Raw genomic sequence first — 132,456 nt, 5'->3', positions numbered from 1 at the left:
AGAACTGTGATAGTTTGAAATTAGTACACTCTCAGATTAAACTTGAAACTTAGTACCAAACAAAATCATAATTTAGAGCTGATTTCACGGTTCACCGAACATTGACACAGGATAGAGTCATGGGGCATTGTGTCCTATGAAGATATATTCTTGTAAACTTATAGAAATGTCAATAGACCGTATTGCTGTTTAGTCCAGTACATAGACAACTTCCTGTTGGGGTCAAGTGTTATAAAAACAAAGGTCGCCATTAATGAGCTGATTGCGGAAAATGTTTAGAAAGAGAACATTTTGAAATTTTGATACTAGTAGTTTATGAACCATTTTTTTTAAACAGATTCAAGTCCTAAAAACAAGCACGTTCTGTCTATGTCTTTGTTTGATGTTTTTCTGCTTTGCATCGATCTGATTGAGTTAAGCCTGATTATTATAGTTTGTTCACAAAGAAAAATGTGTGTATTTTTTTCTTTCTTACAATCAGTCATGTTTGCTTTGGTTTTACATTAGTCATGTCACGGCCTTTAAAAAGTTGGCTTTCGGTATGGATTTTTCTCATTGTTGAAGGATGTGTTGTCTTATATAATTGCCATTTATCCACTTCATTTGAACACTTGTGGATAGCTCTCATTGGCAATCAAACCACATATCCTTATTTTTATATGGTTACATACTAGTATCAGATTGTTTTCCCCCTACGTCAATTGGTCTCTGGTGGTGGAAAGTTGTCGCATTAGCAATCATACCACCTATCCTTATTTTTATATGGTTACATTCTAGTATCAGATAGTTTTCTCCCTACGTCAATTAGTCTATGGTGATGGAAAGTTGTCGCATTAGCAATCATACCACATCTCCTTATTTGTATATGGTTACATTCTAGTATTAGATTGTTTTACCCCTACATCAATTGGTCTCTAGTGGTGGAAAGTTGTCGCATAAGCAATCATACCACATCTCCTTATTTTTATATGGTTACATTTAAGTATCAGATTGTTTTCCACCAACATCAATTGGTCTCAGGTGGAAAGTTGTCGCATAAGCAATCATACCGCATCTCCTTATTTTTATATGGTTACATTCTAGTATCAGATTGTTTTTCCCCTACGTCAATCAGTCTATGGTGGTGGAAAGTTGTCTCATTAGCAATCATACCACATCTCCTTATTTTAATATGGTTCCATACTAGTATCAAAATGTTTTCACCTACGTCAATTAGTCTCTGGTGGTGGAAAGTTGTCGCATAAGCAATCATACCAGATCTCCTTATTTTTATATGGTTACATTTTAGTATCAGATTGTTTTCCACCAACATCAATTGGTCTCAGGTGGAAAGTTGTCGCATAAGCAATCCTACCACATCTCCTTATTTTTATATGGTTACATACTAGTATCAGATTGTTTTCCCCTTACGTCAATTGGTCGCTGATGGTGGAAAGTTGTCGCATTAGCAATCATACCACATCTCCTTAATTTTTATATGGATATATTCTAGTATCAGATTGTTTTCCCCTATGTCAATTGGTCGCTGATGGTGGAAAGTTGTCGCATTAGCAATCATACCACATCTCCTTAATTTTTATATGGATATATTCTAGTATCAGATTGTTTTCCCCTTACGTCAATTGGTCTCTGGTGGAAAGTTGTCGCATTAGCAATCATACCACATCTCCTTATCTTTTTATGGTTACAAACTAGTATCAGATTGTTTTCCCCTTACGTCAATTGGTCTCTGGTGGAAAGTTGTCGCATTGGCAATCATACCACATCTCCTTAATTTTTATATGGATATATTCTAGTATCAGATTGTTTCCCCTATGTCAATTGGTCGCTGATGGTGGAAAATTGTTGCATTAGCAATCATACCACATCTCCTTATTTTTATATGGTTACTTTCTAGTATCAGATTATTTTACCCCTACGTCAATTGGTCTCTGGTGGAAAGTTGTCGCATTAGCACTCATACCACGTCTCCTTATTTTTATATGGTTACTTTCTAGTATCAGATTATTTTACCCCTACGTCAATTGGTCTCTGGTGGAAAATTGTTGCATAAGCAATCATACCAGATCTCCATATGTTTATATGGTTATATTTTAGTATAAGATTGTTTTTCCACTAAGTCAATTGGTCTCTAAAGGAAAATTGTCGCATAAGCAATCGTACCTCATCTCCATATTTTTATATGGTTATATTTTAGTATAAGATTGTTTTCGCCCTACGTCAATTTGTCTCTTGTTGAAAGTTGTCGCATTAGCAATCATACCACATCTCCTTATTTTTGAATGGTTACATACTAGAATCACATTGTTTTCCCTCTACGTCAATTTGTCTCTGGTGGAAAGTTATTTCATTCGAAATCATACCACATCTCCTTATTTAAATATCGATATATACTTATATCAGATTGTTTTTCCCCTATGTCAATTAGTCTCTTGTGAAAAGTTGTCGAATAAACAATCATACCACATCTCCTTATTTTTATATGGATATAAACTAGTATCAGATTGTTTTTCCCCTACGTCAATTGGTCTCTGGTGGTGGAAAATTGTCGCATAAGCAATCATACCAAATCTCCTTATTTTTGTATGGTTATAAACTAGTATCAGATTGTTTTTCCCCTACGTCAATACGTCTCCGGTGGAAAGTTGTCGCATTAGCAATCATACCACATCTCCTTATTTTTGTATGGTTATAAACTAGTATCAGATTGTTTTTCCCCTACGTCAATACGTCTCAGGTGGAAAGTTGTCGCATTAGCAATCATACCACATCTTCCTATTTTTATATGGTTACATACTAGTATAAGATTATTTCCCCCTGCGTCAATTGGTCTCACGTGGAGAGTTGTCACATTAGCAATCATACCTCATCATCTTATTTCCATATGGTTACATTCTAGTATCAGATTGTTTTTCCACTAAGTCAATTGTTCTCTGATGGAAAAATTGTCGCATTAGCAATCATACCTCATCTCCATATTTTTATATGGTTATATTTTAGTATAAGATTGTTTTGTCCTTATGTCAATTGGTCTCTGGTTGAAAGTTGTCGCATTAGCAATCATAGTTACCTCATCTCCTTACTTTTATATGGTTACATACTAGTATCAGATTGTTTCCCCCCTACGTCAATTGGTCTCTGGTGGAAAATTGTTTTATTCGAAATCATACCACATCTTCTTAATTTCTATTATAAAACTCGTGTCTCCCGTAACAATTTATGATCTGACGGGATAAGGCATGACCTAAATTAAAAAAAACATATGGTGAAGAAAAAGGTCTTTATATCAAGGCATCTAATATTATATATGGTTTAAAGTGGGTCCCTGAACTATTTTGGGGATATTCAACTATGTGTTATATGAGGGTGCAGGGTTTGATCTCCAATGCCAAACCCTTATAGTAAAATTTAAAAGGTCTTGTCATAGCAATCAAGCATAATATATGATTTTGGTGTTATATAAAATAATTAATTTGTCAATGGTCATGGTCAGAGATAATCTTATATGGTAAACGACACATCGTCTTGAGATGGCGCCCCCAGTGGCAAATATGAATAAAAGCCTAGAAAAGTGTAAAAGTTATATTATGGAAATTAAAAATAAAATAATCCCGTATTTTGATATCGAGGTCAAAGATCAAACAAAGTCACATGAAGGTCACGATGATATGCAACATTTCGTCTTAAAGTACTACAAGTTCAGGCCAAATATCTTAGTTAAAGATAAACAAAATAATCCTGGCCGGACATGGTTGTACAAATGAACAAGTAGAAAAGAAAAAAAAAACTTTTGAATAATATGAAAGCGCGGAAATAATATTTTCTCTAAAATATCTAATCCCAAACCACTCCATCGTTTTGAATATGAATGTTATATTTGTCACTGGACCTTCAACCAATCAACAAACACACTTCAATCTGAAGGATAATGGGACAAAATTAATTTCATAAGTAGTCAACATCAAGAATGTTTCGTTGTGTTTGCCAATAGTGTGTCGTTGATTCGAGTTTTTGTGGCGAATTTTCGTTGAAAAGTTTTAGTATTCGCTTAAATCAGCTTTGAATATTTGTCACGTAGTGGTAAAATACATGGTCCTATCATATAAATCAGCTTTGAATACTTGTCACGCAGTGGTAAAATTCATGCTACTACCATATAAATCAGCTTTGAATACTTGTCACGCAGTGGTAACATTCATGGTCCTATCATATAAATCAGCTTTGAATACTTGTCACGCAGAGTGGCAGTGGTAACATTCATGCTCCTACCATATAAATCAGCTTTGAATACTTGTCACGCAGTGGTAACATTCATGGTCCTATCATATAAATCAGCTTTGAATACTTGTCACGCAGAGTGGCAGTGGTAACATTCATGCTCCTATCATATAAATCAGCTTTGAATACTTGTCACGCAGTGGTAAAATTCATGCTACTATCATATAAATCAGCTTAGAATATTTGTCACGCAGTGGTAACATTCATGGTCCTATCATATAAATCAGCTTTGAATACTTGTCACGCAGAGTGGCAGTGGTAACATTCATGCTCCTACCATATAAATCAGCTTTAAATACTTGTCACGCAGTGGTAACATTTATGCTTCTACCATACAAATCGGTTTTGAATATTTGTCACGCAGTGGTAACATTCATGGTCCTATCAAATAAATCAGCTTTGAATACTTGTCAAGCAGTGGTAACATTCATGCTCCTATCATATACATCAGCTTTGAATACTTGTCACGCAGTGATAACATTCATGCTCCTACCATATAAATCAGCTTTGAATATGTCACGCAGTGGTAACATTCACGCTCCCACCATATAAATAAGCTTTGAATATGTGTCACGCAGTGGTAATATTCATGCTCCTACCATATAAATCAGCTTTGAATATCTGTCACGCAGTGATAATATTCATGATCCTATCATATAAATCAGCTTTGAATACTTGTCACGCAGTTTTACATGTAACATTCATGCTCCTACCATACAAATCGGTTTTGAATATTTGTCACGCAGTGGTAACATTCATGGTCCTATCAAATAAATCAGTTTTGAATACTTGTCACGCAGTGGTAATATTCATGATCCTATCATATAAATCAGCTTTGAATATTTGTCACGCAGTGGTAATATTCATGCTCCTACCATATAAATCAGCTTTGAATATCTGTCACGCAGTGGTAATATTCATGATCCTATCATATAAATCAGCTTTGAATACTTGTCACGCAGTGATACATGTAACATTCATGCTCCTACCATACAAATCGGTTTTGAATATTTGTCACGCAGTGGTAACATTCATGGTCCTATCAAATAAATCAGTTTTAAATACTTGTCACGCAGTGGTAATATTCATGATCCTATCATATAAATCAGCTTTGAATATTTGTCACGCAGTGGTAATATTCATGCTCCTACCATATAAATCAGCTTTGAATATCTGTCACGCAGTGGTAATATTCATGCTCCTACCATATAAATCAGCTTTGAATATTTGTCACGCAGTGGTAATATTCATGATCCTATCATATAAATCAGCTTTGAATACTTGTCACGCAGTGATACATGTAACATTCATGCTCCTACCATACAAATCGGTTTTGAATATTTGTCACGCAGTGGTAACATTCATGGTCCTATCAAATAAATCAGTTTTGAATACTTGTCACGCAGTGGTAATATTCATGATCCTATCATATAAATCAGCTTTGAATATTTGTCACGCAGTGGTAATATTCATGCTCCTACCATATAAATCAGCTTTGAATATCTGTCACGCAGTGGTAATATTCATGCTCCTACCATATAAATCAGCTTTGAATATTTGTCACGCAGTGGTAATATTCATGATCCTATCATATAAATCAGCTTTGAATACTTGTCACGCAGTGATACATGTAACATTCATGCTCCTACCATACAAATCGGTTTTGAATATTTGTCACGCAGTGGTAACATTCATGGTCCTATCAAATAAATCAGTTTTGAATACTTGTCACGCAGTGGTAATATTCATGATCCTATCATATAAATCAGCTTTGAATATTTGTCACGCAGTGGTAATATTCATGCTCCTACCATATAAATCAGCTTTGAATATCTGTCACGCAGTGGTAATATTCATGCTCCTACCATATAAATCAGCTTTGAATATTTGTCACGCAGTGGTAATATTCATGATCCTATCATATAAATCAGCTTTGAATACTTGTCACGCAGTGGTAATATTCATGCTCCTACCATATAAATCAGCTTTGAATATTTGTCACGCAGTGGTAACATATCAGTTACCAGGTTGGTTCATTTATTGACACCTGCCTAACATCTGTTATATATAAAGAACGTATTGTTTGCTTGTTACTGTGTTGGTTCATTCATTTACAGTGACCAACCTTACATGTAAATCTATGATATGTAAAGAACGTATTTTTTATCAGTTACAAGGTTGGTTCATTCATTGACGCCTACCTTACATGTACTTCCATTATATATAAATAAAAACGTATTGTTCATCAGTTACCAGGTTGGTTAATTCATTGACTCCAACCTTACATGTACATCTATTATATGTAAAAAAAAGAACATATTGTTTGCCAGTTACCGTGTTGGTTCGTTCATTGACGCCTACCTTACATGTACATCTATTATATATAAAGAACGTATTTTTTTATCAGTTACAAGGTTGGTTCATTCATTGACGCCTACCGTACCTGTATATCTATTATATATAAAGAACGTATTGTTTATCAGTTACAAGGTTAATTAATTCATTGACGCCTACCTTACATTTATCTATTATATATAAAGGACGTATTGTTTATCAGTTACAAGGTTGGTTCATTCATTGACGCCTACCGTACCTGTATATCTATTATATATAAAGGACGTATTGTTTATCAGTTACAAGGTTGGTTCATTCATTGACGCCTACCGTACCTGTATATCTATTATATATAAAGGACGTATTGTTTATCAGTTACAAGGTTGGTTCATTCATTGACGCCTACCGTACCTGTATATCTATTATATATAAAGAACGTATTGTTTATCAGTTACCAGGTTGGTTAATTCATTGACGCCTACCTTACATGTATATTTATTATATACAAAGGACGTATTGTTTATCAGTTTCCAGGTTGATTCATACATTGACGCCTACCTTACCTGTATATCTATTATATACAAAGGACGTATTGTTTATCAGTTACCAGGTTGGTTCATTATTGACGCCTACCTTACATGTACATCTATTAATATATATAAAGAACGTATTGTTTATCAGTTACCAGGTTGGTTAATTCATTGACGCCTACTTTACCTGTATATCTATTATATATAAAGGACGTATTGTTTATCAGTTACCAGGTTGGTGTATTCATTGACGCCTACCTTATCTGTATATCTATTATATACATAGAACGTATTGTTTATCAGTTACAAGGTTGGTTTATTCATTGACGCCTACCGTACCTGTATATCTGTTATATATAAAGAACGTATCGTTTTTCAGTTACCACCATACTGGTTCATTCATTTACAGTGTCAGAATAGCTTGTTGTAAGCACTGCCTGATTATGTCAAATAAAAAGAATAAAAAAAATTCGGACAAATGTCAAAGATTGATAGTAATTTGATGACTATGCATATCTTACGTACTTAAAAGTACGATGGTATCTGGAAGTGCTATTATTGATATATTTAATCATGTTTTGCCAATAATTGCCTTTTTACAATTTAAAAACAAAAAACTAGATTCCAAAATATATAAATATTTAATTCCGCTCTTCAAACATTGATATTGAGAGATACAAATCGAGCATAAACCGCTGTCTGCTATAATTCTGGTCTGAAACTTACAGTAAAGTGTGAATTGTTGCTCATTGTTTAGGGCATTCCTGTGACCTTAAGTTGAAGGAACAGTAAAGTGTGGATTGTTGCTCATTGTTAAGGGCGTTTCTGTGACTTTGTGATGAAGAAACAGTCAAGAGTGAATTGTTGCTCATTTTTAAGGGCGTTCCTGTGACTTTGTGATGAAGGAACAGTAAAGTGTGAATTGTTACTCATTGTTAAGGGCGTTCCTGTGACTTTGTGATGAAGGAACAGTAAAGTGTGAATTGTTACTCATTTTTGAGGGCGTTCCTGTGACTTTGTGATGAAGGAACAGTAAAGTGTGAATTGTTGCTCATTGTTGAGGGCGTTCCTGTGACTTTGTGATGAAGGAACAGTAAAGTGTGAATTGTTACTCATTGTTAAGGGCGTTCCTGTGACTTTGTGATGAAGGAACAATAAAGTGTGAATTGTTACTCATTGTTGAGGGCGTTCCTGTGACTTTGTGATGAAGGAACAGTAAAGTGTGAGTTGTTGCTCATTGTTAATGGCGTTCCTGTGACTTTGTGATGAAGGAACAATAAAGTGTGAATTGTTGCTCATTGTTGAGGGCGTTCCTGTGACTTTGTGATGAAGGAACAGTAAAGTGTGAATTGTTACTCATTGTTAAGGGCGTTCCTGTGACTTTGTGATGAAGGAACAATAAAGTGTGAATTGTTGCTCATTGTTAAGGGCGTTCCTGTGACTTTGTGATGAAGGAACAAAATAGTGTGAATTGTTGCTCATTGTTAAGGGCGTTCCTGTGACTTTGTGATGAAGGAACAATAAAGTGTGAATTGTTGCTCATTGTTAAGGGCGTTCCTGTGACTTTGTGATGAAGGAACAATAAAGTGTGAATTGTTGCTCATTGTTAAGGGCGTTCCTGTGACTTTGTGATGAAGGAACAGTAAAGTGTGAATTGTTGCTCATTGTTAAGGGCGTTCCTGTGACTTTGTGATGAAAGAACAATAAAGTGTGAATTGTTGCTCATTGTTAAGGGCGTTCCTGTGACTTTGTGATGAAGGAACAATAAAGTGTGAGTTGTTGCTCATGACGATCATTTTATTCGTTACATTTATGTTTATATACTTGTAGTGATTTTGTGTCCCATTCTTCCAATTTTCTTGATAAATGCTGTAAAATAAAACTAAAATTCACGAGGATAAATGTCAGATGTTCATTTGACGATATAAGGAGGTAAGCATACGTTATTTTAGGGTAACGCTTGGAAGATTTTTATATTTTTTTTCCAAAGAAAAGAAATTGATGCAGAAGGTGGAGAAACTACTGGAAATTGTTTAACTTAAATGCAAAATTATGAATTATTTAAATATTTTATTTCGTGACATCCCGGAACTGCCCTTTCATGTATTAATTGCCAATCACACATTTAATAAACCACCTACTGATAGATACATGTAGGTCTGTGTAAAATGTTATTAAGGAGAATTCTACTTGCTAGAATATTTTTTCACAATTATCGTTTGTGTAGTAAATACATTTTTGCATTCTTTGAGGTTTTCCCCCGCTTATTATAAGAAATAAAGTTTGCTATATATATACATATATATCTGTCCTAAGTCAGGAATCTGATGTCCAGTAGTTGTCGTTTGTTTGTGTAATTTATACGTGTTTCTCGTTTCTCGTTTTTTATATAGACTAGCTAGACTGTTAGTTTTCCCGTTTGAATGGTTGTACACTCCGTGTTGAAGGCCTTTCATTGACCTATAGTGGTTTACTTTTATTAATTGTTATTTGGAGGGAGAGTTGTCTCATTGGCACTCACACCACATCTTCCTATATCTATTATATTATATCTATATATATATGCACACTCCCGGTACAGACTAATAACTCAAACGTTCAACAATTCATTCACTTGTTTGACATTGTCAAAAGCCAGAGCGCTCTTGTGGTATCCAGATGCGTCCCATCATTTCAGCACTCAGATGCTGGTTATACTGGTTTCCTTTTATAAATTGTTACTTGGATGGAGAGGTGTCTCATTGGCACTCATACCACATCTTCCTATATCTAATTATAGACTAATAACGATAATCTATTAATACAAATGTAACAGGTGCAAAAGATATTTCAATTGTATGTTTATACAAATAAATGACGTGGTACAAATCCCAAAAATAAAAACAATAAAATGTGATATCTTTGAAATATTTTTTTTTACAAAGTACAAGTGTGGACACAGATGAGTGTGGATAGTATGTTTGGATGTTTGACAGTGTCTTATGACAAAAGGAGTTCTACTATGTTTTTCCTTTATGGTGTTATTTTTTTGTCTATCTGATGAGTTAAGCCTTTTTTAACTGATTTTTATAGTTTGTTCTTATGTTGTACTGTTATACCACTGCCCCAGGTTAGGGGGAGGATTGGGATCCCACTAACATGTTTAACCCTGCCACATTATTTTTGTATGTGCCTGTCCCAAGTCAGGAGCCTGTAATTCAGTGGTTGTCGTTTGTTTATGTGTTACATATTTGTTTTTCGTTCATTTTTTTACATAAATGAGGCCATTAGTTTTCTCGCTTGAATTGTTTTACATTGTCTTATCGGGGCCTTTTATAGTTGACTATATATGCGGTATGGGCTTTGCTCATTGTTGAAGGCCGTACGGTGACCTATAATTGTTAATGTTTGTGTCATTTTGGTCTTTTTTGGATAGTTGTCTCATTTGCAATCATACCACACCATCTTTTTTATATTATTAACTGTGTTGCACGGTGACAACCAACCTGAGCATTAGTCTAAGAACTGTTATTTATTTAATATCTTTTTTTATGTTCAAGACAGGCATAGAGGAGACAGTAATAACACTAGTTACCGAATGATTATGATAGAATATGTTCTACATCTTTGATTTTGGATACATTTTGTATCTAGGAGAGCAACACATAATAGATTATTTTTCTCACACGTTTTTTTTCTATATGGGAGATGATATCTAGATTTGAGAACATGATATAAGGAGTCTGTAACTCGGTGATTGTCGTTTATTTATGTGTTACAAATAAGTTTTTTGTTTATTTTTTTTTTAACATAAATAAGGCCATTAGTTTTCTCGTTTGAATTGTTTTATATTGTCATTTCGGTGCCTTTTATAGCTGATTATGCGGTATTGGCTTTGCTTATTGTTTATGTCCTATAGTTGTTAACTTCTGTGTCATTTGGTCTCTTGTGGAGAACTGTCTCATTGGAAAGCATACCACATCTTTTTCATATGTATTTGCTTACTATTGGTATGGTTCACTAGATTTAGTTAAAACAAACTTAAGTTAAGACTAAATAATTCTTCAATGTTTCCATTTGTAAAAGGGCATAACCCTAGAATGATAATCAAAGTGCTTGTAATCACTGAATGGTTATTAAAGACTGCTTTAATTTATCAGTTGGTAGTAAAGTGAATTTTGCATTGTATATTGTATAAAGCATTAATTTAAGTTGATTAAACTACTATTCTGGACAGAGAAAGACAACTCTAATTTTCAAAATAGATTTCATAAAGCATTGGTTTTAGGTAATTCAACAACCATTCTGGACAATTTGTGGTCTCGACTCTACAAACATGGTTGTTTTTGGCCCTCAATTCCGCGACTGTTTGCCCCAATAACCCTTAAAATATATCCCAACCTTCTACTTATGGTATTAAACATTATGGTACAATTTCAGAGCAATTGAAATACTTGTACATGTTGTACACAACTTTTTGTACTGACACTAAATTAATGCTTGTTTTGGGCACCTTTGGAACCTAAACCTTATGGACTATAACCCCCAAAATCAATCCCAAGCTTCCTTTTGTGGTTAAAAACATTGTGTTATAATTTTATTTATTTCTTTTTGCTTATAGTTAAGTTATTATATGGAAACCATCTGTCTTCGGACGACGACGACAGGATACCTATTTAGGACCGCAAAAATTTCTGTGGTTGTATAAAAATTTCAAGCATGAACAATGAGATATAGTTTAAGAAATCGATAAGCCTAGATAGAGCTTATCATTTTTTTAACATAATTTAACAAACATAATATGTTTGGTTCAAATTAAAATAGAATGCTTTTATCTCCCCTTACATTGTACATAAGAGGTGATACTACTTTGACAAATCCTTGTACATGAGAGTTGTCTGTCAAATCTTTATTTTACAAAGAAAGAATTGCATAACAATGAACTGAGCTCAAAGCAAAGTAATTTAATAATACACTTAGACAAAGAGCTAAATCCAGTGATATACTTTGTACTACAGGTCCTTTGTGATCATCCATCGACCAAAACCATATCTCAAGAACATTCCATACTACATGGTTGGATTCAGAAGTCCTGAAAAAGACATGATTTTTTTATCGTATTTTAAGTATATATATGCACAGGTTAAAACTTTCTTGTGGTATAATCATTCAGTATCTAGCAACTATCAATTTGCTTCATGCACATATTGATATAGGTTTAGTGTCCTTCTGTTGGAAATAAGAACACACACCTCCATCTAGTTTTAGTCAACTGACAAAATATTCATAACTATAAAATGTTATCTACTGTAAGACCATAGGTGGATCCAGGGCCCCCCCCCCCTTTTTTATGGGAAAAATTTGGTTGATTATATAGGGAATCACTCACTGAAGCATGACTGCCCCCCCCCCTCCCCCCTGAAAAGTTCTGGATCCACCATTGAAGACTTGTCAGTGTCTATTTATCATTGCCACTATATCAGTGATATATGTACACATACATATATGTTATTATATACATGTAAGACTAAAGAACATATATAAGACTAAAACTGGCATTCAGCCTTTACTACATCTTCATTCCCAAATATAAAAAAGAAGATGTGGTATGATTGCCAATGAGACAACTATCCACAAAAGACCAAAATGACACAAACATTAACAATTATAGGTCACCCTACGGCCTTCAACAATGAGCAAAACCCAAACCACATATATAGTCAGCTATAAAAGGCCCCGATAAGACAATGTAAAACAATTCAAGCTAGAAAACTAACGGCCTTATATATGTAAAAAAAAATATGTAACACATAAACAAACGACAACCACTGAATTACAGGCTTCTTACTTGGGACAGGCACATACATAAATAATGTGGCGGGGTTAAACATGTTAGCGGGATCCCAACCGTCCCCAAAAGTCATTTTCAAATTGGACTTCATGATAAAATAAGATTCTATATCTACTTCCAATGAAAATGAAATATCCCTCTAATAGACTAGCATTTAAATCACTGTTTTCTAAACTGGTAGCTAGGTCACCATGGATCTTAAATATTTCAAATGCATGTACATTTAATAATATAAATTCTCCAAAATTCACTATATTTTCCCTTTTTTGTCTTCTGTTTGATATACCATTTTTTGAGTCTATATATTGTCTATATATATATTGTCCTTTATATTGAGGTCATTTTTCGCAAAATGAACCCACTTAATCTGAACTTTAAATGCAAAAGACCCCTAAATGGCTAACAGATATTGCTATAAAGAATTATAGTCCATGATTTATATACATGTGATTTAAGAATTCATGAAATTTACACTGATGCACAATACTTTTTTATGAGACCTGTTTTAACTTAAGGACGACACCAAAAGTTCAATGAAGGATAAAAAACTTAATTCACATAGTTTTTTCACTGACCCCCTACCCCCTTCTTAACTTAATTTGGGAAAAACTGATTGACCCATATGGATATGTATAAAAATCAATGTCAGATAACCAAATTTTGCAGCAGTTCAACCCCCAAACTATTTGAATTAAGTTTTTTATCTTACACTGATCTTTTGATTTTTAATTTTCATATATGTTCTAAAAGAAATGCACTACAAATTAATTGTGTTCTCAAACCAAATAGCAATAAGGTGTTTAGGAAAACATGACCTAAAAAGTTAACATCCTTCATATAAGACAAAAAACGTGGGAACTCATACTGAATGGTCAAATGTGTTCAATATGAATATTGCAGTTAAGATGGTAAAATCACAAATAGGCCATTAATGTAAATGGACTAAAAGTATGACTTTTGCGCAAATTTAAAGGGAAATGACGGGGAAGGGGCAAATTAGTGTTCAAGGGGAGCAAATGCTGTTTAAATTAGTATGTGGTTTTAAATACAGAGGGAAAGTGGAGTTATCTTTTTAGACTTAAGTTAAATATAACTTATGTAGACTTACCTTCTAATTCTATGAAGAAAAAAAAAAAACTCAGAACTATTACTAATTCACTTGGACTATACTGATATGCAGACCTAAAAACAAAAAGAAATATATCATAAAATAGTGATTGAAAGATTCATAACACTTTGAAAGGATAATTCAGACACGTGTTACACGGGGAGCATGTTTGTTTACAAATAATAATGTCACGTGATCGAGCACTCACCTCGCATGTTGCATCGCCCTTACAATTCACTAATACATAACCATTTTCATGCAAACATGCAACGTGAATGTGATTGGTTATCAAATAATACAAAAATAATGCATGAATCGTTGAAGAAGAAATTATTTCATCAAATAGATGCGATTTTCACTTTCGACACGAATAGGTCGAGTTGACATTTCTGTCATCGGAGATAGTATTGAGATAAATGGGATATACAGATCTTTGATATATGCAAAAGTCTGGTAATATGTTAATGAAAAAGTGTGTATAAATTTTCGTAAACGAAGTTACCTGTATACTTCACCAAGAATTACATTTGAGCGCTAAGATCTCTATGTGTGATTTGGCTTATGTAACATCGTCAGTCGGAACTACTCGGCTATTCACTTCGTGCAACCAGAAAGGCCGAGTAGTTCCGATTGGTAACAAAGTACAACATGATTAATGGATTTTTTTGCGTTGCTATTAAACCATTGAGGCCACGTGATTGAGGCCATCTATTTTTATTGCGGGTTCCACATATTTAAATCGGAATTGTAGAAAAAATGGAATGTTGTGAGCAGAATCAAAACAGAAATGATGAACACTGCAACATTTCCAGCAAAATATAAATAGGATGGAGGATCTGTGTATTCACATTATTTGTAAAACTCTCCTTATTCCTGTGAAGCGTGTGCTTTACATCGAGGCTTATTATGCTAAGCAACGACGCCACAGTACTTCAACCAATCAAACAATGTTTATTTGGGGCATTCGATCTATTTTTACTCAGATTTTGTAATATTTTAATCGAAATTATAGAAAAATTGAATATTGTTAGTACATATAAAATAGAAAAAGATAAATACTTTTGGCTAGAGATAATTTGGATGGGGGTTCTGTGTATTCACATTATTTGCACAACTCTCCTTACTGATGCCATATTTTGGAATTTCCGTGACCTAAATGGTTCGCGAAAATTAATATTTTTATATATAGTATAGTAATAAACGAGGAGCTGGTGTCGTAGTAGTAATGTGACGGACAGAATTAAAGAGATGGAATTGTTTCAGTGGACTATTATAAGTCTTAGTTTCGTTGTGTGTTACGGTCAATTAAATGAGTCATGCCTTTTTTTCAACTGATTGTTTATAGTTTCATATTTTAGTTAGTGTTGTTAAACCAAAGTCTCAGGTTAGGATTCCAATTATTTAACTCCGTCATATTCTGTATGTACCTGTCCCAAGTCTGGAGCCTGATATTCAGTGGCTGTCGTTTAGTTTTGCATGTACAGCTTGCTGTTTTGTTTATCGTTTTCTCCATAAATCAGGCCGTCAGATTTCATGTTTGGATTGTTTTGTATTTGTCACGTCGGGGTCTTTTACAGCTTGCTTTGCGGTATGGGTTTTGCTCATTGTTGAAGACCGTGCGGTGTCCTATACATTTTTGTAATTGAATGTATCCACTCCATTCGAACTCTTGTGATTAGCTGTCTCATTGGTACATTATTGTAATCATATCATAGTCTTAGAGCATTACTTAAAACAGTTTCATAATTTGTTTTAATTCTATTACACAATTGAAACATAATGTAACCAAAATTTTTTTATCAGAAGGTTTGCTAAAGGTCCCGTTCAACTTTAAAATTAAACGTATGATATGCCCCCCTTTTTTTTGGTATATTGAAATTGTGTAACATTCACCTGTCTGAAAAAACAGTATAAAGATCCAGAGGTCCCAAAATATGCCTGTCCTCCTGATATGTCAGGTTAATTTTTATTTGGTCAGACAAGTATTTCCAACAACAGTATAAAGTTAAAGATGTCATGCCTGTCCTCCTGATATGTCAGGTTAATTTTGATTTGGTCAGACAAGTATTGCCAACAACAGTATAAAGTTAAAGATGTCATGCCTGTCCTCCTGATATTTCAGGTTAATTTTGATCTGGTCAGACAAGTATTGCCAACAACAGTATAAAGTTAAAGATGTCATGCCTGTCCTCCTGACATGTCAGGTTAATTTTTATTTGGTCAGACAAGTATTGCCAACAACAGTATAAAGTTAAATATGTCATGCCTGTCCTCCTGATATGTCAGGTTAATTTTGATTTGGTCACAAGTATTGCCAACAACAGTATAAAGGTAAAGATGTCATGCCTGTCCTCCTGATATGTCAGGTTAATTTTGATTTGGTCACAAGTATTGCCAACAACAGTATAAAGGTAAAGATGTCATGCCTGTCCTCCTGATATGTCAGGCACATTTTGATTTGGTCAGTACTGTTAACAACAGGGTTGTCCTTACAAATCACGGCCGACTCGGCTAACCGATAGATTGGTCGGTTAATCTATATTGAGTATGCGGCTATATGGGCGGTTGGTCTGTTAAACGGGTTGGTTATATGTCTGTTAAGAGTAAAACGCACACTTGAATGTTAAACTCTGTTAAATATACAGATTTTTGGCATATTATAAGAACCAAATCAAAAAAAGAAGTGTCTGACAAAATTATATCCATCATAGTGTAGAACATTTTCCACAAGTAAAAAAATTCCATAGTCGGCGCATTTTTTAGTAAAACTAAAAGGCGACGCGCAAGTATGTAGTATTTATGCTTATGCGTATAGCAATTTTTTTTAATAAAAGGCGAAACAAACAATTTTATATATCATTTAAAGGACACAAAATAGAACCTTGGCTCTAAAAAAATAAATTGACATAAGTAGCCTAAATATTTCATAATTGTAATATAATGTGAATAATACCACGTGTTAGTGAAAATTGTAGGACTAGTGAAAATTGTAGGACTAGTGAAAATTGTAAGGACTAGTGAAAATTGTAGGACTGGTGAAAATTGTAGGAATAAAGTCTGTTAATGGGTTGGACAATTAAAATTATGTCAGTTAAAGGGGCACTAGCTGTCAAATTCATGGTCACCAATTTGACTCAAATTCTCATATTTGATTAATAATAATGTAAAACATTTATCCAATCTATCAAACGTTTAAAATAAACAGTTTACAGAGCATGGGGTAGATGAAATGTAGGTTCGTTTCGTGTGTATTTAAATCCAGACGCCATCTAATTAACTATCGATTTGACCTCAGATGACCATATAAGCGATGTAAACACAAATAAAGATATGAATAGGTTAAACCAGCACGTGCAATTGGATTTTTATAGGTCTGTTTGATTTGAATTTATAGATTAAAAATATAAGTTACTCATTGTTTTTAACCGTATAAGAAATAATTTATGTGGATCGAATTAGTAATCAAATGATTTACCGTAGTTTCACTTTCATTGTTGACATTTTTTTCTTTAAATAACCAGTTCACGTACAATGCATGCGTTGTCAGTCTCTAGCTAGGGGGTTAAGTTAAGTTCACATGAATACCGGTTAGAATGATGATGACGTTTTCACTTGCAAGTAAATCAGTCAAAAATTATGTATAAACGCTTATTTCAACAAAATTAAAGAAAATTGATTGCTAAAAGCAAATTATTATTTCATTATTCCAATTTAATTAATGATTAATCTAAAAAAATATATACTTAATTTGTTTATATATATCGTAGCTAGTGCTCCTTTAAGAGTTATTTAGCCACGACAATAGTTTTGCTACCTTTATATTTTCCCATTGAAAAAGTTAAGAATGAGATGTTTTTCAGTTAAAAAAAATAACAATATGGTGCAACAGTATCCTTCTAGTCAGAGCATATTTATTTTGACCTTTTTTTGCATTTTATTGAAGAGTGTTTCACTTCAATTATAGCGTGATATGGATTGGCCGCTGGAATATGCATTAATTTATTATCAACGATTCAATCAGCCTTTATTTTTGTGTCTGTTCAAAGTAGCACGTTCTAAACTCCGACTGAAAATGTCTTTCTGATACAACACAGGATAGATCGTTCTCATATGCACATGATATGTGTCTCTGGACGTTTAATTCTAATTCGACTGGTTCTTTTCTTCTATTGTTTACAAATCATTCTAAAGAAGTAAATGGAAAGGAGCGAATGCAGCTACATTTGGCTATCTTAAGTTTTAATTCATTTTATTCCGTTTAGTTCCTTTCTACATAAGTGTAGAGGAGAACTGCAGTTGTCCGCGTGTAAACTTCTCGTTTGAATTGTTTTACATTATTATTTCGGGGCCTTTTATAGCTGACAATGCGGTATGGGCTTTTCTCATTGTTGAAGGCCGTACGGTTACCTATAATTGTTATTTTCTGTGTCATTTTGGTCTCTTGTGGAGAGTTGTCTCATTGGCAATCATATCACATCTTCTTTTTTATATTCTAGCATTTGTCACCAATTTGAGTACATCGCAATCCGTTACTGTTTCGACACCCAGGGTTTTCTATATTTTTAGCAACGCATCACTCTCTACTGTTCTTGTCTATTATTCTATAGTTTGCGTCTTCATTCATATTCTCCGCGTGTATACCATGAGGGTTCGAATTGGGGGTGTTTTTTTAATTATATATTCTTTAAATTGATATGTCACTTTTCGGTACATTTAATTTGTTACTCATTATTCTTTCTCTTTACTTTATATTATGATCCCAATATATTTTACTTACTGATGTTTAGTTACGACGTTTATCTCTGATTTATATACTGGTTACCAATGTAGATGACAAAGTGGTGGCATTCATGACGATTTAACAGAATCTACATGATATATGGGACCATTCTTGAATGAAATTAATATTACTTTAATATTACATTTCTTGAAACCATTTTTATCAAATTTAAATTTTCATTGTCTAAATTGTTCATTGTGTTGTTTGCGTATATTTTATGTTTCATTGTTCATATGTTATTTCCATATATTTTAGCCGCTCTTCTTGAGCCTACCCATTTGATTCGATAACATCCCATATAACAATAAAATTATACTTTATTGCCATTCATTACTCTTAACAGACTCATTAACAGACCATGTTTTAAATAAAAATTTATTAATGTCACCAAAAGTCAGATTTTCGTGTAATTTTTTCACGCCATGATATTAACGTAGTTAACATTCATAATGCCTGTCTTTTTTCGATGTTCAAAATTTTGTATGCAATTAAATTCAACCAACGTGTCTTTTTGTGTACATTTTGTGTGTGTAACCCGCCTTTTCATTTAATAGATCGTTTATCGAAGCTAGACAAAATATAGTTACACCACTGGATTCAGTATATTGAATTGTTTTGTCAGACATGAATAATTTTTATGATAAATATACTTAAAAAGTTATACACTGAAATAACTCGATAACACCTGATTAACAGACATTAGCCAACCCGATTAACAGACCAACCGCCGATATAGCCGCATACTCAATATAAATTAACCGACCAATCTCTCGGTTAGCCGAGTGTCGGCCGTGCAAATATTTCGTATAAATTTAAAAAAAATTCTTGTGCATACATATATACATGTGTGTACTTCAAATCTAGAAAGAAACACATTTTAGCATTTTAGCCTTTTAACAACAGTCAATGACTGATTGAAAGGTAATCTCGCAAAATGACAGAATCAAGGATTTGAGAATTAGATTTATGATGTTGACCATTACATATTATACATACAAGTAAAAGTTTTGCGAAAGTTAGTAAGACAGCAACCACGCAACCAAAAAAACTCAGACATCTAGAGGTCAACGTACGATCTTCATCACTGCTCCTGAAACTAACGAACATCTGCCGAATATCAGATATATGTTTATCACTTCTATTATAATGTTCGTATAGTTTGCCATGATTTATTATATGGTTTCTGCACTTTGAAACATAAATATTTTAACTAGTTCAATTTTGCATAGAATTTTCACAAAATCCAAGATGGTTAACCATCTGCAACCCATATGATGAAGACTTAATCTGTCGATCTGACGTCTGAAGATGGCATGTCAGTTACTGCCATTAGTCTTTTGTTAATTCATGTTTATCATTATAATTTTGCTTAGTTTCTTCAGTTACTTTTGTTAACATCGGACTCGGACTTCTTTAAAACTGAGTTTTACTGTGCGTATTGCTGTGCATTGGTTTATTCCACATTGAATAGACGTATAGAGAGAGAATGGGTAAGATCTCACAAAACATGTTTAAAACCGACGAATATGTGCGCCTGTCCCAAGTCAGGAACCTTTAGACTTTGTTAGTCTTGGGTGTTCTTTCTTATTTTGGTTCATTTGTATGTTGAGGAGTTTAGTGTAGCGTCCATTTTTGCTGAACTAGTATACATTATTATTTAGGGACCAGCTGAAGCCCGCTTCGGGTGCAATATTTTCTCGCTGTGTTGACGAACCATTGTTTGCCTTGGGCTATTTTTCGCTCTTTTGGTCTGGTTGTTGTCTTTTAGAAATATTCCCCGTTTCAATTCTCAATTCTACACCTAGCTCACTCATGATAATCTAGAGATCAAAATATGGACTTAAAACATCAGACACAACTATTTGGAAATTAAACCAATCTTGAGATGAAAATACAGACTTAAAACCTTAGACACAACTACACAGAAATTAAACCAATCTGGAGATCAAAATATGGACTTAAAACATAAAACACAACTATATAGAAATTAAACCAATCTAGAAATCAAAATACGGACTTAAAACATTAGACACAACTACAAAAAATTTAGACATATCTAGAGATCAAAATATGGACTTAACACATTTGACACAGCTACAAAGAAATTAGACCATTCTAGAAATCAAAATATGGACCTGAAACATTAGACACATTTACAAAGAAATAAGACCAATCTTGAGATCAAAATACGGACTTAAAACATTAGACACAACTACACAGAAATAAGTTGAATCTAAAGAGATCAAAATACCGAATTAAAACATTAGACACAACTACACAGAAATTAGACCAATCTTGAGATCAAAATATGGACTTTAAACATCAGACACAACTACACAGAAACCAAACCAATCTAGAAATCAAAATACGGACTGAAAAATTAAACACTACTACACAGAAATTAGACCAATCTATAGAGATCAAAATATGAAATTAAATCATTAGACACAATTACACAGAAATTAGACCAATTTTGATATCAAAATAAGGACTTGAAACATTAGACAAAACTACACAGAAAAAAAAAACAATCTAGAAATCAGGTACGTACTAAAACATTAGACACTATTACACAGAAATTAGATCAATCTATAGAGATCAAAATAAGGACTAAAACGCTAGACACTAGACATAAACCAAACTAATCTAAAAATTAAAAAAAAACGGACGTAAAACTTTTGGCAGAGTTCCCTTCAACATGTGGAGTGTTTCATTGCTTCGAGTCTTGAACTAGTTATAAATCATTTGATCATGCGTCAAAAAGAGGACTTTCAATAGTAATAACAGTTTATAGTGTTACATCATCATGTGTGTACTATCAGTTTCACACCATAGTGTCCCACGTGACATATACGTTTCTAGTTGACATACTGATGATACGAGGTATTAAGGATTGATGAAGTTGACCTTCATTTAGTAAGCTGATATCATCAAACGTTCCATGAAATAATTCCGTTGATATATTGTAAGAAATACAACAAAATGTATAAAACATTTGCCTAAAGAGAGATCTAAGGTAAACGTCACTGATCGTTTGACTAAAAGTAGATCTAGGGTATACGTCACTGATCGTTTGACTAAAAGTTGATCTAGGGTATACGTCACTGATTGTTTGACTAAAGAGAGATCTAGGGTATACGTCACTGATCGTTTGACTAAAAGTAGATCTAGGGTATACGTCACTGATCGTTTGACTAAAAGTAGATCTAGGGTATACATCACTGATCGTTTGACTAAAAGTAGATCTAGGGTATACGTCACTGATCGTTTGACTAAAAGTTGATCTAAGGTATCCGTCACTGATTGTTTGACTAAAGAGAGATCTAGGGTATACGTCACTGATTGTTTGACTAAAGAGAGATCTAGGGTATACGTCACTGATCGGTTGACTAAAAATGGATCTAGGGTAAACGTCTCTGATCGTTTTACTAAAAGTAGATCTAGGGTATACGTCACTGATCGTTTGACCAAAGAGAGATCTAGGGTATACGTCAACTGATTGTTTGACTAAAGAGAGATCTAGTGTATTCGTCACTGATCGTTTGACTAAAAGTTGATCTAGGGTAAACGTCACTGATTGTTTGACTAAAGAGAGATCTAGGGTATATGTCACTGATTGTTTGACTAAAGAGAGATCTAGGGTATACGTCACTGATTGTTTGACTAAAGAGAGATCTAGGGTATACGTCACTGATCGTTTGACTAAAGAGAGATCTAGGGTATACGTCACTGATCGTTTGACTAAAAGTAGATCTAGGGTATACGTCACTGATCGTTTGACTAAAAGTAGATCTAGGGTATACGTCACTGATCGTTTGACTAAAAGTAGATCTAGGGTATACGTCACTGATCGTTTGACTAAAAGTTGATCTAGGGTATACGTCACTGATTGTTTGACTAAAGAGAGATCTAGGGTATACGTCACTGATTGGTTGACTAAAGAGAGATCTAGGGTATACGTCACTGATCGGTTGACTAAAAATGGATCTAGGGTAAACGTCACTGATCGTTTGACTAAAAGTAGATCTAGGGTATACGTCACTGATCGTTTGACCAAAGAGAGATCTAGGGTATACGTCAACTGATTGTTCGACTAAAAGTAGATCTAGGGTATACGTCACTGATCGTTTGACCAAAGAGAGATCTAGGGTATACGTCAACTGATTGTTTGACTAAAGAGAGATCTAGGGTAAACGTCACTGATCGTTTGACTAAAAGTTGATCTAGGGTAAACGTCACTGATTGTTTGACTAAAGAGAGATCTAGGATATATGTCACTGATTGTTTGACGAAAGAGAGATCTAGGGTATACGTCACTGATTGTTTGACTAAAGAGAGATCTAGGGTATACGTCACTGATTGTTTGACTAAAGAGAGATCTAGGGTATATGTCACTGATCGTTTGACTAAAAGTAGATCTAGGGTATACGTCACTGATCATTTGACTAAAAGCAGATCTAGGGTATACGTCACTGATCGTTTGACTAAAGAGAGATCTAGGGTATACGTCACTGATCGTTTGACTAAAGAGAGATCTAGGGTATACGTCACTGATCGTTTGACTAAAAGTAGATCGAGGGTATACGTCACTGATCGTTTGACTAAAAGTAGATCTAGGGTATACGTCACTGATCGTTTGACTAAAAGTTGATCTAGGGTATACGTCACTGATCGTTTGACTAAAGAGAGATCTAGGGTATACGTCACTGATCGTTTGACAAAGGAGAGATCTAGGGTATACGTCAACTGATTGTTTGACTAAAGAGAGATCTAGGATATACGTCACTGATCGTTTGACTAAAAGTTGATCTAGGGTAAACGTCACTGATTGTTTGACTAAAGAGAGATCTAGGATATATGTCACTGATCGTTTGACTAAAGAGAGATCTAGGGTATACGTCACTGATCGTTTGACTAAAGAGAGATCTAGGGTATACGTCACTGATCGTTTGACTAAAGAGAGATCTAGGGTATACGTCACTGATCGTTTGACTAAAAGTAGATCTAGGGTATATGTCACTAATCGTTTGACTAAAAGTAGATCTAGCGTATACGTCACTGATCGTTTGACTAAAGAGAGATCTAGGGTATACGTCACTGATCGTTTGACCAAAGAGAGATCTAGGGTATACGTCAACTGATTGTTTGACTAAAGAGAGATCTAGGGTATACGTCACTGATCGTTTGACTAAAAGTTAATCTAGGGTAAACGTCACTGATCGTTTGACTAAAGAGAGATCTAGGGTATACGTCACTGATTGTTTGACTAAAGAGAGATCTAGGGTATACGTCACTGATTGTTTGACTAAAGAGAGATCTAGGGTATACGTCACTGATTGTTTGACTAAAGAGAGATCTAGGGTATACGTCACTGATCGTTTGACTAAAGAGAGATCTAGGGTATACGTCACTGATCGTTTGACTAAAGAGAGATCTAGGGTATACGTCACTGATCGTTTGACTAAAGAGAGATCTAGGGTATACGTCACTGATCGTTTGACTAAAGAGAGATCTAGGGTATACGTCACTGATCGTTTGACTAAAAGTTGATCTAGGGTATACGTCACTGATCGTTTGACTAAAAGTTGATCTAGGGTATACGTCACTGATTGTTTGACTAAAAGTTGATCTAGGGTATACGTCACTGATTGTTTGACTAAAGAGAGATCTAGGGTATACGTCACTGATCGTTTGACCAAATCGAGATCTAGGGTATGCGTCAACTGATTGTTTGACTAAAGAGAGATCTAGGGTATACGTCACTGATTGTTTGACTAAAGAGAGATCTAGGGTATACGTCACTGATTGTTTGACTAAAGAGAGATCTAGGGTATACGTCACTGATCGTTTGACTAAAAGTAGATCTAGGGTATACGTCACTGATTGTTTGACTAAAAGTAGATCTAGGGTATACGTCACTGATCGTTTGACTAAAGAGAGATCTAGGGTATACGTCACTGATCGTTTGACCAAAGAGAGATCTAGGGTATACGTCAACTGATTGTTTGACTAAAGAGAGATCTAGGGTATACGTCACTGATTGTTTGACTAAAGAGAGATCTAGGGTATACGTCACTGATTGTTTGACTAAAGAGAGATCTAGGGTATAAGTCACTGATTGTTTGACTAATGAGAGATCTAGGGTATACGTCACTGATCGTTTGACTAAAAGTAGATCTAGGATATACGTCACTGATCGTTTGACTACAAGTAGATCTAGGGTATACGTCACTGATCGTTTGACAAAAAGTTGATCTAGGGTATACGTCACTGATTGTTCGATTAAAGAGAGATATAGGGTATACGTCACTGAGTGTTTGACTTAAGAGAGATCTAGGGTATACGTCACTGAGCGTTTGACTAAAGAGAGATCTAGGGTATACGTCACTGATCGTTTCATTGATTTGTGTTTGCTTAATGGTCCAGTGGCAAATAGTTTACCCGGAATGATGGACAGGAAATAATAATAATACTTAGGTAGGTGCTGCAAGGTACATGTAGGTCGACCAAGATAAAGGGAAATTTAGACTGCCACTGAAAAATGACGCGAATGTTTGAAACAGACAAACATTTTGCATTGTAACAGGTAATTATAGACCTGTCAGACAGTTTATTATATCTGAACGAGACAGCAACTCAACAACACAAAAAATGAACAGACATATAGTCTGTCTTAGAAAAACGGTTTTGATCTTTAGCGTATATCTGTATTAAGGTAAGTTACTATTTTAAAAACTAAACTGAATGTTAAAATTATGAAGTCAATTATCATGTAAGGAGTCAACTGATGATTTGTTCCATGTTACTTTTTATAGATTATTACTGCTTATTTTTGTTTTTTACACTTTTCTCTACATCTACAATAGTTTCCCTAAAAATTGGTAAATAATCATCATTTATGTGCAATTATTGACTTCCATGAGGAGATGCCAAACGATTTCAACCTTGTTGACACATACATAGGTCTTGTTTAGCTGATAATGTTTTTGATAAGTTTCTTTTTATATTCATCTAAAACCAAAATCCCCAAACTACTGGAAAAAATATCATTCAAGGGCAAAAGTCCAAACCTATGAGCTGAATGAATTTTAAAGCTACGTTGACTTATTTGTACATCTAGTCTTGCCGATTATTTTTACTTTTTTCAGTTTCTAGCCTAAATTAAATCATCATTTAAAATCAATCTCTCTTATAATGATGACTGAAGTTTCGTGTTAACCAACGAATAGATCTTCTCCTGCTGATAATATTTTTAGTTTTGCTCTATCTGATAGTTATCACAAAAATACGAAAAATGGGTAAAAATTGTCATTCAGGGGGAAAATGGAGTCGACAACCGATTTTAGTCTTTTTGACATTTTGGTAGATCTTTTCCTGTTGCTCATTCTTGTTTCTTACACTTCCTCATTTTCTATTTCAGTTTTCAAAAGTACACGTGTACATCCAAATCTGTCATAAATGGTAAAAAGGCATTAAAGGAAAATAAGTGGTCTGACAGCTTTTGTCTCCTAGACTGCAGTGCATCCAGGTAGATCTGAGATTTTCTTACCATCTCTGCAGCAGTTAGATTTTTTATCTATAACTGTTTGCTAGGTAATATACAACACTCCTGTTAATCCATATCTTCTATTGTAAACCTTGTCATTGAATATGGGACAACTCGGACAAAGTATCTACTAATAAGACCATTTAGACAGTCAACTCGGACCTTCTATAAAGAGACGGGTTAAGGGGGGAGCAGGCTCCCTTATAGAGATACATATATGGCTAACGCATAGACGTTTTGCATGTCCCATCAAAACGTTGGCCCCTTTCAAAATCGTGCATCAACATCTGAATATAATCCTGATCCCCTGGTGCCATGAACTCCTTTAAACAAGTGGTGGAACTAGCTGCTCCACAAGTGACATGAACTATTTTTAACCTGTGGAGGAAATACTGATCCACAAGTGACACGAACTCGATAAATCCAGTATAGGAACGAGCTGCTCTACAAGGAACATAGACGCCATTAAACTAAACCTGTGGAGAAACTAACTGCTTCGCTTGAAACACGAACTCCCTTAAACCCGTAGAAGGACATGCTGCTTCAATTGGGATATGCACTCTATTAAACCTGTGTAGGAACTAGCTGTTCCAAAAGTGACATGAACTCCCTGAAATCAGAGGATGAACTTGCCATTCCACTAATGACATGAACTCCTAAAAGAGGAACTAGCTGTCCCACAAGTGACACGAACTCCCTAAAACCAATGGACGAACTAACTGTTCCACTAGTGACATGTTTTCTCTAAAATAAAATCATAATTAATAAAATGCTTCGCTGAGCGCAGCCTGATACGACAGGAGAGGTCGAACCCTGAACAGTTAGGGCAAATTTGGACACAATATGCAAGCTTTAGGGGCCAGCTGCAGGACGCCTCCGGGTGCGGGAGTTTCTCGCTACATTGAAGACCCATTGGTGGCCTTCGGCTCTTGTCTGCTCTATGGTCGGATTGTTGTCGCTTTGACACATTCCCCATTTCCTTTCTCAATTTTATTGATACTGTCTGAATTTGAATTGTGATCAAATTTTTTACATAATACAGGTTTCTGAAACAAAATAAATGTGGTCAAAGATCTTACAAATCTATACTGTGCAATTGAAGGTTTCTTTTTTCTTTTTGAAACTTTTTAAACATAGGAAATTTGAAAAATAAAAAAGATATGAACCCCTTAAAAAATTGGAACCCTCCAAACTTTTTGTATCCCTCCTTGGCGCAATTACCCCCAAACTCAATCCCAGTCTTTCCTTTATAGTATGGAACCTTGTAGTACAATTTCAGAGAGATCCATTCACTTAAACACAAGTTATCTACTGGAAACTAGAACCAGATGCTCCGCAGGGCGTAGCTTTATACGACCGCAGAGGCAAGTATGGACACAACATTCAAGCTGGATTCCGCTTTAAATTTCGATTGTGATTAAATAGTTGACACAGCATAGGTTTCTGACACAGAATGAATGTATTCAAATGAACTTAAAATTTTTGTTTTCTCTTAGAGCAATTCACTTTGCTGTTGATTATTAATCCTCAAAAAAAAATGTTTGAAGAAATTTTCTTTTTATTTATGAAATTTCAAATGAGAAAAATTGAACCAAATTTTTAATCACATCCCCCTTTCCCTTATCCCAAAAATCTTTTCACTTAAAATATTCTAATGGAGTTTGCAACAATTACTACTCATTTAAATACATCATAAAATATTAAGATGTAACTAGAGGCTCCAAAGAGCCTGCGTCGCTCACCTTGGTCTATGTGAATTATAAACAAAGGAAGCAGATGGATTCATGACAAAATTGTGTTTTGGTGATGGTGATGTGTTTGTAAATCTTACTTTACTAGTCTTGCTGCTTACATTTATCTCTATCTATAATGAACTTGGCCCAGTAGTTTCAGTGGAAAATGTTAATAAAAAATTTACAAATTTTATGAAAATTGTTAAAAATTGACTATAAAGGACAATAACTCCTTAGGGGGTCAATTGACCATTTCGGTCATGTTGACTTATTTGTAAATCTTACTTTGCTGAACATAATTGCTGTTTACAGTTTATCTCTATCTATAATAAAATTTAAGATAATAACCAAAAACAGCAAAATTTTCTTAAAATTACCGATTCAGGGGCAGCAACTCAACAATGGGTTGTCAGATTCATCTGAAAATTATAGGGCAGATAGATCTTGATCTGTTAATAATTTTACCCCGTGTTGGATTTGCTCTAAATGCTTTGGTTTTTGAGTTATAAGCCAAAAACTGCATTTTACCCCTATGTTCTATTTTTAGCTGTGGCGGCCATCTTGATTTGATAGTCGGGTCACCGGACACATTTTTAAAACTAGATACCCCAAAGATGATTATTGCCAAGTCTGGATTAATTTGGCCCAGTAGTTTCAGAGGAGAAGATTTTTGTAAAAGATAACTAAGATTTACGAAAAATGGTTAAAAATTGACTATAAAGGGCAATAACTCTTAAACGGGTCAACTGACCATTTCGGTAATGTTGACTTATTTGTAAATCCTACTTTGCTAAACATTATTGCTGTTTACAGTTTATCTCTATCTATAATAATATTCAAGATAATAACCAAAAACTGCAAAATTTCCACAAAATTACCAATTCAGGGGCAGCAACCCAACAACGGGTTGACCGATTCATCTGAAAATTTCAGGGCAGATAGATCTTGACCTGATAAACATTTTTACCCATGTCAGATTTCCTCTAAATGCTTTGGTTTTTGAGTTATAAGCCAAAAACTGCATTTTACCCCTATGTTCTATTTTTAGCCGTGGCGGCCATCTTGGTTGGTTGACCGGGTCACGCCACACATTTTTTAAACTAGATACCCCAATGATGATTGTGGCCAAGTTTGGTTCAATTTGGCCCAGTAGTTTCAGAGGAGAAGATTTTTGTAAAAGTTAACAACGATGACGGACGACGGACGACGGACGCAAAGTGATGGGAAAAGCTCACTTGGCCCTTCGGGCCAGGTGAGCTAAAAAAACTGCTTGTTATCACTGAATGGTAAAGATTATTTAAATTTATCAGTTGGTAGTAAAAAGTGAATATACATTGTATATTGTATATAACAAAGATTTAAGTTGATTCTGGACAAAGAAAGATAACTCCAATTAAAAAAAATTCTTGCAGATATTTCTTGCTTACTAAACTGGACAAAGAAAGATAACTCTTAATTAAAAAAAAAATTGCTATTTCACAATATTGTGAAATTAGATATTTCTTGCCATTGCACAATACTGTGCAATTGAAAAGACTTGCTATTGCACAATACTTAATATAATAATTTTAGATCCTGATTTGGACCAACTTGAAAACTGGGCCCATAATCAAAAATCTAAGTTCATGTTTAGATTCAGCATATCAAAGAGGCCCAATAATTTAATTTTTGTTAAAATCAAACTTAGTTTAATTTTGGACCCTTTGCACTTTAAATTTTAAAACTGGACCAAAAATTAAGAATCTACATACACAGTTAGATTTGGCATATCAAAGAACCCCAATTATTAAATTTTTGATGAAATCAAACAATGTTTAATTTTGGACCTCGATTTGGGCCAACTTGAAAACTGGGCCAATAATCAAAAATCTAAATACATTTTTAGATTCAACATATCAAAGAACCCCTAGGTTTCAATTTTTGTTAAAATCAAACATAGTTAAATTTTGGACCCTTTGGACCTTAATGTAGACCAATTTGAAAACGGGACCAAAAATTAAGAATCTACATACACAGTTAGATTTGGCATATCAAAGAACCCCAATTATTCAATTTTTGATGAAATCAAACAATGTTTAATTTTGGACCTCGATTTGGACCAACTTGAAAACTGGGCCAATAATCAAAAATCTAAATACATTTTTAGATTCAACATATCAAAGAACCCCTAGGTTTCAATTTTTGTTAAAATCAAACTAAGTTAAATTTTGGACCCTTTGGACCTTAATGTAGACCAATTTGAAAACGGGACCAAAAATTAAGAATCTACATACACAGTTAGATTCGGCATATTAAAGAACCCCAATTATTCAATTTTGAATTTTGAACTCCCAAAATCAATACCAGCCTTTCTTTTGTGGTCATAAACCTTGTGTCAAAATTTCATAGATTTCTATTAACTTAAACTAAAGTTATAGTGCGAAAACCAAGAAAATGCTTATTTGGGCCCTTTTTGGCCCCTAATTCCTAAAATGTTGGGACCAAAACTCCCAAAATCAATACCAGCCTTCCTTTTATGGTCATAAACCTTGTGTTAAAATTTCATAGATTTCTATTAACTTAAACTAAAGTTATAGTGCGAAAACCAAGAATAATGCTTATTTGGGCCCTTTTTTGGCCCCTAATTTCTAAACTGTTGAAACCAAAACTCCCAAAATCAAACCCAACCTTTCTTTTGTGGTCATAAACCTTGTGTCAAAATTTCATAGATTTCTATTAACTTACACTAAAGTTATAGTGCGAAAACCAAGAAAATGCTTATTTGGGCCCTTTTTGGCCCCTAATTCCTAAAATGTTGGGACCAAAACTCCCAAAATCAATACCAGCCTTTCTTTTGTGGTCATAAACCGTGTGTCAAAATTTAATAGATTTCTATTAACTTAAACTAAAGTTATAGTGCGAAAACCAAGAAAATGCTTATTTGGGCCCTTTTTGGCCCCTTATTCCTAAAATGTTGGGACCAAAACTCCCAAAATCAATACCAGCCTTCCTTTTATGGTCATAAACCTTGTGTTAAAATTTCATAGATTTCTATTCACTTTTACTAAAGTTAGAGTGCGAAAACTAAAAGTATTCGGACGACGACGACGACGACGACGACGACGCCAACGTGATAGCAATATACGACGAAAATTTTTTCAAAATTTGCGGTTGTATAAAAATGCTTGTTTTTGGCCCTTTTTGGCTCCTTATTCCTGCATGTTTTGGGCAATTACCTCAAACTCAATCCCAGCCTTCCCTTTGTGATATGGAACCTTATGGTACAATGTCAAAGAGATCCATACACTCAAACACAAGTGTCCGGAAACTACAAAAATTACTTGTATTTGGCCCCTTTTTTGGCCCTTAATTCCTAAACTGTTGGCACATAACCCCAACAATATATCCCAACCTTCTACTTGTGGTATTAAACTTTGTGGAACAATTTCAGAGCGATCAAAATACTTATACACAAGTTATTATCCTGAAACTAGAAAAATGATTGTTTTGGACCTCTTTTAGGCCCTTTTAATTCCTAACGGTTGGGACCATCATCCCCAAAATCAATCCCAACCTTCCTTGTGTGGTATTGAACCTTCTTAAAAAGTTTCGTTGAGATCCATTCACGTAAACTAAAGAATTTGTCCGGAAACCAAATGTGTCTTCGGACGACGACGCAGACGACGACATCATACCATTATACGATCACAAATTTTTTTTTTGGGTCGTATAAAAAGCAATCTCTTTGTTAATGATAGTTGAAGTTTCATGTTTACTTAGCTAGTAGATTTCTCCTGCTGATAATGTTTTTAACAATTTTATTCCATTCTCTTACGCTTCATCTATGGTTAAACATAGATGTTTTATACTTCCCACTACAAATATTGCCTAGTTTTGGGACTCAGACCCTTTGAAAATCCTCGATCCGCATCTTGAAGTAAACTTTTCTGTAATATCAAGTCAGACAAAGTATAACAAGTGGGTTTCAACTATTTAAATGATAGTTACTTTTTTTTTCATTTCATATAAAAAGTATCCTTTATAGTTACTTAATACTTTTAAAATTCATAAAACGAAAAGTTAAAGCTGAATTTGTTTTAAAATACTAATTTTTGATGCGTAATTTATTAACTTTTATGCATTTAAAAAAAAACTCATTGCAAACTCATTTGGTAATTTATAAAAAATCATAACCATTCTTTTCTTTGGGTTCGTGGTGCTAAATCTTCAGTTTTCTGTGATGTATTTGTAAACTGTGGTTTTCGTTTTGTTTGTTTTACTTTTGTATTGTATCTCTGTTTTTGTTGACTCGATTTTTTTAGCTGGACTAAGTACTAAGTAAACCAACAACAGAAGAACATATTTTTATTTTAATGACACAATTAGTCAGACATGTGATAATAATAAATATGTGAGCAATGTACAACAATGATGGAATTAACAAGTAAAATAAAATCAGAGGAGAAACAAGAGATTGGAAACATGCTGCTCCATCATGACTTGAACACCCTAAAATATGAGGGAGAATTAGCTGTTCCAACAGGACACGAACTCCCTAAAATCAGAGGAGTAACTAGCTGCTCCACAAGTAATATGATCTCCCTAAATCAGAGATGTAACTTTCTACCCCACAAGTGACATGGATTGTCAGAAACTCAGAGGAGTAACTAGCTGCTCCACCAAGACATGAACTCTCTAAAATTAAAGGAGTAACTAGATGTTGCAACAGGACGTGAACATCCTAAAATCAGAGGAGTAACTAGCTGTTCCACCAGCACATGAACTCCCTAAACTCAGAGGAGTAACTAGCTGCTCAACAAGTGATAATATTTCTCTAAATTCAGAGGAGAAACTAGCTGCTCTACCAGAATATGATCTCCAAAAAATCAGACATGTATTTATATTCTTCGCAATTAATATCAACTCCCTTAAATTAGAGGAGTAACTAGCTGCTCCACAAGTGATATGATCTTCCTAAAATTAGAGCAGGAACTAGCTGCTCCACAAGTGACATGATCTCCCTAAAACCAGAGGTGGAACTAGCTGCTCCACAAGTAAAATGAACTCCCTATAAAATCAGAAAGTAACTTGCTGCTCCACAAGTGCTATGAACTCCCTAAAATCAAAAGTAACTAGTTGCTCGACAAGAGACATGGATTCCCAAATAATCAGAGGAGTAAATAGCTGCTCAAGGACATGAACTCACTAACATCAGAGGAGTAACTAGCTGCTCCACAAGTGATATGATCTTTCGTAAATCAGAGGAGTAACTTACTGCTACACAAGTGATATTATCTCTCTTAATTCAGAGAAGAAACTAGCTGCTTTACTTGGATATGATTTCCTAAAAATCAGATTTGTAATTATATTCTCCGCAATTGATATCAACTCCCTTAAATCAGAGGAGTAACTAGCTGCTCCACAAGTGATATGATCTCCATAAAACCAGAGGTGGAACTAGATGCTCCACAAGTGATATGAACTGTCTAAAATAAGAGCAGGAACTAGCTTCTCCACACGTGACATTATCTCCCTAAAACCAGAGGTGGAACTAGCTGCTCCACAAGTAAAATGAACGCCCTGAAATCAGAAGAGTAACTAGCTGTTCCACAAGTGATCTGATCTCCTTAACATAAGAGGAGTATTTAGTCATTCAACAAGTGAAATAGATTCTCTAAAATCAGAGAAGTAACTAGCTGATCCACAAGTGACATGAACTCCCAAAAATCAGAGAAGTAACTAGCTGCTCCACAAGTGACATGAACTCCCAAAAAATCAGAGGAGTAACTAGTTGCTCCACAAGTGAGATGATCTCACTAACATCAGAAGAGTAACTAGCTGCTCCACAAGTGATATGATCTGTCTAAAATAAGAGCAGGAACTAGCTTCTCCACACGTGACATTATCTCCCTAAAACCAGAGGTGGAACTAGCTGCTCCACAAGTAAAATGAACGCCCTGAAATCAGAGGAGTAACTTACTGCTACACAAGTGATATTATCTCTCTTAATTCAGAGAAGAAACTAGCTGCTTTACTAGGATATGATTTCCTAAAAATCAGATATGTAATTATATTCTCCGCAATTGATATCAACTCCCTTAAAACAAAAGAGCAACTTGTTGCTCGACATGTGACCTGGATTCCCAAAAATCAGAGGAGTAACTAGCTGCTACACAAAAGATGTGATCTGTCTAAAATGAGAGCAGGAACTAGCTTCTCCACACGTGACATTATCTCCCTAAAACCAGAGGTGGAACTAGCTGCTCCTCAAGTAAAATGAACGCCCTGAAATCAGAAGAGTAACTAGCTGTTCCACAAGTGATATGATCTCCTTAAAATCAGAGGAGTAACTAGCTGCTCCACAAGTGACATGAACTCCCAAAAAATCAGAGGAGTAACTTACTGCTACACAAGTGATATTATCTCTCTTAATTCAGAGATGTGGATGAACTAGCCGATCCCATATTGACATGTACTCCCTTAAACCAGTTGAAGAACTAGCTGCACCACAAGTGACATGACCTCCATTAAATCAAAGCAGTAACTAGCTGCTCAACTTGTGACAGAAACTCTGTTAACCCTGAGGAGGAACAAGCTGCTGCACTAAGGACATGCACAGTTTTAAATCAAGAGGAAGTAGCTGCTGCAATTCTCTTTAACCAGTGGACGAACTATCTGCTCTACTTGTGACAGGAAATCCGTTAAACATGTGGAGGAACTAGCTGCTTCACTAGTGACATAAACTACCCAAAACCTTTGGATGAATTATCTGCTTCACTAGTGCATGAACTTCCTAAAACCATTTACGGAACCAGCTGCTCCATAAATGACGTGAACTGAATACTAAAATTGGACCGAAAAAGTTCATACGCATTATGATCTTTTTCAAATTCAGAGGTTGACAGGTATGGAACTCTCTAAAACCAGTAGAGAAACTAGATGCTCCATTAGGAACAGGAACTTCATTAAACCTGTGAAGGAACCAGCTGCTCCACTAGTGATATGAACTCCCTAAATCTGTGGAGGAACTATCGGCTTAGCTTTTGACATAAAATCCATTAAACCTGCAGAGAAACTAACTGCTTCACTTGTGACATAAACTCCCTAAGATCCGAGGAGAACTAGATATTCCACTAATGAAATGAATTCCCTAAAATTAGAAGATAAACTAGCTTTTTAACTTCTCAACATGTGACATGAACTCCAAAAAACTAATGGACGAACTAGCTGTTCCATAAGTTATATGAACTCCCTTTTTCCTGTGTCAGAACTAACTGTTCCACAAGTAATATGAACTCCATTAAGCATGTGGATGAACAGCTCTATAGGTGACATGAACTCATATAAACCTGTGGAGAAACTTGGGCTCACCTGGATTTACATGCTACACTATTGTTATATGAATTCTCTATGTACAGTCTTGTTAACAATGTTATGTTTCTTTTATTATTTTTGATATTTGTATGAACTAGGGGAGCTAATGAGCCTGCGTCGCAATCCTGAATTTATAATGCTACACTACTGTTATGTAAATTTGCTATGTACTTTCTTAACATGCTTAATAACCATGTTTTGTTTCTTGATTTCGTGCTGATGAATGTTAACATTATTTACATTAAGACCCCACCAAAAACGATAACAATTGTTCCCTGAAACAACACACAAACATGCAACGGTATGATATACATCAATATTAAATCATATTGACTGAATAGTTTAAGTACTATTTCTTCTTCTGAAAAGGATTCATTTTTTTCATTAATGTCTTTAACTTTCCTTGTTTCTCCTCTTCAACCTTTTCTTGTGGAATATATTTCTTCACTCCTTTACTTTTGATGATCTCCTCCAAACACTTAGTACCTCTCCCAACATTTACTAAAGCATTGACAAGAACACCTATGGTTGGCCTGACTCCCTGCTCTCTCCATTCATATAAAATGTCTTTACATTGTGCCACTAAGTTCCGATCATTATTATACTGTATAATATCTAATGATGTTATTGGCAATTCTAATTCTATACCCAGTTGGAAGGATACAACTCCTATTACTTGTGCCAGTTCATCTAGTATTTCATCAGTTGGAATCAAATCCATGTATTCCTCGCTGATATCTGTAAATAAATAAAGTCATCTTTCAGTTAAAAATGGTAAAATATATTTTCAAAATTTTGCTGTATACATCATCTCTTAAATTAAAAGTCATTCCACCAAAATTCAAACTTGGTCTGTGTTTTATGGTAATAAATACTGTATTCAAGTTTCATACTTTCTGGTTGAGGCAAACTTAGTTAAGGAACAGGCATGGGGTTAAAGATCAGCAATGTCTCCATTTTTAAAAGATTACACCTCTATAACGTCAAGTTAGAGCGTGGAAATAACTTTCTGGACGCACTGACACACTAACAATAGAGGCCCCTTTCAAATGTATACTGTATACCATTTTGTTTATATAGATTAGACCGTTGGTTTTCCCGTTTGAATGGTTTTACACTAGTAATTTTGGGGCCCTTTATAGCTTGTTGTTCGGTGTGAGCCAAGGCTCCGTGTTGAAGGCCGTACTTTAACCTATAATGGTTTATTTTTTAAATTGTTATTTGGATGGAGAGTTGTCTCATTGGCACTCACACCACATCTTCCTATATCTATGAACTGTTGTGATTGATGACAATGATCTACAAGGGTTACCATTAGTATGTATTCTGGTTTTTGTAAGGTTTGTGTTGATCAGTGTAATGTTTTTATCAGTTTTGGTTATCGACTTTTACACATTCCTTTGGTGTCTGTCAATTATTGATTGAAGACAATAAGGAGTCAATGATTACAGAATAAAGAAAATTAATTGATACCACCCAGTATATATAAGCCAACCAATTTGTTTTTGTAAAGATTTACAAATATAAGTCACTGGGTATATAACAGGCCGACCTCACTACGTGTTGCTTGTCACGATTTTTGTATCTCTGGATGTACATGTACGTACTACCATGCCTCATGTGAAGGATGTATTGAAATAAAAAAAGTGTGAAAGCACCTGATACATGCTAGACTCTATCTCATAGCCCCTGTGTTGACTAGTTAGGGGTACAGTAGTTTAATATCTTGGAGCACTGTCACTGGTTTTAAATCAAGCAATGCATATACAAATCTGCTAACTGTCACTATTTGCGGGTGATTTCCCCCATGGAGGCTCCCAAATTGAAATTTTGAAAGCGCAATTTTGTCCACAATTTTAAACAAAACAATTAATTTTACTATGACTTAAGGCTAATAAAAGTATGGAGAAGCCAAAAAACACCATTAAAATGTATTTGCAGGCCCCCTTGAAGTTTTTTTTAGGACTATGACAACCATCTTGCACGCAAAACCCCCATGGGCATTTTGAAAAGTTGGCAGGTATGCATATATTTAATGAACAAAGGAAATAAAGGGATGTGTTTTTGTTTAAAATGATTAATATAATTGAGAATAGAGAACTCTTCCAAGCAGCAACAAAATCCCACACCTAGCATGCACTGTACCCTATAAAATCAGAAATCAACTCCACACTGTACTCAAAAAAAATATAAATGAACCAAAATTTAAAACAAATCACACATGACTAACACTGACAAGAGGTTCCTGCCTTTGGACAGGCGCATGCTTGCGGAATAGTTAAACATGTTCTGTGAGATCACAACCCCTTGTTTTCCTATAGCAGATATGGTAAAAAACATACATGCAAGAAGCACTTAAACAGTGATTTTATTCTGATGCAAAATGATGCAAATGTTAAAACATCACTGCAAGTGCAAATATGTATCAAACAATATTCGTTGGTAGATAAGTTTTTTACGATCACTTATCAATATATAATCTTTAAATTATCCTTTTAAAGGCAATCATACGCAGATTCATCAGATATGATAAAAATACATACCATACTCTCCTTTTCTTATTCTTTTAACCTACAAAATATCATATAATATGATAAATACGAAAAGATTTATATACTTGTCGAATAAAAAAAATTTTGGTATTGTTGGGTTATACTTTGAATCTTATTTCAATAATACTTTATAATCTCCAATATAGTGGATCAGTATTAACAGTATTTACACGGATATAAATTAATATTTGTTGCATAATATTACTGTTGGCATTTGTTAAGCAAGCGGAGACACAATATTGTTCTTATTATTTTGATGGACATAATTCTTTATAGCAATTTCTGACTTAAAAATGAAAGTCATCTGGTTCCATAAACTTACGGCCTAGTCAAATTCCACATACAATACTGTGCATGCAAACAATTTGACAAAGAATAGGGTTATTTTGGCTGTTTTTACAGAAACAAAATAGTTCAATATTGTGTTTTAATTAGCATAATTAAAATCAAATCAATGTTTTGACAGTCAAAGTCCCATAAACTCCGGAATGACACATATCAGATATTTTGCTTTAAACTATACAGTATTTTATGTTTATCAGTTTGATCATCTACGTAAAGTTACAGTTAATAAATAAAATCTAACTCAACTTATGGTACAACATGCAACAAATTTACTTTAATCTGACAATTAAGTCCCGTAATTCTGAAACTACAAACGGTAAAAAAGCAAGAGGCTCTACAACATTATAGACAATAATATAATTCATGCTCTTTTATTGCTCGTCATTTAGTCTGTTTAGCTTCTCTATATCGTCTTTAGTTTTTGCTGATTATACACAAGAGGGTAAAACTATCCTCATTTAAGGACAATTACTCAAATAAAACTATATCGACAAAATTTTGTCTTGCTGATTATTTCTAGTGATTTAAAGTCGTTATATGTCTGCTATAAGTTTATCATATAAGGCAAATGTGAAACAAGAATGTGTCCATGGTAAATGGATGCCCCACTCGCACTATCCTTTTCCATGTTCCATGGACCGTGATATTGGGTTATAATCTAATTTGGCATCAAAATTAGAAAGAGTATACTATAGAGAACAAATGTACTAAGTTTCAAAATGATTGGACTTCAATTTCATCAAAAACTACCTTGACCAAAAACTTTAACCTGAAACTTCCACTTTCATTTTCTATGTTCAGTGGACCGTAAAATTAGGATCAAAAGTCTAATTTGGCTTTTAAATTAGAAAGATCATATCATAAGCAACAAGTGTACCAAGTTTCAAGTTGATTGGACTTCAGCTTCATCAAAAACTACCTTGACCAAAAACTTTAACCTGAAACTCCCACTTTCATTTTCTATGTTCATTGGACCGTGAAATTGGGGTCAAAGGTCTAATTTGGCTTTAAAATTAGGAAGATCATATCATAAGCAACAAGTGTACCAAGTTTCAAGTTGATTGGACTTCATTGGCTTCATCAAAAACTACCTTGACCAAAAACTTTAACCTGAAGTGGGACAGACGGATGAACGGACGAAAAACCCGAGCCACAGACCAGAAAACGTAATGCCCCTCTACTATCGTAGATCATAATGCCCCCTCGTCTGGCGATTTCCATCATTTTTCTTAAAAGTAGATCTTGTCTTGTTGATAATTTTTCCCTATCTATCCATTTTTTTTTAAGATATATAGGCGAGTAATATGAGAGCCAAATTTACATTTTTAATGCTCCTACCTAACACACGGCTAAATTATATATATCACTGGAAAGCTAAGAATGTGTACTTTCTAAATATCCCGGTCGTCAAAAGAAATTATGGTGCATTTTTTTTTAAATCGAGGTCGAAGGTCATGGGTGCAATTTCAATTCACGGATACTTCCAGTAGAAAAATCGAGTCGAAACAAATGTAAAAACGAAACAATTTTACAGGAATGCTGTATTACTTTTGGGAAAATATATTTCTATCATAGTATTAATTAATTTTGGTTGATTTTATCGGTGACGCATGTTACGTAACGTTTTCTCTCGGAGTCTTTGAAAACCAACCATTAAGTCACACAAATGTATCTGTAGTCGCCCTTGCATTATCTAAATCTTATAATACCTCCATATCATTTGATTGCACACGTATTTACAAATATATATCTGCAAATTTGATATAAATAATCTGAAACAATATATTTGAAGCAAGGGGGAAATATAACATATGACGTATTTTTGATTGTTTAGAAAAGTCCCATGATGAGCTGTACATTAATATTGAGGAAGTGAATGGTCTCCTGTTAGTTTGAAAGCCTGCCAACCGCTTCAAGACCAGACAACCATAGGGCAGATTTTTTTTTATTATTGTAGTGCAATATGTTGAGTCTGGATCATACCGCAATTTTATTTACATCACTAAATCAGATATGATATACTACTAACTAACATTACTAAAATGAGTAAAGTGCAACTAGTATATTTATATCAACAAAATTGTGACAATTTTAATATAAAACATCACAAGGAAAATATGATCACTCATTGTACGTCAAACTGTGTTTGATTTTATTTTAGTCGTGCGCCGTGTATCTTGAGATATATATAATTAATCAAACACCACTTGACAAAGAAGTTTGTACTTTTTTAAAATTACGCTAGTGATGACGTTCGGCTTCTTTGGCACTAAGAATTACTTTTTTATATCTTGTTTCACCGCTTCAAACGGAGAACAAGGTTATCCTAATATTGAACCTTTTATTTGGCTTTCTTATATTAAAATCCCGTTAGCGTATAACCTAAATGATCGAAACATCGGACCAATGGGATGTTGGACCATTTAGGTGTCGAAATATTGCGATATCGGAATATTATAGCTTCATTTTAGCTTGTAATCTCATCATTCTTATCGGTCAACATATCCATACAAAGACAACTTCCTTGGCATGGGCATATATCAGTACAGCAGAGGTTTTGCTCAAAGTGGGCGCCAGATCTACTATATATATGGATTGAATTAAAAATTGGGATATGACATGAGGGATTTGTCAAAGAGACACCAACCCGTTCAAAAAGCAGGCAACGGCTGAAGACCACTAATGGGTCATCAATGAAACTCCCAAACCCGGAGGCGTTCTTCAGCTGGCCCCTAAACAAAAATGTACTAGTTTGAAATGAAAATGGACGTCATACTAAGCTTCGAAATATACTCGAGAAATTAAAATAAAAAAATCATACAAAACTAAGAAGGGCCAGAGGCTCCTGTTTTGGGACAGGCGTGAAATTGCGGCAGGGTTAAACATGTTTTTTGGAAATCTCAACCCTCCCCCTATACCTAAACCAATGCGTGAACAGATCAAATCTTGTAGAAAGCTGGATGACATCATACCCGATCGATGTCGCCTTTTAGCAAACCAAAGTCATACGGAGAACTTTTATTGTTTCTGTAGTTAGGTTGACATTGTCTTGGATAAAATTTTGACCCCCAGAAGAAAAATAATCCCATGTAGAATGTATGCCCCATTTTCAATTTTTCTAATCTCCCGAGCAGTCAAACTTGATAATAGTGTGTGTCCATAAATACGGTGCAGTTGTAATAATAAACCTAAATGAAAAAGAGTAGAAAAAAATATTTATAGATAATAAACATTGTACTAAAGCCATACATCTAAGAACTTTGTCAATAGGAATATCGTACGCTTTATTAACTGCCGCAGATGCGCCATCATCCAAAAGACAACACAGAAATGTTTTTAAAGCAGGTGGCATAATTTCAATTGAATAATCCAGTGAAATGTTTTTAGATAATGGATATACATATGATTGGATAACAACTTTACCCTATATCTGCTTCGGTAAAATACTAGTAGCTGCATAAAGTGCTTGCAACCAGTTTCGCAGGCAATGCTCAGATCTTTAAATTTGACAGACTGTATATCACAGTCAATTTTAACGAGTAATTTTCCGTCATTACGGCATAAGACAAAACTATAGAGCTACTGTATACAATATTGGATGTACCTTGGCCTTGTTGATGCTGTATACATGTAACTATAAATTGACCATATATTTTTAGCTTTTGTTGAAGCTGATAATATGTTGTGTAGTTTTCTCGGAGGCGATCTTTGGGCAGAAACTAAGCCCGGCTAACTCATCAAGTAATTAAAGTTGTTAACCAGAATACTTCCTTGTGTGCAGGCACGTCATCTTTAATCATCGAAATGTTAGTAAAAGCTGTTTTATGCTCAGAATTAAATAGCTCTTTACTTTCTGATTTCAAATTTTGTAGCAAATATTTAGCGATACCAGCTCGATGGTATAAAGATTTTTAAAATAGTAAAATTATCATGAGTTACTTTGTAAATCAGATCATTGTAGGCGATATATGTAGTAACACTCAATACAGCTTGAGTTTGCTCCTCAGAGGATACCTTATTAAGTTGTGAAACTTGCTTATAGGCTTTATACATTTGAAAAATATACAAACAGACAAATCAGAATGAGTTGTAGATCTACTGCCCTCGTTGATATATGAGAAGAGACTGGTCGGTAGAATTGGTACATGTAGTACAAAATCTTTGTACAGACAAAACAGAAGATGATAGGTTGTGCTTACTTTTGAAATATTTATGGCAACTCTTATGATATTTTGTATTTTCAAATGGGATGATTTCATTTTTTTTCATATTCATCGACCAGCCTTCTGTAAACTTCATCTTATCGTTTTCCCACTGCGGCAATACAACTGTATCTTCATTTAAGTGTTTAACTACATAGTTTCTATGTAGTAAATACATGACAGACTATGCATATCTGTGTCAATCAATGGATAGGTTTTGCTTTTTAGCATAGGAATGGTTTCATTGTGAACTGGACTGTGAAAATTTGATACGACTCGGAAGATTTTCTACAATTTGCGATACGATTCCTTATTTAGAAAGGGGTGAATTCTACAGAACTCAAAAACTATGTTTTACTTTGATTTGATCTTAATTTCGGATGATTTTATATCTATTTAAGCTACACTGAAGTTAAAGATAGAAATAGAATGGTTTAAATATGATTTATCGTACTCTAATAGCACTATTAAGTATACGGAAATCGACTAATATATTCAGTAAAAAAAACGATAACGAAATAGATAAGGGATTCCGGATACTATAGAGATTTTACCCAACATCATAAAATTACAGAAATTCATGATTTTAAGAAATGTTGAGATAAAGTCTTGAATTTGAATGAAAAAAAGATAACTGATGAGTAATTTGGTGTGTTCTAAAACAGATAGAGTGCAAAAACATTTAATAAAAATTTAATTGTAGATCCGAAAAGGTCATGAAGGTCAGGATTATGAAAATTTTCGTACAAAATGTCAAATATTTAGAAGGAATGCAAAAGCATGAGGACTTACAGTTGTAAATATTGTTTTTCATTATTCTTAAAATCTAATTCACTTAATTATTCTGTCTAAAAGAAGAGATACGACTAATTTCCTTTTAGTGGGAGATATTATGTACATAATTGTGCAAATCGTGATACAAGCATGAAATTTGGTATAAAGGTTAACTGAATGATACTTATAAAAAATCCGCTGCTGGCCAGAAAAAATAATCATTTTTTCAAGATGGCCACCACACATTTTGAAAATGGCGTCATAACAAATTAGCCATTAATGGTTAATCCTTTGAAAGGTGTGTTATTTGTAAAATCCATTGTTAGATTTGATAAAAAGAAAATGACAGTTCATAAATAACGACTAGACAATACATTTATGAAACTTAAGGTGACTTCCGGTTTCAAAATGACGACTAACGAGTCAAAAATTTCGTTTTTTTTTACTTTCAAGCAATTTTACAAGGGATTTTAATCCTTGAAAGATGTGTTATGTATAATTCAATGTAAGATATGATAAAACGTTAAAAACAGCTCCTTAGTACGACAAAACAACACATAACTGAAGAAAAATAGTGGTTTCCGGTTCCAAATTAGATGCAAATACGTAAAAAATATTTTTCATCAACTTAACAATTATAACACATGCATGAAATACAAGCATGAAATTTGGTATACGGGTGGACTGAACGATAATTAAAAGCAATCAGGTGCTGACCATAAAAAATTTCCATTTTTTCAAGATGGCCACCGATCATTTTGCAAATGGCGTCATATCCAGTTGTAAATCTCTGAAAGTTGTGTTATAGGTATAATCCAATGTAAGGTTTTATTAAGCGTAAATAACAGTTCATAAAGTACGGAAAAACAACACACAAATGACAAAAAAGAGTGATTTCCGGTTTCAAAATGGCGGCAAAAATTTTGAAAATGTATTTTTTTATAATTTTCATCATCTTAACAAGTGATATCACATTCTTTGTAAAGATTTAATGTCTAGTTTTATTAGAAAGACAGGTTCGTCATCTTAAAATTATCGGTCAGTAGCCGATAACAAAACTCGTACTCGGACAGAACGGTAGCATTTACAGTCACCAACACAACTGGATGTTTCGCCTCGTCTTTTCAAAAGTTCCCGACAGGAAGATGTTACTTTAACAGTAGCCGAAGGAGTCCTCGATTTTGTTTCTTTCATCCAACCCTAGTGTTCATGAATTGGTACATAAATCAGGCTGAGCCCAAACTTATCATCCTTGATACGCTGCTTTTTCGATGTGCTCCGAAGAAAAAAAACTCTTGTAGGCGGAACTACATCACAAAAGCCGCTGCTTCCTGGGTAAAAATTTGCATCGTGCCTCGTTAACAGCAAATAGTGATGTTGTTTTGTCATACATGATGCAAACAAATGCTTCTTTTATGTCCTTGTATGTGTCTTTATACTTCAGCAAAGAAATAAGTAAGTCCCTTACATGTTGAAATACTTCCTATGTCATCCAAACTGACCTATTCCCTTAGTGTCAAATGCACTGAATGTATGAATAAAAGGAAGAGTAGCTACACGAGGATCAAACGCATTTGATATATCACGTACAGGAAGCCATCAAAAGTCTTCATTCCTGCCAAAACCTATCCTCAGTTTGTTCCACCATAGTTTTGGAGTGCTGCCATTCTTAATACTACTACATCTGTGTCGGTGCTACCTTGAATTACCGTCCTACAACAATTTTCATAATCAGGCCGAACATGGACAAACATTCGTATATCTGCTTCTCCATGCTTACAAGGGGTAGCTGGAAAGTATCCTTATTAGTCTCTACAGAAGCATTTCTGTCGGCAAGACACTTGAAACATTTCGTTTCGTTGTCATCTTCATAGAGAAAACTACTCCAGAACCCAAGTTTTGTCTTCTCACATCTAGCCTTTCAATGATTCATTTAGTAAATCTAAAACAATATCTACTCTTGAATACTTATCGATGCAAGATTTTATTTAAGGCCGTATAACACAATTGCAAAATCATCCAATATTGATTCCCTACAAGGTGGCCTGGAATTAACCATTGCTGCTCTATCAACGATAAATTCGTAAGAATTTGGATCTGCAAATTACAAAATGTTTCAAGTTTATCCATTTGCACCGATTTAATACCACTGTTTAAAATGATATCCGAAGACAAAAACGGAGGAGCAGTTTGTCTTTATGGATTAAGAAATATTCAAAATCAATTTGTCTTCTGCGACAAAAAATAAAGACTAGAAAAGATATATAAGAGCTCTAGCTTTGTTTTTTTACAAAAACGTTTACAGTCTTATATAATAAAAGTTGTTCTTTTTAATCTGGTTATAAGAAACCGGTTCTCCTTCGTTTTGTATTTACTTCAAAGGATCTTCAAATTATTTGCCTTTGATCTTTTTAAAGAAACCCTTGTGTGTTTAGGCATTAAGTCGTTCATCTATTATATAGAATGCTTTAAACCACTAGATCTTGCAAATTTATCTGATAGTCTACTGACTTCTGGTCTAGCTACCATCAATACGTCTAAATGAGGCCTTCGGTTAAACCCATGACAACACATCGCCCTTTACAATTGCATTATTCTGTTTTTGTCTGATCAATTGTGTTATAAGAAATTTTTTTTTGGGTCTTACGTACAGTAAAATTATCATTTTCAAAATCAATTGCCACCTGTGGGTGACTTAAGAGAAGGGAAGCCATATCTCGGAGAAGGTCGGTCGCGATCGAGAATATGTTACACGATCAAGACTTAAATGAATACAGTATCATGCTTTATATGGACTGTTGGTACAAAATCTGACTCATGAAATAAGCATACTACCAAATTCACAAGAAGTTCTTATTTTATAATTGAACGCCAGGAATTGAACTGTGGTAGAGATGACTATATTTTCTTACGTCAGTCTATCAAATCATTAAACGTCACAGAGACATGACATGATTATAATTTCTGTGTTTAGCTTTCTTACGCCGATATATATCTTTCAAGCTAAAACACATAGAGTTATCTGATGCGCGTGTCTAGTCCTAGGTACATTTGAACATACATACAAGAATATGCCGTTCTAGCTGTTGCAAGAATGGTTTTAGTGAGGAAACATGAAACATGTGTCCATCTACCTTCACGTAATATATCACCAAGTACTTTAAAACAAGTCATTTCAATGTGAAATCCACCTTACATGACGATAAACTTATCTTCAATGTACAAATCAGGCAATTCCCACTGAATATCCATTACCAAAAGTGTCTGATCTACCGTTACTATTGATGTTTTTTCTCGTTTTAACCACATTTTCCGTCTTATCCATCAAATACCTGTTGCTTTTTAGAGTAATGAGATGAACTACGATTTATACCAGTTTGCCTTGGTAGTGCATACAAATCACTCATTATGTCTATAAATAGTTTGCGCATGCGCAAAATGTTAAATCATGTGTGTTATAACCTTGAAAAATGTTATCAAACCAAATCATAATATCATTGAAAATCCCAAATCACTTATTTTATAGTAAATAGTTAAAATATTTTTTAATGAACTTTGTTACATGTTCGCGCATGCGCAAACCCGGTTTGTGTCAAATACTCATGTCTAGTGAATTATTCACATGTAAAGATGGTAGCTACCAAACCTGACAGCTGTTTTTCACTAATAGAAGGTAAACGAAATGTTTTCCAGAAAAAATCAGTATTTTCAAACTGAAAAAACAGCCATTTTGGAAAATGGCGGTGGCCATCTTGAAAAAATGATTTTTTTTAATGGCCAGCAGTTGTTTCTTTAAAAGCATATAATAATGATGCTTTGTGGTAATTTTCATGCTTGTATCATCATTTGCACAATTCCCTCGATTTTGACTGCTAATATCTTACACTATTTGCTTGAAAAACATGTCGTAGTTTTATGATTTTCAACTAATTTCTGAAATAAACGTCAATTTTACAAAAACTGCACCGTACGATTTTGTGACGACCGGTATCATATGGTATTTTGAACCCCCTAAAAATTGAACCCGGGGTCATTATACCGCATGGTATTTTGACCCTGGGGTCATTTTTCACATATGGTATTTTGAACCCCCCTGCGGTATATTGAACCCCCCTGTTTTTAAGAAATAGTATTGCAGATAATCTAATTTACAATTTATTGGCTTTTATTTTTTTTATTAGAGGTTATGAGTAGGGGGTTCAATATACCGCAGGGGGGTCAAAATACCATGGCTATATAAAATTTTGCAAAATATCTTTTCCAGTATGCCAAATACATATAAACTACTTATTGGAGTATTATAACTATGTGAAGGAGTTAGAATAGCTTGGATTTTTGAAATTCAAGGTCTAAAGTAGGGGGTTCAATATACCGCAGGGGGGTCAAATTACCATGGCTAATTAAAATTTTCAAAATATCTTTTCCAGCATGTTGAATACATACAAATTACAATTTGGAGTGTTATTACTATGTAAAGGAGTTAGAATAGCTTGAATTTTTGAAATTCAAGGTCTATGGTAGGGGGTTCAATATACCGCAGGGGGGTCAAAATACCATGGCAAAGTAAAATTTTCAAAATATCTTTTCCAGCATGTTAAATACATACAAACTACTTGTAGGAGTATTATAACTATGTTAAAGATTTTGAATAGCTAGACTTTTTGAAATTTAAGGTCTATAGTAGGGGGTTCAATATACCACAGGGGGGTCAAAATACCATGGAAATTATTTTTTTTCAAAACATTTTTTCTAGCATTTTAAATACATACAAACTACTTATTGAAGTATTATAACTATGTTAAGGAGTTAGAATTGCAAGAATTTTCAAAATTTAAAGTCTATGGTAGGGGGTTCAATATACCGCAGGGGGGTCAAAATACCATGGCTAAGTAAAATTTTCAAAATATCTTTTCCAGCATGTTGAATACATACAAATTACAATTTGGAGTGTTATTACTATGTAAAGGAGTTAGAATAGCTTGAATTTTTGAAATTCAAGGTCTATGGTAGGGGGTTCAATATACCGCAGGGGGGTCAAAATACCATGGCAAAGTAAAATTTTCAAAATATCTTTTCCAGCATGTTAAATACATACAAACTACTTGTAGGAGTATTATAACTATGTTAAAGATTTTGAATAGCTAGACTTTTTGAAATTTAAGGTCTATAGTAGGGGGTTCAATATACCACAGGGGGGTCAAAATACCATGGAAATTATTTTTTTTCAAAACATTTTTTCTAGCATTTTAAATACATACAAACTACTTATTGAAGTATTATAACTATGTTAAGGAGTTAGAATTGCAAGAATTTTCAAAATTTAAAGTCTATGGTAGGGGGTTCAATATACCGCAGGGGGGTCAAAATACCATGGCTAAGTAAAATTTTCAAAATATCTTTTCCAGTATGTTAAATACATACAAACTACTTGTAGGAATATTATAACTATGTTAAGGAGTTTGAATAGCTAATATTTTTGAAATTTTAGGTTTATAGTAGGGGGTTCAATATACTGCAGGGGGGTCAATATACCATGGAAATTATTTTTTTTCAAAACATTTTTTCCAGGATGTTAAATGCATACAAACTACTTATTGAAGTATTATTACTAAGTTAAGGAGTTAGAATAGCTAAAATTTTTGAATATTAAGGTCTATGGAAGGGGGTTCAATATACCGCAGGGGGGTCGAAATACCATGGAAATTAATTTTTTTTCTAACATCTTTTCCAGCATTTTAAATACATACAAACTTCTTATTGGAGTATTATTACTATGTTAAGGAGTAAGACTTGCAGGAATTTTTGAAATTGAAGGTCTATGGTAGGGGGTTCAATATACCGCAGGGGGGGTCAAAATACCATGGCAAAGTAAAATTTTCAAAATATCTTTTCCAGTATGTTAAATACATACAAACTACTTGTAGGAGTATTATAACTATGTTAAGGATTTTGAATAGCTAGAATTTTTGAAATTTATGGTCTTTAGTAGGGGTTCAATATACCACAGGGGGGTCAAAATACCATGGAAATAAATTTTTTTCAAAACATTTTTTCTAGCATTTTAAATACATACAAACTACTTCTTGAAGTATTATAACTATGTTAAGGAGTTAGAATTCCAAGAATTTTTGAAATTTAAAGTCTATGGTAGGGGGTTCAATATACAGCAGGGGGGTCAAAATACCATGGCTAAGTAAAATTTTCAAAATATCTTTTCCAGTATGTTAAATACATACAAACTACTTGTAGGAGTATTATAACTATGTTAAGGATTTTGAATAGCTAGAATTTTTGAAATTTAAGGTCTATAGTAGGGGTTCAATATACCACAGGGGGGTCAAAATACTATGGAAATTTATTTTTGTTCAAAACATTTTTTCTAGCATTTTAAATACATACAAACTACTTCTTGAAGTATTATAACTATGTTAAGGAGTTTGAATTCCAAGAATTTTTTAAATTAAAAGTCTATGGTAGGGGGTTCCATATACAGCAGGGGGGTCAAAATACCATGGCTAAGTAAAATTTTCAAAATATCTTTTCCAGTATGTTCAATACATACAAACTACTTGTAGGAATATTATAACTATGTTAAGGAGTTTGAATAGCTAGAATTTTTGAAATTTAAGGTCTATAGTAGGGGGTTCAATATACCATGGAAATTATTTTTTTTCAAAACATTTTTTCCAGGATGTTTTAAAAATGCATACAAACTACTTATTGAAGTATTATTACTAAGTTAAGGAGTTAGAATAGCTAAAATTTTTGAATATTAAGGTCTATGGAAGGGGGTTCAATATACCGCAGGGGGGTCAAAATACCATGGATTTTTTTTTTCTAACATCTTTTCCAGCATTTTAAATACATACAAACTTCTTATTGGAGTATTATTACTATGTTAAGGAGTAAGAATTGCAGGAATTTTTGAAATTGAAGGTCGATGGTAGGGGGTTCAATATACCGCAGGGGGGGGGGGGGGGGGGGATCAAAATACCATGGCAAAGTAAAATTTTCAAAATATCTTTTCCAGTATGTTAAATACATACAAACTACTTGTAGGAGTATTATAACTATGTTAAGGATTTTGAATAGCTAGAATTTTTGAAATTTATGGTCTTTAGTAGGGGTTCAATATACCACAGGGGGGTCAAAATACCATGGAAATAAATTTTTTTCAAAACATTTTTTCTAGCATTTTAAATACATACAAACTACTTCTTGAAGTATTATAACTATGTTAAGGAGTTAGAATTGCAAGAATTTTTGAAATTTAAAGTCTATGGTAGGGGGTTCAATATACAGCAGGGGGGTCAAAATACCATGGCTAAGTAAAATTTTCAAAATATCTTTTCCAGTATGTTAAATACATACAAACTACTTGTAGGAGTATTATAACTATGTTAAGGATTTTGAATAGCTAGAATTTTTGAAATTTAAGGTCTATAGTAGGGGTTCAATATACCACAGGGGGGTCAAAATACCATGGAAATTTATTTTTGTTCAAAACATTTTTTCTAGCATTTTAAATACATACAAACTACTTCTTGAAGTATTATAACTATGTTAAGGAGTTTGAATTCCAAGAATTTTTTAAATTAAAAGTCTATGGTAGGGGGTTCCATATACAACAGGGGGGTCAAAATACCATGGCTAAGTAAAATTTTCAAAATATCTTTTCCAGTATGTTAAATACATACAAACTACTTGTAGGAATATTATAACTATGTTAAGGAGTTTGAATAGCTAGAATTTTTGAAATTTAAGGTCTATAGTAGGGGGTTCAATATACCATGGAAATTATTTTTTTTCAAAACATTTTTTCCAGGATGTTTTAAAAATGCATACAAACTACTTATTGAAGTATTATTACTAAGTTAAGGAGTTAGAATAGCTAAAATTTTTGAATATTAAGGTCTATGGAAGGGGGTTCAATATACCGCAGGGGGGTCAAAATACCATGGATTTTTTTTTTCTAACATCTTTTCCAGCATTTTAAATACATACAAACTTCTTATTGGAGTATTATTACTATGTTAAGGAGTAAGAATTGCAGGAATTTTTGAAATTGAAGGTCTATGGTAGGGGGTTCAATATACCGCAGGGGGGGGGGGGGGGGGGGGTCAAAATACCATGGCTAAGTAAAATTTTCAAAATATCTTTTCCAGTATGTTAAATACATACAAACTACTTGTAAGAATATTATAACTATGTTAAGGAGTTTGAATAGCTAGAATTTTTGAAATTTAAGGTCTATAGTAGGGGGTTCAATATACCGCAGGGGGGTCAATATACCATGGAAATTATTTTTTTTCAAAACATTTTTTTCCAGGATGTTAAATGCATACAAACTACTTATTGGAGTATTATTACAGAGTTAAGGAGTTAGAATAGCTAGAATTTTTGAATATTAAGGTCTATGATAGGGGGTTCAATATACCGCAGGGGGGGGGGGGGTCAAAATACCATGGAAATTTATTTTTTTTCAAAACATTTTTACTAGCATTTTAAATACATTCCAAACTACTTATTGAAGTATTATAACTATGTTAAGGAGTTAGAATTGCAAGAATTTTTGAAATTTAAAGACTATGGTAGGGGGTTCAATATACCGCAGGGGGGTCAAAATACCATGGCTTAGTAAAATTTTCAAAATATCTTTTCCAGTATGTTAAATACATACAAACTACTTGTAGGAATATTATAACTATGTTAAGCAGTTTGAATAGCTAGAATTTTTGAAATTTAAGGTATATAGTAGGGGGTTCAATATACCGCAGGGGGGTCAATATACCATGGAAATTATTTTTTTTCAAAACATTTTTTCCAGGATGTTAAATGCATACAAACTACTTATTGGAGTATTATTACTAAGTTAAGGAGTTAGAATAGCTAGAATTTTTGAATATTAAGGTCTATGGTAGGGGGTTCAATATACCGCGGGGGGGGGGGCTTAAAATACCATGGAAATTTATTTTTTTTCAAAACATTTTTTCCAGCATTTTAATTACATACATACAAACTACTTATTGAAGTATCATAACTATGTTAAGGAGTTAGAATTGCAAGAATTTTTGAAATTTAAAGTCTATGGTAGGGGGTTCAATATACCGCAGGGGGGTCAAAATACCATGGCAAAGTAAAATTTTCAAAATATCTTTTCCAGTATGCTAAATACATACAAACTACTTTTAGGAGTATTATAACTATGTTAAGGAGTTTGAATAGCTAGAACTTTTAAAATTTAAGGTCTATAGTAGGGGTTCAATATACCGCAGGGGGGTCAAAATACCATGGAAATTATTATTTTTCAAAACATTTTTTCCATAATGTTAAGTGCATACAAACTACTTATTGAAGTATTATTACTATGTAAAGGAGTTAGAATAGCTAGAATTTTTTTAATTTAAGGTCTATAGTAGGGGGTTCAATATACCGCAGGGGGGGTCAAAATACCATAGCAGAGTAAAATTTTCAAACTTTCTTTTCCAGCATGTTAAATACATACAAAGAACTTATTGGAATATTATAACTATGTTAAGGAGTTATATAAGCTAGAATTTTTGAAATTGAAGGTCTAGGGTAGGGGGTTCAATATACCGCAGGGGGTTCAAAATACCATGGCTAAGTAAATTTTTAAAAATAACTTTTCCATCATGTTAAATGCATACAAAGAACATATTGCAATATTATAACTATGTTAAGGAGTTAAAATAGCTAGAATTTTTGAAATTGAAGGTCTATAGTAGGGGTTCAATATACCACAGGGGGGTCAAAATACCATGGAAATAATTTTTTTTCAAAACATTTTTTCTAGCATTTTAAATACATACAAACTACTTCTTGAAGTATTATAACTATGTTAAGGAGTTAGAATTCCAAGAATTTTTGAAATTTAAAGTCTATGGTAGGATTGTTTAATATACAGCAGGGGGGTCAAAATACCATGGCTAAGTAAAATTTTCAAAATATCTTTTCCAGTATGTTTTAAAAATACATACAAACTACTTGTAGGAATTTTATAACTATGTTAAGCAGTTTGAATAGCTAGAATTTTTGAAATTTAAGGTATATAGTAGGGGGTTCAATATACTGCAGGGGGGTCAATATACCATGGAAATTATTTTTTTTCAAAACATTTTTTCCAGGATGTTAAATGCATACAAACTACTTATTGGAGTATTATTACTAAGTTAAGGAGTTAGAATAGCTAGAATTTTTGAATATTAAGGTCTATGGCAGGGGGTTCAATATACCGCAGGGGGGGGTCAAAATACCATGGAAATTTATTTTTTTTCAAAACATTTTTTCTAGCATTTTAAATACATTCCAAACTACTTATTGAAGTATTATAACTATGTTAAGGAGTTAGAATTGCAAGAATTTTTGAAATTTAAAGCCTATGGTAGGGGGTTCAATATACCGCAGGGGGGTCAAAATACCATGGCTAAGTAAAATTTTCAAAATATCTTTTCCAGTATGTTAAATACATACAAACTACTTGTAGGAATTTTATAACTATGTTAAGCAGTTTGAATAGCTAGAATTTTTGAAATTTAAGGGGTATAGTAGGGGGTTCAATATACCACAGGGGGGTCAATATACCATGGAAATTATTTTTTTTCAAAACATTTTTTCCAGGATGTTAAATGCATACAAACTACTTATTGGAGTATTATTACTAAGTTAAGGAGTTAGAATAGCTAGAATTTTTGAATATTAAGGTCTATGGTAGGGGGTTCAATATACCGCAGGGGGGGGTCAAAATACCATGGAAATTTTTTTTTTTTCAAAACATTTTTTCTAGCATTTTAAATACATTCCAATCTTCTTATTGAAGTATTATAACTATGTTAAGGAGTTAGAATTGCAAGAATTTTTGAAATTTAAAGCCTATGGTAGGGGGTTCAATATACCGCAGGGGGGTCAAAATACCATGGCTAAGTAAAATTTTCAAAATATCTTTTCCAGTATGTTAAATACATACAAACTACTTGTAGGAATATTATAACCATGTTAAGGAGTTATATAAGCTAGAATTTTTGAAATTGAAGGTCTAGGGTAGGGGGTTCAATATACCGCAGGGGGTTCAAAATACCATGGCTGAGTAAATTTAAAAAAATAACTTTTCCATCATGTTAAATGCATACAAAGAACATATTGCAATATTATAACTATGTTAAGGAGTTATAATAGCTAGAATTTTTGAAATTGAAGGTCTATGGTAGGGGGTTCAATATGACCCCCCCCCCCCCCCCTGCGGTATATTGAACCCCCTACCATAGACCTTAATATTCAAAAATTCTAGCTATTCTAACTCCTTAACTTAGTAATAATACTCCAATAAGTAATTTGTATGCATTTAACATCCTGGAAAAAATATTTTGAAAAAAAATAATTTCCATGGTATTTTGACCCCCTGTGGTATATGGAACCCCCTACCATAGACCTTAAATTTCAAAAATTCTTGCTATTCTAACACCTTAATATAGTAATAATACTTCAATAAGTAGTTTGTATGCATTTAACATCCTGGAAAAAATATTTTGAAAAAAAATAATTTCCATGGTATTTTGACCCCCCTGCGGTATATTGAACCCCTACTATAGACCTTAAATTTAGAATATTCTAGCTATTCTAACTCCTTAACATAGTAATAATACTCCAACAAGTAGTTTATATGTATTTAAAATGCTGGAAAAGATATTAGGAAAAAAAATAATTTCCATGGTATTTTGACCCCCCTGCGGTATATTAATTGAACCCCCTACCATATACCTTAAATTTCCAAAATTCTTGCTATTCTGACTCCTTAACATAGTAATAATACTCCAATAAGTAGTTTATATGTATTTAAAATGCTGGAAAAGATATTAGGAAAAAAATTAATTTCCATGGTATTTTGACCCCCCCTGCGGTATATTGAACCCCCTACCATAGACCTTAAATTTCAAAAATTCTAGCTATTCTAACTCCTTAACATAGTAATAATACTTCAATAAGTAGTATGTATGCATTTAACATCCTGGAAAAAATATTTTGAAGAAAAAAATATTTCATAGTATTTTGACCCCCCTGCAGTATATTGAACTGCCTTTTATAGGCCTTGATTTTCAAAAATTCAAGCTATTCTAACTCCTTAACATAGTAAAAATACTTCAATAAGTAGTTTGTATGCATTTAACATCCTGGAAAAAATATTTTGAAAAAAAATAATTTCCATGGTATTTTGACCCCCTGCGGTATATTGAACCCCCTACCATTGACCTTAAATTTCAAAAATTGTTGCTATTCTAACACCTAATATAGTTATAATACTTCAATAAGTAGTTTGTATGCATTTAACATCCTGGAAAAAATATTTTGAAGAAAAGAATATTTTCATGGTATTTTGACCCCCCAGTGGTATATTGAACCCCCTACTATAGACCTTAAATTTCAAAAATTCTAGCTATTCTAACACCTTAATATAGTAATAATACTTCAATAAGTAGTTTGTATGCATTTAACATCCTGGAAAAAATATTTTGAAAAATATTAATTACCATGGTATTTTGACCCCCCTGCGGTATATTGAACCCCCCTACCATAGACCTTAAATTTTAAAAATTCTAGCTATTCTAACTCTTTAACATAGTAATAATACTTCAATAAGTAGTATGTATGCATTTAACATCCTGGAAAAAATATTTTGAAGAAAAAAATATTTTCATGGTATTTTGACCCCCCTGCAGTATATTGAACCCCCTTCTATAGGCCTTGATTTTCAAAAATTCAAGCTATTCTAACTCCTTAACATAGTAAAAATACTTCAATAAGTAGTTTGTATGCATTTAACATCCTGGAAAAAATATTTTGAAAAAAAAAATTTCCATGGTATTTTGACCCCCTGCGGTATATTGAACCCCCTACCATTGACCTTAAATTTCAAAAATTCTTGCTATTCTAACACCTTAATATAGTTATAATACTTCAATAAGTAGTTTGTATGCATTTAACATCCTGGAAAAGATATTAGGAAAAAAAATAATTTCCATGGTATTTTGACCCCCCTGCGGTATATTGAACCCCCTACCATATACCTTAAATTTCAAAAATTCTTGCTATTCTGACTCCTTAACATAGAAATAATACTCCAATAAGTAGTTTATATGTATTTAAAATGCTGGAAAAGATATTAGGAAAAAAAATAATTTCCATGGTATTTTGACCCCCCTGCGGTATATTGAACCCCCTACCATAGACCTTAAATTTCAAAAATTCTAGCTATTCTAACTCCTTAACATAGTAATAATACTTCAATAAGTAGTATGTATGCATTTAACATCCTGGAAAAAATATTTTGAAGAAAAAAATATTTTCATGGTTTTTTGACCCCCCTGCAGTATATTGAACCCCCTTCTATAGACCTTGATTTTCAAAAATTCAAGCTATTCTAACTCCTTAACATAGTTAAAATACTTCAATAAGTAGTTTGTATGCATTTAACATGCTGGAAGATATTTTATAGAAAAAATATTTTTGTGGTATTTTGACCTCACCCCTCCCCCTTACCATGGTATATTGAACCCTCTACTATAGACCTTGAATTTCAAAAACCCAAGCTATTCTTACTCCTTATTATAATTTTAATACCCCAATTAGTAGTTTGTATGTATTTAACATGCTGGAAAAGATATTTTGAAATTTTACTTAGCCATGTTATTGTACCATGGTATATTGAACCCCCTACTATACATCTAAAGACCTTTCATGTTAAAATATCTTGCTACTGTAACTCCTTTAGATATTTATTATACTCCAATAAGTAGTATGTATTTATTTTATTAGCTTGAAAAGATGTTTTGAAAATTTTACTTTTTAGATTAACTGAGCCATGGTAATTTGACCCCCTCCCCCTTTTTTACCATGGAGAATTAAAATTTAAAAGTCTACCATTCTATATAAATATTTTTAATTTCAAAGAATTAAAGTGTCCAAGCTACATTGTTTGGTTTTAATGCTTTAAGAAGTTTTTTGAATGAAATTTTGTTGGTTAAGACTTCAGAGCGATTATACCAAGCAAATATTTTTCTTTTAACCAATCATTGAAAATTGACCTCCCCTTTTTGTATTAATGATTTTTAATATTTGATTAGCTTTTATATAATGTTAAATGTTTTATTAATCATCTAGAATGAAAAAAACAAGGGGGTTCAATTTACCATGGGGATTCAATTTTCCATACAGGGGGGGTTCAATTTACCATGGGGGGGGGGTTCAATTTAACATAGCGGTATTTTGACCCCGGGGTCATTTTACCATGGGGTTCAAAATACCATATGACACCGGGCAAAAATCAAAGTTAAATCATTATTCTTTCATTTAAAAAAGAAATTAGCCGTGTGTTAGGTGGGTGCATTAAAGTCCTTAACTAGACGTCTTTTTCAAATATTACACTCGCCTAATAAGGCAGATATGCAAAATATTGGTATCCAAAGAGGGACGAAAGATACCAAAGGGACAGTCAAACTCATAAATCAAAAAAAAACTGACAACGCCATGGCTAAAAATGAAAAAGACAAACAGACAAACAATAGTACACATGACACGTTACATAGAAAACTAAAGAATAAACAACACGAACCCCACCAAAAACTAGGGGTGATCTCAGGTGCTCCGGAAGGGTAGGCAGATCCTGCTCCACATGTGGCACCCGTCATGTTGCTTATGTGATAACAAATCCGGTAAATAGTCTAAAGTGCAATAACTCTTATAAGTAGCTATATATATATAGTCAACTAACGATTTTGTCTATGTTGACTCATTGTACTTGCTGATCTTTTTAATTTTAAAGTTTCTCTATAATCTACATCAGTTTTCAAAATTAAATTAAAAAACGATAATTGATAGATTTTGTCATTTAATGGCAATAACTCTTGTCAGTAGTAATCTGACAGGTTTGGCCTAGTTAGAGAATTGGTTTACGTGAATGTAAATATTTATAATGACTTTACAGAAAGTAACTTTTGTGACATCTTGACAACCGTATACAAAGTTCATTTCACTTTTCTACCTTCTAAACACAAGAGGTCGAATTCTTTTGTTCTATTTAAACCGCGTATCGGACTGCAAGTGGAGATTTCTTTAAAAAAAAAAATTACATGTAGTGTATTAACTGTGATATGTAGACACATGGATTGATAGACAGACATAGTTATACCATGATACGTCAAGTGTTCATCTATTATATAAAAGATCAAGAGGCTCTCAAGAGCCTGAATCGCTCACCTGAATTTCTTTGGTTAAATATCTCATCAATGATTTTTTGGGCTTTTCAATTTATTTAAATGTTCTTTGAATAGTCCTATTTTCTTCAAAAGCCAAAAAAAAAAATAATTCTCCCATGTTCTATTTTAGCCATAGGAGCTATGTTTCTTGAAATACAAGGAAATAAAATATAAAATTTATACTAGATACTCTGAAACTGATTTAGCCTAAGTTTGGCTGAAATTGATACAGCAGTTTCAAAGGAGAAGATTTTTTTTAAAGTAAGTCAACATGATGAACAAATTGTAAAAAAACAACTTTAAAGGGCAATTACTCCTTAAGGGGTCAATTGACAATTTTGGTCAAATGGACTTATTTGTAGATCTTACTTTTGCTTAACATTTTTGCTATTAACAGTTTATCTGTATCTATAATAATATTCAAGATAATAACCAAAAACTGCAAAATTTCTTTAAAATCATCAATTCAGGGGCATTATACCTGAAAAACCAGTTACCCAATTCGGCTGAAAATTTCAGGACAGGTAGACCTTGACCTAATAAATACTTTAACTTCTTGTCTTATTTGCTCTAAATGCTGGAGTTTTTGAGATATAAGCCAAAAACTGCATTTTATCCTGTGTTATATTTTTAGCCATGACGGCCATGTTTTTTGACGAAATAGAAAATAAAACACAAACTTTATTTTATACACCCTACTGATCATTCAGTTGCAGTTTGGTTGAATTTGGTTGAGAAGTTTTAGAGGAGAAGATTTTTTAAAGTTGCAAATATGATGAACAAATTGTGAGAAATTGTCATTAAAGGACAATAACCCCTTAAGGGGTCAATTGACAATTTTGGTCATATTAACTTATTTGTAGATCTGACTTTGCTGATCATTTTTGCTGTTTACAGTTTATCTTTATCTATAATAATATTCAAGATAATGACCAAAAACTGCAAAATTTCCTTAAAATTACCAATTAAGTGGCAGCAACCCAACAATGGGTTGTTTGATTCATCTGAAAATTTCAGGGCTGATAAATCTTCACCTAATGAACATTTTTACCCCATGTCAGATTTGCTCTAAATGCTTTCGTTTTTGAGATATAAGCCAAAATCTGCATTTGACCCCTATGTTCTATTTTTAGCAATGGCGACCATGTTTGTTGATAGATCAAAACTTCGGATACAATTTATAAACTAGATACCCTAAGGAACATTCATTTAAAGTTTGGAAGTATTTGGCCTAGTAGTTTCAGAGGAGAAGATTCTTGAAATAGTTTACGACGACAGACGACGGACGCAAAGCGATGGCATAAGCTAACAAGAGGCTCTCAAGAGCCTGAATCGCTCACCTTAATTCTTTTGGTTAAATCTCTCATCAATGATTATTTTGGCTTATCAATTTATTTAAATGTTTTTTGGATCGTCCTATTTTCTTCAAAAGCCAAAAAAAATAATCATTTTCTCCTTATGTTCTATTTTAGCCATAGTAGCTATGTTTCTTGACATACAAGGAAATAAAATATAAAACTTATACTAGATACTCTGAAACTCATTTAGCCTAAGTTTGGCTGAAATTGATACAGCAGTTTCAAAGGAGAAGATTTTTTAAAGTAAGTCAACATGATGAACAAATTGTGAAAAAAAGTCTTTAAAGGGCAATAACTCCTTAAGGGGTCAATTGACAATTTTGGTCAAATTGACTTAATTGAAGATCTTACTTTGCTGAACATTATTGCTGTTTACAGTTTATTTCTATCTATAATTATATTCAAGATAAAAAACAAAAACAGCAAAATTTCCTTAAAATTATCAATTCAGGGGCAGCAACCCAACAACAGGTTGTCTGATTCATCTGAAAATTTCAGGGCAGATAGATCTTGACCTGATAAACAATATTACCCAATGTCAGATTTGCTCTAAATGCTTTGGTTTTTGAGTTATAAGCCAAAAACTGCATTTGACCCCTATGTTCTATTTTTAGCAATGGCGACCATGTTTGTTGATAGATCATAACTTCGGATACAATTTACAAACAAGATACCCTTAGGAACATTCAGTTAAAGTTTGGAAGTATTTTGCCTAGTAGTTTCAGAGGAGAAGATTTTTGTAAAAGATTACTAAGATTTACGAAAAATGGTTAAAAATTGACTATAAAGGGCAATAACTCCTAAAGGGGTCAACTGACCATTTCCGTCATGTTGACTTATTTGTAAATCTTACTTTGCTGAACATTATTTCTGTTTACAGTTTATCTCTATCTATAATAATATTCAAGATAATAACCAAAAACAGCAAAATTTCCTTAAAATTACCAATTCAGGGGCAGCAACCCAACAACGGGTTGTCTGATTCATCTGAAAATTTCAGGCCAGATAGATCTTGACCTGATAAACAATATTAACCCATGTCAGATTTGCTCTAAATGCTTTGGTTTTTGAGTTATAAGCCAAAAACTGCATTTGACCCCTATGTTCTATTTTTAGCAATGGCGACCATGTTTGTTGATAGATCAAAACTTCGGATACAATTTATAAATTAGATACCCTAAGGAACATTCAGTTAAAGTTTGAAAGTATTTGGCCCAGTAGTTTCAGAGGAGAAGATTCTTGAAATAGTTTACGACGACAGACGACGGACGCCAAGTGATGGCATAAGCTCACTTGTCCCTTCAGGATAGGTGAGCTAAAAATCACATGAATGCACATATTTCAGTAAGTTGGTAATCGATGAAAATGGGCATATTCTTGGCAAAATGATATTCATAATCAAATGATATTCTGATTAACATTGTTGAATTGTTCATGAATTAACACAAACTGCTCATGATCCGTTCATACTTGTTGTTCATAAATATTTACTCATGAAAGTTCATTATTCTGTTTCATGAACCTTATGAAAAATTTCAGAAAATAGACATGGTCAATAAAAGGTACTTAAACAGGTCATAACTGGTTTTACAAGAATTTTAAGAATTTCTAACGAAGTTGATGGATAATTTGAATTCATTACAGGTTCTTTACAATTTCTAAAAAAAAAAAAAAAGGGGAATATTAAATATTTTCATTCAAGATGTTCAAGAATATTTTGGAGTATTAATTCAAGATAAACAACTTTATTTTTTTCATGAACTACATTGAAGAACACACCACAGAAATCTAGGCAGGAACATTGTCAAAGACATACTTTTTAAAAGAAGTGTCTATTTATCTTTTACAGTTTTTAAGACAGTAGTCCAAACACGGGTCAGCCATATGCATTGTTTAGTCTCCTTCCGACATACTTGTATCAATTCCCAAAGCCATACTCGCATAAGCTGTCAAGGACTAGCCAAAATTCAATCCCTGAAGTGTTCTCACCAGAAAGGGGATTGAATCAGACATTGTGTTGATAATTCTTGAAGAATTTTAGTGAAAAAAAATAGAGTTGAAAATTCATCCAATATTTTTTAACTTTATATGACCTTTATTGAAAGCGTAAATAGTATCTCATCATAACACACGTCCCTAATATTGATCAGAAAATTAAGTTTGTTAGTTTGGATATCATGAAATGAAAGATTTTGCTATCACACATTTATCATTCATACTGTTACAGGTAAAATTAGATAATATAACAAAAAAACCTATCTAGACCCAGCTTTCACAATGCTACAATATATATAATTGTTTTCACTCTTTATGAACATAATCTATTTCTATGATTTGGTTAGACAATTATGTGAACCCAAAATTCATTAAAGTGTAGTTTACAGCTCAGGTCTTAAAAAAACGGTCAACATATTGTTTGATCTAAAACAGTCAGTCAGGATGAAATTATTAAAAGCAAAATGTTTCATGTGATATGCTAGACAGCAACCATTTGACTTCCCAGGGGGGGAGGGGCTATGTTATTTTTGTTCCCTTGGTGTATCTAAATAGTTTACCTGACAAAGGGTATGAGTCGATACATCCATATCTGTTAAAGCTTTTGCTAGGTTGCAGAATCTTCCTGAGTTTTTTTCCCGCCAGTTGACCAGTATTCTATACTTAACAATATCAATCCAACGATAATCAGTTACGAGTTTCTCCCATTCTTTCAAAGTCATACCAAGATGTATGGCCAATGTTTGTATTGTGGATTCGTCACAACCTGATGAGAATCGTTGAAGCTCAACATCACTTGGAATTTGATTCAAAGCATCATCTCGTAAACCTATAATTATACAAGCTTTCATAGTATAGTGAATTGATTCCTTTAAAGTATATGCTTTTGGTTCACAACAGATGAAAATGCATTTACTACATATTGTAGCGTTTGGTAAAAAAATCAAAACGGAGGCATACGAAATCAATAGGACATTAAATCTGCATTATAAGTGGAGGAGAAACTGCCATTAAAATGGCAAAACTTAGAAGAATACAAAGACAAATAACACCCTTCAAAACATTATGCAAACACAATGGAGATTGGTCCATGGAACACAGATGATGCCCCAGATGCATATACATTAATAAAGCAGCATAACCCTAAAAATGGTAAAAGTGACACCAACCAAAGTAGAACTGGTCTGTGATGATTGGAAATACACATAGTGTATCAGTTTTATAACATTTAGTTGAGGCAACCAACGTTAGCGAGGGAAACCAAACCAATTGTGGACATATATACAGAGGGACAAGGATTATTGGAACATAACTATGTTAAACAGAGACAAAGATACTCAACAAATACCAATCCAACTATTTTGAAACTGACACAGATGTTTATATTGGATGAAACTTTGAAATTTAAATTGCCATTATAATTGCAGACATATAATTTAAAAAGTATGTACAGGAATACAACAGATGACAAAGGATGAAAAGAGCTTACATGGTATTAAAACTTTATTACACAGTTACCTTTACACAATGCCTTTGTCAAACGATTAACACATTATCGCCTTTAGATTTTGATTAACAAACACATCATGCAAATTATCTACCTGTTACAGATTTCACCAAATAAAAATATTACCTTGACAGTTCTGTTTACACTGTTCTTGTTCTTTTTCCTGTGAAAAGAATTATATACAAATGAATAATAAAAATCAAACAGGACCAAAACAGAATAGCCAATAACCATATACTATGAACGCATGTGCTTCTATATTACACAGACATTTGATGATGCACCAATTTTTGGTTTCTCTTTGATGTAATAATTATAAAATTAACTTGAGTGTTTACTACTTGCTGATTTGGTGGGAAATGCAGATTTAATAATAACACTACTCTTTTTTTTATTTAGGTAATGATTCTGCTAACTTCATAAGAAACTGGTTTAAAAAGTCATTTATAAGTTTTCTATCTTGTTGTTATTTTCCTTGTTATTTATTTATTAATAATATTACCATATCATACACCTTATACCAATGAATGTATACCTTATCTTGATTCCAAACAGCGAAGTGTCCTGCTCTGTGTGTTTGTTTATGTTCGTCACAAACCCATTCGTTGGTCTGCAAAGCTTCTTCTTCACTGATGAGGCATTTCAGATTTGAACATGAATATTCAATATGGAAAGGTGATTGTTGGCTGCGTTTTACATCGATTGTGGACTGATAGAAGTCTGATATTCTCTCCATTGTTGTAACCAAACATTCCTTAACTCCAGTAGCTATATCTGGTACTATCAGTCCAGCGGAGGTTTTATGGACTATGTACAGAAGAATTTTGTTGCCTTCAACACATACTAAAATATCATGTGCCTTGTCAAATGAGACTACAATGAATCCTGAAAAGAGGAGTTTTCTCTCTTCATACTCCTTCAAAGTCCACATGCTCAGACATGCACTGATCAGACGATTGGGCAAAGCTGGTGGTATAACAGTTCCTTTAAAAACAAAGGCTAGACATATTGCTTTCTTCGGTGTACATTCTGTGTTCATGAAGCTGGTGGTATTTCTTTGTGTGACCATACAGGGAACAAAGAAGTTCTCTACTGGCAACCGACTTCCTGTAGCTGTGTCATATCTTCGTTGCTCTGCCAGAATATCTAAATGAATGAGAATGTTGAATATAAACTCTTTGTACGGTAAAACTGCACGGAAGTCCTTCTGTTTCCAGATCTGATACAGGTCTTCTCGGCGTATTATCCCACTTTCTGACATTCTTTTGAAAGTTTGCTGTAATTCTTTTTTCTTTGGCCAAAATCCTATATCTGAAAAAAAACAAAAAAATATTTTAAAAGAACGATATTATATTTTAATGACTATAACTATGATAACTATTCATTGGTCATTTTAAATGGAATTCTTCATGTCAGCAGTCTGTGTATCATTACATTAATAAACAAGAATGTGTCCTCAGTACACGAATGCCCCACTCGCACTATCATTTTCTATGTTCAGTGGACCGTGAAATTCGGGTAAAATCTCTAATTTGGCATTAAAATTAGAAAGATCATATCATAGGGAACATGTGTACCAAGTTTGAAGTCAATTGGACTTCAACTTCATCAAAAACTACCTTGACCAAAAACTTCAACCTGAAGCGGGACAGACGGACGAACGGACGGACGAACGGACGGTACGACGAACGGACGGACGGACGAACGGACGCACAGACCAGAAAACATAATGCCCCTCTACTATCGTAGGTGGGGCATAAAAATAATGATGCCCAAAAACTGAGAAAGGAAATGGGAATGTGTCAAAGCGACAACAACCTGAACATAGAGTAGACAACAGCCGAAGGCCACCAATGGGTCTTCAATGTAACAAGAACTCCCACACCCGTAGATGTCCAAACAATATAATGCATGAACGCTGCAAGGTGAGTAAAAGGTGGGTACTAAAGCAAACAAAAGATTGCATGTTGTCAGATTCTAAACAAACCATGTGTAATATTCCTGACAAATTATAAAATTAGGTACAGTAGCATGTATCATCAACTGTCAATAATCCCTGTTTAGTACTAGTATACACGATATCTTTTTCTGTACCTTGTAAAGGCTGTCATAATAATTATGTGGGCTTATAATCGACATACAACTTTGAATGTCTTTCACTTATCTTTCGCCCACCTTTTAGAATGTGATCCCAATTATGGCTTATGTCATTGTGGTACGATAGGCAAAATATGCTTTAAAGTTCCAACCAGATATACTATGGTCAAATAAAAAAAAGTATAATATTGTAGACTAAAAATTATTACACAAAATCCTTATGAGGATGAACTTTTCTTCCAAATGGTCTATGTATTCAAAATGACATTCAATTATCAAAAACAAATAAAAGTAAGCGTCCAATTTCTAATGGCAATACTCATGATAACTGGTACAGAAGTCATCTGACAGTTTTGATGTTGATAAAGAGAAGGTAGAACGTAACATTATAAACAAGTCTGCTTTTGTCAGACTTGATCTGTCTTTTACATGTTTTAGGATAAAAGACAAAAATTGCATGTTATCCTTTTTTAGCCATGGCAAATTTTTTGTTTGCAGTCGAGGACATTATTTAAAATATAACATATGGTGTATCATTTAACTGTTTTTGTCGGATATGACAATCAAAGTTATTGTTCGTATCTGACGCCTTGTTTCTATTTTTACGGATATTGACGCTATCTTTCTATTTATCTGTATATTGACGACCTATATAAAAAATTCTTGCTTAATTTAGATTTCTGATGTCATAATATCATACATACCAACCAACACGGAAGCGCCGCTTCAGAAAAGAAAATTTGCAAGTTCATCAGGAGTTTTTAAGAAGTGTATGTTAAATGCAGATGATAATAAAATTGAGAATGGAAATGGGGAATGTGTCAAAGAGACAACAAGCTGACCAAATAAAAAACAACAGCAGAAGGTCACCAACAGGTCTTCAATGTAGCGAGAAATTCCCGCACCCGGAGGCGTCCTTCAGCTGGCCCCTAAACAAATATATACTAGTTCAGTGATAATGAACGCCATACTAATTTCCAAATTGTACACAAGAAACTAATATAAAAATAATACAAGACTAACAAAGGCCAGAGGCTCCTGACTTGGGACAGGCGCAAAAATGCGGCGGGGTAAAACATGTTTGTGAGATCTCAACCATCCCCCTATACCTCTAACCAATGTAGAAAAATAAACGCATAACAATACGCACATTAAAATTCAGTTCAAGAGAAGTCCGAGTCTGATGTCAGAAGATGTAACCAAAGAAAATAAACAAAATGACAATAATACATAAATAACAACAGACTACTAGCAGTTAACTGACATGCCAGCTCCAGACTTCAATTAAACTGACTGAAAGATTATGGTTTCATCATATGAATATCAGGTACAATCCTTCCCGTTAGGGGTTTAGTATCATACCATCATAACATATATGAGAAGAACATAACCCGTGTCATGCCAACAACTGTTTTTAGAATAAATGTCTTTAGTTCCGACGCAAAGACCTTATCAGTGACTCAATATTAACGCCAAAATATGCAATCTTTAATGACTTGACAACAGTATCGTAATTATATCCCTTCTTAATCAGTCTATTTAAAGGTTTTGTAAGTTTCTGAGGTGAATACTGACACCTTTGTGCTTTATAAAGAATATTTCCATAAAAAATTGGATGTGAAATACCTGAACGTATAAAAAGTCTGCATGTTGATAAGAATACAGGAATGCTTAGCCTATTCATACAAAAATCTGTTGTCTGCTCTATGGTCAGGTTGTTGTCGCTTTGACACATTCCCCATTACCTTTATCAATTTTAATAATGTACGGAGAAAAAAATATGACTTATCCAACCAGGTATGAATTCATTTAATATAGTAAAAAATGCTTAATAGAACTTATGATTAAGGGTGTAGAAAATTTAACGACAGCCAATCCTACCAAGTAAGCAAAACCTAATCGTAAACAGTGTCTGAATATTGATGTGCAGACGGATAGATGCTCATAAAAAAGGGTTACAATTTATATTAACATTGTGGGCAACATCGAAGGATAATAAAGAAATCCATAAGAACATACACATAAGAAACATGATATTTATCAGCATGAACATGAAATAAAAGCCATAAAACAGTTTTGGTCAATGGTCTGATTAATTACAACCATGGTATTCACACGAAATAAGACAGCAACTTTTAGTTTTCAATTGATAAATACCTGTCACAAAAGATCTCATAACCTCCACCATGAGTAGCGGGTTAATTATAACATGATCTCGGAGCTGAAGGGTATCAAAGTAGATAAGCTTCCCAAGAGAATGTTGGAAGTGTAGGAAGTCATGAAGTTGTTCTAAATCCAGGACAGACACCTTGCTGATTGAATTCAATTCTTCAAGTTCTACCAATCGCAGGATCTGCTTTCCTGTAGCTACCATTTCAGCAATCTCGAGTTCAAGGGGAACACATGCGTTCGGCATTTTCTCCCCCCAACACGGATGGTCGAAAGTAAGCTCTGTAATGGCTTTCTTCAGGGTTTCAATTTCTTGATCATTTTTATCAGTGGCATTGACAAATATTTGTTTGTCAAGAACAAGATGAGTTCTGCCCTCGTGATCCTTAAATAATTCCTCTACTTCGCTGTACAACAGAGCACGTCTGGTTTCTACATCCTCCTGCCAAAAAATAATCATCATTAAGTACAGATTTTAAGGCTGATTATGATGTTAACGTCATACTTTTCTCTTTAGAACAATATGATATAATTATTATTTAAAGAACTGTTTAAAGTGCCTATACAATCATTGACAATACTGTTGTACAAGAATATCGTTTTTTGTTTTGTTTTATAAAATATGTGTCATAGATAGTTACACAACAACTCTTGTTACTTTTTTGTATTTGTTTCTAAAGGCATGTACATAACATACTTTATGTATATTATAGTTGTCATTCATGTATTGATTGTGCTTATAGTCTATACTAAGGTAAAACCTTGGAAAATTTGAGGATTGTGACACATTTTTTTCTAACCCAAAAAATCAAAGATACCAGGCTTTACATTTTTTGGACAAAGGGATTGCCCTAAAATGTGGATTGTTTTTGTTTAACCTTTTTTGTATTTTGAGTAAAAACTAAGGAAGATGGAGAGCAATTAAACAGTCTTCATAATCAGCAATGCAAGATCAACAAAACAGAGATTTTTTTCTTGAGTTCTATTATTGTATACTTTGTTGTGGGATGTCCTTTGTTGAATAGTTATCAAAGCTTATGATTTGATACGTCAGGTGCGTGTTTTGTCTACATAAGACTCACCAGTGACGCTCAGATTGAACTAGATATAAAGCCAAACAAGTACAAGGTGAAGAGCATTGACATGATTAAGCATCTACAAATCCAAAAAAACTGTTTAAATACGGCCAAGGTAATATATGACTGGGATACGACAATCCTAAGTATTTTGAATGATTTATAGATTTGTCAACAGTAAGATTAAAAAAATGATCATATAATTGATATTCAGATCAACATCGAAGTGCCTATTACTGGGCTGGTGATACCCTCTGGGACGAAAAAAGGGATGACATATTATTTTAAAATGATTTAAACTAGAGGCTCTAAAGAGCCTGTGTCGCTCACCTTGGTCTACGTGAATATTAAACAAAGGACGCAGATGGATTCATGACAAAATTGTGTTTTGGTGATGGTGATGTGTTTGTACATCTTACTTTACTGAACATTCTTGCTGCTTACCATTATCTCTATCTATAATGATCTTGGCCCATTAGTTTCAGAGGAGAAGATTTTTGTTAAAGATTACTAAGATTTATGAAAAATGGTTAAAAATTGACTATAAAGGGCAATAACTCCTAAACGAGACAACTGATCATTTCGGTCATGTTGACTTATTTGTAGATCTTACTTTGCCGACATTTATTGCTTTTTACAGTTTATCCCTATCTATAATAATATTCAAGATAATAACAAAAAACAGCAAAAGTTCCTTAAAATTACCAATTCAGGGACAGCAACCCAACAACAGGTTTTTCGATTCATCTGAAAATGTCAGGGCTGATAGATCTTGACATGATAAACAATTTTACTTCATTTCAGATTTGCTTTAACAGTTCAGTGTAAATGCTTTGGTTTTTGAGTAATAAGCCAAAAACTGAATTTTAGCACTATGTTCTATTTTTAGCCGTGGTGGCCATCTTGGTTAGTTGGCCGGGTCACGCCACATATTTTTCAAACTAAATACCCCAATGATGATTGTGGCCAAGTTTGGTTTAATTTGGCCCAGTAGTTTCAGAGGAGAAGATTTTTGTAAAAGATTACTAAGATTTACGAAAATTGGTTAAAAATTGACTATAAAGGCCAATAACTCCTAAAGGGGTCAATTGACCATTTCAGTCATTTGACTTATTTGTAGATCTTACTTTGCTGAACATTATTGCTGTTTACAGTTTATCTCTATCTATAAAAATATTCAAGATAATAACCAAAAACAGCTAAATATCCTTAAAATCACTAATTCAGGGGCACCAACCCAACAACAGGTTGTCCGATTCATCGGAAAATTCAGGGCAGATAGATCTTGACCCTATAATCAATTAACTTCATGTCAGATTTGCTCTAAATGCTTTGGTTTTTGAGTAATAAGCCAAAAACTGCATTTTACCCTATGTTCTTTTTTTAGCTGTTGCGGCCATTTTGGTTAGTTGGCTGGGTCACGCCACACATTTTTTAAACTTGATACCCCAATGATGATTGTGGCTAAGTTTGGTTTAATTTGGCCCAGAAGTTTCAGGAGCCAGGTGAGCTAAAAACAAGCTGGTAGTCCTTGTCTTTATGGGTGCATACAAACAAGATCTAAGGAATACCTGTAAACACGACCTATTTATAACTTGTTCACTTACCACTGGTACCTTGTCCTTATGGGTAGCAACAAACAAGATCTTAGGGATGCCAGCATACACCACCTTACAATAGGTCAGAATTGAGTTTACCCAGTGCAGTAAAAAGACTGAAAAAAAGAATAAAGCTAAAATACAACTAAGATTTAATTTGTAATGCATTTCAATCAATTTATAAACACTTTAATATGAGTGCATGAGCTAATTACGTTATTTATACCATTCTATGAGGTTTTGTAAAAGGGAGACAATCAAAAACCAGAAGTTCAATAATAGAATACAAAAATTATGTTCAAAAAGAAAAACAACAGTATACAAAACATTACACAGAAAACTATAGATTGAAAAACACGAACCCAACCAAAATTCTCTGTACTGAAGGGTTACCTGGAATTAGCACTTAATCTTTTAACTTATTACAAGTAAAAATTTGTTGATATGTTGTATTTTAATGTACAGTACATCTCAATGCTCTGTTTTCTTTTAAAACTGCTTACAATCTTCGTAAATAACTTTAATACAAAAAACATTGTATTCTGACAATTTGAATAATTCTATATGTATAGACAAAAACAAAAAAAAATGTCTTCCTTTTAATTTTTTTTCTTGTGAAGTTTTGTTTTGCACGATGTTGCTTTGGTATTTGGTTTATGATATCGAACATATTTTAGGCTTTAGAAACGGACACCTCTTCACCGAACACTTTACTATGTAGTAGTAATCTCCCAGAACACTGTTTTTCTTGTGCTAATTTGCAACAGTAAAAAGATTGCACAAATATAGTTTTACCAAATTGAAGAATGTCGAGAATTATTTTGATTGAAGAGTTCTGAAGATTCGGTATGAGAGTTATCTCCCTTTATGTATTTGACATAAATAAATGTGATAGTAACGCATAAACCATAAGCATGATAGATGATAAAAGACCTAGGGTCCATGATAAACAAAAAAGAAAATATAGTCAAGGTCATGTTCTAATTTTTTGCTTTTGCTTGTGCATGCTACTCTTAAAAAACTGTAATATATATCGACATAAGATTTTCACTAAATTGTTAGTTGCGATATGTCATAACAGGAAATTATTTCATAGAAAACAATTTACTTTTACTAGGAGTTTTCTATCCTAAAATGTTAGAAATAAGATGTATGGTTATATTTATCTTATAAACAATACATAGTAGAGATCTAAAGTCTTTTGAAATGACTAAGGTTCTTGCTTGGTGACCTTGAAATTGAGGTCAAGGACAAATATGTAAATATAATGCTTTAGATTTTTACCTTTTCTGTAACTTCATTTGAGGCATGTTTAAGATATTGGGTCTTTTTGCATTAAGTAGGAATACACATGTTCTTAAAAAAAAGTCAACCGGAAGTGACCTGTAGTAAACCTAAAGTTGTCTTTTTTGCATTAATTTAATAAAAAAAAGTATTTAAAACCATATTTTTTTGGGAATCAGCGTCAAGTGACCTATATTGTAATACCAGAAGAGATTTTTTTCAAACAGGAAACTGAGGAAATGGCAAATTATCTTTTACTATAATAAAAAGTTTTTGAAACAATAATTTCTTTTGAATCAGTAAAGTAAGCTGTTGTCTGACACCAAAAATGACATTTTAACCAACTTTTTATATTTATATATCAAAATAGGTGTATTTTGAGGTTGAAAGACTTTCAATTGTTCTCTGAACAATTAGTTTTTAATTATCATTATGTTCATTGCCAATTTTTTTAAGCCTGTTCAGTCAAATAGATATTACAATTTTAATTAACATTAATTACCTGCAGGGGTTGGTGTCATGTGCTGCCCTGGAAAACACAGTACATCAGGGACTTCGTCATTTATTCTCTTACTACCATCAAAAACTACTAGAAACAAAGCTCTGTAAGTCATGAATGTCTGGTGTGTTGTATAATAGACATACTGTCCACCAAAGTCCCAGAAGATGAGTCTGCCAACTTTCATTTTATATTTCCCACTTTTAAGAACTTTCTCCATTCTCTTTCTTATTTCTTTTTTGGTCATTTTAGTTGTCATTTTCTTTTTCATTTGCTGTTTTTTAGACTCACTAGAGGGCGTTTGTGGTGATAAAGATTGGGCTGTTTGTGGCTGTGTAGAGGGTTCACTCGAGTCGTGCACAGGCCAAGATGTTGACTTGGTAGCTTGTGACTTCTGAGAAGGATTATCTTCTGCATTTTGACTATCAACATGTTTTGCATCTGGTTCCTGATTTTCTGGTGTTTTTGCTTGTTTACTTTCATCCTCTTCTATGGAGGTCATTAACACCTTATTGTATACAACATCCAAGGCATTATAAGTTGCTGTATGAAAAAAAAATTGGTGTTATTTATTACATACAAATAGATACACTTTGGTAAAGACTTTTCAGTGACATAGTCATTGTATGTAACACTTAGAAACATGTCCATCCTCCCAAATGTGTCCACATGACGTCACTGAACTGTGAAACATTTCTTAACGTAAAAGGGTGCAAAGGTGTGTCATTTGTATGAACACCCAAATATGTCCATTTTTTAATAAACAACCAAACATACCCAATGCCCCAAACGTGTCTATAACAAGCTTAATGTTTTTTTTATTTACTGAAAGATTATTCGTGTCCATATTAAAAATACTTCTGTTATTTGCTTATTACTGTCTCATTAACGTATACCGGTTCTCATTTTACTATTTTATCAAAAAATAGAAATACAGAACTTTCAACCAGGTATTTAAAATGGCCTCTACTACATAATGGATATTGAAGCAGTGTCTTACTGAAATTGTAAACAATCGGTCTGTACTCGCTACTAAAGGAGTAGGCCCGGTAAGACCCCTTTTTGGCCCTAAAATATCGTGTTTTTACAAAGTTGTTAAATTGTTAACTTTTACTTATTTATTGGAAAGAAACATTTTTTTGTTACATGAATATGGGCTGTTATTGATAATACAATGTACATGCATCAGGTACTAGCATCATTTTTTCATGCAAAAATTCTTATATAGATATAGGAAGATGTGGTGTGAGTGCCAATGAGACAACTCCCCATCCAAATAACAATTTAAAAAGTAAACCATTATAGGTTAAAGTACGGCCTTCAACACGGAGCCTTGGCTCACACCAAACAACAAGCTATAAAGGGCCCCAAAATTACTAGTGTAAAACCATTCAAACAGGAAAACCAACGGTCTAATCTATATAAACAAAACGAGAAACGAGAAACACATATATATTACATAAACAAACGACAACTACTGTACATCAGATTCCTGACTTAGGACAGGTGCAAACATTTTCAGCGGGATTAAACATTTTAATGGATCCAAACCTTCTCCCTTTTTCTGAAACAATAGCATAACATCACAACATAGAAAAACATACGATAAAATATCAATTGGCAGACTTAACTCTATCAAAAAACGTATGATTATATCTTCACATTTATGCTAATTTTAAGAAGTTTTTTGTCTAAAATGGAAGTGGCCACACTTGTGTTCATTCTTAATATTTAAATATATGTTGTATTTAATGACAATACATATTATATATAAATGTTGAGAGTGAACACGAATGCAGCTACTTCCATTTAGACAAAAAATCATCTGAAAAGTGACTTTTAATGGTATATTTGATAGAATTTGTTTTCATATTTAAGCTTGAGTTTGAGCGTTTTTAATGACCGAGTCAGTCAAAACCTTTTACAATTACCAATTAAGTGAATAAAAAATGTCAAAAAACTTTCATCTGACATGTCTGATGTACTTTCAATAAAATGGCGAAAATATGCTTTAAAGTATTAATGCATTGCGAAAAACAAGTATTTCAACAAATGAATTTAAGTTAGATATTCCTGTGATATTCCTTTTCATATTGGAAACAAATTTTAATAAGTCTACTGCTGACACTTTGTTGTCAAAGTGTTTCAACTGAGGTACTACACAGGCGTCAAAAGGCGTCATTATGGAGTAAAGGGAGGGGCGTCAGAAGGTGTCACTATGGAGGAAATAACCGTAAAAATTCAGGCCCAATAAAAAATTCCTGGTATAATTATAGAACCTATCTATGGTATTTATTGTTAACGTGATGTAGTTCAAATAATGAATGAAATATGTGTCACTGGATGTTTATGTATCTTGTTCGTGTGTCTTTAGTGATGCTCGAAACCTAAAATTTAAATAAAAGCCTGTAGACCAGTTTGTCTCAGAACTGTTGAAAAAGGGGATTTCAATTCTATAAATTGAAAGCCCGCTGTGCAATAGTCGCAGACAGGAATATGATATAAAAAAAGGGATCATCGGAGTTTAATAATACAAAATTATTCACTCAGTAAACGACTAATTCATCTGTACTAACATTATTTGTATGTTCCCTGATGCAACTGCCGTAAACGTTTTTGACCTCATTGAGGACAATAGATATAGGAAGCATGGTAGGAGTGCTTATGAGACAACTTTCCATCCAAATCACAATTTATAAAAGTAAACCATTGTATGTCAATGTATGGTCTTCAACAGGGATCCTTAGCTCACAACAACTACAAGCTTATAATATAAAATACTAGCTAGTGTAAAACCATTCAAACGATAAAACCAGAGGTTCATATAAAGGTTTCTCGTTTCTGATTTTTTTAACATAGTTTAGACTGTTAGTTTTATCAGAGACATATAATACAATACAATATATGTATTATATGTCTCTGATAAAACTAACAGTCTAAACTATGTTAAAAAAATCAGAAACGAGAAACCTTTATATGAACCACATAAACAAACGTCAACTACTGAACATCAGATTGCTGACTTAGGACAGGTGCAAAAAATTGCAGCAAGTTTAAACGTTTTAATGGTACCATACCTTCACCTTTATCTGAAACAATAGTGTAACATCACAACATAGAAAGACACACTATAAAATATCAGTTTGAAGTGTGATGTATTCACTTCGTAAACGACAAACATGTATTAGCGCTAAAAACATGTAACTTTCTAGCATTAATTAGTGGACACGTTTGGCGAACAACAATTATCAGACACGTTTAAATTTGGGGGATGGACACATTTGGGAGTGTTACATATATAGATATATGCTTAGTAAATCATAATGCAAAGATAATTTAATTTATCAAAAACTACCTTGACCCAAAACTTTAACCTGACGATGGATAGACGAACGAATGGACGCACAGACCAAAAAATATAATGCCCCAAGATGGGGCATAATAAACCAACAGCCAAACTAATGACAAAACAATTAATGCTGAACAGAAATAACATAAAGAAACCAACAGCAATCACTGAATTGCAGACTTGGAACAGGAACATACAGAGATGATGGAGATAAGGTTGACTAGCATACAACTGAAACTTCTGATCACAGCCATTTCTTTACAAAATATAACTTGCCTACCTCAGTTACCTGTAAAACAATACCTTATGCATACTTTAAATGAATACAATGTTCAATCCATATATATATATATGTAAATGTGTATTCCTACCTGGATCAATCATGATCCAACTTCTGGTGTCGATATCAAGTCCACAGCGACCTTCAATGAGGGTAATCCCATCGGTCGCATGTCGCCCTTCTGGAACACTTTCCCCAACTAAAAGCTTGACTAAACTTGATTTCCCTACCGAAAACTGGCCGGTTACCATACAGCGCATGTCAAAAGATTGGTAGCTTCCACTGCCAAGCAACTTGTTCAACATGGCAGATCGGACGGAATCTGTATAAATACAAATTTTCCAATTATTGATGTATAGCTGTGATGTCCAAAAAATCTGTGCCTACACCATATAAATAGTGGCTAAATAGTATTATTCCAGTTAAAAAAAAAATATTCCTAATTTAAGTTAAACCGCTGATTATTAAAGGGAAATAATTTCAATAGGGATTTTTTTGGACAATTTTGATTAACTTTTCAACCATACTGCAGTTTTAAACATAATGGATAACTATTTGATTTAACTCTAGTTTTAATTTAGCTTCAGCAGGCATGCTTGCTAGATGATCAACAAAAAATTGAATAACAATTTATTTTCTGGCAAACTAAGTATTTTTTCATTCAAAGTTTGTATCAAATTTGTTGAGCAGTTTTAGATGTTTTAAGCTCTTTACTGTGGCTTGATTGTAAGTGTTACTCTTCATTTTTTGCCATTCATTCAAAATTCAGTTAAAGTGCAAAGTGATAACATGATAAAATTATGCATACTTTAAAAAAAAATATATTCAATATTTATATACAATGATTATATAACAGAAATATTCACTAACAAAAATGCCTAATGTCAACTAAACTGGAGGCTCTTAAGAGCCTGTGTCGCTCACCTTGGTCTATATGCATATTAAACAAAGGACACAGATGGATTTATGACAAAATTGTCTTTTGGTGATGGTAATATGTTTTTAGATCTTACTTTACTGAGCATTGCCTACAATTTTCTCTATCATTAATAAACTTGGCCCTTTAGACATGTTAGATAGGAAGGATAATATTTTTTTTAAATTTACAAAAATTTACCAAATTAATGAAAATTGTCAAAAATTGACTATAAAGGGCAATAACTCCTTAATGGGACAACTGACCATTTGGTGACATTGACTTATTTGTAGATCTTATTTTGCTGAACATTATTGCTGTTTACAGTTTATCCCTATATATGATTATACAGTATTTAAGATAATAACCAAAATTGGCAAAAATTTCTTTAAAAAATATCAATTGGGGGCAGCAACCCAACAACCAGTTGTCTAATTCATCTGAAAATTTATCGGCAGATATAGATTAAATTGATAAACGATTTAACACAGTGATAAACTCTAAATGCTTTTGTTTTAGATTTATAAGCCAACAGTTTCCCCCTATGTTCTATGTTTAGCCATGGCGGCCATCTTGGTTGGTTGGCTGGGTCACCCCACTTATCTTTTAAACTAGATATCCTAAAAATGATTCTGACTTATTTTGGTTAAATTTGTTCCAGTAGTCTTACAGGTGAAGGTTTTTGTAAAAGATAACAAAAATTTACGAATAATTGGTAAAAAATGACTATAAAGGGCAATTACTCCTTAAGGGTCAACTGATCATTATAATAAAGATAATAACCAAACACAGCAAAATTTTCTTCAAATTACCAATTCAGGGGCAGCATCAAAGCAACCAGTTGTCCGATTCATCTAAAATTTCAGGAGCAGCAACCCAACAACCAGTTGTCCAATCCATCGAAAAATTTCAGGGCAGATAGATCTTGACTTGATAATTTTTTATACCCATATCAGATTTGCTCTAAATGCTTTGGTTCCAGAGTAATAAGCCAAAATCTACATTTTCCCCTTATGTTCTTTTTTTAGCCATGGTGGCCATCATGGTTGGTTGGCAGGGTCACTGGACACATTTTTTAAACAAGATACCCCAATGATGACTGCGGCCAAGTTGGCCACAAATAATAACCAAAAACAGGAAAATGTTCTCAAAATGTTTCAGAGGAGAAGATTTGTGTAAAAGTTAACGCGTAGGACGACGGATGCCGGACGCAAAATGACGGGAAAAGCTCACTTGGCCCTTTGGGCCAGGTGAGCTAATAAATGTGTAAACATGTTACAACTCATCAAATAAGCTGCTGACCAAATATGAAGGTATTCTGTTTTGCAATATTTGAGAGAAAATATCAAGTATCTGCAAACAGTTAGGTTTTTTTTTGGATGAGAGCGTCACTGATGCGTCTTTTGTAGATGAAACGTGCGTCTGGCGCATATACAAAATTTAGTCCTGTTATCTATGATGAGTTTATTTACAACCACTGGGTCGATGCCACTGCTGGTGGAGATTTATTTCCCCGAGGGTATCACTAGCCCAGTAGTTAGCACTTTTTGGTGCTGACATGAATTATCATTGATATGGTTGTATTCATAAATTAACTGTTTACAAAAATTTGAATTCTAGAAACACTAAGGCTTTTCTACCTCAGGCATAGATTACCTTAGCTGTATTTGGAAAAACTTTTAGAAATTTTGGTCCTAAATGCTCGTCAACTCGTACCTTTTTTAGGCTTCTTTTAAACTTTTTTGGATGAGAGCGTCACTGATGAGTCTTTTGTATACAAAATTAAGTCCTGTTATCTATGATGAGTTTGTTTTGTATATATGAACATCCTATTTTTATTCCATTAACTAAGTATATAGTTCACATTTTGCTTATCGTATCTGCGAAATAGACATAACCAAAAAACTAACTTTGACCAATCATGCCAATGAACAATGAAATTGAGGTAAAAATAAAAATAAGGAGATGTGGTATGATTTTCAATGATCATGATGATACAACTATCCACCAGGTTTCAAATACTTTGACATACGAAATAATAGGTAATAGCAAGGCCTTTAATGATGAGAAAAACCCACAACATATATTTGGCCACAAAACTCCCCAACATGAAAAGATTTCATCAACTCTGCCATACAGACATGTATGCCATACAGTCTTTTTAAATACCAAGATGAATTAATGTTTTAAGTACCTGGGAAACAAACACTTACTATGAAAACTTAACATTGACCTATAATGGTTTATTTTTACAAATTGTGACTTGGAAAGAGAGTTGTCTCATTGGCACTCATACCACATCTTCTTATATCTAAACACAAAAACTCAACATTGACCAATTCAACATAAAACTCAGGTCAAGGTAAGGTGAAATCTGCCAGACAGAAATGATCACTTTACAAAAATTATATCCATCATGCACATATAGTTTATTTACTGATTATAGCAGCTGAGATACCGACTAGACAACGGAACATGTACTTTGATCAGTGATCCATGACATGATCATGAATGGATTGTAATCCTTACGTCTCACATTATAGGACTTTTGTCACAGGTTAGAAAAACATAAATGGATTCTATCAATATTATGTCAGACTGTAGTATAAAATGGCTACCCTTTTCTTGGGGAAATAATTCTAGCAAGGTAGAATATTGCCTGCAAGTACGGATACACATGTACTATAGCTTCCAACAGAAGACCATACATGTGATGGTGCTTACTATGTGGTGCATTTCATATATTGGAAAGCTGCTAACACTATATAGCACCATAGTTTGTTATTATCTATTTTATAGTGATAAATCTCATCAATACATTGCAGTTAATTGCATGACGTCGTACAGATACATCATGTACATTGTAAAATGTTGTTATTCTGAAATTCCTAGAGTAATCATCAACATATAATGAAATAAAAATTACCTTCTATCCCTATTCCAGCAGTCACGCCTAATGATTTTTCTGACATGACAGTCTAAAAAACAAGGAATATGCAGTGTCATTATATGTTTGTCTTATCAGGGCCTGTTATAGCTGACTATGCGGTATGGGGTTTGCTCATTGTTGAAGGCTGTACGGTGACCTATAGTTGTTAATGTCTGTGTCATTTTGGTCTCTTGTGGACAGTTGTCTCATTGGCAATCATACCACATCTTCTTTTTTATATTTCTCATGTCACAGACACTAAACTTGTTGAACTATTAAAATTATAAAATATCAACCCCCCAAATATTCTATATGAAACATATTTTTCAGGAAATATGTGGCCCGGAGTAAAAAGAGAGTTATAGTTTAAAGTGTACAGGTGTTTTTTTAATTTGGATCATCCCCTTGTAGACATATACTTGCTTCATGTTGATTTGCAAATGCTGTCCACGCCAAGGGATAAGAAAAGCTCACTAGGCCATATGGGAAAGGTATGCTAAATAAGTAGGCTTAGCATCACTGTTATAACTATATTAACTGCCGAGTTGAGGATCACTGTTTGATTAATACAAGTCACAGAGTATACCTCAAACCTGGTAGCAAATTCTATCACACTTTCATGAGGGGGGATAGGACCTTTATCGGGACTCCGGGATCGGTAATTGTAAGCTCGGGATTCCGGGATTGACCCTTTCGGGATCCGGGAATCCTTTTTTTCGGATTTCGGGACGTCGGAATTTACTTTATTAAAATTCGGGACCTCGGGATTCCGTTTTAGTAAGTCCGGGAATCCGGGATCAGGACCCCTCCTATCCCCCCTCTTTCATGATTGTACTAGGATTTTGTAGAAAACTGCATTGTACTTTAAGCTTGGCTTACTTAAAATTTTACAATCGCTTATTGAGTTTACCTGAAGATGTGGAGCTATGTAAAATTATACCTGAGGAAGTAATATTAGTTATCTTGGTGTAATCAGGGGTGTACAAAATGTTCAACGGTGTACAATTCCAAACACCCCTGAATACACCAAGATAACGAATTTATTTCTTATTAACAATTCCTATACTGCAATCCTCGGTAGAAGCCACTACTCTCCTCGGAATAGGCCGAGTTGAGACGAATGAAACAATTCCTTAATTCATTTCTAAACCGGGATGTGAAATTGACAAATGCTTATGGAAATTCAATGAAGATGTTGCTGCGTATTGTCAAATACTTTATTGGTGGGAAATTCTTAAAAAAATGTTTTTTTTTGTTTTTTTTTTATTTAAATTTTATCTTCAAATATATTTCGTTTTGATTTTTTATATTTTTGATTTAATTTTTTTTTTACATTTAATTTTTTTTTCTTTATTTTGCAAATTTTTGATTTTTTCTCCGATATTTTGGCAAATTTTTATTTATCCCCAGGTGAACAAGGATGGGGTGTTATTTACACTGTGGTAATTAACCAATCAGATTGCAGTATTTTAGCTGCATAAGAAAAACAAAAATTATGTATGCCAAGTTAAAAGTGCAGTAAAGTTATCTTCATTTTTATTCATTCTAATGCAAAATTAACAAAGCATTTTATTTAACACTTTAGCCCCTAATCCCGCCTGTAGGCGTGATGGCGACAACCATTCTTTGATGGCCCGTATGACCCTCCATACTATTTTTGGACTGCCCAAGCTGAACTGTCATGATAGCAGGAACTTCAACCAAGCAATTCATGGTCCATTATAAACTCTCCTAAGATGTTTGTTCTTGAAAATATGGCACTTTGAAAGCCGTTTAAGAGTTCAAAATCGGAAAAACATGAAAACTAGCCAAAATCAAGAGGGGTGGGCATCTTTTGATGACCACTACGTAACTGGGAGTGAGTATAGGTATAAACTACTATCATAAATGCATGCATAGATGGTTCAGGAACACAACAAGGTATAATATGGCCAATAGGAATCTAGTCTGTAAAATCTAGGTCACCGTTTTGCCAAAAATCAGTAAAAACGGACATTTAGGCAGACCTTAATTGACAATAATAATTCCCCAACAAGACACTTAAGTCCCACAAACTCCCAGTTAGCATGAATGAACTGATGTTACTATAGGTATTAGCCTAATGACAAAGAAACACAGTGTTGTCAATGTTCACCTCTCAAGGTCGTTTTAAAATCGAAAAATAGACGGAAAGTTACCATGTTTTAGTGGGGGTGGGTGTAAATCCATGAGAAAATATTCCACCTCTTACCCCACCCCCACCTATGCTATCCGCCCCAAATTCCAATATATAGTTTAATAGATGAGCACCAGTTACAGCATCAAGAGTCTGCTAATTTGCATATAATTTGCATATGATTGCAAATTTTCGAAAATGCCTGATTTTCCAGAAATCTCTTGGGGGCGAATGAGTTAAGACATACTTTTAGTGTTAAAGTCTCATAAACAGAAATTTTCAAAACTTGTTTACTCTCCTGGGGTATCCTGGTTTAGTGTCATTTATTTTTTTAGCTTTATATCTCTTTACATTTTGTAAATTAATATGTATCCGATTTATTCTAAGTGTAAGCATATGTAATTCAAAAGTATGTGTACCTGTAAGTATTCCATCACTTCTTTATACTGTCCCCTTGCTCTTGATGCTGCTAGATCGTATGGAGTCTCACCCTGAAATACAGACAAATCTTTATATTGCTTTCATCTGTTAATTACAAATAAAACTTGTGTCACAGCTATCATACAATTAGTAAGACAAGTAGTAGCTGAGTGGTGTTTAATTTTATTTTTGCGGATGCTAAACATATTATTTTCAATTAGAAAATATAACTCATGCAACAACTTTCTGATTATTTTTCCATTTTTTCTGTTCCTTTAAGACGGCTTTTAACTTTTTTTTAAAGCATATAAAATAATGCTCCAACTTACGTCATTTGGTTTTTCTATTTTTTTTTGGAAGTGTTTTTCTAATTGGTAAATGCATCATTATGTCTACATGAGGGTCGTAAGGATTGGGATGTCTTTTTAACTATCTTTTTTTTTTTATATTTTAACAAATCATTCTTAAGTTGTTTTTTTTATACTTAAGCACCCCATTATTTTATATTCTTTATAAGTTTGAACCCCATTATTTTCTTTTCATTATCTGTTTGCCCATTTCTCTCTATTCTCAATGTTTTTTCCTTCCCTCAAAATTTTCTTTTCTGTATACCACATTCACACCCTCCTATGTGTGTTTATTGTTATTTTACAGCATTTTGTAGTTTTGAGTGTTATCACTGATATCGTATAAGTTATATGTAAATATACTAGATTTAAATAAATAAATGATTTGGAAAATATGTTGAAGGTATAAAAAGTCATGAGAATTCCGAATGCAATAAGGTTCTATCCGGGCACTCTGGTTCTAAACATTGGTTCCATCTGGGTTGTTTGGTTCTGAAACTTGGTAAAAGTTGGTTCTATCCGGGTCTTTGGTTCGAAACCATGGTAACTGGTTCAACATCCGGGTTGTTTGGTTATTGCAACCCGACTTCTTGGTTCCATTTGGGTTCTAATCTAGATTATTTTAATGTCCCCGTTGAACTTGGAATAGATAACCACAAGTATCCGAATAAAAAGATAAAGTAGGTCAAAGACGCTAAAATTGTTTTATAACATTAAACTTTTCAGGATCGACGGTAAAAGAAGCTGTAAGGTATTTATATTCTCATTCTAATAATTTTGATTAGGAATCTAGATAAAAATAAAGCATCGTTTAGATTTTAAAAATAAAACGAAATATACATTATATCGAACATCCTTTTATTTAATTCAGTCATTCTGTTTTTATTTATTTCCCTTTACTCATTCCTTATTTCCGTTAATATTTCTAAAAGTTTTAAAACAACAAAATTAGGACCTGTCGTCCAACGATATATGCATCTAGCCACGACCAGTTGACGACTTGCATATATATTTTATTGCACATTTAAAGTTCGAATGAATTTTATTTTAAAGCTGCTTTGTAATAATGTCAGATTTGATAGAAATACGTGTGAAGTATATGTAACAAATTGATTTGTTCAAAACTGAATGTTAAAAGACATATAAAAAGAAAGTGATGATCAATTTAAGTTTAGCTTTATCTAATTGAAAAATAGGGTATAAAATATTACAACAAGAGGCTGTCACAACGACAGCAAACCGGATTTATAAGCATTTATTTGTGTCCTGGCAATATCACAAGAACCATTACTGATGATTGGTGAAAGTGAAAATTGTCAATATCAAATTTGACCTCTATTTTGTCATCAGTATCAACATATAAAAATTTGAAAAGCTTAGATTGAATGGTTTGTGAGTAAATGCAACAACGTGAATGGAAACACCATTTTACGATCTTTCAAGAACCATAACTCCTGAACGGTAAAAGTCAAAATCGTCATTATTGAACTTGACCTCTATTTTGTCATCAGTATCAACATATAAAAATTTGAAAAGCTTAGATTGAATGGTTTGTGAGTAAATGCAACAACGTGAATGGAAACACCATTTTACGATCTTTCAAGAACCATAACTCCTGAACGGTAAAAGTCAAAATCGTCATTATTGAACTTGACATTTATTTTGTCATCAGTAACAACAAATAAAAATTTGCAAAGCTTAGATTGAATGGTTTGTGAGTAAATGCAACAACGTGAATGGAAACACCATTTTACGATCTTTCAAGAACCATAACTCCTGAACGGTAAAAGTCCAAATCGTCATTATTGAACTTGACATTTATTTTGTCATCAGTAACAACATATTAAAATTTGAAAAGCTTTGGTTGAATGCATATGGTTCATGAGAAAATGCATGGACACGACTGGAAACACCATTTTTCAATCTTTCAAGAACCATAACTCCTGAACGGTAAAAGTCAAAATCGTCATTATTGAACTTGACCTCCATTTTGTCACCAGTAACAACATATTAAAATTTGGGAAGCTTTGGTTGAATGGTTCATGAGAAAATGCACGGACACGACTGGAAACGCCATTTTTCAATCTTTCAAGAACCATAACTCCTGAACGGTAAAAGTCAAAATGGCCATTATTGAACTTGTCCTTCATTTAGTTGTCAGTAACAACATATTAAAATTTTAAAAGCTTTGGTTGAACGGTTCTTGAGTTAATGCACGGACAACATTTGATTGCCGCCCGCCCGACCGACCGCCCGCCCACCCGCCCTGCCGCCCGCCGAGCATTCCCAATTTAATAACCGACATTTTTGTCACAAAAATCCGGTTAAAAATGTATATATGTACAATAAATTTGTCAAATTTAAAACTACTTGTGAAATTAAGGCATGCATATAATCATTATAGGCCCAAAATAATCAAATCAAAATTAAGGTTGAATATTTTTATAATAAAATTGTGTGTGTGTTAATGACACTTGCTAGTGGGATGAGTAGCACCAGAACAATAGTCAGAACTTCTGTGTTGGTACCATAGTAAAGGGACATACAGAGTTACTCTAGTCCGTTCGTCCTGAACGTAAAAAAAAAAGTGAAACTGTGAGCTACTGCTCACTGATGATACCCCTGCCGCAAGTGGATACTATTAATAGTGTGAAAATATGCAAGTGTTCGGTAAACAGGAAGTTGTTGAGTGATGAATCTGAAAACGCATCACACTGAATAGCTGACTTATATAAATCCTGAAAACAAATTTTAGAAATCCTTGTATTGTAGTTTCTGAGAAAAATGTGACGAAAATTTTCAACTTGATATCAATTTTCAACATGATATCATGTGTAAAATCATACAAGTGTTCGGTAAACAGGAGGTCGATGAATGATGAATCTGAAAACGCATCACACGGTATGGCTGACATATATGTTGTTCCTGAGAAAAATGTGACGAAAGTTTCATGGGACGGACGGACTGACTGACGGACGGACTGAAACACAGAGGTAAAACAGTATACCCCCCTTTTTTCAAAGCAAAAAGGGTTCCGTTCTCTTAACTTTAGTTGCCTCAAATCAAACGAGAAAAGAAACGGACAAATGTATGTATACAAAAAATGAACAAAAATAAATATGTAACACATAAACAAACGACAATTCATGAATTACAGTCTTCTGACTTAAGGAGGCCCGCGGGAATAAAATTTTCAGAAAGAAATCAAACATTTATTTTTCATTGCAAATTTTATTTATTACCTTAAGAAGTTGTTACTTTATCATATGGTACAAAAATCATATAAAAAAATCAATATGTGTTGACCCCAGGTGACTTTTAAAATGTAGATATCATTGAAAAAGCTCCAAATTATCTCCCTTTGGTGTAAAAATGCTATTTTTGGGCATAAAAATTGAAATATCTTTTTAAACTCATCGGTGACCTACATTTTTTATTGTTGTTTTCGAATAAGCTGTACATAAACTAAATAATTGTAAAATTTTAGCGATTTCTGTAATTTAGCTCTTTTTTTATTTCGCTATTAACGGATATTTCGCCTATCAGTTCAACAGAAAAAAGGACATTAACAAAAATGTATGCTTCTTTCGAAGGCAGATTGTGAGCGTAAATGTACGGTGACCCCATTTTTTTATTTCATTTTTCTATTAGGTATAAGATAAAGTTCATTTATAGAAAAATATAGCGAAATCGTATATTAAATTAAAAAAAATGATTTAGACCCGCGAGCCCCCTTAATATCGTACATATACTAGGGTGAAACTTGACGGAAAGCATTATAATTTACCTTTCCCTTGCATTTAAAAGAAAAAGAGTACTTTGTGGCAAATAAATCAAGATTTTTATAGAAAATCCACAGCCTTTAATCATGTTTATACAGAGATTTTTGTTATAAAATTTGAAACATAGATTACTCACTTGCTTTTCTATGATGTGCTAGTGTTTATTTTTTACAAAGAGTTCTAACCAACCTGTTAATTCCAAAATACCTCATGCTGAGTCGCTAAAGTCGAGCGCACCCTAAAAGGTGTACTTGATTTGGTCCATATTTTTATTTGTTTTAACCAATAACTACATTAATAAACTTGTTTTAAGGAAATCAATGCTAGCACTGCATGCAATAATCCTATATCTGTCAGTCATCAAATTGCCAAATAGGATAGTACAAGGATAAAGGCTGTGTATTTTCTATAAAACTTCCATATGTTTAGCATTGAATCAACAGAAGGGTACATAATCCTTAATAAGTTTGACTCAATCAAATGTTATAAACCTTATACGTAATGCTTATTACCCCATAACACAGATCTTTCAATTTTGATATTGGGTGGTGCTACTGTTCATGAGTTTTTAGATATAAGAAGTTGGTACCAGTACTAATGATACAAATATCAACACGTAGCCTTAAGAAAGGAAAAATGCTAAATCTGTTGGTTTTGTTCTTTAACTTTAGTTTGCCTCAACCAAATGTGTTAAAACTTATACACAATGCTTATAATGTCTATAAACAGTCAAAATTACGTGAATCCTGCATCTATATGTGGAAGTTTACTTGTGGTTTTTTTTTCACAAACAGGGGCAACTGTGGCCCATAGACATATTGTTACCTTTATTTCAGTAAACAGCATATTTACTTCCTTTGGATTCTACTTCTATAAGAATTAACTTGCATATTTTTTTTTAAGGAGTGCGGTGTAGTTTGATAACAGACTGTGACCAGCATAAAAAAGTGTTTCAATAGATTGAGCTCTATGTCTAAGTGTATTTTGAAGGTTCTTCGCACTAAGTTCAGTTTATTGATATGTGTATACCTTCTGTGTGATTTTTCAAGATGCTTAAACAGACTATCCATATCTACATTTCCATGAAATGAAATTCAAGGTAAAATGATTTAAACTTTGAATTATCTATCAAAACTGGCAGCACATGGTGCTACTGAAGAAGAAAATGTTCTCTCTAATTTTTCAAAGCAATTAAAAGATTTAGTTTTCATTTGATCAAAACATTCTTCAATTCAAAAATTGAGAACGGAAATGTGAAATGTGTTAAAGAGACAGTTAAATGACAAAAGAGCAAAAAGCAGTCGAAGGTCACCAATGGGTTTTTAACAAAGTGAGAAAATTCCTCGCCCGGCAGCGGACTTCAGATGGCCCCTAAACAAAATATGTACTAGTTCAAACTCCAATACATAAAACCGAACTTACAATTAAAAACAAACAACTTGAAGACTAACAAAAACCAGAGACTCCTGACTTTGTCAAGATAATCATACCAAGAGGCACACCCAATATGCATAGGTCAAGAGTCAAAAAGTCATAGACTGGTCAAGAGTTCCATGACAAAAAAAAAACACAAAGATTTTGAGGAAAGGGTCATCGTGGTACACAAAACTAACAAATATATCTATATAATATAGATATAAGAAGATGTGGTATGAGTGCAATCAGACAGTTCTCAATATAATTCAAACAAAATATACAAGTTGTACAATGAGGGCAAAGGTCAAGCTCATATGAAGTTTCTTGTGCCACAAGCCTCACCATCTTATGACAATCTTCATGCTACATATTCAGATGCAAGGTCAATTTAGAATTATACTTTTAGGTCAGGGTAATATATAAAGGAACACCCTGTATCATGAAGACACACCCAAAGTGCACAGGTCAAGAGTCAAAAAGTCATAGTCTGGTCAAAAGTTCCATGTCAAAAATACACAAAGCAGTCCTGCACAAAAGTTCACCACGGTACACGTAACACTGTCTTATGTCATGATGCACTACACATGCCAAATACAGAAAACATGGGTCAGGGACAGAAACAGAAGACATATAACTAAACTCAATGGAACAGTACTTGTATTGCAGGTCACTAATATACAAGTGCCTTCAACATAGAACATAAACTCTTGCAACACTTCAAAGTTAAAACCGTCTTTCACAAAAGTTTGAGCAGGATTCTTTGCAACGATTATCTGACCACTGTCAATTGAAAATCAGGTCATGAAGTTATGTCAATAAATTAAAACGGTAAGATAAGACATTAACACACTTAAAACTAGGGTTTACCATTAATTTCTAACCTTACCATGTGATAGCACTATGGTAAACTGCTAGAAACACATGATGCAGTCATGAAATTGAATATTTGCAATAGTACGACCAGAACAATACAAGACAGAGTTGTAAACAAATAAAAGTAATTATACATGTACATACGAATTTTTAATCACAATGCACAAATAAAATGTACGCTTGCAATAAACAATGGAAATTAACACTGTATATTTATATAAACTATCAATCTTGTAAGGAAATAAATAAATCATGGCAAAGATGACAGGTTTTTTGTGCAACTATTCTCACTAGTTACCTTGAATACAAGCATAAGAAGAAATTTGCAGTTTAAATAGGATCATCTTTTTTACAAATTATTGCACTAAATATCGTTAGATGTTAGACAAAATTATTTCCTCCTTACTGGATCCTTAGAAATATTGTCTTGTAGTGTTTATTTCTTTGATCAAAATGTATTTTCACCACCATAACTTTTAACTAAATGTATTTAATTAACATACTATATAGTAAAAAATCATTTCTGTAGATCACCGAAAGGGGAAGTGGTCTAGAACACAGTATTATTTTATTTAGGGGGTTCACTATACACGCAAATTTTTATTAGTCTTCACTTCAAGGTTAATCGAGCAAATTTTATTTAATAAGGCTTTTTACAGTTTTTTTTACTTTACTACGGGCTCATAAGGATCTTAAATCTGATTTTATTGCTGTGTCCACAATAGACACAGCAATATTATTCTACGTATTTCACCTGTATCGGTTTGGACAATTCCATGGACTATTCCATACACACACCATTATGCTTAAGGGGTTTTCATATGTCATGTCAAGATGATATAGGCTATTTACCGTTGTTTGCCACAAAAAAAATCTGGTAAAGTCACTTTTCTGAAAAACCAATATAAATATAGTTAACATATTCATATATTTTTTCCTGAGACTACTAGTTATAGTAGTCTCAGATTTTTTCTAACTGTGTTCATTGACCCGATTTTTTAATGACAACACACACCTAAAATTCGTTTTGGTCTATTCCATGACATTTGCGGGGGAAATATTCATCAGAGACTTTAATAATTTTAATGGACGTTCATTTGGAAAATTTTACTATCTATTTTATGTGAACAATTGTCATATGTTTTTGTTTTTCATACATTTAAAGGATCAACGTTATTTAAATTCCGTATATCTTCATTTGACATCAGGTTTGTACGCATTTAGTCTCTTCTCTAGTCTATAATCAAAACTGAAGGCCGCGAAGGGACACATGTCATGATGACACGTGCTGCACAATCCCACACATTTCACATTATGTAATAAAATTCTACTGTTTGCGATAAAAATATTCACTGTTTAGGGGTGTTGAAATTAGGTCTTACATAGTTGATGCGTTTCCGATCCGTGATTTGTATATATTTCAATGGTGCTCTCGATAAGGCCAAAAAAATATATGTTTGATTATGGGTACCTGACCGATCCTATTTTGAGCACCCACCGTAAGCCATTTTATTGCCGTCGTAAGAAATAATCCAATCATTATAAATAGGGGGACTCTCGCCCCATGGACAACTCGGACCACACAATTCAAAATCATGGCACAAAAAATAAAATGGACAAAATAATAAAAAGAAAATACCGACCTACCTACCTACCCTACATATTTTGATGATGTAACCTTAAACAGACTTGTTAGTTTTCTCGTTTGAATTGTTTTACATTGTCTTATCAGGGCCTTTTATAGCTGACTGCGGTATGGGCTTTGCTCATTGTAACATGTACAACAATCAAACATCAACCCACACTTAACTGAATGTAATTGAAAGACATCTAGAGGTTGATATCAGAGGTGGATTTAGGGGGGGGGGGCCTGCTTTTTGAGAAAAAAATTGGTTGCTTATATAGGGAATCACTGAATCGTGACTGGAGCGAGCCCCCTCTTAGGTCAGTCAGTGGGCTCCCACTTTAGAAAATTTCTGGATTCGCCACTGGATATACAGTATCGAACAGAAGATAAAAAAGGGAACAATATGGTAAATTTTAGAGATTAATATTATTTCATGTACATGCATTTGAAATATTTAAGATATATTGTTTCCCTTTTTTTTGTTCTAGGTTCCACGGTGACCTAGCTTCCATTTTCGAAAACTGTGATTTAAATGCTAGTCTATTAGAGGGATATTTCCTTTTCATTGGTTGTAGATATGGAATCTTATTTTACCATGAAGTCAGATTTGAAAATGACTTTGGGAATGAAGATATCGTAAAGACTGAATGTCAGTTTTAGTCTTATATATCTATAATACTAAAATTACGATGTCCAATTTGTCAGCCGTCATAGCATAAAAACGACGAATCAAAGAATTCGACTTTATATATAACTAATATAGTACAAAGGTGTAGATTAAAAATTACACCACTCCAGGCCCTTTTGTTTTCCACGTAATTAATATTGCCAATAATTAAGAAGTTCCGGATCGAGTCCGATACCAATACCAAAAATTAATAGTATATTCACCTGTTACCGATTACCTTATTTGTACGTTCCGCGTCTGACAGGTGCACCACCAAACGGTGTATTCAGGATTAATATGCTATATACACGGGTCGTATCCACAGGGTTGAAACTACTAAATTGTCAAATTTTAATCAGTTTAGACTTTCTAAGATACATTGTAACAATTCAAATACTAAAATCTGGACTAAAAATAAGGCGTATAGGTACAGTTTTCAATTTGTTAGCTGGCATGACGTGAAACAAATTTTATTTACAACTAATACATGTATGTATATGACAATGCTGTTGTTTGAAAAAATACTCAATTCCAGGAACTTTTGTTTTTCAAATAATTAATATTACCAATAATTGATAAGTTCCAGTTCGACGGTTTCAATCAGAAAGATTTGAAAGCAGAGAAAACTGTGTATCGTTTAATCGGCATAACTTTATCAGATAAAAATACTAATACTAAAATAAGGCTTGCACATAGTTATATACGTTAACTCAGTCATGGACCTGCGATACCACGTGTCTGTTCTAGTGTACTTTATAATTTTAGTCTTGCATGTACATAATTATGTGTACATATATCACTGATTCAGTGGCAATGGTAAATAGACACTGACAAGTCTTAGATAATATTTTATAGTTTTGAATGTTTTGGCCGTTGACTAATATTAGGTGGAGGTTTGTGTGTTCTTATTTCCAACAGAGGTAAACTCAACACATATCAATATGTGCATGAAGCAAATTGATAGTTGCTAGATACGGAATGATTGTACAAGAAAGTTTAAACCTGTGTGTATATACTTAAAATATGATAAAAAAAATCATGTCTTTTTCAGGACTTCTGAATCCAACCATGTAGTATGGAATGTTTTTGAGATGTGGTTTTGGTCGATGGATGTTAATGAAGGACCTGTAGTACAAAGTATATCACTGAATTTAGCTCTTTGTCTAAGTGTATTATTGAATACTTTGCTTTGAGCTCAGTTCATTGTTATGCAAATCATTCTTTGTGAAATAAAGATTTGACAGAAAACTCTCATGTACAAGGATTTGTCAAATGAGTATCACCTCTATTTACAATGTAAGTATTGGGGAGATAAAAGCATTCTATATTGATTTGAACCAAATATATTATAAAAAAAAAGAACAAATTTACCCGAGAATGCTACTACCACTACTAGCAATATGATGCTAGGTTGTTTTAATACATCTGAACTAGCTGCCTACTGATGACTCGGTTCTGAGTGTAAATGGTCCTTCAACTATGCAGGGAAAAATTATAAGGCATATCTAGGCTTATCAATTTCTAAAACAATATTTCATTGTACATGTTTGAAATTTTTAAACAACCACAAAATTTTTTGCAGTTGAAATACATGTATGTATCCTGTCGTCGTCTTCCCAAGACGGATGGTTTCCAGATAATAACTTCAGTATAAGTAAAAAGGAAGCCTTAAGATTATAACATACTGTGGATTCATTTATTTTCGTGGGTACCAATTTTCGTGGATTAAAGAAAGTTTGCATGGATATTTAATTTTGTGGTTTTGCCGAAGTCTGCATACAAGCCTATAGAAAATTTGTTAATCGTTGAACATTTAATTTCGTGGTAAGACTCTAGCCACAAAAGCCACGAAAATTGGTATCTAAAGAATAATAATGCATCCACAGTAATATTTATAATCATAAAAGGAAGCCTGGGATTGTTTTGGGGGGTTATATATATAGTCCCTAAGGTTTAGGAATAAGGGTTCCAAAGGTGACCAAAACAAGCATTAATCTAGTGTCCGTACAAAAAGTTGTGTATAAGTATTTCAATTGTTCTGAAATTGTACCATAATATTGAATACCATAAGTAGAAGGTTGAGGTCTATTTTGTGGGTTATGGGTCAAACAGTCTAGGAATTAAGGGCCAAAAACAAACATTTTTGTAGATTCCAGACAATAAATTTGAGGTTTTTCTTTGTCCAGAATGGTTGTTGAATTACCTAAAACCAATGCTTTATGAAATCTTCTTTAAAAATTGGAGTTTAGATTTCTCTGTCCATAATAGAAGTTGAATCAACTTAAAATAATGCTATACATGTATATACACTATAGATACAATGCAAAATTCACTTTACTACCAACTGATAAATTTAAGCAGTCTTTAATAGCCATTCAGTGATTACAAGCACTTTGATTATCATTCTAGGGTTATGCCCTTTCACAAATGGAAAAATTTCTCAAGTTTGTCTCAACTAAATTTAGTGAAATGTGTATATAATGCTTATTACCTCTAAACTCAGTTTAAGTTCAATTTTTGGCAGCTTCACTTTATGTACCTTTTTAACGTTATATGCTAGCGGGGGCATCATCACCATGACTGTATGACATTTATATTTTAATACTTAATGTTTTATTAAAATGAGTAGTTGAATAATTATTGTTGCAAACTCCATTAGAAATTTGATTTGAGATCATTTTTATACCACCACAAAAATTGAAAACTTTTTGGTTGTACATTTGTATTACGTTGGCGTCATCGTCTTCATCCAAAGACATTTATTTGGTTTTAGCACTCTAACTTAAGTAAAAGTCAATAGAAATATATGAAATTTAAACACTAGGTTTATGACCATGAAAGGAAGGCTGGGATTGATTTTGGGTATTTTGGTCTCAACAGTTTAGGAAAAAGGGCCCAAATTTAGCATTGTTCTTGGTTTTTGCTCTATAACTCGAGTATTAGTAAACAGAAATCTATGATATTTTAACATAAGGTCTATGGCCACACAAGGAGGGTTGGAATAGATTTTGGTAGTTTTAGTCCCAGGGTAGGATTTAGGAACCAAAAAAAGGTCCTAAATAAGCATTTTTTTTGTTTTTTTTAACAATACCTTTAGCATAAGTTAATAGAAATCTATAAAGGTTTATGACCACAAAAGGAAGGTTTGGATTATTTTTGGGAGTTTTGGTCCCAAGGAATAAGGGGCCAAAATTAAACTTTGTTTGCTTTCATCAAAAAAATGAATTATTGTGCTTCTTTGATATGCCAAATCTAACCGTGTTAAGATTCTTAATTTTTGGTCCTGTTTTTAAATTGATCTACATTAAGGTCCAAAGGGTCCAAATTTAAAATCAGCTTGATTTTAACAAAAATTGAATTTTTGGGGTTCTTTGATATGGTGAGTCTTAACATGTACTTAGATTTTTGATTATGGGCCCAGTTTTCAAGTTGGTCCGATCAAAAATTGAATTCTTCGGGTTCTATGATATTCTGAATTTAACCATGTACATGTTTAACCCCGCCGCATTTTTGCGCCTGTCCCAAGTCAGGAGCCTCTGGCCTTTGTTAGTCTTGTATTATTTAAATTTTAGTTTCTTGTGTACAATTTGGAAATTAGTATGGCGTTCATTATCACTGAACTAGTATATATTTGTTTAGGGGCCAGCTGAAGGACGCCTCCGGGTGCGGGAATTTCTCGCTACATTGAAGACCTGTTGGTGACCTTCTGCTGTTGTATTTTTTTATTTTGGTCGGGTTGTTGTCTCTTTGACACATTCCCCATTTCCATTCTCAATTTTATTTAGATTTTGGATATTGGACCAAAATAGGTAAATGTCCAATTTAAAATTTTTAAGTTGAAGTTCTTTATAGACCACATTCAATCTGTGTCAGAAACCTATGTTGTGTCAACTTTTTAACCACAATCCAAATTCAGAGCTGTATCTAGCTTGAATGTTGTGTCCATACTAGCCCCAACCGTTCAGGTTTCCACCTCTGCAGTCGTATAAAGCAGCACCCTGCGGAGTATCTGTTCCATTCATTTGTTTTTTCTTAATTTGTGTGAATTAACATTGTTACAGTAAATGCTTATTACTACACTTGCATACCACAACAAATACTGTATTGGTACATGTATCACTTATATTTGTATCCATATAACAAAACAAAAAATGAAAAGGAATAATTTTGCAATACCTTTTGAGTACTAAATAGCTTTTTAGGTATTTAGACATATTTTAAGACTCATTAAGTAGATGTTGATGATATTTGATTGACATGCTTCAAATTCGATCAGATTACTTTTGGAGCAGTTATGAGTCTTTGAAGCATGCTCACAAAGGTTCTTTTGGTGAAATCATTTTTATTTTGGTCAAAATTTGTCTTTGCTTCGACCAGCTTTGGAGGAGATATAAAGAATTGATATAAATCAGCACAGAGGTTTACTTCCGATCTTATTTAGCCCCAATAATCATGTCAGACTTAAGCCATTGTCATTACTTAAAACCAATAAATGTATTCTAATCTGAGGAAGAAATTCGACATTTAAATTTTTTTTTTTACTAATGATACTGACGATCCACCACAAAGTAATGTAAATAGTAAGCAAATACATATAAAAAAAGATGAGGTATGATTGCCAATGAGACAATTCTCCACAAGAGACCAAATCGACACAGAAATTAACAATTCCCAGCTACAAAGTGTATCCAAAACCAAAGATGTAGAACATGTTCTATCATAATCATTTGGTAACTAATGTAATTACTGTCTCCCCATGTCTGTATTGAAAATAAAAAAATATCAAATAAATAACACTCCTAATGCTCAGATCGGTTGTCACCGTGCAACACAGTTATTAACACCATATAGGAAAAACATAGAACTTTATTGTCATAAGACACTGTCAAACATCTAAACACACTATCCACACTCATCTGTGTCCACACTTGTTATAAATATAAGATAAACTTATTTCAATGTATTTCTTCAGACTATTCTGATACTTTCTAATAACTTTGTTATCACTGTCGCAACAACAGATTGGTGTATGTGTCTATTGACAGTGTGTTTGTTTACACTGGTTTTAATGACAGCCATATTGCCAGGTCGAATTTTGCATCAATACAAATTATCATTTTTGATATCAAAAACTATTTCATTAATTTACTTTTTACGATAATAATATTGCCTCTTTACCCTAAAACTGAGATATTCATATGATTTGCCTTACAAATTTTGAAATCATAAAATTATTCATTTTTAGTATAACTAATCACCCAAAATTTGTCAGTGGTCTAAACAAATCATTATGTTTTTGAAGATTTTGAAAAAAAAATACTGGACTTCTTTAATAAGAACATCTATGTTCATGTGTTTAATATCAAAAATTAGCCGTCCTAGTCTATCATGTCTATAAAACACTTTCATATTTTTGGTTCAATTTAAAGGATCATATGACATATGTGTAACTATAACCTTGAGAAGAAAGATCAATTTGACCAAAAATATCTTATTATTTTACATTATTTTAGTGATGCATTATAAACTAGTTGAATATTGGACATATACTATAAATTATTACCTTATGAGTTTTAACGAAGGGACTGATACCTCCTTGCTCTACTAGACATCTTGTTACCTGTAGATTTCCATACTCCGCAGCCAGATGTAAAGCTGTTCTTCCTCTGTTCTATAATGATACCAAATAACATGTAAATATTATGGACAATACTTTGTTATCAATATCAATAATATACAATATATTCTACTAGCTTGTTCTACAAGATATCTTGTGGTCTGTAGATGTCCCCACTCAGCAGCCAGATGTAAAGCTGTGTATCCATCACTCTATAATAATACCAAATAACAAGTAAATATTATGGACAATATTTTCTCAATGTCAATAATATACAACATATCCTACAACTGATATAAAACTTGTCTGATAAACTGGATAATGTTGTGTAAAAAATAAAAACAAAATGTATATCACACGAATCAGTGGTCAAAACTGAATAAAATGACCAGTCACACTTGTATTTGTATTGTACATAAACAACATGTTTTTTTGTGGGATGTCAGAACTTCCATCAGAAATGTCATGTGAACAAAAACAATTTTTTTTTCAAGAAATGCATAAAATATTTATATCAATTGATTCAGTGAAATGCACAGAGATAAATGATATCTCACTTTATATAATTCTGGCAAGTACTTGTTGATATAATAATAAAATATGTCTGATTATTATGGTTCAGAATAATGATCAATTTAAAAAAAAAACTTTTTCAAAGATATATGAAAAATAGTTACATTTCCTGATTAAGTACGAGGAGACAAGAAAAATGAGACCCCACTTTATGTAATTATTACAAACAATAGTTGTTCATTAAACCTGTCTTATTAACAACTTTATGTTGGTTGACAGTAATGTGATCAGACTTAGTAGATAACATACATTAAAACTGTCTGATTAACAACAGGATTTAGTGTAGATCCAGTCGTAGAATCATAAATTTTAAGAAAATATTTTTTTTAAAGAAAAATGAAAAAAAGTTGTATTTTCTGATTCAGAACGATACTATGAGTAAAACGAGACCCCACTTTATATAATTATTACTAACAATACTTGTAGTCCGGCGGCTTTGTGAAAAATTGTGCACATCCTGTTACAAGCATGAAATTTGGCATAGACCTTCCTCAACAATTATTCTCTTATTTCAGATAGGGAGGCATTTAGTGTAGATCCAGTCGTAGAATCATAAATTTTAAGAAAATATTTTTTTTAAAGAAAAATGAAAAAAGTTATATTTTCTGATTCAGAACAATACTATGAGTAAAATGAGATCCCACTTTATATAATTCTAACAAATATTAGTTGTCCATTAAACCTGTATAATTAACAACATGATTTTGTGTTGATTAAAAGTAATGTGATCAGATTTAGTAGATAACATACATCTGTGATATCTGTTTTACATCTGTTCTCCAGGAGAAGTCGACACACTTCCACATGTCCTCCACTGGCAGCCCACATTAATGCTGTCCATCCTCTATCCTGGAATAATACAACTGACATCAAAACTTGTCTGATAAACTGGACAATGTTGTGTAATAAATATAAACAGAAATAAATAGTCATATTAATTAAAACTGTCTGATTAACAACAGGATTTAGTGTAGATTCAGTAAAATCATTAATTTTTATAAAAGTAAATTTTTCAAAGAAAAAGAAAAAAGTTATATTTTCTGATTCAGAACAATACTATGAGTAAAATGAGATTTCACTTTATATAATTATTACAAAAATTTGTTGTCCATTAAACCTGTCTAATTAACAACAGGATTTTGTGTTGATTTAAAGTAATGTGATCAGATTTAGTAGATAACATACATCTGTGATATCTTTGTTACATCTGTTCTCCAGGAGAAGTTGACACACTTCCACATGTCCTTCACTGGCAGCCAACATTAATGTACAGTTTAATCATTAATTTAAATAAAGTAAATTTTTCAAAGAAAAATGAAAAAAAGTTATATTTTCTGATTCAGAACATCACTATGAATAAAATGAGACTCCACTTTATATGATTCTGACAAATTTTTGTTGTCCATTAAACCTGTATAATTAACGACATGATTTTGTGTTAAAAGGATTTAACAGGATTTAGTGTAAAATAAATTATTCGAAAAAGCATGAAAAAAGTTTATTTCCTGATTTAGTGCAACATAAAGAAAATATCTATTTAATCTCAGTAGTCAGGTTCAGACCATGTGTTGTTAGTTGTTATATTTGTTTGTCTATTTACTCTGAGTAGTCAGGTCCTTACCATGTATTGTTAGTTGTTGTATTTGTTTGTCTATTTACTCTGAGTAGTCAGGTCCAGACCATGTGTTGTTAGTTGTTATATTTGTTTGTCTATTAACTCTGAGTAGTCAGGTCCAGACCATGTGTTGTTAGTTGTTGTATTTTTTGGTCTATTTACTCTGAGTAGTCAGGTCCAGACTATGTGTTGTTAGTTGTTGTATTTGTATGTCTATTTACTCTGAGAAGTCAGGTCCACACCATGTGTTGTTAATTGTTATATTTGTATGTCTATTTACTCTGAGTAGTCAGGTCCAGACCATGTGTTGTTAGTTGTATTTGTATGTCTATTTACTCTGAGTAGTCAGGTTCAGACCATGTGTTGTTAGTTGTTGTTTTTGTTTGTCTATTTACTCTGAGTAGTCAGGTCCAGACTATGTGTTGTTAGTTGTTATATTTGTATCTCTATTTACTCTGAGTAGTCAGGTCCAGACTATGTGTTGTTAGTTGTTGTATTTGTTTATCTATTTACTCTGAGTAATCAGGTCCAGACCATGTGTTGTAAGTTGTTATATTTGTTTGTCTATTTACTATAAGTAGTCAGGTCCACACTATGTGTTGTTAGTTGTTGTATTTGTATGTCTATTTACTCTGAGAAGTCAGGTTAGGTCCAGACCATGTGTTGTGTGTTGTTATATTTGTATGTCTATTTACTCTGAGTAGTCAGGTCCAGACCATGTCTTGTGTGTTGTTATATATATATGTCTATTTATTCTAGACCATGTGTTGTGTGTTGTTATATATATATGTCTATTTATTCTGAGTAGTCAGGTTCAGACCATGTGTTGTGTGCTGTTATATATATATATATATGTCTATTTACTCTGAGTAGTCAGGTCCAGACCATGTGTTGTGTGTTGTTATATTTGTATGTCTATTTACTCTGAGTAGTCAGGTCCAGACCATGTGTTGTGTGTTGTTATTTATATTTGTCTATTTACTCTCAGTAGTCAGGTCCAAACCATGTGTTGTAAGTTGTTGTATTTGTTTGTTTATTTACTCTGAGTAGTCAGGTCAAGACCATGTGTTGTGAGTTGTTATATTTGTTTGTCTATTTACTCTGAGTTGTCAGGTCCAGACCATGTGTTGTTAGTTGTTGTATTTGTATGTCTATTTACTATGAGTAGTCAGGTCCAGACCATGTGTTGTGTGTTGTTATATTTGTATGTCCATTTAATCTGAGTAGTCAGGTCAAGACCATGTGTTGTGTGTTGTTATATTTGAATGTCTATTTACTCTGAGTAGTCAGGTCCAGACCACGTGTTGTGTGTTGTTATATTTGTATGTCTATTTACTCTGAGTAGTCAGGTCCAGACCATGTGTTGTGTGTTGTTATATTTGTATGTCTATTTACTCTGAGTAGTCAGGTCCAGACCATGTGTTGTTGTATATATATGTCTATTTACTCTGAGTAGTCAGGTCCAGACCATGTGTTGTGTGTTGTTATATTTGTATGTCTTTTTACTCGGAGTAGTCAGGTCCAGACCATGTGTTGTGTGTTGTTATATATATATATATGTATATTTACTCTGAGTAGTCAGGTCCAGACCATGTGTTGTGTGTTGTTATATTTGTATGTATATTAACTCTGAGTAGTCAGGTCCAGACCATGTGTTGTGTGTTGTTATATTTTTATGTCTGTTTACTATGAGTAGCCAGGTCCAGACCATGTGTTGTTAAATGTTGTATTTGTTTGTCTATTTACTATGAGTAGTTAGGTCCAGTCTATGTGTTGTGTGTTGTTATATTTGTATGTATATACACTCTGAGAAGTCAGGTCCAGACCATGTGTTGTGTGTTGTTATATTTGTATGTCTATTTACTCTGAGTAGTCAGGTCAAGACCATGTGTTGTGAGTTGTTATATTTGTTTGTCTATTTACTCTGATTGTCAGGTCCAGACCATGTGTTGTTAGTTGTTGTATTTGTATGTCTATTTACTATGAGTAGTCAGGTCCAGACCATGTGTTGTGTGTTGTGATATTTGTATGTCTATTTAATCTGAGTAGTCAGGTCCAGACCATTTGTTGTTAGTTGTTATATTTGTTTGTCTATTTACTCTGAGTAGCCAGGTCCAGACCATGTGTTGTGTGTTGTTATATTTGTATGTCTATTTACTCTGAGTAGTTAGGTCCAGACCATGTGTTGTGTGTTGTTATATTTGTATGTCTATTTACCCTGAGTAGTCAGGTCCAGACCATGTGTTGTTATATATATATGTCTATTTACTCTGAGTAGTCACTGTCCAGACCATGTGTTGTGTGTTGTTATATTTGTATGACTTTTTACTCTGAGTAGTCAGGTCCAGACCATGTGTTGTGTGTTGTTATATATATATATGTCTATTTACTCTGAGTAGTCAGGTCCAGACCATGTGTTGTGTGTTGTTATATTTGTATGTCTATTAACTCTGAGTAGTCAGGTCCAGACCATGTGTTGTGTGTTGTTATATTTTTATGTCTGTTTACTATGAGTAGTCAGGTCCAGACCATGTGTTGTTAGTTGTTGTATTTGTTTGTCTATTTACTATGAGTAGTTAGGTCCAGTCTATGTGTTGTGTGTTGTTATATTTGTATGTATATACACTCTGAGAAGTCAGGTCCAGACCATGTGTTGTGTGTTGTTATATTTGTATGTCTATTTACTCTGAGTAGTCAGGTCCAGACCATGTGTTGTTAGTTGTTGTATATATTTGTCAATTTACTATGAGTAGTCAGGTCCAGACCATGTGTTGTGTGTTGTTATATATATATGTCTATTTACTCTGAGTAGTCAGGTCCAGACCATGTGTTGTGTGTTGTTATATTTGTATGTCTATTAACTCTGAGTAGTCAGGTCCAGACCATGTGTTGTGTGTTGTTATATTTTTATGTCTGTTTACTATGAGTAGTCAGGTCCAGACCATGTGTTGTTAGTTGTTGTATTTGTTTGTCTATTTACTATGAGTAGTTAGGTCCAGTCTATGTGTTGTGTGTTGTTATATTTGTATGTATATTTACTCTGAGTAGTCAGGTCCAGACCATGTGTTGTGTGTTGTTGTATTTTTATGTCTATTTACTCTGAGTAGTCAGGTCCAGACCATGTGTTGTGTGTTGTTATATTTTTATGTAACCAAATAAAAGACCAAAAGAAAATAGAAACAGGATATATTTTATACAGAACTCAAAATATTTCAGTTTACAAATTTTCATGTCAAAATCAAAAAAAAGTAACAATCCTTAAGAAGTTAGAACTCATTATTTTGATACTCAAATGTCATGTTGTTATATTTAAAAACAAAGACTCAAATGTCATGTTGTTATATTTAAAAACAAAGAAGTTGTAGTCCTTACTTTATTATCACCAACAAAAAAATGTTTAATGAATTAAACGCACTAAAACTAACATCTGGTATATTGGTTGTTTTTCACAATCTCATTGAAAACCGCGTTAAAAAATTCCCAAAACTGGCCAGGGTCCTTTTTCCCAAAATACCCAGATAAACCCCTGTATTAGGTTAGATAGAAATAGACATGGTGGAGGGTGTGACCATTTATGTGAAAAATAGTCTACATTTTATTATACAGAATCTGTAAGCAATCTTGAGTTGCTTTGGGTTGAAGTGAGGAATTATAGTAATGAAAAATTTTTAGTTGGTGTTTTATACCGGCCTCCCAACTCAAATTCTAATATATGGGAATTATTTAATGAGTCAGTAGATAAAGCACTTGATTGTGATTTGCCAATTTTCCTTTGTGGTGATTTCAATTGCGATATGATGTCAAACACAAGTAACTCTTTTAAAAAGTTACTTAACCGTTTAAATTTAGAAAATGTTGTTTGGGAGCCTACCAACTTTACAACCCAAACTGGAACTTATATGTGTGACTAATCGCAAGAACTTAATTAACTCAGTAACTGTTCTAACACCGATATGCAGCTCTCATTCTCCTGTTTCAGTCGAAATTTCATTTAAAACTTTTAAACAACACTCGTTTAAAAGACAAATTAGCAATTTCAAGCGTGCAGATGATGAAGGTTTAAAAAACCAGTTGAATGATACTGACTTGGATGATGTTGTTTTTAATTCAAATAATATAAATGATGTTTATATGAACTTTGTCAGAACATTCGAAAGTACTGTAAATAGATATATACCTACTAAAACTATTACAGTAAGACCAAATGATAAACCTTTTATGAACAACTTAATAAGAAACAAGATAAGACATCGTAATAGAATTCACCACAAAGCGAAAACTTCAAATAATCCAGATCACTGGAAAAAATTTAGAGAATTCGTAATGAAATTATCAGCTTAGTTAGAAAGGCAAAAGAAGATTATAAGTGCAAACTGACATCTCAACTTATTGACAAAAATATTCCTCCTGGTAAATGGTGGCGCATTGCCAAGTCTGTATCAAATTTTACCAAAAATAGAGATTCTCCCCCTTTTTTGGAACATGATGGCCAAATTTTTATTCATCCATTGGACAAATCAGAGATCCTGAACAATCATTTTGCTAATATAGCTAATATTGATACAGAACCAGAAATTCCTGATAATAATGAGCCTCCTCCATGTCATTTAAATAAATTTGTCATCACTGAGAGAAATTTAAGATCAGTTAAAAATCTTGAATGTTAACAAACCTGCTGGACCTGACGGTATCAGTCCTAGAATTTTAAAAGAGGTTGCTAGCTTTATTTCTAAACCATTAACTAAGTTATTTAATATGTCTCTATCAGTTAAACAGGTTCCACTGTTATGAAAAAATGCACATGTTAATCCTATTTTTAAAGGAAAAGGTGGTCCACATTCAGCTCTAAACTATCGTCCAATATCTGTTACTAGTATTGTTTGTAAGATTATGGAAAAAGTTCTATTTAAACATTTGTATAATTACATGAGAAGTAATAACCTTTTGTCAAAGTTTCAATCTGGTTTCCAGCCAGGTGACTCAACTGTTAATCAGTTAATTGAAATATATCATAAAATTATTAGTAATATGGATAGTGGGAGGGATGTAAGGTTTGTATTTTGTGATGTATCTAGAGCTTTCGATAAAGTTTGGCATAAAGGACTTTTATTTAAACTTAAACAATCTGGCTTAAATGATAAGCTCTTATCTTGGATAGAGAGTTATCTTTCAGATCGTCAACAAAAGGTCGTTTCAGAAGGTTTTTCGTCAACTTTAAGAAGTATACATGCAGGTGTCCTCCAGGGATCAGTTTTAGGACCCTTTCTGTTTCTTATTTATATAAATGATATAGTTAATGACATTTCTAATGATATTAGACTTTTTGCAGATGACACTTCTTTATTTGTTATAGTAGATGATGATCCTGCTGTAGCAGCTGCTTCTTTGACTGATGACTTGGATGTTATCTCAAATTGGGCAAAATCATGGGCTGTTCAATTTAACTCTAATAAAAATAAAAATATTGTATTTACTAGAAGGGAAAGGGAACACCCACCTGTATTTTTTGGGATAAATGGGGAAGAGGTTGAGAAAATAAATATTCACTGTCATCTTGGGATAACATTTCAGTCATCAGCTCCATGGAACGCACATATTGATATTATTTATAAAAAAGCATGCTCTCGTCTATCTGTGCTTCGTCAAGTCAAACATTTATTAGATAGAGTTCACTTATACGTATTTATTATGCTTTTATTAGACCTATATTAGAGTATGGTGATGTTGTATGGGGCAATTGCTCCCAGCACGAGTCTGAGCTTCTTGAAAGTATTCAGATAGAAGCCGCTAGAATTATTACAGGCTTACGACGTAATTCCTCCAGACAAAAACTTTATATTGAATTAGGTTTAGAAACTCTGGAGAATAGACGTAATAAACATAAGTTTATACTATTCTATAAAATATTAAATGGAATGACACCTGCATACTTATATGAGTTAGTCCAGCCATATCGTGTTCTGTGTTGAACATCAGTGTTAAGTCATGCTGTGTCTCATGTTCTGTGTTGGTAATCAATGGTGTGTCATGATGAGTCTCATGTTTTGTGTTGGTTATCAATGGTGCATCATGATTTGTTTTGTCATGATGTGACTTGTGTTCTGTATTGGACATCAGTGTTGTGTCATGATGTGTCTCGTGTTCTGTGTTGAACATCAGTGTTTTATCATAATATGTCTCATGTTCTGTGTTGAACACAACAATGTGTCATTATGTATTATGAAGAACATCAGTTATGTGTCATGATGTTTACAATGTTCTGTGTTGAACATCAATATTCTGTGTTGAACATCAATGTTCTGTGTTGAACATCAATGTTCTGTCATTATGTTTTGTATCAAAGTGTTGAATCATGATGTGTCTCGTGTTCTGTGTTGAACATTAGTGTTGTGTCATGATGTGTCTCGTGTTTTGTGTTGAACATCAGTGTTTTGTCATGATGTTTCTCGTGTTCTGTGTTGAACACCATTGTTTTGTCATGATGTGTCTTATATTTTGTGTTGAACATCAATATTCTGTCATGATGTGTCTCATGCTCTGTGATTGATATCAATGCTTTTTCATGATGTGTCTCATGCTCTGTGATTGATATCAATGTTCTGTCATGATGTGTCTCATGCTCTGTGATTGGTATCAATGTTGTGTCATGTTGTGTCTCATGTTTAGTGTTGATCATCAATATTTTGTCATGATGTGTCTCATGTTCTGTGATTGATATCAATGTTCTGTCATGATGTGTCTCATGCTCTGTGGTTGATATCAATGTTGTGTCATGATGTGTCTCATGCTCTGTGATTGATATCAATGTTGTGTCATGATGTGTCTCATGTTTAGTGTTGATCATCAGTGTTGTCCTTATGGAGCTAATGTTTTGTATCAAATATCTGTGTTATACATCACTGTTGTGTCTTGATGTGTCTGTCTCATGTTATGTGTTGAGTGCCCAGAGAGAACCATCGACTTTTTGGTTGGAAAACTGGAGTCGAACATACCTGCCAAGGCGGACTAGAACTTATAACATCAGTGTTGGCAGGAAAGTGGTACAGAAGTTGAACTACTTAGAAAACTCGTTCACCAAGCCTAGCAATTTTTTTAAGTATCCTGCATTTGTGTGTCATGTACTGTTTATGTACAATCTGCTGTGTTTTGATACCTTGTATTTACATGTTTTATACTGCTTATGTACATTCTTCTATGTTTGTATTGTTGTTTGTTTTTACTGTATATGTACAAAGTAATAGTCTGACCTCATGTTTTATAGTACTTATTCAAAGTTGTCTTGAATTTTAAAAGTTTACCTTCTTGATATTCAATGACACAAGTTTACCAACTTGATATTAAATGTTACAAGTTTACCTACTTGATATTCAACTTACAAGTTTACCCTCTTGGTATTCAATGTTACAAGTTTACTTATTTGATATTCAATGTTACAAGTTGAAATTCAATGTTACAAGTTTACCTATTTGCTATTCAATGTTACAAGTTTACCTATTTGATAGTCAATGTTACAAGTTTACCTATTTGATATTCAATGTTACAAGTTCACCAACTTGAAATTCAATGTTACAAGTATTCCTATTTGATATTCAATGTTACAAGTTTTCTTATTTGATATTCAATGTTACAAGTTTACCTACTTGATATTCAATGTTACAAGTTTACCTATTTGATATTCAATGTTACAAGTTTTCTTATTGGATATTCAATGTTACAAGTTTACCAACTTTATATTCAATTTTACAAGTTCACCTACTTGATATTCAATGTTACAAGTTTACCTACTTGATATTCAATGTTACAAGTTTACCTATTTGATATTCAATGTTAAAAGTTTACCTATTTGATATTCAATGTTACAAGTTTTCTTATTGGATATTCAATGTTACAAGTTTACCAACTTTATATTCAATTTTACAAGTTCACCTACTTGATATTCAATGTTCCAAGTTTACCTACTTAATATTCAATGTTACAAGTTTACCTATTTGATATTTTATGTTACAAGTTTACCTATTTGATATTCAATGTTCCAAGTTTACCTTCTTAATATTCAATGTTACAAGTTTATTTACCAACTTGATATTCAATGTTACAAGTTCACCTACTTGATATTCAATGTTACAACTTTACCTACTTAATATTTTATGTTACAAGTTTACCTACTTTAAATTCAATGTTTGCTCCATTCGCTAGGCAAAGCTTCAATTCTTCTACTCTTCCAAAACAAGCAGCACGAATAAGTTTCTGTAAGTAAGAAATATAGTTTACATTTAACAGAATGTAAAAAGTGTAGTAACTTAAATGGTTTTCACATACAATAATTATTAAACACTATAAAATTACAGATTTTTATTGGTTAATAAAAAGGGAGACATTTTACTCTATACCATGGCTCAACTGGAGACCATTTTTTGAATGTCACTTTTTCCTGCAGATCAATCAAACATCAATAATTTAAAAGAAAACAAACTGAATTGTTCATTGACCAGAAAAACCTAGTTTCCCCCTTTTTTGGCCCCTTATTCCCCTTTTTTTTTTGCCCCTAATTCCAAAACATTTTAAGAATACCCCCCCCCCCCCCAAAAAAAAAAAGTCATAACTAACGATCTCTTAATGGTATGGAAACTTGTGGTATAATTTCAGAGATATTCATTCACTTAAACACAAGTTACTGTTTGAAAACTACAAAAATGCTTATTTTGGACACCCTTTTTGGCCCCTAAATGCTAAACTATTAGAACCATAACCCCAAAAATCAATCTAAACCTTCCTTAAGTGGTATTGAACCTTCTGGTAGAAATAAATAGAGATCCATTCAGTAAATCTGAGTAAGTCTGGAAAATCTAGTTTATCCCTTTTTTAGCCCCCAATTCCATAACATTTAGAGTCATAACCCCTCCCCCCCCCCCCAAGTCATTAATTACCATCACTTCATGGTATGGAAACATGTGGTGTAATTTCAGAGAGATTCATCCACTTAAACACAAGTGATTGTTTAAAAACTTCAAAAATGCTTATTTTGGGCCCCTTTTTTGGCCCCTAAATCCTAAAACTATTGGGACCATAACCCCTAAAATCAATCCCAACCTTCCTTTAGTGGTATTAAACCTTCTGGTAAAAATTTATAGAAATCCATTCACTAAATCTAAAGTTATTGTCCGGAAACTAAATGTGTCTTCGGACGATGACGACGACGACATGATTATACAACGCTAAAAAAAAATTTGCGGTTGTATAAAAAGACATCTTGCTTCATTTTCTTTTGTTTTTTTAAATAACTGTAACAATGTTATGTATATGACATCATAGTTAATTACTTTCAATTTACAATTTGAAGAAGAGGACATTTTTGAAATAATACCACACTTATAGATGTTATACTTTCAATGTAAACAAAAGACAGGTCACAGTTAAGTCGGTTTTGGTTTGTTGCCCCGATTTTGTTTTTTGTCCATGGATTTATGAGTTTTGAACAGCGGTATACTACTGTTGCCTTTATATATTTCAATTATTCACTGAGGGATATCAAAGAGTGCAACATTTTGTGTGTATTCAAAAATATTATCTTGTCAAAGTTTTCAGGAGAAATTCTGTTTTGCAACTTTGTAATAAACAGCCATACAAACCAAACTATTTGCTCTGACTTTGCTCTGACTTAACCTTTGCTGCGGAAACGTACAAAACAGATGTATGTTTAACCCAGACACATTCTGTATGTATGTGCCTGTCCCAAGTTAGGAGCCTGTAATTCAGTGGTTGTCATTTGATACATATTTGTGTTTCGTTAATTTTTTTGTACATAAATTAAGCCGTTAGTTTTCTCGTTTGAATTATTTTACTTTTGTAATTTTTGGGCCTTCCAATCTGCTTATGTGGTATGGGCTTTTCTCATTGTTGAAGGCGGTATGATGACCCATAGTTGTTATTTTTGTGTCAGTTGGTCTCTTGTGAACAGTTGTCTCATTAGTAATCATACTACATCTTCTTTTTTTATATAAGCCAAAAGTGCTGGTCCAGGAAATCAAGTATCATTTTGAAGTATGGAGTATTCGAGTACTAGTTGATATCCCTACAAATTATCACATGCTTATATTTTCTATCCGATAAACAAAAAGCAGTAGACTGTTTTGACTTTAAAGAAGAAAAAAATCTTACATCATTCCAATCTTCCATTATTTCCTAAAATAGAAAAAAACATATTTATAAACTTTTGTCAGATCTAGAGTAATTATTGTTACTGTTACATGCAACTGAAAAACAAATACTGTTTTTGAACATGTAAATACTGACCTAATCTGTTCAGATATATACAAAATCAAATCATGTCGTCAACCAATGACTGCATTGTTATCCTCTACTTTAATATTAAAGGGACATAACTCTGGAGGATAAATGTAAAAGGAACTTAACCAATGCTATATTTAAAAAAAAACATAGTTAGATATAAAAAGCCCTGAAAAAACAAATATAAAACAATTCAAACAAGAAAACTAACTGCCAAATTAATGTACAAAATATACAAGAGAAAGAAATATGATATACAGAAACAATAAACAACCACTGAATAACAGGCACCTGACTTTAGACATTCTTATTCACTACATCAGTATAACAAAGCTTTCAATGATAACATAATGAAGGTGCTACTATAAAAATAAAGTGAAATAAAATCTGTTGAACCAATCTTTATAAATTTCAAACAAAACAATTGCAAGAAAAAGTTTAATATTTATAGGTACTAGTAATTGCACTGAACATTAATCTATATTTATTTGCATAAGTAAAATAAATAAATGGGGAATGTGTCCAAGGGACACAGATGATGCCCCTGCTTGCATACAATGTTATAAGGGACATAACTCAAGAACAGTAAAAGTGACGCCACCAAAATTCAAACTTGATCTATGTTTTGTGGTAATAAGCATTGTGTATAAGTTTAACAACATTTTTTTGAGACTTAAGGGAAACTTAAGTTAGTGAAAGGAAAGGAAAAATTCAGCAATTTTTCTATTTGTGAAGGGGCATAACTCTAGAATGGTAAAAGTGACGCCACCAAAATTCAATCTTGATCTGTGTTTTGTGGTAATAAGCATTGTGTATATTTCATAACATTTGTTTGAGGCAAACTAAAATTAGAGAACGGAAACTAATTTCTGGACGTATGGATGTAAGGATGGACAGAGGGACAAGGGTAAAACTTAATGCCCCCTCTGATACGGTAGGGCATTTAAAAGGAATACATATATGAATCACATGATTAATTCATGTAATAAATGACTATCCCCCTGCTGACCCCTTTCCCTCATCAAACACACGCTTTTGTTAATACAGCAAGGATGCACATGCTGAAATATCCTGCCTGCTTTACTTTTTATGATTTACTTTATGTTGATAATGACATAAAGATGAATGAAGCTTTACTACAATAAAATAAATTTTAAACTTCACATTATCAATGATACATGAAAATGAGGTCAAGGTCAGATAAACCAAGCAGGACAGACATGTACATCCTACACTCATTACATACACCAAATATAGTTGATCACTTTTTAAACTAGATACTCTTATTATGATTGAGGCCAAGTTTGGTTAAATTTGGCCCTGTAGTTTTGGAGGAGAAGATTTTTGTAAAAGTTAACAACTACAACGATGGACAACTGACGCCAAGTGATGAGAAAAGCCAGGTGAGCTAAAAACATATATTATACAATACATACTTAATTGATTAAAACTGATGAAAGTACGTCTGAAGTCAACGAAATCTGTCAGTAAGACAGTGCCACCATCTAAAGCATCTCTGAAAAATATCAATAAATGACATCTGTGTTTTTGCGTTCTCAATGACATATATTGTTGAAAATATCATGTGAGTTATGATGCTGTTTTTTACCTTTTTAATACAGGGTCAATGTCAGTGTGGGATGTAGCCTTATATAATAAGCACTCAATTTAGATGAAGTACGGTAGTTTTCTGCACTCTTTATTTAATCCGATAGTTGATTTAGCTATGGCAAATACCTCCAATTTTTTTTATCCTAACCCCAAGTTCACACTTAAGTTCAACCAATCAATTTTTGAAGGAGAATGATTTTGGAATGATGTCATCATGTTCTTTCATTTGTTTATTTTTGGTTTGCGGTATTTTGAATGTTAAAACTATTTGTTGATTTTCTCCCCTTTAAGAGTTTGAATATTTTACATTTGAAACAAATTTCAGTTTTAAATGATCTATATAGTTCACATATGATGTACTTACCTATAACATGACCTGACTGAACAGGGATCAAACCCACTGGACGAGGATCAACTTGACTGGACAGGGATCAAATCCACTGGACAAGGATCAACTTGACTGGACAGGAAACAAATCCACTGGACAAGGATCAACTTGACTGGACAGGGAACAAATCCACTGGACAAGGATCAACTTGACTGGACAGGGAACAAATCCACTGGACAAGGATCAACTTGACTGGACAGGTATCAAATCCACTGGACAAGGATCAACTTGACTGGACAGGGATCAAATCCACTGGACAAGGATCAACTTGACTGGACAGGGAACAAATCCACTGGACAAGGATCAACTTGACTGGACAGGAAACAAATCCACTGGACAAGGATCAACTTGATTGGACAGGGATCAAATCCACTGGACAAGGATCAACTTGACTGGACAGGAAACAAATCCACTGGACAAGGATCAACTTGTCTGGACAGGGAACAAATCCACTGGACAAGGATCAACTTGACTGGACAGGGAACAAATCCACTGGACAAGGATCAACTTGACTGGACAGGTATCAAATCCACTGGACAAGGATCAACTTGACTGGACAGGGATCAAGTAAATACTGACAGTCAGGGGTACTACTTGTACAAGTGTATTTTATTTACTTGAAGAAGTAAAAAAAAATATACATATATAAGTAAATAAATAATGTTTAAATAATCTCCCCTTCATTTTCTCAAAAATTTACTTGTATAAGTAAACTTTTCTTACAATCCAACAAAAATCCTCAAGTTTTGAGATGTAAAATCATGCCTTTAATGATTTTTCCCAGGTTTGCTCACATTTTTTAATTTAAGTTCAATGTTTCATCTCATTAGTTCAACAAAGAAAATGATTGCGCAAAGATCTTAAGTATTTGCGCAAGGCCTTCAAAAATTGCTCCTTGGGGGCTTGTAAATGAGCAGTGTTCTGAAGATTACAGACAAATGAGATTTTCATTGTCCATGAAATTGCACTGAAATGATTAGTAATGACATCTGCAAAGAGCAGATAATTTAAAATTCTATTACAGCAAAGAAATCCAAAGATTTCAATAAAAGAAGATAGGATTACTTTTTTACTTCTACAAGTAAAAAAATCTGAATGTCTAAGGGACATAACTCAGCCAATATTTTTTTTTACCTATACAAGTAAATAAAATTCACTTGTATAAGTAGCGTACAAATTTACTTATATGTGTATATTTATTTTTACTTCTTCAAGTAAATAAAATACACTTGTACAAGTAGTACCCCTGACTGACTGATAATAGATGTTTAAAATGAGAATATAAATGTTTCTTTTTCAGGTTTCAATAATAATTACATGTTATACAGATGTGTGTGTATTGTGTGATACCATTTTGACCTCTTTCATTGATTGGTTGCTGTCTCATTGATATAAACCTCTAAACTCTCACTCATACAGGATGCATACTTTGTTTTAGTGTCTTGTTTACTACATAAAAACACGGGTTTTGTGATATTTTGAATGTGAACTATATCTGTTAATTATCAACCCCGGTGACAGTTAAAATTCAACATTTCACTCTTTTGAAATAAATTTCAGTAGTAAATGATCCTATCTAGTTCACATGCAATGTACACTTACCTATAATAACAACTCAACTGGACAAGCATGAAATTGACTGGACAATGATCCCAAGGACTGGACAATGATCCCAAGGACTGGACAGTCAATGATCCCAAGGACTGGACAGTCAATGATCCCAAGGACTGGACAATGATCACAAGGACTGGACAATTCTCAAATAAATATATTGATTTTAGACATTATTGATGTTCAAACTGAAAATATAAATGCAATTAAAACAACACTTTATAGACACACTTGTCTATTGTTAAAAACTATTGACCTCTTTTGTTGATTGGTTGCTGTCTCATTGACATATACCTCCCATCCTTGCATTCATACAGCACACTTTGATTTCTTAGTTTACATCTCTATTTGTAATGCTTGCAATGTTTAATTAGAGTCAATTTCCAAGTACAATTAATTTTGTAATTGTGTCATTTTATTTTTTGTATCCCGTCACAAAAGTTGCTAAGTGCAAAATATTAACCTTGTTCTAAAAGAATAAATACAAACACTGGTCTAATCCTATTTAGAATGAATCCTATAGCTCTGGATTATCTCCCCTTTAATACAAACACTTGTTTAATGCTATTTAGAATGAATCCTATAGCTCTGGATTATCTCCCCTTTAATACAAACACTGGTCTAATGCTATTTAGAATGAATCCAATAGCTCTGGATTATTTCCCCTTTAATACAAACACTGGTCTAATGCTATTTAGAATGAATCCTATAGCTCTGGCATGTCTGGATTATCTCCCCTTTAATACAAACACTGGTCTAATGCTCTTTAGAATGTATCCTATATCTCTGGATTATCTCCCCTTTAATACAAACACTGGTCTAATGCTATTTAGAATGAATCCTTTAGCTCTGGATTATCTCCCCTTAATACAAACACTGCTCTAATGCTATTTAGAATGAATCCTATAGCTCTGGATTATCTCCCCTTTAATACAAACACTGGTATAATCCTATTTAGAATGAATCCTATAGCTCTGAATTATTTCCCCTTTAATACAAAAAAAAGCTATTTAGAATGAATCCTATAGCTCTGGATTATCTCCCCTTTAATACAAACACTGGTCTAATGCTATTTAGAATGAATCCTAAAGCTCTGGATTATCTCCCCTTTGATACAAACACTGGTCTAATGCTATTTAGAATGAATCCTATAGCTCTGGATTATCTCCCCTTTAATACAAACACTGGTCTAATACTATTTAGAATGAATCCTATAGCTCTGGATTATCTCCCCTTTAATACAAACACTGGTCTAATGCTATTTAAAATGAATCCTATAGCTCTGGATTATCTCCCCTTTAATACAAACACTGGTCTAATGCTATTTAGAATGAATCCTAAAGCTCTGGATTATCTCCCCTTCAATACAAACACTGGTCTAATGCTATTTAGAATGAATCCTATAGCTCTGGATTATCTCCCCTTTAATACAAACACTGGTCTAATGCTATTTAGAATGAATCCTATAGCTCTGGATTATCTCCCCTTTAATACAAACACTGGTCTAGTACTATTTAAAATGAATCATATAGCTCTGGATTATCTCCCCTTCAATTCACATTTTCAATTTTAATATATTTCTGATTTTCATTTGATAAAAAAATCATTAAACATTCCAATACAATATCAATGTAATGTTCACTGACCTATAGATAGTAATAACTTGACTGGACCTTGAATCAATAAATACTAATAGTAGATCTTCAAACTGAAAATATAAAAAAATACATGTAGCTCAATTTCAGTTTGTTTCACGTTTATATAAATATTGGTAAAACTTTCCCTGAATTTTTATCTGTCATGAATTAAAAAAGAAAAGGTACATGTACCATACAAAGCTAATTAGTGGAAAAGTTTTTAGGACATATTTATTATAGCATGAAGTCATTTTGTGTCCTATGCTATTGCACAATACTTAATATAACTAGATGCCATTGAGATGGGAGCCATCTCTGTGGGCCCCGCTGTCAATAACGTGGGGTAAATAAGTTGTATGGATAATCTGATATGAAGCATTATTTGAAGTTATTACATAGTCTCATGTGTGATTGTTTGTCAGGTATAAAGTATGAAATAATAACAGCTGTCCTCTCAAAATATTGTGTGGATCAAATTTGTTAGCGATGGACAGACCAACAGACAGACAGACCTTTGACCTAGGAAGTTGTACATACATCATGACAAACCCTCTGGTGTTGGTTAAAATGGATGTCAAGTATAATATTTGAAATCATAACGGTTCTCAAGATATAGAGCGGACACGATCTTCACCACAGGACACAGGGTTGTCAACTGAAACCAAAGTTTTTTTTTACCTTGACCTTTGACCTAGGAAGTTGTACATACATCATGACACGCCCTCTGGTGGTGTTAAAAATGGATGTCAAGTATAAACTTTGAAATCATAACGATTATCTAGATATCGAGCGGACACAATCTTCACCACAGGACATGGGGTTGTCAACTGAAACCAAAGTTTTTGACCTTGACCTTTGACCTAGGAAGTTGTACATACATCATGACACACCCTCTGGTGTTGGTTAATAAACATGTTAAGTATTAAGTATAAAATCACAATGGTTATCTAGATATGGAGCGGACACGATCTTCACCACAGGACACGGGGTTGTCAACTGAAACCAAAGTTTTTGACCTTGACCTTTGACCTAGGAATTTGTACATACATCATGACACACCCTCTGGTGTTGGTTAAAATGGATGTCAAGTATAAACTTTGAAATCATAACAGTTCTCAAGATATAGAGCTGACACGATCTTCACCACAGGACACAGGGTTGTCAACTGAGACCAAAGTTTTTTTTACCTTGACTTTTGACCTAGGAAGTTGTACATACATCATGACACGCCCTCTGTGGTGGTTAAAATGGATGTCAAGTATAAACTTTGAAATCATAACGGTTATCTAGATATCGAGCGGACACGATCTTCACCACAGGACATGGGGTTGTCAACTGAAACCAAAGATTTTGACCTTGACCTTTGACCTAGGAAGGTGTACATACATCATGACACACCCTCTGGTGTTGGTTAATAAACATGTTAAGTATTGAGTATAAAATCACAATGGTTATCTAGATATGGAGCGGACACGATCTTCACCACAGGACACAGGGTTGTCAACTGAAACCAAAGATTTTGACCTTGACCTTTGACCTAGGAAGTTGTACATACATCATGACACACCCTCTGGTGTTGGTTAAAATGGATGATAAGTATAAACTTTGAAATCATAACGGTTATCAAGATATAGAGCGGACACGATCTTCACAAAAGAACACAGGGTTGTCAACTGAAACCAAAGTTTTGTTACCTTGACCTTTGACCTAGGAAGTTGTACATACATCATGACACGCCCTCTGGTGGTGGTTAATAAACATGTAAAGTATAAAGTATGAAATCATAATGGTTCTCTAGATATGGAGCGGACACAAAGTTAAAGTGTTACGGACCTACAGACGGACGGACAGATTGATCAGTATAGGGCGACCCCCCTAAAGGCGGGGCCCTAATAATTTACACATCCTGTTTGGTGTGTATCTCCTGCCATATCAGTATAAAACCAAAAAATTATGAAGAAACCCCCCCCCCCCCAAATTTTTTTTTCTTTCTTTTAACCCCCCTTGGAGTAATTACCCCCAAACTCAATTCCTGCCTGTTATGGTACCTTGCAGTACAATTTCAGAGAGATCGACACATTTAAAAACAAGTCACCTTAACTTTATACAACTGCAGAAGTCGAACCCTGAACAGTTTGGGCAAGCATATATGTCAATTAAAATCTGTACTCAACATTACTGGTTGAGCGAAAAAAAATACTTTTTTAACTTCAAGCTGTTAGTTTGTAGTTAATGTACTCAACACATTTAATATGATTTTTGTCTATTGCCTGATAAACTACATTTAGTAATTCATCAATTCAGTTTCTCTACTATGAGTTTACAGCTACAGTGTATGAATATTTCAACAACATGGATATGAAATAGTGTATTGCTTTATGCTCGACACAAAACTTAATTAGAGCTAATAGATTTATCATTAAAAATGTTTTGTATGGTCAAAGGCTTAAATAGTTTTTATATATGCCACTAGGTTCACTTTTCTCTGATCTGTAGTAAATTAAATCATTAATGGCTTAAGTCATTATAAATAAATACTATTTATATAAAGGTTCATAATACTCTGAATTAACTGCACAATTTACCAGAATCACTTTCCTCCTTTCTTTATAACAGATCTATGTAGGCCACATGTATATATCTAACAGGACATTATTGTTTTAATATTTCTGTACTCTTTTCTTCAGCGTTCACTACGTTTTAGACCTAAAAAAAAGAGTATAAAAATAACATTTTGTTTGTGCTGAAAAATAACATATCTAGTCCCAGTTTCAATCTAAAATAAAATAGCTCCCCCTTTATAAACACATTGGACATGTGTCTGTCTCAAGTCAAGAAGATTAACGCAAGTTGCGAGGCCAAATATTCTCCATGGAAATGAGACATGCTAATGCTTATATATATGCATATCAATTAACATTGGCCTACCACTTATGGTTCCCCTTGAATTGACCAAATTACAAACTAATACATGTAAACGAAGCAAAAGTTTTAACGTCAATAGACCATTACTGAGGGGGCAGGGCCAAAAAATCTCCATGGAATCAGTGATTTGTAGTAATGAGTCATGTAAGTATTGTGTATACATTGTAAGTTTCATAACATTTGGTTGAGGCAAACTTAAGTAAGAGAACAGAAACGAAAAATTCAGCAATTTTTCCTTTTGTAAAAAGGCATAACTCTAGAACAGTAAAAGTGACACCACCAAAAATCAATCTTGATCTGTATTTTGTGGTTACAGTCAAACCTGATTAAACCGGACCCTGAATAAACCGGCTTCCTGTACATTCCGGCCGAAAATGAAAGTCCCATTTTTTTCCCTTCAAAGTCTTTGTTAAAATACCCTTTGTAAACCGGACCCTGTGTATTCCGAATTCCGGTCTAATTATGAAGTCCCAATACTCTTAATTACATTAATTATTACCTGTCAAAACCGGTGTGTCCAATTAATTTCACTGATCGATATGCAATCAAAACATAATTGTTTATACAATATGACTTTTCAGGATAATCAATTAGTCAGGTGTTAAACTGTGAAGTGAACTTACAATCATACAGTCATTGACAGTAGTGAGCTGTATTATTTATTAAAACATTATAAACGTGCCAATTGAAGGACAAGACACACCGAATATATCTCGGATTTAAGTTACGTTTTGTAACTTGGATAAACAAATTTAAATCGCAGCATAAGAAATTTACAACGTGATGTCGAAACCCTGCGTTCCCTGCTGTGAACCCCTAAACAAATGACCTTGATAATGAAAACCACCCGGATGACAACAATCAATGGGGATAGTACACTGTACGACAACGTTTCAATAGTGATGAAATTACGTTTGATAATATTCTGGCTTTTTGATCGGCCATTCCAACATTTCAAATAAATGATCATGGAAGTAAATCGAAACTCTCGTCTCACAATCCAAACAACGCGAGCATTAGGATGCAAATGTAAACAATGGAAAACGAAGTGAAAGTATTTTAATTGATCAGATATTCTTTACTATCAAAGAGAACTTTTATATGCAAACTATCGGACGTCACAAGTCATAATGTTCCGGTCGATACAGAAACCTGAATAAACCGGCTCACTGCCCAAACCGGCCCTTTTTCATAGTCCCGTAGCCGGCCGGTTTATACAGGTTTTACTGTATAAGCATTGTGTATAAGTTTCGTAACATTTGGTTGAAGCAAACTTAAGTTAGAGAACTGAAACAAAAAATTCAGCTTTTGTAAAGGGGCATAACTCTAGAACAGTTAAAATGGTTAAAGTGACACCACCAAAATTGAACTAGAGCTGCATTTTGTGGTAATAAGCATTCAGTATAAGTTTCATAACATTTGGTTGAGGTAAACTTAAGTTAGAGAATGGAAACCAACATTGGGACGTACATGTACATACGTATGGACGGACAAGGGTAAAGCTTAATGCCCCTCTGCTACGGCAGGGGCATAAAAACGCAGAGGGAAAAAGACAGAGAATATGAAAAAATGAAAACGAGAATTTGATTGGTTGCTTGATTGTTGGTTTGCTAATGTCTAGGCAAATATTTCATGCATATTCAGGACAAACGAGAACTTGAAAAGTCATGCTTAACTGATTTCCCCGGCCCTTGGTTCTCCAGTAAACATGGTGAAAAAACTTCTGAAATAAATTTAATTTTTGCACAATTTGTAGAAAACACCCACATCTTACTAATTAAAAGTATATATAAACAAGTGAAACTGCGAGCTACTGCTCACTGATGATACCCCCGCCGCAAGTGGATAATATTAATAGTGTAAAAATATGCAAGTGTTCGGTAAACAGGAAGTTGTCGAGTGATGAATCTGAAAACACATCACACGATATAGCTGACTTAAATAAATCCTGAAACCAAATTTCAGAAATCCTTGTATTGTAGTTCCTGAGAAAAATGTGACGAAAATTTTTAAACTTGGCTATCATGTGTAAAATCATACAAGTGTTCGGTAAACAGGAAGTTGTCAAGTGATCAATCTGAAAACGCATCACACGGTATAGCTGACTTAGATAAACCCCGAAACCAAATTTCAGAAATCCTTGTATTGTAGTTCCTGAGAAAAATGCGACGAAAGTTTCATGGGACAGACTGACTGACGGACGGACTGACAGACTGACGGACAGACAGAGGTAAAACAGTATACCCCCCTTTTTTCAAAGCGGGGGTATAACCCCCTTTTTTCAAAGTGGGGGTATAATTATTACAATGTATCAATTTGTTGGCACACTGAATGATTTATTATAAATACATGTATTAATTAGTCATTCCTTCCCTCGTTTCAAAATTTATAAAATATCATGGATGTATCTCTACCATGTATACTGGCTTTCATTAAAAAAAGTTAACCATATTATACATCCTTTTATTCATACACATAAACAAATATCACAAACATACTTTTTTTTGTGATACAGTTAAAAATTAAGAATCATACAAGCTTACAATAAATTACTTCAATATTTATTGGGAAATTCAGGGCAAGTAACTTTTTTCTCGACAAGTAAAATTTAGTTTTACTAGGGGCAAGTTCTCACAACAAATATTTCCACAACCCTGTTCATTTCTGTCAATCATATTTATTTTTCATAAATTGTTTTGTTAATATAATTCAGGCTGTTTGTTTTCTCCTTTGAATTGTTCCACATTTTTCATGTCGAGGCCTTTATAAGCCAACTATATGGTATGGATATTTTTCATGTCGGGGCCTTTATAAGCCAACTATACGGTATGGATTTTTCTCATTGTTGAATCCTTACCGTTGTCTATGTTTGCTGACATCCCCTTCATATGAGTTGTCTCATTGGCATTCAAACTACATCTTATTTTCATATTATGACATTATCCTTTTATAAAAATCAAAGCACCAAATTAAAGAGTGCTATAGGCAGCTGATCAAAAACCCATAGGCAAACTTGACCACGTTCAGATGAATAGTGTAAAGAATTAGTCAAAATATTTATCTGAGGCATTATTCTCAGCTATTTCTTAAGTATCAAATAATGCTTGTACAGTAATATTTATGTTATGCAATCCTTCCACTTTCAAAAGTTATTTCCAATTTATATTTATAAAGATTCAATGTCTTAGATTATACACATACACTGTCCTATGTTAGGGGAGAGTTTTGTGCCAGTTAAGATGTTTAAGCCGCCACATTCTGTATGTACATTGTACCTGTCCATAGTGAGGACCCACTAATGTGGAGATTGTAGCTGTATATCATATTTATTTTTCATAATTGTTTTGTACATTTTTTTAAATTTTATTAATTTCTTGTGTATACATATATGTACTTCTGATTTTAGTATGATGTCCAAGTTATTGTAAGTGCTCTTTTGTTGCAACGTTGGAAAGTTCTAGGTGGAAAGTTCTCCAGAACTTATTAACTACATTGTAGTTACTTTGTTCTTCCTCTGGTTTAAAAGTTCCACCGGAACAAGTGACCAGTTGAAATACATGTAGTTTACATTTTTGTTATTATGTTAAGGGGCCAGAAAAAGCAATCCTTTGGGTGAAGGAGTTTCTCTCTGTATTAAAGATCCATTGGAAACCTTCGACTGTTGTCTGCTCTAAGATCTGAATATTGTCTCTATGACACATAACCCATTTTCACAATGTTCACTCTCAATTTTTTACGTCTCAATTAATAACTGAATTAAAATATCTTGATTACGGTTTTAAGTTAACTGTCTTCCATTACTTATATCATAATAAAAAAAAACACATTTATTTAAACTTTCAATAACTGTAATAGTAGGAATTAAGAAAAACTTGTTTGTAACTTAAACTTGTTGAAAACATATTAAACGTTTCTCGAGCCTCGTTAGTCGTTACCTTTTTATCGTATCATGAGATTTTTTTCATATTATTTTCATGGGGAAATCGTTTGCCAGCATAAAGTTGCTGAAGGAATCGCATAGAATTGATTCAATAACACTTAACGAGTGTTTAAATGTGAAAAATTATAAAAGAAACATATAAAATAGTCGTATTTTTCTGTTCCAGAAATCGAAAAGTGCTTGTAAATCAAAAACAATTACGGTGTGATACGCGTCACTGATTCGGAATTAATATTTTTACAACAAAATATGCGACTTTGAAGTTAAATAATGCCGTTCTTTAGAAAACAGTTGTTAAAGTTTTAATCACAATATTTATTGAATAACATTGAGCTTAATCAAAGCACATGTAGCATTATGCTACATTGTACACAAAAGCGAAACAATCTTAAAATGACATTGACATCGACCAATCAGAAAACTACAATAACAACAACTTAATTTGACAAGCATGAAGGTTATTTGCGAGAATTCGGAATAATATTAACAATAAACAAATGAGCATACATTTAAGATTACTGAATAAAGATGATTTAAATAATCTCAATCATTTCAGACAAAAACAGATTAAAATGATTAATAATAAAGTACCAATGTATCATCAGAATTCTCTCAATTTAAAAGGTACATAAATTTCGTCTTTTATGTAATTTGAAATTGCTGCCAACTTATATCAGGGCCCGTGACGAGATCGGGCCCACTCTTAGGCAGCCCTAGCTGCGGTTTCGTAGCTCTTTAGGTCCTTTTGTTATTTTTTGACTATTTGCGGACCATAGAGCCCCTGCTCCCCCTTTTGAACATTTCTAGATGCCACTGAATAGTTTAATTTAAGTGAAGACAACTCGTAAAGTTTAAAACGAAAACTTCTATGCGATCACACTTTTTAGAAAAAGTAAACAAAACTAGTTTATTTCTTTTCATATTCATAGTAAATAGGTCGACCGTCGTTATATCTTATATGCTGGTAACGATAAATTTTGATAAATTCATATTTTTTTACATGTCGACTGTCGTTCTAGAAGAACCAACTTTTTTTCGATTGAAGTCTGTTTTATATTCACTTACTTTTCTGCGTTATCACAATATCTTGCAATTGGTTATATCTTAGGGTATATCTTTTAAACAAAATCGTCTGTTTTTCCATTTCTTTCACAGACTTTTGACAGGGGGCGCGAAATCTGGTGCGCATATATTGTACAACTCGTTTCAGGACTTATTTCTCCGGAAAATCTCATGATATGATAAATATATCCGACACTGTTGCCCTCGCAGTGGCGGATCCAGGTTGACGTAGAGGTTGTACACTCCCCCTTTGAACGAAAAAAAAAGAGTTCTCATGTTACTCACGATTTCTATGTTTTTTACAATAAAGTTGTCAAAAATAAAATCGGCTCGCTCCGCTCGACGATATGATAAATTCGTTTTTGAGAATAACCCCCCTCAGTTTCAAAAATCCTGGATCCGCCCCTGAGTCTAGTATATTAACTGCTTCATAGTATTAAATATTGAACAGCTGATCTTTAAAAAAAAAAAGCCCCAATAAAATGCATCATGGACAGGAGGCGGCTGAGAAGTTGGATGAGCCGGTCGGCCTTCATTTCTATAGTCTTTAATTTTTCTTACTTTTTGTCTATTTGTGTCTATTCTTTATATTTAAGCACCTCATTATTCTATATCCTTTTTGTCCATTTTTCTCTATTCTGTTAACCCCATCCACGTGACCCTCCTATAGATGGGCGTTTTTTTTGGTTCTTCGGTAGTGAGCCAGAAGAGGTAAATTTCTGTTTGTATTTCTTTGCATTGGGAATATCTTCTGTCTCTCTTCTATCTCTTCCTTTTAGATATATAGTTTAGACGACACATGCATAACAAACATGATGCGTTTAGTCTAAATAGCATTAATATTTATGAATGCAGATATAATAGAATGTGAGCTGTGTGATAAACGTTTTCATGGTAAGGCAGCCTTAGTAGAACATCCCTGTAGGGACGATACGCTGTATGAGTATTAAAACTACACGGAAAATAACAGTAAGGGTACGACTATTTATATTCTGGGGAGGCGAGGGGGCATGAGGATATTTTACTGATTTATTATTTCAATTTCAATTTCAATCTGTCGCTTAGCTTGCCATTTTTTTCAGCTCTTACCAGACCATCATAATTATTCATATTCAAAATCATCGGACTTAGATGGGAAAAGGACTGGTTAATGTCATTCCATCCAGACAAATGTTCCATTCTAAGAATCACACACACAAAAAAAACACATTCTTCAAACTGATGCAGCTACAAAATATTTATGCCTACATGTAACCATCCTATCAGATCTCAAATGGAATAAACATGTAGATAATAGAACAGAAAATGCAAATCGACAACTACATTTTCTAAAACGTAACCCGTAAAAGAATCATCCAAACAAATAAAATAAAGGGCACACATGTCGTTAGTAAGACCCAAGCTTGGGTACAGCTCTTGTGTCTGGGACCCTCACAACAAAACCAAAACAATCAAATTGAGATGGTCCAGCGAAGAGCTGCCCGCTTTACATGTAATAGACACCACAATATAAGCTCTGTCTCAAATATGCTCAAACGCCTACAGTGGCCTTCATTAGAACTGAGACGAATACAGACGAGACTAGTGGTTTTCTATAAAATTACACACCACCATTTAGCAATCTACTCTGAAGATCTTCTCATTAAATTAGACAGCAGAACAAGACATATATAAGCATACCAATCACTATATATAATTATAAACAAATTCAGTCTCAGACCAGTAAAGATTCTTACAAATTCTCATTTTATGCGCATATAATAGTACAATGGAACTTACTTCCAACCTCAGCAATCCTTTGTACAACAGTTGACGACTTCAAAGAGCAGATTTCTATATCTGCTCTTTCGCAAATATTCTAAACACTGCATAACATGCACACAGTTTTACCAAGAAATATACATAGGATAACAAAACAAAAACATTTTTTTTAAATTAAATCACTTATATATATATATTTTTTTTCTGTTCACCAATATAACGTAATAATACTGAAAAGTTTATTTCTTTTAAATTGTAAATAAGCCACGCATGCACCAGCACGTACTAGTCAAAGTTGTGACTGAGTGCGGGAATAAGAAGATAGATAGATTTATCACGTGTTTAAATTGATTCATTGATTTGTGGTTGATTATTTTTGAAGTCCAGTGACAAATATTTCATGAAAGTAATGGAAAACACGAGTTCAAAAGTCAGGTAGATAATATAGAAAAGGGAAGTCTGGTATAGTTACAATCCATCAGAGTTCAAATGAGGTGGATTTAAGCAATTAAAGGCACCCTTTCGGCCTTAAACAATGACAAAATCTCATACCGTATAGTTAGCTATGAAAGGCCCCGACATAAAAAATGTGAAACAATTCAAACGAAAACTATAACGGTCTTATTATATAACAAAACAATTTACAAAAATCAAATATGAGTCAAAAGACATGAACCAACGACAACCACTTTTAGAACTACATGCTACTGATTTAACACAGTCACATATTAAAAAAATATGGCAGGGTAAAACATGTTTGTGAACGCACAATCCTTCCATAAACTGGGACAGTGGCGTAATAGTACAACATAAGAACAAATTTTTAAAATTATGCAATTGCAATAGGATAAACTCAAAAGACCGGTACGTTGTTTCTGGCGGAGAGTTGTCCCTGATGGAGAGTTGTCTCTGGCGGAGAGTTGTCTCTGATGGAGAGTTATCTCTAAAAAAGGATTGTCTCAGACGGAGAGTTGTTTCTGGCGGAGAGTTGTCCCCGATAGTGAGTTGTCTCTGATTGAGAGTTGTCTCTGAGGGAGAGTTGTCTCTGATAGAGAGTTGTCTCTGTTGGAGAGTTGTCTCTGAGGGAGAGTTGTCTCTGATAGAGAGTTGTCTCTGTTGGAGAGTTGTCTCTGAGGGAGAGTTGTCTCTGATAGAGAGTTGCCTCTAATGGAGAGTTGTCTCTGATTGAGAGTTGTCTCTGATGGAGAGTTATCTCTGATAAAGAGTTGTCACTGACGGAGAGTTGTCTCTGATGGAGAGTTATCTCTGATATTGAGTTGTCTCAGACGGAGAGTTGTCCCTGCTTGAGAGTTGTCTCTGGCGGAGAGTTGTCTCTGATGGAGAGTTGTCTCTGATGGAGAGTTGTCTCTGATGGAGAGTTGTCTTTGATAGAGGGTTGTCTCTGATGGAGAGTTGTCTCTGATGGAAAGTTGTCTGAGAGAGTTATCTCTGATGGAGAGTTGTCTCTATTAGAGGGTTGTCTCTATTAGAGAGTTGTCTCTGATAGAGAGGTGTCTCTGATGGGAAGTTGTCTCAGACGGAGAGTTGTCTCTGATGGAAAGTTGTTTCTGATGGAGAGTTGTCTTTGTGGTAAGTTGTCTCTGTTGGAGACGGAGTTCTCTAATGTAGTGTTGTTTCTTATAAAGATTTGTTTGTGATAAAGAGTTGTCTCTGATTGTGAGTTGTTTCTGTGGAGAGTTGTCTCTGATTGAGAGTTGTTTCTTATGGAGAGTTTGTCTGATTGAGAGTTGTCTTTGGTGAGGAGTTGTCTTTGTGGAATGTTGTCTCTGATGGAGAGTACATTGGTTCTGATGGAGATTGTTTCTTATAGGCAGTTCCCTCTCATGGAGAGTTGTCGCTAATGGAGACTTGTCTCTGATAGAGAGTTGTCACTGATGGAGAGTTGTCACTGATGGAGAGTTGTCTCTGATGAAGAGTTGTCTCTGATGGAGAGTTGTCTCTGATGGAGAGTTGTCTCTGATGAAGAGTTGTCTCTGATAGAGAGTTGTTACTGATGGAGAGTTGTCTCTGATGGAGAGTTGTAACTGATTGAGAGTTGTCTCTGATGGAGAGTTGTTACTGATTGAGAGTTGTCTCTGATGGAGAGTTGTCTCTGATTGATAGTTGTCTCTGATGGAGAGTTGTCTCTGATTGATAGTGGTCACTGATGGAGAGTTTTCTCTGATTGAGAGTTGTCTCTGATGGAGAGTTGTCTCTGATGAAGAGTTGTCTCTGATGGAGAGTTGTCTCTGATGGAGAGTTGTCTCTGATGGAGAGTTGTCACTGATTGAGAGTTGTCACTGATGAAGAGTTGTCTCTGATGGAGAGTTGTCACTGATGAAGAGTTGTCTCTGATGGAGAGTTGTCTCTGATGAAGAGTTGTCACTGATGGAGAGTTGTCTCTGATGGAGAGTTGTCTCTGATGGAGAGATGTCTCTGATTAAGAGTTGTCTCTGATGGAGAGTTGTCTCTGATGGAGAGTTGTCTCTGATGGAGAGTTGTCTCTGATGGAGAGTTGTCTCTGATGGAGAGTTGTCTCTGATCGATAGTGGTCACTGATGGAGAGTTGTCTCTGATGGAGAGTTGTCTCTGATGGAGAGTTGTCTCTGATGGAGAGATGTCTCTGATTAAGAGTTGTCTCTGATGGAGAGTTGTCTCTGATGGAGAGTTGTCACTGATGGAGAGTTGTCTCTGATGGAGAGTTGTCACTGATGGAGAGTTGTCTCTGATGGAGAGTTATCTCTGATGGATAGTTGTCACTGATTGATAGTGGTCACTGATGAAGAGTTGTCTCTGATGGAGAGTTGTCTCTGATGGAGAGTTGTCACTGATGGAGAGTTGTCTCTGATGGAGAGTTGTCACTGATGGAGAGTTGTCTCTGATGGAGAGTTATCTCTGATGGATAGTTGTCACTGATTGATAGTGGTCACTGATGAAGAGTTGTCACTGATGGAGAGTTGTCTCTGATTGAGAGATGTCTCTGATGGAGAGTTGTCTCTGATGGAAAGTTGTCTCTGATGGACAGTTGTCACTGATGGAGAGTTGTCTCTGATGGAGAGTTGTCACTGATGGAGAGTTGTCTCTGATGGAGAGTTGTCTCTGATGGAGAGTTGTCTCTGATGGAGAGTTGTATCTGATGGAGAGTTGTCTCTGATGGACAGTTGTCACTGATGGAGAGTTGTCTCTGATGGAGAGTTGTCACTGATGGAGAGTTGTCTCTGATGGAGAGTTGTCTCTGATTGATAGTTGTCACTGATTGATAGTGGTCACTGATGAAGAGTTGTCACTGATGGAGAGTTGTCTCTGATTAAGAGTTGTCTCTGATGGAGAGTTGTCTCTGATGGAGAGATGTCTCTGATTAAGAGTTGTCTCTGATGGAGAGTTGTCTCTGATGGAGAGTTGTCTCTGGTGGAGAGTTGTCTCTGATGGAGAGTTGTCACTGATGGAGAGTTGTCACTGATGGAGAGTTGTCTCTGATGGAGAGTTGTCTCTGATTGATAGTTGTCACTGATTGATAGTGGTCACTGATGAAGAGTTGTCACTGATGGAGAGTTGTCTCTGATTAAGAGTTGTCTCTGATGGAGAGTTGTCTCTGATGGAGAGATGTCTCTGATTAAGAGTTGTCTCTGATGGAGAGTTGTCTCTGATGGAGAGTTGTCTCTGATGGAGAGTTGTCTCTGATGGAGAGTTGTCTCTGATGGAGAGTTGTCTCTGATCGATAGTGGTCACTGATGGAGAGTTGTCTCTGATGGAGAGTTGTCTCTGATGGAGAGTTGTCTCTGATGGAGAGATGTCTCTGATTAAGAGTTGTCTCTGATGGAGAGTTGTCTCTGATGGAGAGTTGTCACTGATGGAGAGTTGTCTCTGATGGAGAGTTGTCACTGATGGAGAGTTGTCTCTGATGGAAAGTTGTCTCTGGTGGAGAGTTGTCTCTGATGGAGAGTTGTCTCTGATTGATAGTTGTCACTGATTGATAGTGGTCACTGATGAAGAGTTGTCACTGATGGAGAGTTGTCTCTGATTGAGAGATGTCTCTGATGGAGAGTTGTCTCTGATGGAGAGTTGTCTCTGATGGAGAGTTGTCACTGATGGAGAGTTGTCTCTGATGGAGAGTTGTCTCTGATGGAGAGTTGTATCTGATGAAGAGTTGTCGCTGATGCAGAGTTTCTCTGATGGAGAGTTGTCTCTGATGGAGAGTTGTCACTGATGGACAGTTGTCACTGATGGAGAGTTGTCACTGATGGAGAGTTGTCACTGATGGACAGTTGTCTCGGATGGAGAGTTGTCTCTGATGGAGAGTTGTCTCTGATGGAGAGTTGTTTCTGATGGAGAGTTGTTTCTGATTGATAGTTGTCTCTGATGGAGAGTTGTCTCTGATGGAGAGTTGTCTCTGATGGATGTCTCTGATTGATAGTTGTCACTGATGGAGAGTTGTCTCTGATGGAGAGTTGTCTCTGATGGAGAGTTGTCTCTGATGGAGAGTTGTCACTGATGGAAAGTTGTCACTGATGGAGAGTTGTCTCTGATTGAGAATTGTCTCTGGTGGGAGAGATACCTCTTTGGCAATCACGTACAATTTTGTATCGAGAAACGGTATGCATCATTAATAAGAATGTTTAGCTTCATAAATCCGTTTTATGATCCTTCGTATGTTTTGTATACTGAAAAATGAAAAATTTTGCATAACCGTTACCTAAATATTATTTGCCTTTCAGAATTTAGATCACATAGAGAAGTTTAAAAAAAGCCTGACATTTGGTTAGATAATTGCATGCGATACTTATATAAGCACTGAGAAGATGCGGTATGATTGCCAAAGAGACAACTCTCCACAAGAGACCAAATGACGAAGGAGTTAGCAATTATAGGACACTATAAGATCTTCAGCAATGAGAAAAAGCCTTCACCACATATCAAGCTGTAAAGGGTCTTAAAGTTACAAATGTTTCAGACTGATCGAGTATTATAGTTCAGACTTTTAAGTATTGTCTAGATTGTGGTCGAGTACAAATCAGTACATACAAGTATGGTTAAGATTGGGGTCAAGTAAATTTCCAGTAAAATTTAGACTTATTCAGAATGATCGAGTAATAATCAGTACAGTAGAGTACAATTACTGCTTATTTTAGACTCATTCAGAATGATCGAGTAATAATCAGTACAGTAGAGTACAAATACTGCTAATTTTAGACTTTCTGGTTTGCAATGATGGGTAAAAGTAAGATTTGTAGAAAGTTTTTAAAATAACTTTGCATTATCAACAAAATGTAAGAAAAACACTTTTCACATATTTTGGGACAGGTAATTCAGTTTATTGACATTCCGGAAGTCGCCTATTGCTAACAACCTTCTCTACACGTAAGCAAACTAAGTAACATGTTTACCCTAAAGTTGTAATTCAAATTAATGAAAAAGTCAATTTGGCCTCAAAACTTCTCATTAAGTGAAGTTTCATTTATTTGTCAGAGTAGGTTTTCTCGCTACATTGAAGACCCATTGGTTGCCTTCTGCTGTTGTCTGCTCTATGGTCGGGTTGGTGTCGCTCTGACACATTCCCAATTTCCTTTCTCAATTTTTATTTACATGTTCTAAATACTAATTGAATGAATAAGTGGTGTGACACCATACCGAGGAACCGTTTTACTCAAGTCAAAAATCGAGCACCTGAGTTATCCATTACGATATTATTTTCGTTGCAATTTAAGAAATGACTTTGAAAAAAACTATATAATACAATTCAATTACTAATACGTAATTCTCTGTCGACATGCAATTTTCATAAACAGTAAAATACATCAAGGTCAAGTTAAAGTAAATGAGCTATGTCCCAGATTTTGATGAAGGTTGGCTCGTTTAGCTACAACTAAATATGGAAGAAAAAGTAAAGCATTTATCTGTTTAATTTTCTGAAACATTACGAACGTTATCCTTTTAAAAAAAGATGCACATTTGTATAGAAACCACATTAAATAGACCAAAACGTACGTAAATGTGTCTTAAACTAATTGAATCGCCAATTATCAATGCATAGATTTTTCTCAAAATTTATATATTTTTGATACATATATTTCCGTTTTAATGATGTAAAACGATAACACAGTTCAAAGTTTAAGTTTCAATTTCCGTCTTTCTACATGTTACTATGTGTATGATGAGAGGTTTCCGCTTCTCCGACATTTACCTCTTTTCTATATGTCATGAATTAAAGTTAAACAAATTTTTATAACTGAAAAAAAACTTTCGACAATCATGTAACTATAAGTTTTCAAAACTATAAGATTAAAGCTAATTGATTTCCGCCTTCCCCGATAGGAGAGACTTCAGCAAAATAAGTCATTCTTTTCCTGACATATTGTCGCCAATAGAATCTTCCGGTTTTCATTGTGATTTTGTGTTTTTCAAAAATCATTATAATATTTATTTCATTTAAATATTTGCTTTAGAAATCCGTTTTATGATCCTTCATATGTTGAGTCCTTCTTTAAAAACTTTTGATAATAGTAAATTTTTAAAGTTCTAATTTTCCCACGGTTGGAAAAGGCATTTAAGCATGGTTCTTAAAAGTTGAAAAAATTCTAAGCATTTTGAAGGAAAATGATCATGCTGTCATACAACGTAATATCATATTTACCTTTCTGAGCAGCACGTAAGAAATACGCCTTGCTGCATACGAGGCCTCAGCTCGATGAGTAATGAACACAGGAAGAGAAAACATTTAGTGAAAACGAGACAATATAAAAGCACTGACGTACTGTTAACTCGGAAGACCCCATATATATTGGTTTATTTCTTCGTCTGCCTACTTGCATAGTGCTTGGAACTCCTCAACCAAAAATACGTGAACTGTTTATTAAATGGAAGGGGGGAGGGTTCGATACATTGTTTTAATTTATGTTGTTTTTTTTTTGTAATTTTGAGAAGAAATGTCGAGCTATTGAGATCATAACAAAATTAAAACTGGTTCTTTTTATTTTTTTCTTTGTCTAGTATGAACATTAAATGAGGTTCTTCGCGATACATGTATTATACATTCTTCTTCGTTCAGGCCCGTACGCTCCACAGAGAGTCAAGCATCATACGGTTTTTATATATCAGAACTCGTTCGTTATGTTCGTGTGTGCAGTGATGTAAAGCTTGTACACAGGGAAAAAAGAGGTTAATTTTGATTGGTTAATTTTCATTGATGTTTTTTTTTTATATGCAATGAAATGTCATGTGAACTTTTGTCTATATATGTAGTTCTGGAAAGGATAAAACTTTACTCATGCCAAGCATTTTTTTTAATTTGAAACTTAGATAGATTCTGCACATAATTTCGACTGTAACTGAAAATCGAAAAAAAAATGCATGTATCTGTTTTATTTTCTGAAATAGTGAAGTACACCTTTCAAAACAGATGCACATTTGTATAGATATCACATAAAATCGGCGAAACACGTTCTTAAATATGTCGGCTTAGAATAATATAATCTCCAATCACAAATTCATATATTTTTCTTTAACATAAATATGTTGTTGTCAGATACATACATTTCTATTTTCAGATATAAAATAATATTACAGGTCAAAGATAAGTTTCAATTTCGATTTCCGCCTTTGTACATGTCCTAATGAGAAGATGGACCGTGTTTCTAGGAATTATCTAATTCTTCCGCGATAGATGAGGCTTTTGAAAAATAATTTACTCTTTTCCTGTATGTACAATAATTTTGATATATATACTTATAAGTAATAAACAGTTGTGTTTATAAATTACACATTCAATGGAGAAATTTATTGGAAAAAATCATATGATGATACATTGTTGTCAATCAAATCTCCCGGTCGACCTTTCATTGTGATTTCATATTTTACAAATGGTTATAATAATTATATTCATTTCACATGTTTCATTGATATTAGCATTGATTTCAGAAATCCGTTTTATGGTCCTTCTTGTCTTTAGTCTTTCTATAATAACTTTTGGAAATATTACATTTTAAAAAACTTTCTATTTTCCCACGGTTTGAAAACATTTTAATTATTTTTCTTAAAAATTGAAAAAAAATATCTTTGACATAGTGAGGATAAATCATCATGCTTTTTATTACTAATCATATTCATCCTTCTTAGCAGTACTTAGAAAACGCCTTGTTGCCTTAAAAGACATCAGTTCGGTTAGTAATAGATACAGGATGAGAAAATGTATAGTGAAAACGAGACAAAAATACAAGTACTGACGCACTGTTAACTCGGAAAACCCCAAAGATCTTGGTTGGTTGCTAGGTCTGTGAAAAACTTGGAGAACAAAGAGAAGCAACGTGAACAAATGTGGTTATATCCCATCATATAGACTTATTTTTCCGATTCGTTGGACAACCTTTTTATCCGCCTTCCAGTATTAACAAAGGTATAACAGTGCATCTATATGTGTCCTGAAATTTTACAAAGAACAATACAATTATTGTTTATATA

The 132,456-nt window shown here is 33.6% G+C and overlaps 1 protein-coding gene and 1 long non-coding RNA gene across 2 annotated transcripts; both read right to left on the bottom strand.

Annotated features, from left to right (window-relative positions):
• Positions 1 to 35,016: 35,016 nt before the first annotated feature.
• Positions 35,017 to 98,428, bottom strand: LOC134690144 (uncharacterized). Its single transcript, XM_063550121.1, has 15 exons — positions 98,351 to 98,428; positions 97,916 to 98,014; positions 96,739 to 96,804; positions 96,539 to 96,646; positions 82,263 to 82,334; positions 79,686 to 79,737; positions 75,935 to 76,165; positions 72,218 to 72,757; positions 70,441 to 70,547; positions 67,746 to 68,199; positions 64,027 to 64,802; positions 63,618 to 63,654; positions 62,545 to 62,813; positions 38,036 to 38,063; positions 35,017 to 36,230 (listed from the first exon to the last, which is right to left on the bottom strand). Exons 1-15 carry the CDS (start codon positions 98,426 to 98,428, stop codon positions 35,842 to 35,844), a joined length of 3,306 nt encoding a protein of 1,101 aa, XP_063406191.1. The 3' UTR covers positions 35,017 to 35,841.
• An 11,964-nt stretch (positions 98,429 to 110,392) lies between these two features.
• LOC134691302 (uncharacterized) lies at positions 110,393 to 130,694 on the bottom strand. Its single transcript, XR_010102111.1, has 5 exons — positions 130,634 to 130,694; positions 116,900 to 117,020; positions 114,324 to 114,385; positions 112,669 to 112,865; positions 110,393 to 110,583 (listed from the first exon to the last, which is right to left on the bottom strand). It is a non-coding gene; the product is annotated as an uncharacterized LOC134691302 (long non-coding RNA).
• Positions 130,695 to 132,456: the final 1,762 nt, after the last annotated feature.

Source organism: Mytilus trossulus, chromosome 11 (assembly GCF_036588685.1).
Source record: "Mytilus trossulus isolate FHL-02 chromosome 11, PNRI_Mtr1.1.1.hap1, whole genome shotgun sequence".
NCBI classification, from domain to species: Eukaryota; Metazoa; Mollusca; class Bivalvia; order Mytilida; family Mytilidae; genus Mytilus; species Mytilus trossulus.
This window is presented reverse-complemented; position numbering and strand designations above follow the sequence as displayed.

Excerpts from the sequence above, each read along its gene's own strand:
- LOC134690144 (XM_063550121.1), bottom strand. The coding sequence starts at position 98,428 with ATGTTGGCTGCCAGTGAAGGACATGTGGAAGTGTGTCAACTTCTCCTG. Across the intron at positions 96,647-96,738 it reads TACAGACCACAAGATATCTT|AACAGAGGAAGAACAGCTTT; the intron begins GTAGAACAAGCT and ends GTATCATTATAG. Across the intron at positions 79,738-82,262 it reads AAGTGATGGAATACTTACAG|ACTGTCATGTCAGAAAAATC; the intron begins GTACACATACTT and ends CTTGTTTTTTAG.